Raw genomic sequence first — 144,179 nt, 5'->3', positions numbered from 1 at the left:
CATGTTTCCTCCATCCTGGCACGCATGTTTCCTCCATCCTGGCACGCATGTTTCCTCCATCCTGGCACGCATGTTTCCTCCATCCTGGCACGCATGTTTCCTCCATCCTGGCACGCATGTTTCCTCCATCCTGGCACGCATGTTTCCTCCATCCTGGCACGCATGTTTCCTCCATCCTGGCACGCATGTTTCCTCCATCCTGGCACGCATGTTTCCTCCATCCTGGCACGCATGGTTCCTCCATCCTGGCACGCATGGTTCCTCCATCCTCGCATGCATTGTTCCCCATCCTGGCATGCATGTCCCTACCCCCCCATCCTGGCATGCATGTCCCCACCCCATGCTGGCATGTGCGTTCCCCCTCCCCCACCCCATGCTGGCATGTGCGTTCCCCCCCCCTCCCCCACCCCATGCTGGCATGTGCGTTCCCCCTCCCCCACCCCAAGCTGGCATGTGCGTTCCCCCACCACCCCACGCTGCCATGTGTGTTCCCCCACCCCATGCTGGCGCTGCCCCCCCATCCCCACCTTGGCACAGCCGCACACGAGTTATAAAAAAATTTAAAAAAAAGCGCAACACACAACTTACCTGCACACGCTCCCCCGCTGCGCGCTGCTGGGTCCTCAGTTCCCACGCGGCCAGCAGACGGCGCCGGCGCAGCTCCTCCGTCTCCTAGGCAACACACCTGCAGCCTGGGAGAGGAGGAGTGTCAGAGTGGAGGAGAAATGTCTCCTCCTCTCCAACACAGATTTGATCTGCCGGCGCCACTGCACTAGCAGATCAAAACTGCAGAATCGGGCGACAGCACGCGTGCCACCAGAATGGGCTCAGCGTGCCATAGGTTCGCCATCACTGGAATAGTGGTTTTTAATAATTCATTTTTGGGAATAGGTGTCTTTTTATCTATTAAATGTGAGATAATTAAGGCTTGTAGAGATTTGTTTTTATTCAAGAACTCTTTGATTTTCAACCATGAAGCTCTGTCATTTTCCTGCAGCCATCTTTGCCTATTACCATGCTAGTATACTCAAAATGAGCCAAAGAGATTTGGGAGGCCCAAACCTCCTTTCTTTTTATGTTTCACCAATATATTTTTTGCCACTCTTGGTTTGTTGTTGTTCCAAACAAAGGCTGTTAGAATTTTTTGAAACTTTTGAAACATTTTCTTTGTGATGATTAAAGGGATGACCTAATTATATATAAGAATTTGGGTAAAATAAACATTTTGAAAGCTAATATTTTCCCCATCCAAGACAGCTGTTTTTTTAATTTTCAAAAAATCTTGCTGAATTGTTTTGTATAGGTTTGTCATATTTGTTTGAATAATATCCTTGACAGGTTTCGTTAGATACCTAGATACGAAACTTGTATTTTCCCCCATTTAAATGAGCATTCCTTTTGCATGATCTCCTGCAATTCTTCATCAAGACAAAGTCCTACGATTTGTGACTTTGCTTCATTCACTTTGTACAAGGAGATCATAGAAATTTTTTCAAGGTTTTTATTAAATTTATGGTAGAATTCAGTGGATCCGAAATAGTGATAAGAATATCATCCGCAAATAATGTAGATTTGTATTGCCTCTTATTAAGACTTATCCCTTTAATCTTTTCATTGAGTCTAATACTCTCTGCCAGTGGCTCTATGAATAAAGCAAATAGACTCTGAGACAAGGGACACCCTTGTCTGGTGCCATTTGAGAGGAAAAAACTGTCAGTTGATTTTGTATAAATTCTCGCTGGTGACATGTATAATGCTGTGATGCAGTTTAGTATTTGGTCTCTAAACCCAAATTTCTTTAGAGTGGCAAACAAAAACCCCCAGTGTACCCTATGAAAAGCCTTTTCGGCATCCAGAGCAAGAACTACTGAGGGAATTTTTATTATTTTCTAGGTTTCATAATATTGATTACTTTCCGGGTTGCATCTGAGGTGTCTTCCTTTGATAACACCAACCTGATCAAAGTTAACTAGATCAGGGATATAAGTCTGAATTCTTGAAGCTATTAATTTTGCCAGAATTTTTGTATCCATGTTTAATAGGGATATTGGCCTATAGTTTGCTAAATCATCATAGTCGCCTTTCCCTTTTGGTAGGACTATAACCGTAGCCTCTAGCATTTCCTTGGGAACCAAGCCTTCCAGAGCTGTTTTGTTTGAAAGCTTTGTTAGGTGAGGCAAAAGTAGTTGGGCAAAAAATTTTTATAATCATTTTGAAATCCATCAGGGCCTGGTGATTTCCCTAGCTTTAATGACTTAATTGTGTTTGCAACCTCCATTTCTGTATATGGAAAGTTTAAGTACTCCAGGTCAGTTTTGGAGAGTGAAGGTTGCAGGGAGTCTAGGAACTTTTGATTAGCTCCTCCGTTGGATCTAACAAATTAGGTTGTATAATTTTGAGTAGTATTGAGCAAAGGCTTCTGCTATGTCTTTTGGATGTTTGCATGTTTGGTTTAGATTATTTTTAACTTGTAAAATTCTAATTTTGTTTCTTTGTTGTTTGATTTTAGTTGCAAACACTTTAGAAGGCTTGTTATTTGAATGGTAGTGGTTTTTTTGACCCTTTGAATAATTTTATCAAATTCTCTGATAACCTAGTTTTCAATTCTTTTCTTTGTTTTAAAATGTCTGAGTAGATTTCTGGAGTAGTTTTTTCCTGTTTTATTTCTAATTCTCTAATTTTGTTGGTGATGGCTATTATTTTTTCTTTTTTTCTTTTAAGCCTAATATTAAGTTCTATGAGTTTTCCTCTCAGCACTGCCTTATGGGCATTCCAAACAGTGAACACTGAGATCTCTTCTGTGGTATTATCTTGAAAATAATTAGTAATGGTTTTTTCAATTTCATCCCTGTATAAAGGATGCTGGAATAAATATGTATTAGCTCTCCAAAGTCTGTCTTGTCTAATGGGTGGTCCGAGTTTAAAACTAAAAATGATTGCTGAATGATCTGACCATGACCTTGGTTCTATTGCAATTTTTTTAAACTTGGTTAAAGATGTTAAATTTGTAATAACTAGGTCAATTTGTGCAAAAGATTTATGCCTATCCGAATAATGGGTGTCTTCTATCGAAGTAGAGTTAAGGCACCTTAACACATGTAAATTTTGTGAAAACATTCTTGTATGTGTTGGAGTCCAATTTTTTCCGTTAGGCACAACATTGAAGTCTCCAAAAGACTACCAACTCACCTTTCTGAAAATTATCCAGCATCCAGATCAATAAATTGGTTTAAGACACGTTTCGGACAAAAAACTAGTCCTTAATCTGAGACAACACATAATGCATCTGAACACATACTTATAAAAGGAACCACAGGAAGTCATGGAACAATCAAAGCTGACCTGATATGCTGGGTAATGAATTGCAGTAACCCTTACAAGACACTCAAAATTTCATTTCTAACATTCATGCCTGCTGGAGTTCTACTTTGTAACATTAATATCCATTTTGCCTCTCGGCGCAATACTAAATCATTTAAATCTCCACCTCCCCTCACTGTCTGCACTTTCTCTATTGCATTAACTCTAAAGTGACTCAAATCACCTCTATGTATATGCAAAAAATGACGGAAGGCGGCTGATAAGCTGCATGTGGTAGTGTGACCCACGTCCTAAACGTGCTCCGATATACGGCGTCTTAGAGTCCGTGAAGTATTCCCCACATACTGGATATTGCAATCCCTACACATTATGACATAGATCACACCAACAGAACCGCAGTTCAGCAGATTGAATTTTAAATTCCTTTTTTGTAACAGAGGAAACAGTTTTGTCTGTATTCCACATGAATCTGCACAACCCGCAGGTTTTTTTGGCCACATTTGAAAGACCCACAGGTGGGTAGCCAATTCCTTGCAGTTATTTCGTTACCCAGAGTGTTTTTATTTTTAATCTTTTTGGAGTGATCACTAGGGGACACTCTATTAGCGATTAGTTTTATTCCTCCTAGACACGAATTTGACTCCGTTTTTTAATGTTTTTTAACGTGTCATCTACATATAAAATCGGTAAAACATTTTTAATGATGTTAACTATCCGATAAAAATCGGTACTGTAGCTTTTTGAAAAAACAATAGGCGTATGACTCTCAGCAAGAGTTTTTTTTAGTATTATTTTTCCTTATTTTTAAATAATCCTCTCTAGTTTTCTCATCCGTTTTTTGTTTAGCTCTTCTATATTTTTATTAGAATAGCCCCTCTTCTTAAAGCGCTCTCCAATAATCTCACATTGTTTCTCATATATATATAAGGTGCAGTACATGTTCCCTTAGCCCTTATAACCCACACGCAGCTTATCAGCCGCCTCCTGTCATTTTTTGCATATGCATAGAGGTGATTTGAGTCACTTTAGAGTTAATGCAATAGAGAAAGTGCAGACAGTGAGGGGAGGTGGAGATTTAAATGATTTAGTATTGCGCCGAGAGGCAAAATGGATGTTAATGTTACAAAGTAGAACTCCAACAGGCATGAATGTTAGAAACTAAATTTTGAGTGTCTTGTAAGGGTTACTGCAATTCATTACCCAGCATATCAGGTGGCCTTGTTTAGCTTTGATTGTTCCAGGACTTCCTGTGGTTCCTTTTATAAGTATGTGTTCAGATGCATTATGTGTTGTCTCAGATTAAGGACTAGTTTTTTGTCCGAAACGCGTCTTAAACCAATTTATTGATCTGGATGCTGGATAATTTTCTGCACTACGTCCTGCTGCAGAGGGATCCTGTTTTCTCTTCCGTGCACCGATCAAGCATTTAGCCGTCTCCACTGGGTGAGCTGGACTTTTTCTATATACTGTATAACTCAGCTTTCTGGTATTCTCTAATTCTCTTCAGTAGTTTATTCAAAAAAGTAAATTGACCTGTATTTGGTGCATATAAGTTAACAATCGTAAAGATATTATCATTAATTTTACACACTAATATAATAAATCTACCATGTTCATCTGACAGGACTGATAATTTTTCAAATGTCACCGTGTTTTTTATTATAATGCTCACACTTGCAGTTTTTTTTTTGTTTGTTTTTTTTTTATATTTGAGGCTAAAAATATGTGTGGGAAATCTCTATTAGTAAATTTGGGAGTATTGACAGATGAGAATTTTGTTTCCTGTATGCCTACAATATGTACCCTAGATTCTTTTATTAGCTTCCAAGTCATGAATCTCTTATTGGGGCTATTAAGACCATTAACATTTAAAGACATAAAATTAACACTCATTTTATCATTTTTACTGCTGTTACTTCAATTCTCAGGTGGGAAAGATATTGAATATTTAAAATATTGATGAATAGACAAGCAAATTTTGTGATCCTAATACTTGACCTAGAGAGGAAAAGAAGGTTAGAACAAACAAACAAACAAACAGATAAACTTATAATAACTTGTAAACGGTTTCATAAATAGTCTGTGGAAGGTGATTACGGTGTAAAAGAGCACGATCTCTATTGGAGCGAAAGTTTATGCCATCCCATTTACATCCATTGTAGATTATGAAATTTGATACATGCTGTACCTTATTGAAAAGGTTATTCGGTAACTCCTGGGTTAAGTTATGTGGAAATTTTGTTCTTTTAGCTTCTTAAGGCCATTTTCAACGCTTTGTATCACATTAGTTTTCCCTTGATGTTGATAAAGAATTTTTGTTGGAAAGCCCCATCTATAGCTGATCTTCTTTAGATGAAGAATTTCTGTAATTTTCCCCAATTCTTTTCTTTGATTCAGAGTTTTGCATGACAAGTCTGCAAAGGTCTTTAATCGCTCGTATGGTAATGGTAATGTTTTGTTTTTCTTTAGGCAAGTCATAAGTTGTTGTTTTGTATGGTAGAAATGTATTACATCTCTGGGGATGTCTGGGCTCAAGAAATTCGGTTTAGGTAGTCGATGTGCCCGGTCTATTAGTAGGTCTAGTTCTGAGAGACTTGGAATTGCCAATTTCATAATGTCTTTGATGTATTTTTTGAGCTCCTCATTTTTGATTGATTCTGGGATGCCTCGAATTTTAATATTATTGCGTCTATCCTTGTCTTCCAAGTCCGTCAACTTTGTCTTGAGAAATTTAATTTCTGCTTTCATTTTGTCCTGGTCTTTGGTGATGTTTTTTGTAGACTTTATTAAATTCACCACCTCTGCCTCCGTACATTCAGCCCTAAATGCCATGGATTCAATAGTTGATGTAACCTCGTTAAGTTTTTTTTGTCTATATCAGTCTTCAGAGAAATTATATCAGCCTTCACCGAATCTTTGAATGCGGTAAAAAGGTTGTAGAAAACATCCTTATCCATGTGCTGGGACCTGGGCTGGTCTCTATCCACAAGTGCCTTTTTTGCAACATAGAAGCGGTTATATACAGGTTACAGGTATGTGTGCTCTATTATGGTTCTGCTTTTAACTTTATCTAGGAGGCCGCATGGCACATGAAATACAGAATGTAGAGTAGGACCCCCCTATTGAGATTTGCCGTGACGTTGGCAGGGGTGGCTCAAAAAATTGATCAATTATTTGCTAAAAATCTCATTTTTTTATTGTAGTACAGTTGGAATAAATTTGTGAATTTTCACTTTTTATATGATGCATGCCAATTTCAGATCGTGCTGGCTCCCCTCTCTCTCTGTTTGGTCGTAGTTATGCTACAAATTCTGGTGGCCGGTCACCACCATGCCATGCACGCCTGATTTTGGTTTGCTTTGTATTCCCCCTGTTGGTAGCTGTTCAGATTCAGTTACCTCACCCCTTTCCACAGGCAATGCTAATTAAGCACCATCTTGGATCTGGTCCGCCTTTATCAATGGTTGCTGTTTGGCACTGGGAGGATCAGTTCTGATATAGTCCTGGTATGGTGCAGAGCTTGCTCCACATGCTGGGACCTGGGCTGGTCTCTATCCACAAGTGCCTTTTTTGCAACATAGAAGCGGTTATATGAAATACAGAATGTAGAGTAGGACCCCCCTATTGAGATTTGCCGTGACGTTGGCAGGGGTGGCTTTTTTGCAACGCTTTGTATCACATTAGTTTTCCCTTGATGTTGATAAAGAATTTTTGTTGGAAAGCCCCATCTATAGCTTATCTTCTTTAGATGAAGAATTTCTGTAATTTTCCCCAATTCTTTTCTTTGATTCAGAGTTTCGCATGACAAGTCTGCAAAGGTCTTTAATCGCTCGTATGGTAATGGTAATGTTTTGTTTTTCTTTAGGCAAGTCATAAGTTGTTCTTTTGTATGGTAGAAATGTATTACATCTCTGGGGATGTCTGGGCTCAAGAAATTCGGTTTAGGTAGTCGATGTGCCCGGTCTATTAGTAGGTCTAGTTCTGAGAGACTTGGAATTGCCAATTTCATAATGTCTTTGATGTATTTTTTGAGCTCCTCATTTTTGATTGATTCTGGGATGCCTCGAATTTTAATATTATTGCGTCTATCCTTGTCTTCCAAGTCCGTCAACTTTGTCTTGAGAAATTTAATTTCTGCTTTCATTTTGTCCTGGTCTTTGGTGATGTTTTTTGTAGACTTTATTAAATTCACCACCTCTGCCTCCGTACATTCAGCCCTAAATGCCATGGATTCAATAGTTGATGTAACCTCGTTAAGTTTTTTTTGTCTATATCAGTCTTCAGAGAAATTATATCAGCCTTCACCGAATCTTTGAATGCGGTAAAAAGGTTGTAGAAAACATCCTTATCCATGGGTTGGTCAGTCAATTGAAAATTTTTAAGCTAATCTGGCTGAGAAGAAATTCCGCTGTCGTCCCTCTTTTGTTTGTTGTTTTTGACGACTTGGACTCAAATCTGGAGATGAATCTTCTTCTATATCTTTTTTTGATGCCATTTCTTTTCTCTTATTTCGGGAAGATGCTGGGTCCCATAGCATGGTAATTTTCCCTGTTGGGTCTTGTTCTTGGGACAATGAGTCATCCTTTACTGAATGAAGAACAAGTGTTGTTCCCATGTCTTGTTTGTGTTGTCCTTGTCTACTTCCAGGTTTTGGTATTCCAGATGCAGCCACTCCTGGTTTTGGAATGTTTGATTTCTGTTTGTGAGTTGCCATTTGTAAAATTGTAGAATTTGGAAGTATCTGTCAAGACTCAGCCTTATAAGGACAGGTACAATGAGAGTTACGTTTTTTTCAAGTTGTGAGGGCCACGTAGCCACTCAAGTCCAGTGATCGCACGTAGGTCAGAATAACCGCTCGGATCCTCCTGACTTCCAAGGTTTGTTGCTAACTAAGCTCCTTGAGACAGAGCTTTCAAGTACCAGGGATTCTTTGTTTGGACTCGGGTACCTTTTAATTAGTCGTAACCCGGGCACAAACAACCGTGACTCTGTAGTTTCTGTGCTGTCAGCACAGAGTTTGTCAGATTGTTATAAATTTCTTGTGTTTTGCCACACTTGTGAAGCCCCTCTTATTTCGTGGATGTAAAAATGTTCTTGTTCATTTTACTAGGGCTTGATATGGTGCTGGTTAAGAATAAGTAACCATGAAAAGACCAGGTATACTGATATGTGGGTATCTTAATTATGTATTCATCTATGCTAGGGCACAACTAGTATAAGGCAGCTTATTATAACAACTTTTAACAGTTGATATTATTTTGTGCACCCTTTCACATTAATCCTGGAAGATGTGGGTATGTTCTAGCAAAAGTTTGCTAATTTTTGTTGAGGTTAAAATAGGGCCCAAGTCGAATCTTTGCAACAGTATGTAATTGCTTGTTGTATTGCAGGGAGCCTCCTTTCCGTCTCTAGAATTGAGGACTATAGGCAGAATGGTGCTGACGTCAGAGCGACGATCAGACAGAGGGACATCAGTAGGTCTGGTCACAGAATTGGGGGGTACTGATGCTTAAATATAGATATGGACACTGGTGGACTGTAGGTGTTTAGAATGCTTTTAGCCTAGGAGCAGAAGTCTTTTAATAATACAGGGCAGGAGCAGCTGCACCTTCCATGCAGGTATATCCCTCTGGTCCCACACTATTTACTCACACTGACAGAAACTGCACCCCACAGAAATGGTGTGTTAGATAATATTTCAGTCACAGATGTTTTAATGTGAGGAATTGGGGTGAAATTTCCAGTAAATTGGGGACATTTTATTTGGTTTAAAGTGAGACAAAAGTCCTTTCTGTCAGAATAGTTGTGTATTATCAGCGGTGCTGTGGGACCTGAGGTAAGAGGTTAATGTCTATATTTAATTATCTTCTTGTGATGTAATTAATTCATTGATGACTAAGAAGTAAAAGTGTGAGGTAAATGATGAAGTTATAGATGAGGGTGAGTTAGTATCACAGTAAAATGTCTCTCACCATTTAGATCTCCACACCCTGTCAGCAGCACAGCTGTGAGGGAAGGCCTTGTTCTTCACCTCGGGTACAGCGTCTGTGGTCATTTCAGTCCAATAAATTTTGTTTTAATGGATTAAAATTGATCTGTTGATGATCTTAAATAGATCCACTGCTTAGGTGAATGGTTTGAAGCCCACGGGCATCAATAATCCGTTGCTTTTAGGATATTTATCTGGGAGCCCAAGCACTTCATGTCTTACATGCTTGAGCCATGGCCATGCCCCCTCAGGAAATATATTCTGTACAAGGACAGATCGCACTTCTCTATCTGCGTTAACTGGTTGCATAAAGCTTGACACCAACCCCATCCAAAAATGGAGATTGTGAGCCCGACTTCACCCCCTTTATCAGGGTCTAAGCTCACAAATGCTCTTCTGGTTGAAGGGGCAAAACTTCCCACAAATGCCTAGAAAATCTTGTAGAAATCCTTCCTAGAAGAGCGGGAGCGGTTATTAATATGGAGTTGGCCCTTCAGCATATGTCTATGGATGTAAATGGAGGACAGAGAATCCCCCAGAGGTGCACGCGGAACGAAAAGAGGGAGGGGCGTATACCTTTCTCTATGTTTTAATGTCTATGGATGTGAAGGGGCACATAGTTTTTCTCCATATAGTGTATATATTTAGGGTTGAGGTTTGTTATATAGGTAGTGGTACAGAACTTGTTTCCGTCTTCTGCGATATGCCTAGACTGGTGGGATCGGCAGGGGTTACTTCGGCGCTGTATGTCAGTGGTATTGCTTTGAAGATGTATGACTGTGTGTGTCTGTTTCTCCTTAGGCTGAAGACTGGAAGGCGCAGGTTTATAGTGATGTTCGTCTTTTCCTCTCCATTCATCAGGATGAATGCTTCTCTGGAAGATCTGTTGCCCGTGTATTCCATGGAATAAGTAAGTGATATCACTACTAATTTTAATGAGCTGCCTGTGGAGACGCGGGGGTCAGTGGGCGCTCTCCTGTGGAGACACGGGGCTCAGTGGGTGCTCTCCTGTGGAGACATTGGGGTCAGCGGGTGCTCTCCTGTGGAGACATTGGGGTCAGCGGGTGCTCTCCTGTGGAGACATTGGGGTCAGCGGGTGCTCTCCTGTGGAGACATTGGGGTCAGCGGGTGCTCTCCTGTGGAGACATTGGGGTCAGCGGGTGCTCTCCTGTGGAGACATTGGGGTCAGCGGGTGCTCTCCTGTGGAGACATTGGGGTCAGCGGGTGCTCTCCTCTGGAGACATTGGGGTCAGCGGGTGCTCTCCTCTGGAGACATTGGGGTCAGCGGGTGCTCTCCTCTGGAGACATTGGGGTCAGCGGGTGCTCTCCTCTGGAGACATTGGGGTCAGCGGGTGCTCTCCTCTGGAGACATTGGGGTCAGCGGGTGCTCTCCTCTGGAGACATTGGGGTCAGCGGGTGCTCTCCTCTGGAGACATTGGGGTCAGCGGGTGCTCTCCTCTGGAGACATTGGGGTCAGCGGGTGCTCTCCTCTGGAGACATTGGGGTCAGCGGGTGCTCTCCTCTGGAGACATTGGGGTCAGCGGGTGCTCTCCTCTGGAGACATTGGGGTCAGCGGGTGCTCTCCTCTGGAGACATTGGGGTCAGCGGGTGCTCTCCTCTGGAGACATTGGGGTCAGCGGGTGCTCTCCTCTGGAGACATTGGGGTCAGCGGGTGCTCTCCTCTGGAGACATTGGGGTCAGCGGGTGCTCTCCTCTGGAGACATTGGGGTCAGCGGGTGCTCTCCTCTGGAGACATTGGGGTCAGCGGGTGCTCTCCTCTGGAGACATTGGGGTCAGCGGGTGCTCTCCTCTGGAGACATTGGGGTCAGCGGGTGCTCTCCTCTGGAGACATTGGGGTCAGCGGGTGCTCTCCTCTGGAGACATTGGGGTCAGCGGGTGCTCTCCTCTGGAGACATTGGGGTCAGCGGGTGCTCTCCTCTGGAGACATTGGGGTCAGCGGGTGCTCTCCTCTGGAGACATTGGGGTCAGCGGGTGCTCTCCTCTGGAGACATTGGGGTCAGCGGGTGCTCTCCTCTGGAGACATTGGGGTCAGCGGGTGCTCTCCTCTGGAGACATTGGGGTCAGCGGGTGCTCTCCTCTGGAGACATTGGGGTCAGCGGGTGCTCTCCTCTGGAGACATCGGGGTCAGCGGGTGCTCTCCTCTGGAGGCATCGGCGTCAGCGGGTGCTCTTGTCTGCTGACCTGGCTGTCTTCAGAAAGACCAGGGCTAATCCCACTGAACGCGCGCACTCCTCCATGGGGAGAACACTATTGAGACAGCACAGGGTGAGGGAACCACACATTAGAAGATTATATTGGTCACCAACAGGCAAAAACATATATTACCTTCACAGCAAGAACACAAGATGTTGCAAGCGACAGAGTCTCACCCTTCCACTGGCCCACCAGAGATTAGAGTCTATGTGACTTCAGGGCTTCCAGGGCCAACTATCCCAGTCCAGCAGCACCCCACTTTTGGCCGGCACCCACTGACAAGAGATAGTGGCACAAGCTGCTGAGATCATGTAGAATCCTTCTCTTAGTGCAGTTCTGTGATTTCCCCAGCTGGGGCAGAAGTTCCTCCACCGGGGGCAGGTAGAATAATACACTGGTGACAGGAGCAAGGCCCTTATTTACCCCTCAATCCTTTTGATTGGTAGAGATGGCTGCTTTCTCATTGGTCACAAGTTAGTCCGACTGTATAATTATGAACTCTGCAGTCAGGGGGGTTGAGGCAATACACATTAATAGACAATAAGGCTCAGATCAGTCTGGGAAGGAACAATGGTTTTATTCTCTTTATTTAACAAACAGGACACAAGTCTGGCCTAACTAAGAACAGTTCACTCCTACACAAGAGGCCAGATGCTGAGTCATCACATTGCCCCTCCAAATAAACTAAGAACGCAGCACAAATTTCTCCTGATGTCTGATACAATGTATATGTAGGTAACATTTATCAGTCTTTATAAGGGTATGTGCGGACGCTACGTTCTGTCAAGTGCAGAAAAAAAACACCCTCTGACAGACTGGACAACTGTAAACACTGCGTTTGTCAAAACAATGCATCCAAAACGTATGCATTTTGGATGTGTTTTGCATGCTTTTTGCATGCATTTTTGACAGTGGTCCCATGGCAATTCAGCTCTACTACATGCCCGCTGACAGCAGACACAGACAGAGTCGCACGATCAGAATGAACTTGGATGAACTTCACCCGACTGCATTGTCATCCCGCGGCTCTGTGTTTGTCGCGGCCTGAACTGCGATCATAGGTGAAGGACTCACTGGTGACCACAAATCCCCTGAGTGACAGCACCGCTGATCGCACGGCTCACTTCAGTCACTCGGGTTACCCGTGGCCACAGCTGTAGTCCTCTACCTGAGAGCTGTGGCCATAGGTAACCTGAGTGACATCATCACTGATAGCGCGACTCACTTCAGTTGCTGCGTGGAGCTGACAGAACGGTCGTGGTCTGTGGCCGCTCTTGTCAGCTTAATGTAGCAGAGCTGAAAGCGTCGTGGGACCTCGTGTGGATTACGCCGGACCTGGAGGGCTGTTTGGGGATTAATAAATTAATAAAGTGGTGAAAGAGGGGGATTTTTATTCCAAATAAAGGATTTTTTTGGGTGTATGTGTTTGTTTTCTTTAACTTACAGATTAATCAAGGGGGGTGTCTCAGACTCCTGCCATGATTAACCTAGGACTTAGTGGCTGCTATGGACTGCCATTAACTTCTTATTACTCCGATTGCCACCGCATCAGGGCAATTCGGGATGAGCTGGGTAGAGTCCTGGCACTGTCACATCTAATGGATGTGGCCATTCTGGGCGGCGGTTGGCTGATATTTTTAGGCTGGGGGGCTCCCCATAACATGTAGCTCCCCATCCTGAGACTACCAGCCTTCAGCCGTGTGGCTTTACCTTGGCTGGTATCAAAATTGGGAGAACCGCATGTCGTTTTTCTAAATTATTTATTTATTGTACTGCACAATATAGACCCACCCACCAGCGGATGTGATTGGATGCAGTGAGACAGCTGTCACTCAGCGTGGTGGCATGTCTGACTGCAACAAATCTTAGGCGCCGGTGGGCGGGGGAAGCAGGGAATATGAGATGGAATAATGAGCGGCCGGCATTTTCAAAAGAGGAAAAGCCGCCAGAGCTTTGTCACAGCCGTGCAGCGCCGCGCCCGTGATCGGTGAGTATGAAGGAGGGAGAGACCGACCAACAGACAGAGACCGAAAGATTTGCGTTTTGTTTGTCAAAAAAGCATGCAGAACGCAACAAAAATGCAGTGCAAGCACATTTTGGTTGCTTTTTGACACACCTCAGTCATTTCAATGGGTACAAAATGCAACCAAAATGCACAAAAGAAGTGACATGCTGCTTTTTTTTTTAACGCATCGATTTTGTCAAATATTTGGCATCCAAAACGCTGCATTTAAAAAAGCAGCGTGTGCATGCAATTTGCTGACTTCTCATAGACTTTGCTGGCGGAAGCAGAACGTATGCATTTACGCTGCTGTTGTAAACGCGGGAAAAAACGCAACGTGCGCAGATAGCCTAAATGTTAAGGACTTTTTTTTTTTTTTTTTTTCTTACCCTGGACCCAAAAACAACAGGCAGGTAGCTGCTAACTACCTGCTTGTTCTACCAGGCACCAACCACTCCTTCCCGTGATTCAGCTGCTCCATGTCACCAAAGCAGCTCTTCCTCTTCTTGGTTGCTCTGTCAACAGGGTGTGACTGCCACCATAGACGGTGGGGAGACGGCGGTCAACAGAGTGGAAGAAAAGCTGCTGCCTGGTTAAACCTTTTTAGCTTGAAGAATTGTCGATTCTGATACTGTAGATGGTAATGAACATAGCTCAGAATTACAACAACAAGAAGGAAAAGGGGTGGAATTATGGAAATCTAATCAGTATTATTATTTATGGAAAAGTAGCTGTTTTTCTACACGAGAGACTTCTTGTTGCTCGCACTACTATGAGCCGCCTTGATGGCCTAAAAGTGCTCCCGTGCCTGCAGCGTCTCCCTGTGTCTGCAGCGTCTCCGGACTTGTTTCCTCGTCTCTGCAGCATCTCCGGACTTGTCTCCCTGTGTCTGCAGCGTCTCCGGACTTGTCTCCCCGTGCCTGCAGCGGTTTTGGACTGGTCTCCTGTGTCTGCATCAGGCGCATCGGTGAGGTCATTGGTCGGTGATTACGCAGGAGCTACCAGCCGTGGATCCTGATGATTTACGACCTTCTTCAGACGACCATTAATAACCTCACGCACGAGGCTGGAAGTGCCGGGATTTCTGCACGTGGCTCAGACTCTGGACTGTTAAGAAGTCTTTTTGAGACCTAAAGCACATTGTGTTGTGAACATGGTGTACCAGAATTCAGGGACACACAAATCAGAAGACACCAGAGATATAATGTGGGGGTGCACATACTTTTCTCGGTATTAATGCCCCTGGATGTAGATAGATGTGAAGGGGAAGGGGGGCACATACTTTTCTCCATGTGTTGTTTATAATTCGGGTTGAGGCTGGGTATATGGCAGTGGATTCCTCATTATATGATGGAGTCACCGTAGCATTGTAGTCTGCAATGTGTAAGAGAAGGGTGACCACCATCTGCAGCACAGCACACGGCAGCACAGCAGACTGCCGCTCCACACTGCACAGAAAGGAAAGGTTGCAGATCAGTTTAGATTTCTTTCCATTTTCTTGGAGCTCCTGCGAAACTAAAGCTAAAACTATAGAAAAAGAGATGTGATGTGTGTGATTAAGGGCACAAAGCTGAAGATGTGGGGAGTGGGGGTCCAGTATAAACTGGAGATGGGGGGAGGGGGGGAGGGTCCAATATAAGCCTGAGCGGTTCTAGCTTACAGTGAGGGCTCTGCTCCTGCCGATGTTCAGAACATTTAATCTCTTTCCATTTTGTTAATTTTATTTTCTGAGCTGTTTTTGCTTTTCACTAGTCACTTCTACATAAGTTAGTTACTTGTATTGTGGGAAGGTTTTGTAGCCTCTGTAGAGCTCACTATACAGGGAGAAGATAAAATAAACTGTGGGAAAAAGGCGCAAAATAGGGTCTTATCCGGTATAACAGATGGAAAAGTGAATGTGCAATAGAAGCACTCACCTGATGGGGTTGTGTCAGTCACAACTCCTTTAGTAGCATGAAACAAACGTGGAAGGCAGCAGTCCCGCAACAGCAGAGTAGTTTCGGATGGTGGGAGAAAAGCAAGTTAAATACCGCGCCAAACCACAGGAATCAGGATGAAGAAGTAATTCTCTTTACTTTATTTTCACACTGCAGTGTTCTCTGCATTTGTCCTGAGGAAGAGGACGGATATGTCCTTGAAACGCGTAGACCTGTGAAAATAAAGTAAAGAGAATTACTTCTTCATCCTGATTCCTGTGGTTTGGCGCGGTATTTAACCTGCTTTTCTCCCACCATCCGAAACTATACAGGGAGAAGGTAAGCTTGCAGGGTGTTTGTGCAGTGAGGAAGTGAGCTTTCCCCCTGATCTATATTATATAGAAAGTAGTGAATATGCTCTTTGCAAAGTTACCTATGCAGGAAGGAAGAAGAGGTGTGATGTGCCCATCACTTTCCTCCTAGGCAGAGAAAGACCTGTGCAGGGAGGAAGAGGAGGTGTGCTGTCCCCATCACCTACCTCCTAGGCGGAGAAAGACCTGTGCAGGATGGAAGAGGTGTGCAGTTCCCATCACCTACCTCCTAGACAGAGAGTGACCTGTGCACTGAAAATGAGGAAGATGTGTGCTGTCTTTATTCTAACTTGCCTACATTGAGGAGCATGGAGTCACCATTTTGTGTCATTTGTACAGAGATCATTCTGCAGAAAATGCTGAGCTCACATAATAATTGTCACCACAGCTTATTTGTGATGCGGAGTGTGGCACATAGAACTATTAATATTGTGTTTTGTCTCCTAGGCAGCCCATGTTATCCTGCACAGATTTATGGAAGAGATCGACGGTTTTGGAGGAAGTATCTCCACCTGGATTTTAACAATGTCATGCAGTTGTGCAAGGAGGAGATTCTCAGACTGAAGTAACTGGGGCGGCGGTGGGGACCTGCGCCCGTCTGGGGCGGCGGTGGGGACCTGCGCCCGTCTGGGGCGGCGGTGGGGACCTGCGCCCGTCTGGGGCGGCGGAGCTCTGTGATTGTGCACCGTTTTATAAGCTGGTAATAATGCCACTACTTTCTATTTATTTCTGCTATTTCTAATAAATTGGAAAACACTGACTGCTGTCCACTTTGTCAGTAACACTCTTGTCTCCACAAAGCTTGTTTTTGGGACTGACTAGGAGCTGTCCCCCCACACCTCTTCCCACATTCGGTCTGCCTTGTGCGCTGGGAGTGTGTTCTGCCATCGGCTCTTTAGGCTCGTGTTTGACTATAACCAACATCAAATGATCAAGGACTTCTCCGCTGATCTCTGAACGCTCATTCCATTACACAAAACTGCAATATGTGGAAGGCTTTGTTCACTCGTTGTGTTTTCGCCTGTTAAAATTAATGAGCTTTCAGAAATCTCCTGCATACAAACACAACTTGCTTCTTTTTTTTTTTTTTTCAAAACACATGGAAACCTGCTGCGTTTTTGAAAGAAGCAGCCTGTTAATTCTGTCAGTGTTTTTGCAGCTTTCTTCACCATGAAAGCAATAAGAAAGTGCAAAAAAAGCTGCTGCGTTTTTTTGCTGGGTTTCTGCTGTTGTGAATTACACGATCTTTAAACATGTATACTAGACAAATGACACCTAAAAAGTGCAGCAAAAAAATGCAGCAAAAAAAAAAAAGCCACAAATCCTTTTTGGAAGCAGCTTTTCTTTACTGCCAATGAGCAGGTTTTGCTGCAGGCAAAAAAGCAGCATGTGAACATACTGTAACTTCTGTAAGAGAGGATTCAATCTAACATTCAACAGAACCTTTCACGGGGGAAATGCTAAAACCTGGAATTCTATGAAAGCCGATTTCAACAAATTAAGGGCAAAGCTTAATCATGTAGATTGTCCCTATACTGGGGATACCGAACATAAATGGGGTAAGTTTAAGGATATACTACTAGAGTCCTGTAAAAAAACTTATACCCTCTGGTAATAAAATGTCCAGGATTAAAAAGAAACCACTATGGATAATTAAGACTTTGCAAAGTGTAATAAAACAAAACCTTGAAGGCTGAGAATACATAAATAGCATTTCAGGAGTATAAAGCTATCAATAGGAAATGTAAAAAAGAAATCAAGCTACAAAATTAGCTACTGAAACAAAAATTGCCAACGAAATTAAAATAAACCTCAATTATTTTTATAAATACATCAGTGCCAAAAGAGGAAAAAAATTATGGTATCTACCCCATAAAAAATTATAACTGGATAATGAAGGAGGACAAAGAAAAGGCTGAGATATTAAATGGGCACTTTTCATCTCGACTCGCCAAGGAACTGACTGTTCCAGGGATCATTCAACAAGGCAAAATTAAAAGTACTCCCGGATATAACTAATTTAACACAAGAAGTACGCCTGCTTCTGAGTAAATTAAACATTGACAAATTCCCCGGTCCAGATGACATTTTATCCACGAATATTGAGGAAATTGAGCTCAGTAATCGACAGACCGCTCTATCTCATCTCATCTCATCTTCTTAGACTCTCTTGTAACAGGGTTGGTGCCTCAGGATTGGAGGATTGCTGACGTGGTAGTGATATTTAAGAAAGGTAAGAGGGTGGATCCAGGTAACTACCATCCAGTAAGTCTGACTTCAGGGGTGTGCAAGGTTTGAGAGCACTTTAAGAGATGAGATGCAAAAATATATTAGAGAGAATAATATAGTAACTGATATCTTTCATGAATCCATGCTGGTTAAGTCATGTCTAACCAACATGTAAACGCCTCATTAAGTATTACCTTCCTAACCCAGGAAGAAGTGCAGAAACGACTTAGTAACATTAAAATTAACAAATCACCAGGCCCTGATGGCATTCACCCAAGGGTATTAAGGGAGTTAAGTAATGTGATAGACAGGCCTCTATTCCTTATATTTAACCCCTTCACGACCCATGACGGATATATCCGTCATGGATCGTGTGAGGTTAATCCCCGCCCCCTGCCGTGGGCAGGTCGAGGTGATCCGCACACATATCAGCTGTTTTTAATAGCTAACGTGCGCCTGCAAGTTACAAGTGGAATCGCTTCCACCTGCAACTTTTAAACCCTTACATCTCACTGCCAAAGTCTGGCAGGGAGATGTATATGCGCGTGGCCATTACTTTCACTTACCGCCGCCCCCACCGGAAGTCACGTGCGTTTAGCTCATGATGTTCCTGCCGCTGGGCACATGGGAGCCAAAAAGACCCAGGCCCGCCTGTTTCGCAGTTTTTTTCTGGTAAAGGTCACTCAAGAAGTGCAAAAGTACAGCGCCTCTTGCCCAGTGTGTCAACGTATGGGGGGAGCCCCATGTCGTGCCCCACTCCAACCCATGCCCTTGATAGGAGAACCGTTCCAGAGAGTTGCCATTGATGTAGTAGGCCCCTTAGCCATTCCCAGCCGCCGGGGGAAAAGATTCATCCTCACCCTGGTAGACTTTGCCACCCGCTACCCAGAAGCCGTTGCCTTATTCTCCATAGATGCAGAGCACGTGGCTCAAGCTCTACTGGATATCCTTCGTCGGGTAGGGTTCCCACAGGAAGTATTGACTGACCAGGGGGCATAGTTCCAGAGGGAACTGATTCAGACCCTGTGGGAGAAACATGGAGTCCGCCCCATGCGCACAACCCCCTACCATCCTGAAAAAAATGGATTGTGTGAGCACTTCAATGGAACGCATAAGCAGCTCATTAACCTTTATGTAGAGTCCGAGGGGGCGGGACTGGGAGAAAAACCTGCAGCAGCTGCTTTTTGCTTACCGGGAGGTGCTGCAGGACTCCACTGGGTTCTCCCCCTTCGAATTGCTGTACAGCCGAAAAGTACGAGGGCTCCTAGTGCCGGTACGAGAGAGTTGGGAGGGCACCTTCCCCACAGAAGAGCTTACTGGACCACGTTCAAAAGTTTAGGGAAGGGATGATGCTCCTCATGGCGTTATACCATGGGAATTTAGAAGTGGCTCAGGAAAGGCAAAAACGATGTTATGACCGCACTGCCCAACTCCGAGAATTTGCCTGTGGACAGAAGGTACTAGTATGGAAAAACAAGCTGCAAGCCATGTGTGTGGGTTCATTCACCATTACCAAGAAATGTGGCAATACTGACTATACCGTGGCCGTGTATCGAGCAGGTGTTCGTGAGCATACCTACAACATCAACAGGCTAAAAGCTTATCAGGAATGAGAGGTCACCAGTTTAGCAGTTTGTTGTCCAGAGTTAGATGACCCAGAGTTGGACCAGATTCCAGACCTATTAGTGGACTCCAAAAGGGAAATGGGGGGTAAAAGATGTATCACTGGGGGAACAGCTTTGTCCATCACAGAAGCGACAGATATCAGACATACTCGGAACATATGAATCCCTGTTCACGAGGCAGCCAAGTAGAACCCCCTCTGGTCAGCATCATGTCAACACAAGGACAGCAACCCCACTAAGACAACCCACCTACCGGGTGACCACTCCTGTGTTGGCAATGATATAGGCCGAGGTGGATGACATATTAAATATGGGAGTCATCGTTCCCTCCCATAGCCCATGGGCTGCCAGTGTTGAGTTGGCGCCAAAAAGGAAAAGAGTACTTGTACTTGTTTCTGTGTCACGAGGTCACGATTACAGATGCCTACCCCATGCCCGGGTGGATGAACTACTCGATAGGTTAGGGGGATCTCTGTTTATATCTACCCTCGATTTGAGCAAGGGATACTGGCAGATCCCACTCACAAAAGAGGCTCAAGAGAAATCTGCCTTCATAACACCTTTTGGCCTATTTGAGTTTACCAGCATTCCTTTTGGGATGAAAAATGCCCCGGTTACCTTCCAGAGCATGGTATACCATTTACTAAAGGGATATCAGGGGTATGCCCAGGCCTATTTGGATGACATCGCTATTTTCAGCGACACTTGGGAAGAGCATCTTCAGCACGTGTCCCAGGTACAGAAGAGGGTAGCCAAAGCCCAGCTCACCATCCGACCTGACAAATGCCAAATGGGGATGGCCGAAGTGCTATACCGGAGACATCGGGTGGAGGTGGGTGCATTCGACCCGGACCTGCAAAAGTAGAAGCCATTACACAGTGGCCACGCCCGGTCAACCAAAAAACAGGTCCACGCATTCCTAGGAACCACAAGCTATTATCCCCAATTACAGTACCGTTGCAAAACCGCTCAGTGACCTCACAACCCACAACTCACAAAAAAAAAAGACGGCTCAGAGGAGATCTCATTTATATGTATAAATACATGTGTGGTCAATATAAAGGACTGGCACATGACTTATTTCTTCCGAAGACAATACTAAGGACCAGGGGGCATTCACTACGAGTAGAAGAAAAGCGATTCCGACAGCTAAATAGGAAAGGGTTCTTTACAGTTAGAGCAGTCAGACTGTGGAATGCCCTACCACAAGAGGTAGTAATGGCAGATACTATAACAGCTTTCAAAAAAGGGCTGGATAATTTCCTCAGTACACGCAACATTGTTGGTTATAAATGACTTTGTGACCAAATGTAGAACTGGTGGAGGAAGGTTGAACTAGATGGACCTAGGTCTTTTTTCAACCTTAGTAACTATGTAACCCAAAGATATGCCCGTAAACTTATCTAGACCCCAGAATGTGAAACTGTGTTCCTCCAATTGAAAGACGGGCTGGCCCAGAGCCCAGTCCTGACTGCCCCTGACTTCCGTCGCAGATTCATCGTCCAAATAGACGCATCGGACACAGGGCTAGGAGCTGTACTTAGACAAGGGGGGGATAACGGTGAGGCACATCCGATAGCTTACCTCTCCTTATGCCACCATAGAAAAAGAATGCGTGGCCATAGTCTGGGCCCTGAATAAATTACAGCCCTACCTCTATGGCAATGAGTTCACAGTCCTCACTGACCACAATCCATTGAGTTGGCTAAATTGCACTGCCTGGGACAATGGCCGTTTGCTCAGGTGGAGTCTGGTGTTACAATCTTACAATTTTTCCATCTCCTATAAACAGGGCAAGAACCATGGAAACGCGGATGGGCTTTCTCAACAGGTGAAGGATGATCGGAAGCCTATCATGTCTGGCTAATATTAAGAAGGGGAGGTGTTATGATTCAGTGACCGAGGAGGGTCAGAAAAAAAGACAAAAAACTGGGAAAGCCAGAGTGTTACCAGAGTGGTTGGAATCTCGGCAGACTGCAGACCTCACACTGACACATAACTAGAAGTAGCTGTGGGATGTGCCTACGATGACCTGGTCGCCTCGACACAACTGGAGAACTAATTATTCCTACAGAGAGAAATACAAGAAAAGCTAATCTGCATCAGAGCAGTCCCACAAAGATATAGATAGCCCCCCCACATATAAAAATTACGGTGATGTAGGAAAACACAATACACAGGAAGAAAACAGATTCAGCAAAGATGAGGCCCAAACTATCTATATAGGAAAGGATATAAAAAGAGCACTGTCTGCAGCCGTGCAATACCCTAGAAAATACAAACACGCCTGATATGGAAAAATACTGAGTCCACACGGATTCTGTCCCCACTATATCAGTATTCTGGTGTTACTGGGATCCAAGCAAGACACTAATATAGAGGAGGGACTGAATTCAGTACCAAGCATGACAAAACAAAATATACTGCAGAAAAGGAAGCAAGGTACACAGACATTGCCAGCAGGCAATGATCCAACTCCACCCAGACTCCACACAAGCAAAATAAGAAAATAAGCCTTAGTACCTAAACAGAAAACAAGTGAAAGCAACCAGCAGGGTACAAAGACCAAAATTATCTATAATGAGTCCAGGTAGAGACTGAAGGTTAGGCTGGCTTCAGGATGTCGTAGAACATAGGAAGAAACATTGAGCACCGGCCAGGAACAAGAGAACACTACACAGTTATATAGGCCAGTCAGAACCTGATTTCCAATCCTCATCAGCTGTCTGGCTTCTATTAAGCAAGCCAACTCCACTACCAGCATTGGCCACAAGAGGGAGCCCAAAACTGGAACCCAGTCCAAATATGTTCACAACAACTCTGTGAACAGCCAACTGTGACGACATGGACTCTGTCAGTGCCTAGCATGGGTTACGTTTCTTAAAATTCAGCCAGACATGATATCTTGTTTATAAACAGGTGATAAGCCTCTCATTGTTTCTACAAGACTCTAAAGGTCCAGTCACACTAAGCAACTTACCAGCGATCCCAACAACGATAGGGATCGCTGGTAAGTTGCTAGGAGGTTGCTGGTGAGATGTCACACTGCGACGCTCCAGCGATCCCACCAGCAACCTGACCTGGCAGGGATCGCTGGAGCGTCGCTACACGAGTTGCTGGTGAGCTCACCAGCAACCAGTGACAAGCCCCCAGCGCCGCGTGGAAGATGCTGCGCTTGGTAACTAAGGTAAATATCGGGTAACCAAGCGCTGGCTCCCTGCTCTCCTAGTTACAGCACACATCGGGTTAATTAACCCGATGTGTCCTGCAGCTACATGTGCACAGAGCAGGGAGCAGCGCACACTGCTTAGCGCTGGCTCCCTGCTCTCCTAGCTACAGCACACATCGGGTTAATTAACCCGATGTGTCCTGCAGCTACATGTGCACAGAGCAGGAGCCGGCACTGACAGTGAGAGCGGCGGAGGCTGGTAACAAAGGTAAATATCGGGTAACCAAGGACAGGGCTTCTTGGTTACCCGATGTTTACTGTGGTTACCAGCCTCCGCAGAAGCCGGCTCCTGCTGCCTGCACATTTAGTTGTTGCTGTCTCGCTGTCAGACACAGCGATCTGTGCTTCACAGCGGGACAGCAACAACTAAAAAATTGTCCAGGACATTCAGCAACAACCAACGACCTCACAGCAGGGGCCAGGTTGTTGCTGGATGTCACACACAGCAACATCGCTAGCAACGTCACAAAAGTTGTTCGTTAGCAGCGATGTTGCTAGCGATGTTGCTTAGTGTGACGGGGCCTTTAGGAGTCTAGTGTTCTTGTTGACTCATGTAATTGCCTTGGCCATTGAAGGTCAGATACACAGACAAATCAATTATGCGAACCTCCCATTGTATTACTATGTGTATTGCTAGATGTGATGCTTGAAAACTAGCCAATAAGAGCCCAGTCTTATCCACCAATTGTGAAGACCCCAATGGTCTGAATGGAGAGCTCAGGGGTATAAGAAGGAGGACTGTCCATTGCCTGGGTAGACTCTTGCTACATGCTACCAATCTAGGACCTGCGGATCCGTTTGGCAAGCCATAACCGAACCTGGATTATAATACGACATGGACTTCAGCATCGAATGCAAGGATTCGGCTGCCATATCAAAGACTACCTAAGGAGGCAATCCAGCTTGGGACAATCCAGTCACCTGACTACAGGCTTTGCGGTCCTCAGCCAGCTTCCTAAATCTGGCATTATTCCAATCTCGGTAGGTGCCCGCCAAAAGCGGTGTGCTGCTGGTTTGGAGTAAAGAGGCCTGGAAGCTCTGAGGCACAGACCTACTAATCCCTGGTGAGCCAGCGGAAGGGTGAGAAACTGTTACCGGTTACATTTTGTGGTTTTGCTGGATATGTGGTATGTGCCGTTAATTGTTTGGGGAACCAATAAAGTCTTAATATTGTGATTCCCTCACCCTGTGTTGTCTGAGTAGTGTTCCGCCCACAGTTAAGGAAGTTCAGTTGAGATGAGCCCTGGGCCATGCTGTTTTTCTAGAGGTGGCCGGGCCAGCGGAAGAGAGCACCCACTGACCCCCGTGTCTCCACACCAGCTTCTTTAGCAATGACCTTTTGTGGCTTACCCTCCTTGTGGAGTGTGTCACTGTCTGCCTTCTGGACATCTGTCAGTTCAGCAGTCTTCCCCATGATTGTGTAGCCTACCAAGCTAGACTAAGGGACTATTTTAAATGCTAGGGAAGGCCTTGCAGGTGTTTTGTGGCAATTATTATAGCTTTCTGAGATAACTTCTTTTGAGCCATAATTATTATTAACGTTAACAGAAATAAATACTTCAAATAGTACCCTCTGTGTGTAATGACTCTATATAATATATAATAAACACGTGAAATAGATCCCTTCGTGTGTAATGACTCTATATAATAAACACGTGAAATAGATCCCTCTGTGTGTAATTACTCTATATTTCCCTTTTTTCATTGAGTTACTGAAATAAATTAACTTGTTGATGATAGTCTAATTTATTGAGATGCATTTTATGAACTGGTAACCGTGGACGATCACAAAAAATCCCATTAATCAGGAAAAAACAAAACCACAAGAGTAGTTGGAAACTAAGCTGACTGCAATCCCCTATCTATCAGACACTAGAAGTAGCAGTGGGATGTTCCTAACACACCTAGACACCTCGTCACTACCAGAGAAACTTGCTACGCCTAAAAGATAGAAATGAGAAAGCCTAACTTGCCTCGGAGCAGTCCCCAAAGAAATAGCAAGCCCCCAACATGCAACGACAGTGATGTAAGAAAACACAATACACAGATACAAAACATAGATTAGCAAAGGTGAGACCCGACTTACTAGCTACAACAGGACAGGACAGATAACTGATTGTGGGCAGTAAAAAACTCTGCAAAAATATCAAACTCCTGATATGAAAAAAATACTAAGACCACTCTGTCTTCCCCCACTATATCAGGTACTCTTGTGCCAGACACTTTAAACAGAACAGCAGATATAATGGGAAGAAACAAAATCACAGAACAAAAAATATTCTAAAGTGCAAATAATCCAAACATGAACAGGGATCAAGCTCCCTTTCTTGCTGGAGGAACTGCCCTGCTCACAAAAGCAGAGAGAATATACATATAGTTGTGCATTCACTCTAATTTTGTGCATTTTTTAGAGGTGCTAGTGTGGGGATATGAGAATTCCTGGGATATAAATATAAGTATAACACAGCACACTCCCTATTTAGCAAAAAGAGACAGTATTTTTTCATGCAAGATTAACACATAGTTTATTTACAAAAGCGATAACTGAGATTCTTATTTCACATTTTGGTCCTCCTGGACCTTGGTCACAATCGCTAGAAAGAATAGAATAATAAAAGAAGTGATGGTGCTATATACAATCAATTATGCAATATTTATATTTACAATTATGTACATAAAGCAAGGATAGTCCTAATTAATGGAACATATACATAGTATCAAGGATCACATTTGATCCTGTTATGCATGATTACATGCAAACTAGGTGAGAATCCACTATATCATACTTTTTTCTTATCATTCTTCTTATCTGCTTTCTAAAATAATCCACCTCATTATTTGTGATGTACCTTGATACTACGTATATGTTCCATTAATTAGGACTATCTTTGCTTTATATACATAATTGTAAATATAAATATTACATAATTGATTGTATATAGCACCATCACTTATTTTATTATTATTCTTTCTAGCGATTAATTGTGACCAAGGTCCAGGAGGACCGAAATGTCAAAAAGAATCTCAGTTATCGCTGTTGTAAATAAACTATGTGTAATCTTGCATGAAAAAAGACTGTCTCTTGCAACTTTTTGCTAGATAGGGAGTCTGCAGTGTTATACTTATATTTTTATTCACAAAAGCAGAGAGACAGATTCTCACATACAAAAAAACAAACACAGAACCAAATGGAATTAGCAGAAAGACCCTTAAGTGCAATTTCAGCAATTAAGCACATAAAATAGCAAACTTATCTGGAGTTGATTCAGGCACAGAATAAATGGGAGAAACTGAAGGGAAAACTCCCAGCCATCTTCAGAAGCAGCAGGAAAACATTTATCATCGGAGAAACTGCAATCCTAAATACACTAGGCTGCTCTGCAATAGGACTTCCTGGATTTCCAATTAACTCCAACACCTGTTGTAGTCACAGATTCAGACTCCGCTTCATTACCATTCCTGGCCACCAGAGGGAGCTCCACGCCAGCACCCACTCGGATGACATTCACAACAGATGCACCTGTGTGTGTGTATATATATATATATATATATATATATATATATATATATTATATATATATATATATATATATATATATATATATATATATATATGTATATATATATATACAGTTAGGTCCAGAAATAGTATTAATACAAACAATTCCATAGTTCCTACAAAAGGATGTCAAAAGACATTATAGACTACTCCAAAAGGACTACATGAACAGCAAAGAAAAAATGGAGTTTCCAAGTCCATTAAAAAATTGTAAATTTTATTTTATTTTATCACATAAATTAATTACAAAAGATCATATACAAAAATACATTACAGAAAAAAGTGAGGCAAAAGAAGGGGAGGAAAATACCCCCAGGCAAACCCCCCATCTGTGAAGGACCTTTTAAACACTGGTCATGTGACCGCATTGGTCATCGCTCCAGGGCTTGTCTGCACTGATCAACCAATAGTGGCTGCCATATCAGCACATGCACACTGCACAGCCACCGCCCCATGCACCACCCCCAGCCATCAAAGGGCAGTGAGTCATCCACCCCCGTGGGTAACCACGGGAACCAGACTCTCAGCAAACCCCATTTAGATGCTGAATGAGATGCACAGGGAGGGGGCCGGGCAGAGCACATGCGCACAGCAGGACACCAGGCTGATCAGAGAGCCTGCATATCACAGTGATATTCAGTTCATAGGATGCATCCATAAATAAAGAACAAGTCAGAATAAAGGGATGTTTTACACATCATATAGGGGAGAGGCTAGTGTGCTCAGTATAACACATTAATGTCAAATAATATAGAATAACCACATAACACGTTTATTTCCTTATATGTATGTTCAAAGAGATAAATATATACCAACAGCACCCCCAGGGTTTATGCCTTCCCTGATGAAGCAGTAAAGTACACTGACGCGAAAACGCGCGTTTGGAGGGTTCTATAAGGCTATGTGCCCACGCTAGAATGTCCCTGCGGATTTTTTTGCCTGAAAATCTGCGACTTTCGCGGCAAATCCGCACCCGCGGATTTGCCGCGGATTTACCGCGGATTTGCCGCGGATTTTGATGCGGATTTTTTTTTTTTTTTTTTTCCCCATTCAAAGCCAAAAATCCACACCAAATCTGCACCAAACAATTGACATGCTGCAGATTTTTCCGGATCAAAATCCGCGGCAAATCCGCCGCGGAAAAATCCGCAGCATGGGCACAGCATTTCCAAAATGCCATTGAAATGGCTTGGAAGTGCTGCTGCTGCAGATTTTCGGCAAATCCGCGGTAAATCCGCGGCAAAATCCGCGGTAAATCCTGTAGCGTGGGCACATAGCCTTGATTCCAAGGGGACTAAGGGTCCAGGTGTTTCCATCATATCAGGTTAATGATGAAACATTTAAAAACAGATGGGTGGACCTGGCAAATACTTGTTCTAGAGGCTTTTTAGATCTCCTGATTGGTTTAAATAAAAGTTCCCTTACTGATTTAGAGAAAGAGATCCAGGATCTAAAAGCCAATCTGGAAAAAAATCTATCGATTCCCACACTTCAAAAACTAAATGAGGATATTGATGTTGAATTAGAGTCTGTGGCCAAGGATACCCAGGATAGGAAACTCAAAAAATTACAGAGAGATATGAGGGATAAACAAGATAACAAAGTATACAGATGGAGAACTACCCCTGTGCGGACACACCCTTATTCACGTGCACCCCCCGACTCAAGATCTAGATCTGGATCAACGACATCCAATACATCAGGGGAGGAAAGCACATCTGGTGGCTATAGACAGAATCGCAAACAAGGGAATTTCCCCTATTCCCAATGGAGTAACAGACTTCGTCCATCCAAAAAGCGGGATATACCATCCAACAAGGAGGGCCATAACCAAAATGACCTTAAGGTGATTAATCTGTCTGAGCACGCCTTGACGGGGGCGCAGGTGGAGGTCCTTAGTAAAGGTTTGACTTTTTCTCCAACTAATAATTTTAATTATTTTTCAGCCTTAAAGGACGTCCACCTGTTCTCTCGCAAGTTGATTCTCAAGAAATTACATCACCCAAAATCAATAGGCATCTCTGGGGATGGAGCTGAGCAGAGGGTGATCCAGGCTTTAGAAGGACTCCTAGAAGAGCAAAACTCTCAACCTCAAGGTGAGTTTCCCAAAAATACTATGCCTAAATCCACAACATTCCCCTCTTTGTCTTTGTGCCCGGCAGTGGAGATTTTCACTAAGCTCGTTACAGAGGACTTGAAGAGAATCTCCACTCGCAGGAAATATGATAATCTCTCTCCAATGCAAAGGGCAGCATTACAAGAACTAAAAGATATTAAGGACGTTGTCTTTAAGGCTGCTGACAAGGGGGGTAATGTTGTGGTATGGCCAGTCGATAAGTATGAAAGGGAGGCCTACCGTCAACTGAGGGAGAGAGATACTTATGAAAAATTATCATGTAGCCCCTTGGTATCTTTCTCTGCTCGGCTCTATCTCATACTAAATGATGCCCTGGATCAGGGTGTGATCACCAAAAAAGTCTTTGATGGACTCCATGTAAAATATCCAAAAATACCGACCCTATATTTTTTACCCAAAGTTCATAAGGATCCCATCAACCCCCCAGGCCGACCTATAGTATCAGGACTTGATGGCCTCTGCAATCCCATCTGCAGTTTTATTGATCATTATCTCAAACCCTTGGTGGAAACACTACCGTCTTATGTAAAAGACACCACCGAGGTTTTGAACAGGATTGATGGGATCCATATGGATACAGGTACACTCTTGGTGGTAGCGGACATTGAGTCCCTCTATACTTGCATTCGTCATGAAGATGGCCTAAGAGCGGTTCGATTTTTCCTGAGGGGGAGCAACTGGGATGGACGCACTTGTGAGCTGGTCCTTGAGCTACTTGAGTATGTCCTGACCCACAACTTTTTCGTATTTAAGGACATCTTTTATTTGCAGAATCGGGGCACCGCGATGGGCGCGGCCTGTGCGCCTTCGTATGCAAACCTCTTCCTAGGTTACTGGGAGAGGGGTTTGTTCAGTGACGGAGGCGTACAGGCTGTAGCCCAGGTGCAGATGTGGGTCAGGTACATAGACGACCTGTTGTTTATTTGGCACGGGTCGTCTGTACAATTGAGGAGTTTCATGGACCGGCTCAATCAAAATTGCTATAACATCAAGCTAACCTTTGAATCAAGTGACAGTGGAGTGGACTTTTTAGACATTAAAATCAATCTTGATCAGGGACGTATGTTGCAGACGGATATATTTCGGAAAAAGACCTCTGTAAACTCATTCTTACATGCTACCTCTGCACATACCCACTCCACTGTCCGTGCCATCCCAGTTGGCCAGTACCTCAGGGCAAAGCGGATCTGCTCTTCTGAGGCCAACTTCAAACAGCAGGCAGATGACCTGAGGAGTAGGTTCAGGGAGAGGGGATATGGCCAAAGATGTCTTAAAAAGGCATATAAGAGGGCCCTATCTACACCACGTGATCATTTATTACATGGTACAACATCAACATCGGAAAAAGAACAGGGTATTCGATTTATTGGTACCTACAATGAAAAATGGTACTCGATGAGAGAAATATTTAATAAACATTGGCCTGTCCTCTGCTCTGATCCTGTTCTCAAGGGTTACTGTCTGATGTACCTTTGATGACAGCTAGACGGTGCAAGAATTTAAAGGATATTTTGGTTACCAGTCATTATGTACCACCAAGGGTTACCAATTTTCTGGGCTCTGGGGCTCGGCTTAAGGGTTGTTTTCCTTGCGGTCACTGTCTTTCCTGCACCAATGTCTCCCGCTGCTCGGACTTCTCTAACTTTGATGGGTCACGTACCTATCAAATTAATGAGTATATATCTTGTAGTAGCTCGAATGTTATTTATTGGGCAACATGTAGTTGCCCAAAAATATATATAGGACTTACATCGAGAGAACTTAGAGTTCGAGTGAGAGAGCATGTGAGGGACATTGGTGCGGCAAAGACAGTGACCGACACTACTGAATTAAAAACTATCCCACGCCACTACAAATTACACCATGGATGTGACCCCAAATGCTTCATGGTTCGGGGCATTGATTTGATACACTGTGGTATACGTGGTGGGGATATAAAAAAGTTGTTGGCCCAACGCGAGGTCAAATGGATAAGCACTCTTGATACCATGGCTCCAAAGGGACTTAATGAATCCCTAAGTTTTGTTCCGTTTCTTTAAAAATCCTGCATTTTTTTCATTGACATCTTATGGTATTTTTCCTGATTTTATTTTAGTTTGTCTTTCCTCCTCCTCTTTTCCTCCTTATGTGGAGGATCCTTGGTGGTTTTAATTTTTTGGTTTCTTTTTTATTAATTTTATTATTCTTCATTATTTAATACCCCTAGACTCTGCATTACGATTGTCAGTTATTACGGAGATCCCAGCTCAAATCACCCAATGGACACTTATATCGCTGTTCAAGAACATGGACCCCAGGATTGAATATAATTGTATCAAGTTAATATATCTATGGGATGCAATAATCTTTTCCATCACCTGGGGGTGCTGTTGGTATATATTTATCTCTTTGAACATACACAGGGCCGGCTCCAGGTTTTTGTGGGCCCCGGGCGGAAGAGTCCCAGTGGGCCCCATCCACACACAGACACCGATACGAACATATACATATTTAAAGACAAACTCACAAAAATACATATAAACAGACAAATATATACAGTCATATACACTTACAGACACACACACACACACACACACAAGTCTGCTGCATACAGACAGACACACACACACACACACACACACACACACACACAAGTCTGCTGCATACAGACAGACACACACACACACAACTCTGCTACATACAGACAAACACACACACAAACTCTGCTACATACAGACAAACACACACACAAACTCTGCTACATACAGACAAACACACACAACTCTGCTACATACAGACAAACACATACAACTCTGCTACATACAGACAAACACATACAACTCTGCTACATACAAACACATACAACTCTGCTACATACAGACAAACACATACAACTCTGCTACATACAAACACACACAACTCTGCTACATACAGACAAACACATACAACTCTGCTACATACAGACAAACACACACAACTCTGCTACATACAGACAAACACATACAACTCTGCTACATACAGACAAACACACAACTCTGCTACATACAAACACATACAACTCTGCTACATACAGACAAACACACACAACTCTGCTACATACAGACAAACACATACAACTCTGCTACATACAAACACATACAACTCTGCTACATTCAGACAAACACACACAACTCTGCTACATACAGACAAACACATACAACTCTGCTACATACAGACAAACACACACAACTCTGCTACATACAGACAAACACATACAACTCTGCTACATACAGACAAACACATACAACTCTGCTACATACAAACACATACAACTCTGCTACATTCAGACAAACACACACAACTCTGCTACATACAGACAAACACATACAACTCTGCTACATACAGACAAACACATACAACTCTGCTACATACAGACAAACACATACAACTCTGCTACATACAGACAAACACATACAACTCTGCTACATACAGACAAACACACACAACTCTGCTACATACAGACAAACACACACAACTCTGCTACATACAGACAAACACATACAACTCTGCTACATACAGACAAACACATACAACTCTGCTACATACAGACAAACACATACAACTCTGCTACATACAGACAAACACATACAACTCTGCTACATACAGACAAACACATACAACTCTGCTACATACAGACAAACACATACAACTCTGCTACATACAGACAAACACATACAACTCTGCTACATACAGACAAACACATACAACTCTGCTACATACAGACAAACACATACAACTCTGCTACATTCAGACAAATGCACACAACTCTGCTGCTCTGTGGGGCCCACACCCGCGGCTTGGCGGGGACAGCACCCGCGGCACTGGCAGCACCCGCGGCTCGGCAGGGCCCACACCCGCGGCTCGGCAGGGCCCACACCCGCGGCTCGGCGGGTACAGCACCCGCGGCACTGGCAGCACCCGCGGCTCGGCAGGGCCCACACCCGCGGCTCGGCAGGGCCCACACCCGCGGCTCGGCAGGGCCCACACCCGCGGCTCGGCGGGTACAGCACCCGCGGCACTGGCAGCACCCGCGGCTCGGCAGGGCCCACACCCGCGGCTCGGCAGGGCCCACACCCGCGGCTCGGCAGGGCCCACACCCGCGGCTCGGCGGGTACAGCACCCGCGGCACTGGCAGCACCCGCGGCTCGGCAGGGCCCACACCCGCGGCTCGGCAGGGCCCACACCCGCGGCTCGGCGGGTACAGCACCCGCGGCACTGGCAGCACCCGCGGCTCGGCAGGGCCCACACCCGCGGCTCGGCGGGTACAGCACCCGCGGAATCGGCGGGTGGGGGCATTGGCAGGGGCCAGGGCATACATCCAGGGGGTAGAAGCAGCTCACCGGGGCCTATAATGGGGAGGAGGGGAGGGCACTTACCCGATTAGGTCACGGTGGAGAGGGGGCCCACACAGCGCCGGACAGAAGCTCGCCTCCTTCATCTGTGGGACTGAGAAGGCGGTAGCTCCGCCCACAGATGAAATTCAAACGAGGATGTCTGCGCGCCTTAAAGTGACGGCGCCGCAGATTGCTGCCGAGGACTGCGGTCCCCGGAACTCGGCCGAGGACCGCAGAACTGTAAAGGCGAGTGGGCCCCGGCCAAGGGACAGGAGAACTGACGAGGCCGAGTGGGCCCCCCCGGCTCTCCAGGGCCCCGGCATTTGCCCGGGTTTGCCGGGTGCTGACGCCGGCCCTGAACATACATATAAGGAAATAAACGTGTTATGTGGTTATTCTATATTATTTGACATTAATGTGTTATACTGAGCACACTAGCCTCTCCCCTATATGATGTGTAAAACATCCCTTTATTCTGACTTGTTCTTTATTTATGGATGCATCCTATGAACTGAATATCACTGTGATATGCAGGCTCTCTGATCAGCCTGGTGTCCTGCTGTGCGCATGTGCTCTGCCCGGCCCCCTCCCTGTGCATCTCATTCAGCATCTAAATGGGGTTTGCTGAGAGTCTGGTTCCCGTGGTTACCCACGGGGGTGGATGACTCACTGCCCTTTGATGGCTGGGGGTGGTGCATGGGGCGGTGGCTGTGCAGTGTGCATGTGCTGATATGGCAGCCACTATTGGTTGATCAGTGCAGACAAGCCCTGGAGCGATGACCAATGCGGTCACATGACCAGTGTTTAAAAGGTCCTTCACAGATGGGGGGTTTATGCCTTCCCTGATGAAGCAGTAAAGTACACTGACGCGAAAACGCGCGTTTGGAGGGTTCTATTATACTCTGGTGGGCACATCAACCTCCTGTGGGGATAACTGTGAAGTTAAATGGGTAAGCAAATAACTGCAGTTTACCAACGTCCATTGTGACTTATCCACTGCTGATAGGAATGCAGTTGTAATTGGATTGTACCTTCCTGAAAAAGGTTAAAATTTAACCCCCACATGTTATTGTAGCCATATCACCTTGCCTGGGGGTATTTTCCTCCCCTTCTTTTGCCTCACTTTTTTCTGTAATGTATTTTTGTATATGATCTTTTGTAATTAATTTATTATGTGATAAAATAAAATAAAATTTACAATTTTTTAATGGACATGGAAACTCCATTTTTTCTTTGCTGTTCATGTAGGTCCAGAAATATTTGGACATTGACACAATTTTGGCGAGTTGGGCTCTGCATGCCACCACATTGGATTTGAAATGAAACCTCTACAACAGAATTCAAGTGCAGATTGTAACGTTTAATTTGAAGGTTTGAACAAAAATATCTGATAGAAATTGTAGGAATTGTCACATTTCTTTACAAACACTCCACATTTTAGGAGGTCAAATGTAATTGGACAAATAAATCAAACCCAAAAAAAATATTTTTATTTTCAATATTTTGTTGCGAATCCTTTGGAGGCAATCACTGCCTTAAGTCTGGAACCCATGGACATCACCAAACGCTGGGTTTCCTCCTTTTTAATGCTTTGCCAGGCCTTTACAGCCGCAGCCTTTAGGTCTTGCTTGTTTGTGGGTCTTTCCGTCTTAAGTCTGGATTTGAGCAAGTGAAATGCATGCTCAATTGGGTTAAGATCTGGTGATTGACTTGGCCATTGCAGAATGTTCCACTTTTTTGCACTCATGAACTCCTGGGTAGCTTTGGCTGTATGCTTGGGGTCATTGTCCATCTGTACTATGAAGCGCCGTCCGATCAACTTTGCGGCATTTGGCTGAATCTGGGCTGAAAGTATATCCCGGTACACTTCAGAATTCATCTGGCTACTCTTGTCTGCTGTTATGTCATCAATAAACACAAGTGACCCAGTGCCATTGAAAGCCATGCATGCCCATGCCATCACGTTGCCTCCACCATGTTTTACAGAGGATGTGGTGTGCCTTGGATCATGTGCCGTTCCCTTTCTTCTCCAAACTTTTTTCTTCCCATCATTCTGGTACAGGTTGATCTTTGTCTCATCTGTCCATAGAATACTTTTCCAGAACTGAGCTGGCTTCATGAGGTTTTTTTCAGAAAATGTAACTCTGGCCTGTCTATTTTTGGAATTGATGAATGGTTTGCATCTAGATGTGAACCCTTTGTATTTACTTTCATGGAGTCTTCTCTTTACTGTTGACTTAGAGACAGATACACCTACTTCACTGAGAGTGTTCTGGACTTCAGTTGATGTTGTGAACGGGTTCTTCTTCACCAAAGAAAGTATGCGGTGATCATCCACCACTGTTGTCATCCGTGGACGCCCAGGCCTTTTTGAGTTCCCAAGCTCACCAGTCAATTCCTTTTTTCTCAGAATGTACCCGACTGTGGATTTTGCTACTCCAAGCATGTCTGCTATCTCTCTGATGGATTTTTTCTTTTTTTTCAGCCTCAGGATGTTCTGCTTCACCTCAATTGAGAGTTCCTTAGACCGCATGTTGTCTGGTCACAGCAACAGCTTCCAAATGCAAAACCACACACCTGTAATCAACCCCAGACCTTTTAACTACTTCATTGATTACAGGTTAACGAGGGAGACGCCTTCAGAGTTAATTGCAGCCCTTAGAGTCCCTTGTTCAATTACTTTTGGTCCCTTGAAAAAGAGGAGGCTATGCATTACAGAGCTATGATTCCTAAACCCTTTCTCCGATTTGGATGTGAAAACTCTCATATTGCAGCTGGGAGTGTGCACTTTCAGCCCATATTATATATACAATTGTATTTCTGAACATGTTTTTGTAAACAGCTAAAATAACAAAACTTTTGTCACTGTCCAAATATTTCTGGACCTAACTGTGTGTATGTATATATATATATATGATAATGTTCTGTTTGGGTATCCCACTCCTACTAAATTCATAAGTGTGCATATAGACACTTAAGGTGTAAGTGCCAACACATGTACAAGCTCAGGTCAGAGGCCACTGCGAGTGTGTTCATTTGATCGTTCATTTATGACCTGGAGGTAATCCATTTACACATGGATCAATGATCTGTATGTGATTTATGGATCAGGAGATATTTGCTATTTTAGCTTAAGGGTGGCATCACACGCGCCGATATATTGTGCGATCGCACCCGCCCCCGTCGTTTCTGTCTCACGGGCAATTTGTTGCCCGTGGCGTACAAAGTCGTTTAACCCCGTCACACGTACTTACCTCCCGAACGACCTCGCTGTGGGCGGTGAACATCCTCTTCCTGAAGGGGGAGGGACGTTCGGCGTCACAGCGACGTCACAAAGCGGCCGCCCAATAGAAGCGGAGGGGCAGAGATGAGCGGGATGTAACATCCCGCCCACCTCCTTCCTTCCGCATTGCCGGCGGGACGCAGGTAAGCTGTGTTCGTCGTTCCCGGGGTGTCACACGGAGCAATGTGTGCTGCCTCAGGAACGACGAACAACCGACACGCAGAAGGAGGAACAACTTTATGAAAATGAACAACGTGTCAACGAGCAACGATAAGGTATTTTTGCTCGTTCACAGTCGTTCATAGCTGTCACACACTACGATATGTCTAACGATGCCGGATGTGCGTCACGGAATCCGTGACCCTGACGACATATCGCCCGATATATCGTAGCGTGTGACGCCGCCCTAAAGGCCGCTTTACACGCTGCGATATCAGTACCGATATGGCTAGCGTGCGTACCCGTCCCCATCGTTTGTGCGACACGGGCATATCGCTGCTTGTGGCGCACAAAATCGCGCGGACACGTCACACTACTTTCCTGCATAGCGACGTCGCTGTGACCGGCATACCGCCTCCTTTCTAAGGGGGCGGTGCGTTTGGCGTCATAGCGACGTCACTAAGCGGCCGCCCAATCAAAGCGGAGGGGCGGAGATGAGCGGAACAAACATCCCGCCCACCTCCTTCCTTCCTCATTGCTGGCTGGACGCAGGTAAGGAGAGGTTCCTCGTTCCTGCGGTGTCACACACAGCGATGTGTGCTGCCGCAGGAACGACGAACAATATTGCTGCTGCAGCAGCAACGATAATTGAGAATAGGGGGGCATGTAAACGATTAGCGATTTTTAACATTTTTGCAACGATTCAGAATCGCTAGTAGCTGTCCCATGCAACAACATCGCTAACGCGGCCGGATGTGCATCACAAAATCCGTGACCCCAACGAGATCACTTTAGCGATGTCGTAGTGTGTAAAGCGGCCTTAAGTCTCTATATGCACTTGTACCAAAGATATATATTTTCTATAATAAAGTTGTTTATGTGTCGTGTGAATGGGGAAATAGAGTAAGGATCATTAGGGACAGCTCCCCTCATTTCATAGGTATGTTCCACTTCAACCCTAGCAATTGGTAATGTTCATAAAGTATGGACTGAAAGTCAATTAGGCGGTGTTTCTATCCCACAGTCAACTTTGGAATAGTGACATCACGCCGTGCCCTTAAAATTCGGACCTGCCATGCATAAACCTATGTATTCATGGATGAACCTCATCAAAGGTAAGACTGGCAAGGTAAGGGGTGTGTACATACGATAATAACGTGGGCCAACCTATGGTCAATGAGGGTGGAGCCCTTTTAGGGTCTGACCTGCAATAACAGACTTTGGGTTAGGCGGTTACTGTAGGATTGGCAATGATGTCGTTCATACCCAATCATGCTAGGACAGAACCACTGGCAGAATGAGAGACTGTATACAGACCATGATTAATGGTACCTCACAATGAAGGAGGGGTTCCACATGGCCAGGCCCAACTACCAGTTGTCACACTCGGCAGTCCCATGATGCCAGGATGAAGACAATATATTCTGTGAATGGACACGGTTGAGGTACAGCAGGGAGGAGTTACCAGAATGCGTGATGTTTAGATACCTAAATATATTTCATTCCATCCTAAACTATTATCAGTTATAGGGTGGAGCAGACACATTAATCCAGCACAAATCTTCCCTCATAACTGTATTGTTCTGATCTTGACACCAGGGGGATTGTAGAGGGGAAGTTTTTGTATATCTATTTTATGTTTCTCTCTTGTGTTGGATGGGGGAGGGTAACAGACAAAGAACCATGTGTGACTTCTTCACGTTTTTAGATGGGAGAAGTCTTTAACACCTGGCTGTACACACATACGCCCCCATGACATCACAGTTTACAGCCAATGTGAGGGGAGAGCATTCTAGGTCACAGACCCCTATATTACCAGGCCTTGTATCCTGTGAGGCCCTCTTGGCTTTTTCTCTCTTCCTCTCTGGATGTCCACACGCAAGGACAGCAGGACTGTGTGAACAACATGGCTGAGTATAGATAGTGTTAAGTGTTGGGTGGCCTATAATCTGGTGTGAATGTATAGTCAAAGTGGGTGGTAATTATTTGTGTATTAGTAAAGACATTATTTACTGGAGTCTCCTGTATTGAATGTGTGTAGAATTTTGTATAGGCTTTTCTAGCGCCTTGGAAAACCAGGTAGATACACCAATAAGCCCCCGCAGAACATCAATCCCACAAATGGTTACAGCAGCCGACCTGAAACCCCAGTCACCTCCCTCAGGAAAGGACAGACACACCAGTGGGAGGGACCAGGTGGTCGGAACACGCCCACCTAGGGGTCTGGAGAGCCCGGGGCGGGAAAACAGAAAGAAAAGAAAAGTTTGGAGTTTGAAGTAGGAGGTCAGGCGACACTGACAGGTGCCAGGGTCGGAGCCCTGACACCTTGGCTAGGTGGCAGACGATAGCCAGAGTCTGCAGGAGATGGGAAGATGGCTAGGTGGATCCGAGTTGGACCAGGACAGGGTTGGAGCCTGCTGATACCGACACCGGAGAACTTACCCGAAAACCGTGTGCACAGAGAGGGTACTTGGACCCTGAAGCCAGGACCGGCACCGACGGCCTAGATAATTAACCAATTGAGGGCAGGATTTTAGGTCCTGTCCCAACCTAAGCCCCAAAAAGTAGACAACCACCCACCGAGAGGGATAAGGCCACCGCCAGGGCCTATAGATCCCAAAGGTCAACGTCAGATGGGCACGGCTCCCAACCAGAGGACCGGACTCCTGCGTTTCAGACCGGGAAGTCGTACCTATACAACATTAGGTGCAGAGGAGAGAGACTTTGACTACCAGCCCGAGTGTGGGATCATCTACACCCGTCTGCGGCAGCCGGCCACCATCACCTTGGTTCACCAAAAGACTTGTGTGCTTTACTTGACCGTAACATCCCCGGCCTGGCCGGGTGCGCCGGCCCCTGCAATTACCCTCCTCAGCATAGAGACACTGGGCCCCAGGGCATCCATACCCACCCACGGAGGGGTTAATATCCAGCTGCCAGACCATCACCCCTGGGAGTTCCACAACTGCAGTGGTGGTGCTACATCATATCACCACACACCGTGGGTGGCGTCACAGACATTTTACAAACAACCCCGTATAAATACGTCCCCCTTTATTCGGAGTATCCGCGCGACCCCCGGGTCCGGAGAACCCCTCGAGCCGCACCGTAAATCCGGATCCGAGCAGCACCAGCTGCTGGCACAGGGACGGCACACCCCGAAACTTGGCGTCACAAACAGGATTCCTACCCATTCACCTATTTGGTGAAAGTGCGCCTTGTTTCGGACAGTCAGCGGTGCTCCGCTGCAAAGTTTTTGAAAATCGCCATTTTAGCCGCCATTTTTAGGCACGAAAAAGGGAACCCAGAGTCTTCTTCCCCGAGAAAAGAGCGCGAAGCTGAAGCCCCGCCCCCTGGGAACAAGGCCGGAAGGTAAACCCTGAGGCCGAAGTCGAGACTAGCAAGCCGCATGAAAGGACTGCTCCCGAAAAACCAGGGGGGGGGGGGCGAGAATAGCGGCATGTGATCCAAGGAAATAATAGGGATGCCAGGACTCGAGCATCTTCCGTTCCTGGACACCACACTGAGAGGATGTCTGACCGGTCCGGCAACCCGAAGATGGAGGAGTTTGCCCCCGGGACTGGTGACTGGGTGGAAGCCAAGACAGAACGAATGTGCCGAAAGATCCAGGCCCAGGCTAACTTCTTGCTAAAAAGATGGACGGCCGAGATGCAGGAACTGGCTGCAGCTCTCCGGGCCCGCGAAGTGGAGAAAGCCTCGGAGGAGCGGGTAAGCGACCCACGCCCCTATGTCCCACCGGGACCGGCCCAAAAGGCTGAGGAGCTCGGTCTGCCCCCGTCCGCCACGCCGCCTCCCTCGCTGCCCATACCTGTAGCTGGTGCCTCGCTTGGTCCGCTGCCACAAGCCACGGCAGCGGTACCCGTTCCATCTGCCTGCGAGGGCCCAGCAATGGTGCTCTCGGGCCTTGAGCACAATACCGCTCTGGCACCCGTAACAGCCCCACGAAAGACCAAAGCCCGGAAGACCTCTCCTCCGGCCCCGAGCCCGGCCGCATCAGAGATGACATCATCCCCGATCTTGGAGAAGGCAGCGCACTCAATGACGCCGGCCCCGGCAATCCGCCCGGCCGCAACAGATGCGACGCCCGACCGGAAGTCAGCAAAGACGCCAGCCGCTCCCCAGAACCCGGTCCCGGCTGAGGTGCAGCCGGGATGCTCCTGCAGGGCGGCAGAGCAGGCCGCGGATCAACAGAGCCCTCTTCCACTTCACGTGAGCCCGGTGGTAGCCGTCAGTGAGGGTGTCCGGATAGTCCAAGCCCTTGAGCAGGGGGAGGCAGAGTGCGGAGCCCGTACTCCGTATTGAAAGTGGCAGCGGCAGCAGCTGAAGACGGAGATCGCGGCCAGGGAGAAGCGGAAGGCCGAAGTACTAAACAGGACAATTCGGGAGGATAACCTCCGGCAGGCAACTTTCCGGGTGCGGGGCCCGACGTTCCAAGGACAGGTCCGGCACTTTAACCCCCAAAAGGGATGGGGCTTTATATCTGAACCGGGCCTGGAGGCCGAGATCTTTGTGTCCCAGAGGGATGTCGCCCCTCATTTGCCCACAGGTCACCCGGATCGTGACCTGGAGCCAGGAGAGCTGGTCTCTTATACCCCACACTGCGGAGAGAGGGGGTGGTTTGCCCTAGATGTGAAAAAGTGGGGAAAAATTGGACGAGAAAGTGTGCCTTGACCCCCTCCGCCATCTTCAAGCCAAGAAAATTGTTGAGGTAGCGGGTCCTGGCTACCCCAGTTACAGTTAACCCCGTTACAACTGTTGAGATGATGATGAGACTCAAGCGGTCTCTCGGGATCTGACTGCTCTTCCCAATTATGTCATGTATGCACAACGAAAAGAACAATAACAGACACTATATCAGTTATGGACCTTCTCCATGACGGGCGCTGACCAACTGGCTCTCTTTATTGTTTGAAACTTTTTATAGCTTTAGAGAAGTAAGGGGTGTAGGCAAAGTATAGTCCAATCAAGTATCGCAGGTCGGGGCTTCAAGACGTATAGGAATTTGCATAATCTCTATTGGATAGGTCAGTCAAATCTTTAGGAATTCATCATCTTGGGTGTAGACAGGATGTGGCAGTCATCTTCAAGTTATATATGCTGGTATATACTGTGTTTAGGAAAATCACTAAATATGCAATATACATATATACGTGTTAGTAAGAAACAAAAGCATTCGTAAATATGTGTTAGTTTACATCTACTAAACTATATACCTGAGTCTATGAAATGGCTGAATTAAGTATAATCAATGACGATGACTTCTTCCCCCTTTTTTTGTTTTGTTTTTTTTGTGTACCAATCTGGCAAAAATTCATAGTGTTTATGCTGCTATTCTTTAAAAGAAAAAATAAGACAGCAGATAATAAATTAGCTACATACTAAAAACTAAAATTAGACAACACGGTTCGTATATACTGTATCTATAAAAGAAAAGAAAACCTTTGATAGTAGAAATAACTGAGACATAGTTAGATGACAGCTGTGACTGGGCCGCTAACCTGCAAAGATATGAATTGTTTAGAAAGAATCGTAAAAACAGAAAAGGGGGTACAGTCTGTATACAGAATCACAAAATAAAAATATATTGTTCGAATAAATCGCCATAAAAAAAACGAAACAAACAAAACAACACAGAAACTAATTTGCATTTCTCATGAAATCTAATTTTCCCTACAAAATTAATTTAATCATGCAGGTATGAGCAGGAAACTAAAAATGTGAAATCCTGAACTTAAAGGGTTAAATAGAACTCCTCTAGCTGGGAGAGGCGACATTCCATTCTCTCTTTTAGGCTAGCGCCACACATCTGTGCTGCCGGCACGTGTTTGTCATTTTTTACACGTACCGGCGGCACGGAGACACTTTAACCAATGCTACCCTATTTCAGCAGGCACACACACGTAAAACCACACGGAACGTGTGTCCGTGTGCGTTTGTACGTGTGTGCGTTTTTCAAAGCGCTGACATGTCAGTGATTTCTCCCGCAGCACGGGTGTCACACGGCCCGCACCCGTACCACACGGGTGTAGTGTGGATGCGGTCCCGTGTGACACGCGCCGGAGAAAACACACATGTCAGTGAAAAAAACAAAAAACATTAACTCACCTTCTCCTGCCCTCCTGTCTCTGCCGCTGCTGCCTCTTGCTGCCGACCGCCGCTCATTATTCTCATTGAATATTCACTTCACTGCCTGGCAGCAGCAGCAGCGGGGAGACGGGAGGGCTGGAGACCGAGGATCAGCACCACGGACAGCAGCGCGGACATCAGGAAGGACCAGGTGAGTATGATAATTACCGGTTCTACGTGTGCTATCGCGGATAGCACACGTAGAACACACGTGTCACGCACGTACCAGAGACACGTACTTACCTGCACGCAACACTCATGGAAAATACGTGTCTCTCGGCACGTGCGTGAATTTCACGTGAGTGTGGCAGAAGCCTTAGTAAAAGCCAGAGAGAAAGGGGGAGGAAAAAAAAACTCATCTTCCTCTGATTTTAAAGAATACAGCTTTGAAACCTCTTACTCTCCACAATACACATCTCCGCTGGATGCATTATATATTTTTCTTTTTTCTTTCTACAAATGGATATGATACCTTCTGACATCATTAGAGTAAGTCTTCTAAGATTTTTAGATTAGCTAATACAGTACAAAAATATGTATTTACCTACCTCTATTCTATTATATGATATAATGTTACTGGACTTTTAGTATACCAATTGATTTATGTGGGCAGTTACCTCTTTCTATTTACCAATTCTTTAAAAGTTTCACTTATTCATCTCTGACTTGCATTTTTTGGATAGCTGAGTAAACAAATATACTATTTTATACTTATTCAAATGTGTTAGTCATATATACCAGAGAACACCCCTCCCCCCCAAAAAAGAAAAAAAAAAAGTTTAAAGGGGATGGGTTGAGAGCTTTGGACAAAACAACCACCGAGAGAGGCGTGGCTTATGAGGTGCCATCAGTGGGTGTAGCAAGATGGCCGCCACAGGAAGTTCCAGGCACCTGACTTCCGGGAATACTTCCATGTTGGCACACTATGGGTGTAATTGGAGGGGCCTGAGCTACGGACTGAACAAGGGGTGTTACCTTTAGTGGCTGTAAACCAGTTTGCATTCCAGCATACGAAGGAGGGGTTTGATTAGTACCAGATGTAATGACTCCTAAAGAAGAACAATGAGGCACAGCTAGAGAAAGACATTTATTGATTTCAGAAACCGCAACAGGCAGAGGGGGGCAGGGAGTGGGACTGAAGGATGTAACAGGCAGTGAATGGAGTCTTTGTCCTCCAGTATACCCTTATTGGAGATCAATATGGACTTCTATACACTGCGTTGCAGCATGCCAACTGGTGGTAGTCCAACTAATTTACACAATATCTTACAATCCTTTGTATACTTTTTCCCGCTCTTTTAATAACTAGCGTTTTCAGCATTTTCCGGAAAAACAGATTTCTTCTCAAACAGAGTATGCATAGTGCTCTAACTGGATTGGCCAAATCCAACTTGAATTCTTTCCCACCTCGTTGTGAAGACTTACCCAATCACAACAGTGGCGTGTGTCTAATACACAGGGGAATACGCTAATTCCAACACTTTAGGTTACCTGAACCCTTCCCCCACCTCATTTGCGTATGGGAGGATGTTCTCATGACATCCAACGTATGAATACGTCCCTATTTCCGGCTTCCTACACAAGCAGTGGCGCGTGTTTATTACTAAAACACAGGGGGGATACGCTGATTCTAACACTATTATTCCACTTAAACCCTTTCCCTCCTCACTTATGTTTAATAAGCAGTGGATGTGTCTAAATACACAGGGGAATCACTGGTTCCCATACTTCTGTTCAAAAACAATCTCAATTGCAAAATACCGAAAACGTATAAGCCAACTACTTTCTGTTCCAAATTCCAAACAAAATACCACTCTGGTAAGCTAGCCGGGCTCTTTCTCCCCCCTCAGCTGCTATAAATTCCTCTCTCACCTTCACCCACACTAGCCCCTCCTTGCTTTCAATGTAAAGACTACAGAATGGGTAACTAACCCCCCCTTCCTCCTCGCTCTCAGTAAAAGGCTGCAGCTGTGTCGCTGGGCTGTCCTGACCCCCGCTCTGTCCCTGTCTAAACAGCCGGTGGGTGAATGACTTCCCTTCTTGCTGTGCCTAATTAGTCCCAGATGCTGAGCAGCGCTAGTCTCTGGCCTGTGCTACAAAAAAAAATTACTCACTTGCAGCTCTTGCTCACTGACCCCTCCATGCTTTCTTCTGTCCTTAATGAATCACAGATGTCAGTCCGCTGCATACGAGTCTGCGGAAGCTGCTGCTCAAAAAGCCCCTTGAGTCTCCCTATGAAAAGGTTGGAGCTCCCAGCCCCCCTCCCTCTGCTGCTAAAAAAATTCCTCTCTCGCTGGAGCAGCCCCTACCTACATATATTATATATATATATATATATATATATATATACACACACACAGCTCCTATATACATATACACAGCCCCTATATACACGAGCAGTCAGATCCCAATGACCTACACCCAGCATCCAGGGGATGTGAGTTCTTCTTTTGTTCTAGACTACCGGCAAAAAATAGGCACACGCTGAGGTCTGCAGAGTCAATCTCCCTCCCAGATCATAGACCAAACTTTTCTCCGAAAAACCCCCCGACTCACAGGCAAATCGTCACATACAATGTATATGAAGCTTACCTGTGATTTTTGAGAGTGATCAGCTCTCATTGTCGGGGGACCCTCTGGTACTGGGAAACAGCCTTCTGGATCCGAGAGAGAAATTCAGCCAATATTTCTTACGGTAGCCCCACGATTTTGGAGCGCCAACTGTTGAGATGATGATGAGACTCAAGCGGTCTCTCGGGATCTGACTGCTCTTCCAAATTATAATGTCATGTGTGCACAACGAGAAAGAACAATAACAGACACTTTATCAGTTATGGACCTTCTCCATGATGGGCACTGACCAACGGGCTCTCTTTATTGTTTGAAACTTTTTATAGCTTTAGAAAAGTAAGGGGTGTAGACAAAGTATAGTCCAAGCAAGTATCGCAGGTCGGGGCTTCAAGATGTATAGGAATTTGCATAATCTCTATTGGATTGGTCAGTCAAAACTTTAGGAATTCTCCTTTGTTCATCATCTTGGGTGTAGACAGGATGTGGCAGCCATCTTCAAGTTACATATGCTGGTATATACTGTGTTAAGGAAAATCACTAAATATGCAATATACATATATACGTGTTAGTAAGAAACAAAAGCATTCAGAAATATGTTTGTTAGTTTACATCTACTAAACTATATACCTGAGTCTATGAAATGGCTGAATTAAGTATTTTTGGTTACTCAATTCTTATCCTCAACACAACTTCTTACAGTTCAAGGACCATGGCTTTGGACTGAAAAGCCAACCCAAAAACTATTGGGCCTTATAAATAATCCTAGGCTAACCTTTCTTGTCCCGTGGCAGCCACTGGAGAGGCTGATTGGAGGAAGGGCCTGCAGTAGAGTCAGTCGAGGCCCAGTCACTACCAAAACCAGTGACAAGCCTCCAGGCCAGGGGTCCCCGGACTTGGGAACCCGTGACAAGGACTGCCGGGTAAGGAACTTTTTACCCGGCCCGTGTGGGCACCACCTGGACCCGTTCCTGGACTTGGGGAAAAGGGGTGTCACCCAGTTCTTAGGGGGGGCACCAGGGTCAGGTTTGTTTGGGTGGGAGCAACAAGAAGGTGGCCTGGTCCGTCCCGTTCCGTTTAAATGTGCAACGTTTCAGAAATGTGCCTCCCGTAAGGGAAGAAATTGTTCATTGTTATTTTACTTGTAAATTTGTGTTTTTTCTATTTTTACAGTTCCCATTAAAAATAAATGGTGGTGGTCGGACAGTCCGTGGACGGCCTGTATTCAACCAAGGGGGAATGTAGCGCCCTGGAAAACCTGGTAGATACACCAATAGGCCCCCGCAGAACACCAATCCCACAAAGGGTTACAGCAGCCGACCTGAAACTCTAGTCACGCCCCTCAGGGAAGGACAGACACACCAGTGAGCGGTACCAGGTGGTTGGGACACGCCCACCTAGGGGTCTGGAGAGCACGGGACGGGAAAACAGAGAGAGAAGTTTGGAGTTTGAAGTAGGAGGTCAGGCGACACTGAAAGGTGCCAGGGTCGGAGCCCTGACACCTTGGCTAGGTGGCAGACGGTAACCAGAGTCTGCAGGAGACGGGAAGATGGCTAGGTGGATCCGAGGTGGACTGGGACAGGGTTGGAGCCTGCCGGTACCAACACCGGAGAACTTACCCAGAAACCGTGTGCACAGAAGGGGTACTTGGACCCTGAAGCCAGGACTGGCACCGATGGCCTAGCTAATTAACTAATTGAGGGCAGGATTTTAGGTCCTGTCCCAACCTAAGTCCCAAAAGTAGACAACCACCCACCGGGACGCCCGCGTTTCAGACCGGGAAATCCTACCTACACAACACTAAGTGCAGAGGAGAGAGACTTTGACGACCAGCCTGGGTGTGGGATCAGATACATCCGTCTGCGGCAGCCGGCCACCATCACCTTGGTTTACCACAAGACTTGTGTGCTTTACTTGACCATGAGTAACATCCCCGGCCTGGCCGGGTGCGCCGGCTCCTGCAATCACCCACCTCAGCATAGATACACTGGGCCCCGGGGCATCCATCCCTATCCACGGAGGGGTTAACATCCAGCTGCCAGACCATCACCCCTGGGAGTTCCACAACTGCAGCGGTGGTGCTACATATCACCACACACCGTGGGTGGCGTCACAGACATTTTACAAACAACCCCGCATAAATACGTCCCCCTTTATTCGGAGTGTCCACGCGACCCCCGAGTCCGGAGAACCCCTCGAGCCGCATCGTAGATCCGGATCCGAGCAGCACAGGCTCCTGGCACGGGGGCGGCACACTTTTACATGTGCTAGTTATATTGTTTATTAAGCGCAGTCTTGTTAGTAAATAATAAACTTGTTATATTTTATTATTACAACAAAGTGTCTTGAGTCTGTGCGTGTTTGGGATACACCAGGTAGATAAGACAAAGTAGCACAAAGCAATAATAGTAACAGAGGAATTCTACTCTTGGGAATATATCCAGGATATCTGTGATATTGGGACTAGATCCTTTGTGCAGGAAGAGAGGAATAAGTACAAGTTTCCCGCCCTTTTTCCCCCTTCCACATACACAATTTAGCCTTTTGCACAGAGCAGTTTTATTGCCACTCTTAGTAAAGACAGAGTCCTTTCTTTTCTTTTTACAGCCTGTATGCGCTCCTACCTCCATGGCCTGGATGCACTCCCCCTCTGGCCTGTATGCACGCTGACCACGCAAGACTTCATTGCGGAACAAAACGTAGGTTCATGCACGTTTAAAGTTTCCTCAACAACATTTAGACGAGCCTGTGAAATAGTTGGAGAATACAGTTTGGACAGATAAGATCAAAATGTAACTCTTTGGATGCCATAATACACAGCATATTTAGAGGCCTTTAACACCATACCAACAGTGAAGGCTGGAGGTGGGAATATCATGCTGTATTTCATCATATGGCACTGGCAAACTTCATGTAACTGGAGGAAGAATGGGGAGAGGGGAGGCAGTGGCCACTAGACACCTTCAGTGACAGTTCTCTCCTGTGAGAGACTAGAGGCATTTGAAATCCCTTTGACCTTTCTTTCATCTTACATCTGTCTTCAGTGGAGACGTATGGCACTTCTATGCTCAGACTGTCATTTGGTCCTGCGAAAATCTGAAGGCAAGATGTGTGGCAACCTTAAAGGGGTTTTCCCAAGAACAGTGTTCATTTTAAAGTTGATTTTAATACATTTTAAAATAATAATTTATACAATTGGATGTATTTAAAAAAAAAAAGTTCCTGTGCTGAGATGATCTTATATATGTGCACCTGCTATGTGCTGTGTAATGGCTGTGTCTGACCGTACAGGGAGACGGTCTGATCATACCCCATCTCTTGGGCCGGTTGAGGAAGTAATGAAGTGTATAGACATCACTGTTTGGGATTGAAAATTATTCTATGAGGTAAAGTATTTCAGGCAGGAAAATACTTTACTGTAAACAAAAAAAAAAAGAAAAAAAAAGGAATCAGATCCAATCCCATGCTGTTTACTCTCTCTTTCTTCCTCCTCGGCAGATGTGGTATGATCAGACCATGTCCTGTATGGTCAGACACGACCATTATACAGTACGTTACATAGCAGGGGCGCACTTATAGAATTATCTGACCACAGGAACATTTTTTCTTAAACAAAACCAATTGTATGAATTATTATCGCTCGAAGATCTATTGATTAAAATCAACTTCAAAATAACTTTGTTTGTGGGAAAACCCCTCTAAGTTTCCAGTGACTACAGGGTTACTAAGGTACATTATCATGTCACATATTCATTGCTGGATGTCCGTAGCTTTATCACTTCTCGTGCAGTTATAATAATATGCAGAATCCGGAGATGGACAAATACCTGAATGACAGTTCTTATAGTTTACGTCATCATGGTCCAAAATGCATTTAATAGAAATATATATCTAGAAGGCAAAATTCCATTCAGCACAAAATGATGTGAATACAGCATTTGTTACAGGTTATTAGTCTTCTACAGATATTAAAAAAGCAAGCCAGGCAGCCATTCTCTAACACTTGCTTTCACTCATATGTCATCTAGGAATCACAAGTCGCTACAACACTTTCAATCTCTTCTTTTGCACTGTAATGAGTCTTTTGATGAGCAACAAGTCTAGAAATGTCAGGAAACTCTTTCTGACACTGAGGGCACAAATAGTTCTGCTCCTGTGGCTGAAGTCTATGATGCCGATGGCCTCTCTGATGTCTAAATAGATTTGAGCTCTGAGTGAAGGCCTTCCCACACTCACACACGTAGGGCCTCTCGCGAGTATGCACTCTATGGTGCATAATGAGGTGGGATCTGCAGTTAAAGCTCTTCTCACATCTCAGACACTGAAACGGCTTCTTGGCTGAAGAACTAGTTTCATACGTGCCCCAATATGATTTGGTGATGGTCACAGAGTGTGGTGTTTTTACATTCTGCGCACTGGTTGCAGTGTCTTGGGTAGATATATAGTCCTTTGTCACATCACATTGCTTTCTGATTTTGTATGTTCTGTTGCTATTTGACGACTTTGGTGCCTTTACATGCTTTCTGCACAAGACCTGCAGTGCTTCTTCTCCACAAGTAGGCTTGGATATTACAGCCATATTCTCAGTACTGGTTTGCGGTGGGACGATAATGGTAGATGGTTCCTGCTTGATCTGAATAATGGACATGTTTTCTACTGAAATACAGAAAATCATAAAAAAAAAATAAATGTACTTACTACTTTAAATTAGAACAATATGTAGATTATATATTATTATGTGAAGGTTACGCTAAGACTTCTCAGGTTCCATTACATCTCCTTAAGCCTGGAAAATTCAGACGAAACAAGCCCAAATGACGACAATAACTACTATCATCTCCAACATGTTAGTACAGAAATTAGTTGCCCGTTCTAAATGAGATATTACTCCCATTGCTCAGGTTAAACAGTTGGGACTCGGGCACCACACGGGGTAAATCAATATGTTTCCAAACTAACATGAGATTAATTAACAGCTACTATAAAAAAATCTTTTACATGCAAGTGTGAGGGGGCTGAATGTGGCCTCTCTCTTTAAGGGCACAGTCAGATGGCTGTATTATGGCCGGCAGCTCTTATGACCCGAGCATGATAACATTTCTATACAGCTGTCATGCTCGGTCAGGAAAGCTGCTGGCCCGTCTTATTGTGGTGCCATCATAGTCGAGTTATATGGCCGTCTGACTGCGCCCGAAGAAACAGTGCATCTTCTGTCCATAGCTTGTGCCTCATATTGCAGCTTTGTCACAACACTGTACAGGTTTCACAGGCTTTATGAGGGAAAAAACACATTCTTCATTTTAATTCACAGAGTTGGAAACATGAAGATTAGTGAAATTAGAAAAACACAATGGACAAACTGCAGAATATAGAGCAGTTTACAGAAAAAAAATGTCGGTGATAAACTCTCTGGAAATGATAAGTTTTCTTTATAGCAAAATAATTGAATACTAGGCTGCTCCTAGATGACCTGAGGAGTTTATTTCATCTTTGAACAAGAGTTGCAATAATTTTGCTTGCATGGCTTAAAAAACAATGAAAAAATACTTTAGTGTTTCTAAAAATCATTTATGATATGCTAATGAGCGCAGGGACTAGTCACAATGGCGTTATTTCCTCCGACTAGTCCACCCTCTTAGCATGACACTGTGGGCGTGCTAATATGCTATTCAATGCCCAATGCCCTGTTTCACCACCTCAGACACCGGGTTTAGGGTCAGTGCGCATGATCAGATGCCCCTGCAGTCCGGTCATGCACACCATGAAGTCAGGTGTACGCGTCCCAACTTCAGAGAGGTGTCGTGCGCATGACTGGAAGTGCCGGGACTTCTGATCATGTGCACTGACCCTAAACCCAGCGTCTGAGGTTCTGACAACTGACACAGGTATGCGCGCCACCGCCGCTGGGCACTGAATGGCATGTTAGCACGCTCACAGAGGCGTGCTACGGACTAGGGGGGAAATAACACCCCTGCGACTAGTCCCTATGCTCATTAGCATATCATATAAGATCTTTAGAAATACTTTTTCTAAAGATATTTTTATACATGCTACTAGCTACAGGGACAATTAGGCAGGGGTAAGGAATATGCACCCAGAACTGTTGTGGTCTTGGTTGCATATAGCACCTGACAGGTTCCCTTTAAAGTTCCAACAGACTGACTGGGATTTACAGAAATCTCCTGCCCATTGCGCTTTATGTTTACTGAGCACAAACTGACCAGCGCTGCATGATTTATAGCTGCAATATGTCAATTTACCTTGTGAATGTGCTGAGTTTTATGTGCAGATTTTAACCATTGAACTGCATTAGCAAATTCTGCATGTAATCAGCACAACTGCACTAATAAAATTGTCAAAGCCAAATACTAGGAATTAACAAAAAAACAGAAGCAGCTTTATTTAAAACATGACATATACAAAAAAGAGATAAAACCACAGCATTAAAAAATGTCAAAAGAATGTATTAAAAAACACAAGTAACCCAATTTAATGAATAGGTGCAGAAATTCTGCAGTCACAAAAACTCACTAAATCCTCGTCATTGAAACATGGCCTAAAAGCAGTTATTTGGCGTAAATCTGCTGTGCATGGTACATATATGAACTTTGCCTGAAACGATCACATTTGCTTCTTATATTGGATGTTGGGCTCTTTATGTTAACCGTGTGATAACTGACAAGCGTATTCACACAGATACACTTGCCACATTAGCCACGAGCATAGCATCTCTGTCCTACATGGGCTCTGATAAATGACTATATATATATAACTATAGAACTATGGGTGAATGCTTTCCCACATTAATGCCTCTCCCCTCGATGAGCCCTCGAGTATGCAAACCGGCTGTAGGGCCTGAGGGAAGGTCTTTCCACATCCCCTATTCCTCTTAGAGTTCTTTTCACATCTCAGACATGGCTTTCTCTGTAGCATTAGGTCATTTTCAGTCATTTGTATGAGGTTTACTGATCATCATCCACCAGAAATTTGGGGACTCTGGATTATCTGCATTGACATCAGCTGCCACAGAACATTTATGTAGTTGCAGAACTCATTCCTGCATGATTGGAAAAGGGGATTGTTTTCACTGAAATATAGAAAAGACAACAGGCAAAAGAGATAAAAACATGCGGTGTCTTGTACAAATTCCAGCCGCAATATCCTAGATTGGAGTTATTCACGCTGGTCTCTGTTTTCTAGTACAGGTTGTAAGTAAGGATTGAGGACCAGGTCAGCAATCAGACATGGTGGAGTCAGAAAGTGTAAGAAGTGAAAAAAAGGCATGGTATGTTACTATTAATAGGGCAAACTAAATTCTAAGCAAAGGATGAAGGTTTAGAGAAGGTTTCTTCTCCACAGTCGCAGTTCAGGGCATTCTCTTTACTTTGAACTTCCAGATACTTCTCTGGATCTTGAGATGATGTTCTGTTTTGTTGGCTGATACATGTGGGCTATAGGTTACTTGAATATATAAAATATGATACTAAGCAAACACTAAAAACCTTTCACGGGCACCCAGGTTAAATGTGTACAGGCTAAATAGTTTGGCCTGTGCAAGACTATCAACCAGCACCAAGACTCCGATAACGCTTAATGCTCAATTAGACTAAAGTCCATGTAGTCATCGCTAGCATAGGACTTTTCCAGCCTCCAGAATAAAAACAACAGCAGGAACTTGTGACCAAATAACCCGTATCCTTCACCCACCACTACAGGGAACCTTGTAAGTACAGATTTCAGTAAACTACATTTAACATACAAAAACTGACGACACAATATGGAGAAGTCGCCATTTTTTCAAAATTTTAATACAAAACACATAAAATATTTCTTGCCTTAAATGTTTTCTATTTTTTTACAAATGACATTTACATTTTATAAATGATTTAATGTTTTCATCAGCATCAGAAATACATTATTTACTGTGTTAATATTAAGTAGTAGTGATTAGTACCAGAGGGCGGCACACTTGTCAGCTGTGTGGGAACTCACTGCCTTCTTCTACATGAAGTCTACGATGTCGGAGTAAAGAGGAATTGACTTTGAAACTTTTCCCACACCGATTACAGGTATAGGGCCTTTCTTCAGTGTGCGTCTTCTGATGGATGTACAGATATGAGCTCTGGCTAAAACTCTTACCACATTTATTACATACATATGGCTTTTCACCCATGTGAACCCTCTGATGTCTGACAAGTGTGGAGTTCACACGAAAACATTTGCCACAATATCCACAGGCGTAGGGTCTTTCTCCTGTATGGGTTCTTTGGTGAATGAGAAGGTAAGAACTTTGGGTGAATGTTTTCCCACAGTCAGTACAAACATAAGGCCTCTCCCCTCGATGGGCTCTCTGATGTCTAAACAGGCTTGAACTCTGAGTGAAGGTTTTCCCACACTCACACACATAGGGTCTCTCTCGAGTATGCACTCGCTGATGCATAATGAGGTGGGATCTGCAGTGGAAGCTTTTCTCACACCTCAGACATTGGAAACGCTTATTTGTTGAGCGTTTCTTCACAGATTTGCTGAGCAGAATCTTGACGTGTTCACTGAAGTTTTCAGTCCTTATAGTATGTTTAGTATTGACGCTCCCATGGGCCATCTGGAAAGTCCGGTTATCTAACTCGCGTGCTTCTTCTTCTTTGACTGTCTGCTGTCCACACAGATTCTCAGCAGAGTCCACAGCCCTAGTTTGTGCTTGAAGGTCAGAGAAGCAACCTTCCTGCTTGATATGAATAATTGGCATGTTTTCTACTGAAACACAGAGAAAATAAAAAATAAAGAACTGAAGTTCCTTTAATTCATAAAAAATATAGGTGTAAAGTATAGGAGCAGCAAGGGTCAATTGCAGGAGGGATGGAGAACAGCAACTATCACCCTCTGTATTACAATCCTGAGTGTGGCGGCTGATGGAACATTGTGGGTATGATCTAAACAAAAACTTATTAATGTGTTTGTACTTGCTAAGCAAGGGCCGCATAAGGAGAGGATAATGACTGTACTAGGACTTCAATTATTGCTGCAGCAAATAACAACATTAGGACAAGCATCTTTGGTATCACATTAGGACAAGCATCTTTGATATCCGAGGATGCGAGCAGCAAGTCCTGGGATCTGGACACTTTACCCTATTCATAGAAAACAAATACCAGCTATACTTAACATTAAAATTTCTTCCTGATCTGAAAAATGGAGAATATAAAAAAAATAAATCTCCTGGAGTCCCGAATGCCGGTGGTTTGTCCCCTCCCGCCAGACTGATGCGGTTTCAGTGAATGCAGGTCATTTCAGCTGAAGGAAGTCATTGGGTAGAGCCAGATTGATGGTATAAAGGGTACTTTACACAATGCGACATCGCTAGCGATCTCGTTAGCGATGTGAAATTCTAGATCGCAAGTGCGATCTTTCGAGATCGCACATAGGTCATTTTACGCATGTGCGATCTTGAAAGATCGCACTTGCGATCTAGAATTTCACATCGCTAACGAGATCGCTAGCGATGTCGCAGTGTGTAAATTACCCTTAAGGCTGGGCTAATAGATCAGCCCATTACATAGGGGTGAAAAACCTAGTTATTCTTTTCTCGGGTGCTAGACAATGTTCTCAATATCACAGAAGAAATCTTTGTTATTCCTTATTATGGGGCTTTTTTCCCCAATCACAATGGTGTGTACAGCTAATATTATACATGTCATCCAACAGAAGTGCACAGGAAGAGGGAGGAAATAGACTGTCCGTAGGCCGACTCACCGACTGCGGTCTACTGCAGGGTCCCAGTTATGGATACTGGGCCAGTGTTACAACCATTGCATGCTACAGGCCCCCCTTACACCCATGCTATATAGCGGGCAGAAGACTGTATGACCAGCAGTCCCATAATCACAGCCCGTTATTGTGTAATGAGCGCACCCACAGTACATAGGAATCTTACAGCTGATCCATAGGACCCTATTGCTAGAAGACGAGCTCCTGTGTGGGAATGACATTTCTCATGTAATATAAATGTATGTAATTCAGGAGCTTTATGCTCTTGAAAATGACGTAAGTAGCAAAGCATTAGATGCCCCTTCAATTTACAGACCATAAGACCAGTCTCACCCTTGTGACAATTATGGTCCCAGTATGGACTGTGATGTCTGGTCAGCCTACGGATCTCTATTAAACTTCACAGCCTCATATAGAACTATTCACAGAAAAAAAAAAGGAGCAGCTAGTCAGCTCACCCGGCCACGAAAAAGGCTGCAACCGAATTTGTTGGAGCTAACAATGGTTAATGTGAGAATAAATAAGTTTTTGGATGCTGTAAAACCTAATAAAATTTCTTTTATTTAAAAATCATTGAATCACAAAAAATAAATCCATAAAAAAGGTGTGAAAAACAATTTCATGTAATGCTGCCATCTGGATTACAGGTAATTGCTTTCATTCACACCTTTGGAGGATTTATTTTTTCTGAGTTTTAAAGGAATTTTATGAAGTTTTTGGATGTTGGAAAAGGATCACATAATGCAGGGGGGACGCACCTTCAATGGGGTGTGACGGCCAACTGGCAGGCAAATGATCATGTCGGAACATGCTGATGAGAGTGGACGTAAGGCTATACTCAATGTAAAGATATTAACAATGAGGGATATGAAGCAAGAAGATCGATGGACCCTCAATGTCAGCCAGTGGTACTAAATGATGGCCATAAGGGCCAGTGCATATGTGCAACGTCTTCTAGTGTGAGGGACAATGCGTGGATTGACTGGACTAAAGCCAGAGAGGATAATTCGAGCACACTTATAGGTGCCACATGACACGAATTAGTGGGTGACAAATCTGCAGAATAGCATTTAAAGAAGGCATCATAAAAACCAATAAAGCGCTAGAATAATGTGTGATCCTGCTTTCCATACAGGTAAGACGCGGGAGGAACACCGACTGATCTATAAATCACTCCAGCAGAAGCATCTTATTTCAGTACATTGGAGTGATTGGGAGATACCCTTATACTCACATTTTGCATTATTATAGCTAAGGAGCTTCAAGGCTGGAGCCAGCACATACGTTCACCATAGATGGTTTAGGGATAGTTTATCATAGACTAATACTGTAAGGGATGTATGAAAGCCTTATATATTAGAATAGGGCATTACAGATGAATGTCTCTCGAGGAGTCGTCCACTGCTGGGACGATGAAACACACAGATGGGGACCTTGTAATGAGAGTTGGACCTTTCATGCACAGAAACTACGAGGAATAATATATGGAGAGTAAACGTTTATGTAGATATGTCATCTCCTGAGCGAAATATTACCTAATCAGGGTTGATGTACTTTAGTGCACTAATTGTAGGTGTTTTCGGGTTATGTTAATATATTGCCTAATATAAGTTAAATCGTATCTCCTTTTCAGTGAGCTTTCTAATAACAGGGATCTAGCTTTTCCAGTGATTCTGATGCAGGGGGCCTTCACCACAGATCACAGTAGATGTCCTGTCCACACGGACCTACTGCTTTGTACATAAGATGTATTTAGATGTCTCCATCACTGATGCTTTGGCTGTAGATGACCAGGTATGGCCACCATGGAGCCTTCTCTCCCTTTTTCAGATGTTCACATTAGTCAAATTTACTAATTGATATATGTTACATTTTATTTTAATAAAAAAACTCGGTCAATTTTGAATGCAAAATTTTTTCTAAGGAAAAAAAATACTCATATTTACGCTAGCAATTTGTACCATGTCCCCTCAACCCAAAAAGTAGAAATAAAGCCTCCGACATATTAAGTAGTGAAAGAGCATCATACATTTCACAAGTAAATAACGACAACGCTCCTGGAAGGAGAATAAAAAACGAGAGATTTTGTGTTCATTGCTCTACAGTCACCATTTCATTCTCGTATAATGAGAAGTTCTGTAACTTTATATTACAGATTTTCTATTTTCTGATTTATTAGACATCAAAGAACCAGTATCTATTAAAATATTGCAGAAATGTCTTTATGACGAAAGACATTTCTATGAAGTGCTGTATTTATGGTTACACAGACCCTCAGAAAATGAATGAGCGATATTTAACCTCAAACAGTGAGGACAAATGGGAGTTGAGAATAGTCCTAACTAGTGGTGGGCAAACTCAAACTGTAAAGTTCAGGGTCTGTACCAGACACCTAGTGTCAGTGCGTGAACCCCGAACATGGACTTCTCAGGGAAGTTGGTGATATTGTTCGGGTTTGGCCACCTGGGTAAAAATTAAAAGGCAGCAAAATAGAGATTAAAGCAGGACAGTTATACTGAAAGTATCCTGCATGGCTGTCACACTGCATCCCGGTCTGATAATTACCTGTCATGCATATTCACTGCCTCCCCTGTCCACCCTCAGACACTTTCTGTGATTGGTTTTGGAGTGGAAAAATAAATAAATTAAAGGAAAAAATAAAATAGACGTAGAGTTCCCCATTATATATATATATATATATATATATATATATATATATATATGCGCTGAACCATTGGTATTGGCCCCAATCACACTAAAAATAGCAGGCTGCAGCCGCCCCAGAATTGTCACATGCATTAGATGCAAAAAATTCTGCCATTTTCCCAGTCTCAACTACTTTGCCTTGAAGCAGTGGCAATTGGGGTAACATAAGGGGTTAATGACCATGGTGATTTGTCAAATAATCACAGCTGTCATCAAGCCCGAGGTTAGTAATGTCGATTGCTCTATGAGACCCCCCATTACTAACCCTGTAAGTAAAAAGAAATGAACACAAACACATTTAAAACAAACCACCCTCTTTCTGCAATTTATTAACCCCCAAAACACCCCTGCAGGTCTGACGAAATCCACTCAAGGTCAAACAATGATCCCGACTCTGCTACATCTGAGGTTGCAGTGCGCAATCACATCAGAAAATGTGACCCTCACTGTGAGCTGCCGAACACCATGAATGAGCAGCTGTTAGCGATGTCATCACTGAGTTCACCTGAGGTCACCACTGGAGATTCCCACGGTACTCCAGCTATGACCTCAGGTGAACTGACCTGAGATGAACTCCTTGAACTCCGTGACCTCACCTCAGGTGAAGTTATTGAATTCAATGCAGGGTTAGGCAATGTGTGTGCGGGTTCATACGATATATAGGAAGCTATGTGCGGGATTATAATGTACTAGCTGTACTACCTGGCTTCGCCCGGGTTAATAACTGTTAACAAACTAGAATGTATTAACAAAAATGTATTCTGCACACAATATCTGCTGCCCGGGATAGTAACTGTCTCTCTGTTTCTCTCCCATTCTCTGTCTGTCTCCCCCTCTGTGTATATCTCTGTCTCCCTCTCTCTTTTCTGTCTGTCTCTTTCCCTGTCTGTCCCTGACTGTCTCTGTCTCTTTCTCTGTCTGTCTCAATCTCTTTCCCTGTCTGTCTATCTCTGTCACTTTCGCTGTCTGTTTCTTTCCCTGTCTGTCTTTGTCCCTCTCTTTCCCTGTCTGTCTCTTTCCCTCTGTTTCTTTCCCTGTGTCTGTCTCTTTGTCTGTCTCTTACCCTGTCTGTCTATTTCCCTCTCTTTCCCTGTCTGTCTGTTTCCCTGTGTCTGTGTCTCTCTTTACCTGTCTGTGTCTGTCTCTTAACCTGTCTCTCTCTTTCCCTGTCTGTCTCTTTCCCTGTCAGTCTGTCTCTTTGTGTCTGCCTCTTTCCCTGTCTGTCTCTTTCCCTGGCTGCATTGTGACACGCCAACATTCCATATAAGGGCGTGGCTGCGCATTCTTCTGAAGTTCTGGCTGCGCTGTGGCTCCCAGCTCCATTCGCTTTAATAGAGGCAGGTTTTTTCGCGAATAACTGTAAAGCGCGGGGTTAAAATTTCCCCTCAAACTCAGACGTGTGAGTATGCAAAATTTTGTGGCTGTAGCTGCGACGGTGCAGATGCCAATCCCGGACATACACACATTCAGCTTTATATATTAGATATAGGAGGTTATGTGCGGGCTCATACGATATATAGGAGGCTATGTGTGGGCACATACGATATATAAGGCTAGGTGGGGTCTCATACGATATATAGAAGGTTATGTGGGGTTTCATACGATATATAGAAGGTTATGTGCGGACTCGTACGATATATACAAGGCACCACAGGGTCTCATACGATATACACAAGGCTATGTGGGGTCTAACATGATATATGCAAGGCTATTTGGGAGCTCTCATTATATATAGTAGGCTATATGGTGCTTATCCTGTATATAGATGGGCTATGTGGGGGCGCATACGATATCTAGAAGACTATATGGGGGCTCACACTGTATATAGAAAGGCTATGTGGGGGCTCAAATTGTGTATAGGAGGCTATGTGGGAGACTTATACTGTATATAAGGAGCTTTTTGTGGGCTCATACTATTTGTAGGGAGTGATTTGAGGGCTCATACTGTACATAAGGGGGCTGTGTGAGGACTCATGATGTATATGGGGGGCTATGTGTGAGGGCACATCCTATAAGTAGTAAGCTATGTGAGGACTCGGTGTATATGGGGGGCTGTGTGTGTAGGGGGCTATGTGTGAGGGCACATCCTATAAGTAGTAAGCTATGTGAGGACTCATGGTGTATATGGGGGGCTGTGTGTGTAGGGGGCTATGTATGAGGGCACATCCTATAAGTAGTAAGCTATGTGAGGGCTTATGGTGTATATAGGCGGCTGTGTGTATGGGCTCATACTGTATGTTAGCATACTTAATTCTACTCAATATTAAGTGATACAATCTTAACATACAGTAATAAGACACTGTAATTAATAACCCGGTAAGAGTCCAGTTAAAAAAAAAAAACACATTAAAATGTGTTATAAAACAACAGTCTCAAAATCTCTGAGACTGGAAGTGGCTTTGAAAAAAATGGGTCTCTGTCAGGATGGTGAAAATAAGCTCTTAATATTAGACCTCTGTATTGTGCCGGTTCAGCACTATTCCTATAGGAAATGTATGGATAAATTGCCTTCAGTATCCTGTTACTTGTCCTGCGTCTCTGGCAATGGACTCTACTTTTTGCTAACCCTTCTGCTCTATGCTACTCTGCATCAGGATACTATGGTACTACGATCGAGTGATACAATCATAAAGGGCCTCCTAAGGCTGGTTCCGGCAGCTACATGCCCTCCGAGTATTCAGTGCACATCACTACAATGCAGGATCCTGGAGTCTATCCTCATGTCCCATTCTGTCTGCCCTGCATAGCCGCTCCTGTGTGCTATCTGCACTCCTGCATCCAGGTAATGTCCGAGTATTCAGTGCACAACACTACAATGCACGATCCTGGAGTCTATCCACATGTCCCATTCTGTCTGCCCTGCATAGCCGCTCCTGTGTGCTAGCCGCACTCCTGCATCCAGGTAATGTCTGAGTATTCAGGGCACATCACTACAATGCAGGATCCTGGAGTCTATCCTCATGTCCCATTCTGTCTGCCCTGCATAGCCGCTCCTGTGTGCTAGCCGCACTCCTGCATCCAGGTAATGTCCGAGTATGCAGTGCACATCGCTACAATGCAGGATCCTGGAGTCTATCCACATGTCCCATTCTGTCTGCCCTGCATAGCTGCTCCTGTGTGCTATCCGCACTCCTGCATCCAGGTAATGTCCGAGTATTCAGTGCACATCGCTACAATGCAGGATCCTGGAGTCTATCCACATGACCCATTCTGTCTGCCCTGCATAGCCGCTCCTGTGTGCTATCCACACTCCTGCATCCAGGTAATGTCCAGACACTCAGCCGCGGTATGTAGTACTTCCAGGTCTGCTGATCCATTATATCCTGCTGTACAGGTCCATTGTTCGGTTGTCTAGCTACACTACCTCCATTCTGTGCGGCTCACGACGACCAACTGTCTAATGAATCCAGCCCATGGTGAGCCCGTAATTAGGGATGGGCAAACCCAAACTGTAAGGTTCAGGGTCCGGATCGAACACATGGTGTTCGTGCACACGACCCTAAACACAAGCTTTCTGGGACGTTCGTGTTACAGTTCAGGTCCAGGGGCTGTAAAAAAAACAAAAAAAACACCCCACGTTATTAAAAAACATTCTGATAATACTTACAGGCCCCGTGACGCGTCCTGCAGACTCTGCCTCCCAGCGCTTCTGCTTCCACGTCCGTCCGATCATTGCTGTTCCCCCCGGTAAGTACCTCTGGCTAAAAGGACCTGTCGTGACGTCATACCCATGTGACCAGTCACGTGTGAATGTTGTATTACCTCATTGACTACAGACTGGTCATGTGAGTATGACATCATCAAAGGTCCTGGTGCGCCGTGATGCGAGTGCCATCACATCATGGCGCACAATCTCCCGACGGCAGCGGGTCAGCTGCATGTATTTCCACAGCTGAGGCGCTCTTGTCCTTTGAGTGGGGTGATACAATGCGAGACTGCACGAGTCATCCCCTCACTGTCAGCCTGTTTCACGCTCTGTCCAGAGCGATGTAGCAGACCTGACATGGCTCTCTGTGCTTCTCACTATGTATAGACTGTCTGTGCACAGTGATGAAGCAGAGTTGACTTTGCTGTCCCAGTGGATTACGTCAGACTAAGGATTTTTTTTTATAATAAAGATGGAATTGCTAAATGTTTTTTTGTTTTATTTCTAATAAAAAAATGTTCTCTGTTGTGTTTTTTTTTACCGATTCCTAGAAATTCATGGTGGCCATGTCTAATTTGGCGTGACACAATGAATTTCGGGCTTAGTACCATCTGAGAATACAAAGCAGGTATTAACCCCTTTATTACCCAGCGAGCCTTTGCCATCAGGGCTGCTGGATGAGCCGGGTATAGCGCCTGGAAATGGCGCTAAGAAACAATGCGCCATTTCCATGGGTGGCTGCGGGCTGCAGAGAATACCCAGCTGCCTGGCTTTACCTGACTGGCGATCACAATACGGCCGGAGCCCACGCATTTTTTTTTAATTATTTTTTTAAATAAAAAAAAATAATTAATGGGCTTCCCTGTATTTTGATTGCCAGCCAAGGTAACGCCAGGCAGATGGAGGTGGCAGCCCATAGTCGTCCGCTTTATCTGCGCTGAGAATCAAAAATACCGCGGAGCGCCACCTCATTTTTTTTTTTTAATGACTTATTTATTTTTACAGTACTGTGATGTCAGGCAATGAATATACAGGGAAGCCCATTTTTTTTTAGTTATTTAAATAATTTAAAAAAATATGCGTGGGCTCCTGCTGCATTTTTTATTGCTAAGAATAATCAAGCAGCTACTGGCTAATAACCCCCACTGCTTGGTGTTATCTTCACTGGCAATGGAAAATCCATTTTTTGCTAAAAGAAAAAAAGACATGGGCTTTGCCATAATTTGTATTTTGGGTACAGCAGGCAGGTACGGGCTGCCCCCAACCCCCAGCTGCCTATTTGTACCCAGCTGAGAATCAAAAATATGGGGACAAAAATATATGCTTATGGGCTGACTCTGTAAAGAGCGCCGACATGCAGGGACGGGGAGCCGACCATGTGCCCGAGTATCTCGCCGGTACACGGCACTCGCCGAGTATACAGAGTACTGAGATGCTTGGGCGAGCACCGCGTACCGGCGAGATCGCCGAGTATACAGAGTACTGAGATGCTTGGGCGAGCACCGCATACCGGCGAGATGCACTGACAGGACCTAGCATGACGTCATAGCCATGTGACCAGTCTGTAGCCAATGAGATAATACAACATTCACACGTGACTGGTCACATGCTATGATGTCACGGAAGGTCCTTTGGTTACCGGATGGCACAGCGATGATCGTACTGGGAAGGAGAAACGGTGGGAGACAGAGTCTGCAGGACGCATCGCGGGACCTGTAAGTATAATGACAATGTTTATTATTAACTGTATTCTTTATTTTACAACCCCCACGCCCCATCATATAACTGTAAAGTCCACGTTCGGTGTTCGAACGCAAGTTCGCATTGTATCAGAACCCGAATGCGAACTTTACAAAACGTTCGAGCGAGTCTCCCGAACACCGAACATCGGGGGGTTCGCCCATCACTACCCGTAATACCTGCACATTCTGATACTGCATGGGCTGGTAGGACAGGGACGTCAGCAATTGCCAGGTGGAATTAAATGCACATTTTTTATTTTGTTTCATACATTTCCAGGAGGATTATCAAGAGCAACAAAATAATCAAAAGAGAAGATTCCCCAGCATTGCAATTTATGGAAATATATGAATTAGCAGACATGTCACCCTAGAAGTTTCACACAGCCCCCTCACCACGTCCAGCACAACAACGTTAACAGGCTGACGCTTACAGATGTCTACAAAATTGGTGCTCCCCTATAATAGAGTAGGAGTTCGGTTCCACTTGCGTTTTGCACGAACGAGTACAATCCGATAAAACATTGGAATGCTCTCACTCTAGTGCAAAACTATGGGGCAGTGTCCATCTGCGACTGATTTCTCATGCCATATCGGCCTGAAAAATGAATCGCAGCATGCTGTGTTTGGCAGCAAGTCTCGGCTCATGCACCCTCATAAAAGTCTATAGGTGTGTGTAAAGCATCGCACTGCACTCGCATGTTATGCGACTGCAGTGCAATATAAGCAGAGACAGACAGCAGAGATGTCAGAAAGTGCTCCCCCTCTTCTCCGCAGCTGTGACACGATCGCATCAGTCGCATGACCCTCGGTTGACGCTCACAGCAGAGAGTCATTAGCGTCCGATGCTCTCGCACCAAAAGCCATGCGCAAGCGGAACCCAGCCCTAAGGAACATTTTCACTAAAATAACTTGAAACTGACACAGTTAAATTTCAATCTACTGAACACCAACTGGTGAGAATCAGACTTTTCTTGTAATTTGTAGTTAAACAGAAAAAAAACAACAAAACACTAATGAAAATGGCCTGGACAAAAAGGAAGGTACCCACAAAAAAGATGGAAAGTGATCTGACCTTTGGCACACGAGAAACTAAGGGGGTCCTGTAATTCCAGTCAGGCTGCCTGAGTGAAGGGGGAACAGTAGTCCCTGGGTGTTTAGCATGGTGGTTTCAGTGACCATCGGGAATTTTTATTTAAGAAGTCAAGAAAAAAAAAGTAAACAAAACAAAAAAAGAAAACCTCACCAAAAGCAGCCATTAGCCAACAGGTCAAACAGCAAAAGCACTAGCGGGATGCAGCCGGCCCCTATGATGAAGGGGAGGAAACACAGGTGCAGAATACTGAAAGGACACCATGGAGGGGGTGGGTTAGGGTGATTAAATATTTATTTTTTTTTATTGCACAATTTTTGCAGGATGCAGCCGGGCTCCTTGGGATGTCTGTCCTGAAGTTGAGGCACTTTTATAGTGCTGGGCAAGCCCACCTGATCTAAAAGTATGGGCGTCATCAATAGTGTGTAAGCCACACACTGTGCATTGCACGTACCTGTGTGACTGGCGCAATATGCAAACTCCATCTGTGTGCATGTTTAATACCAGCAACCACCCAATCCATGGTATGGTAGGCCGAGAGTGGATGGTGTCTCATCAGTAGAGATGGACAGACTCAAAGATAACTGGGACCGGCGGGTCCCTGATCTTTTTATTTTAAAATTCGGTTCCGGTCCGGAATCTGGTCCCCATATAAGTCTATGGGGACCACAATCCGAAGATTAAAAATGTTGGTAGAAGGGGTAGGGAGGTAGGAGCATGCGTGCTGTACTTACCAAGCCTCCGTCATGGCGACACACTGCTTCCAGGTCACGCATTCCCTTACGGAGACGACAATTAAGCTTCATTGAATATTCACTGCTTTCTCCGCCCACCGGCGCGTGTAATTGGTTGCAGTCAGATGTGTCAGCTGACTGCAACCAATCACGCATGCCAGGATGGCCAATTGGCAGGGAAAGCAGTGTAGCTGTCTGCGGGTCAGTATTGTGGTATAAAAATAAACCGGTGTAGGGTCCCCCAGTATTATGATATCAGCACAGATAAAGCCCACGGATACAGGCTGCAGCCTCCAGCTGTCGGCCTTTATCTTGGCTGTATATTAAAATAAGGCTGGAGTAACACTTGTGAGGGACTCGCGCGAGGCTCGCATCTCATCACCCGCCACAGCCTGACGCTCCACGGCTTGACGCTCTACGGACACGAGCGTGCAGATGCATAGAAATACAGGAGAGTGTGCAGCTGTGTAGAGTGAAGCAATGCCAGACTCGTGAGAGCTACTTGCAAGTGTGACTCCGGCCTCAAAGGAACCGCATGCGGCTTTTTTTTTTTAATTATTTGAATAATTAAAAAAAACAGATGTGCAGTCCCCCCAATTTTGATATCCAGCCAAGATTAAGCCCAACAGCTGAGAGCTTCTATTCTCAGGCTGGGGAGGTCCAGCCTAAAAACATCAGCCCCCAACCGCCTGAAAGTGTCACATCCATTAGATGCAACAATCCCCGGGGTTTATCCAGCTCTTCCAGATTGTCCTAGTGCAGTGGCAATCAGGGTAATGAGAAGTTAATGGCAGCCCACAACTGTCACTAGGTCCTGGATTAGTAATGGCAGGCGTCTAAGAGAAGAGACCTCCTATCACTAATCTGTAAGTGAAAGTAAATAAACACAAACACCGAAAAAATCCTTGTCATGGGGGTCTGTTATAATTCAGGTACCGAGGAGGATCAAAAAATGCGGAAACCTAAAAGGTAACAGAGTGGCTGGAACCTTAACAGACTGCAGACCTAATCCTGACACACAACTAGAAGTAGCTGTGGGGCGAGCCTACGAGGACCTAGTGGTCTCGACACAGCCGGAGGACTAAATATTCTTACAGATAGAGATATAAGAAAGCTAATCTGCCTCAGAGCAATCCCCAAAGATATAGATAGCACATGTAAAGACTATGGTGATATAGGAAAACACAATACAAAGCTAGAGAAGACAGATTCAGCAAAGGTGAGGCCAAAACTATCTTTATAGGAAAGGATAGGAAGGAGCACTATCTGCAGCCGTAAAAACCCTAAAAAATACCAGCACGCCTGATATGGAAAACCCTTGAGGCCACACGGCCTCTCCCACACTAAATCATAACTCAAATGTTACTAAGATACAAAAACACTAATATAGATGGGGGACTGAATTAATACCAAGCACGACAAAACACATTGCAGAATCATTGATCTAAATATACAGACACTCCCAGCAGGGAATGATCCAATTACACCAATAACTCCACACAGACAAAATAGGAATCAAACATTAGTATCAACAGAAAAAACAACAAGAAAGTGGGAAAACAAACAGCAGAGGTACAAAGACCACTTATCTGAGAGGAGTTCTAGAAGTGAGCAGAGCTGGTTACAGAATGTCCTTAACACAGAGGATATCCAATGAGCACCGGCAAGTAACAGGAGAAAACTGCTCAGTTATATACCGTATTTTTCGCTTTATAAGATGCACTTTTGTTGCCCCAAATTTTGGGGAAAAGTAGGGGTGCGTCTTATAAGCCGAATATATGGGGGGGGGGGGTGTAATTTTTATTATATATATATATATATATATATATATATATATATATATATATATATATATATATATATACACACATACATACATACATACATACATACACACACACACACACATATACACACATACATATACATACATACATACATATATACAGTCTTTTTCTCCATTGTTATAATACATATATACATACATACACTGCAGGGTCCAGGGGAGGTAGGGCTGCTGGGGTTTAGGTGAACGCTGCGGGCGGCAGCATTAGATCTCCTGCTCCCGCTCATATAATATGCACAGCAGCTGTCCATCACCGTGGTGCTGAAACCGCACCGCAGTGACGGGCTGGAGGAGCGGTGCATATTATATGAGCCTGCGCCCCACTGTGATGGCACATGCCCCCCCCCCTGTGTTAGATATGGCCCCCATGCTGCTGATCATCCTAAAATAAAAAAGCTTTACTTACCTCCTCTAGAGTTTCTCCCCGGTGTCCCTGCTTCCACTGTGATCAGGCATGCAGAGATGATATCACTCTGCTGTGCCGATCACATGACCGGCACCAAGAACCAGGAAGTGGAGGAACAGAAGCACGGAGGGAGACAGGAGGGAGATCAGCCCTGAAGGAGGTAAGGAAAGAGTGTTTCATTTTACTATGGGCAGCAGCATGGGGGCGATAGCCAACACAGGGGAATGTGTGCAATCCATAGGGGGCCATAGGCAGCACAGGGGAACGTGTGCAATCCATAGGGAGCCATAGGCAGCACAGGGGAACGTGTGCAATCCATAGGGGGCCATAGGCAGCACAGGGGAACGTGTGCAATCCATAGGGGGCCATAGGCAGCACAGGGGAACGTGTGCAATCCATAGGGGGCCATAGGCAGCACAGGGGAACGTGTGCAATCCATAGGGGGCCATAGGCAGCACAGGGGAACGTGTGCAATCCATAGGGGGCCATAGGCAGCACAGGGGAACGTGTGCAATCCATAGGGGGCCATAGGCAGCACAGGGGAACGTGTGCAATCCATAGGGGGCCATAGGCAGCACAGGGGAACGTGTGCAATCCATAGGGGGCCATAGGCAGCACAGGGGAACGTGTGCAATCCATAGGGGGCCATAGGCAGCACAGGGGAACGTGTGCAATCCATAGGGGGCCATAGGCAGCACAGGGGAACGTGTGCAATCCATAGGGGGCCATAGGCAGCACAGGGGAACGTGTGCAATCCATAGGGGGCCATAGGCAGCACAGGGGAACGTGTGCAATCCATAGGGGGCCATAGGCAGCACAGGGGAACGTGTGCAATCCATAGGGGGCCATAGGCAGCACAGGGGAACGTGTGCAATCCATAGGGTGCCATAGGCAGCACAGGGAACGTGTGCAATCCATAGGGGGCCATAAGCAGCACAGGGGAATGTGTGCCAGCACAAGGGGGCTATATTCAATATAAGGGGGCCATATCCAGATTAAGGGGGCTAATTTTAGGATGGGGGGCTATGAGGGACATATACCCTGTATGATTTGTTAGACACTGGCATTATAAGATGGACCCCATTTAACATTAAAAAAAAAATTCTCTTTTCCTTCACCAAATTTGGGGGTGCGTCTTATAAATCAGGTGCGTCTTATAAAGCGAAAAATACGGTAGCCCCAATCTGAAAGGCCTGATTGCCAGTCCTGTACAGGTGTGTGGCTTTCATTCCACATGTCAACTGCACTGTCAGCACTGACCACAAGAGGGAGCCCCAAACTGGAAAATGTATTCACAACAGGGGTCCTTCTCCAATATCACACAATCAACAGAGCGAGAGATGAGTGAGCAATCCAAAGAACATTTATTCCATGCAATTCAGAAAGTCCATAAAATAATCCACCACACAGAGGGTAAAATAGTCCAGTAATGGCATAAATGTCCCAGGGGGTTAGGCACAATCCTCCAGCAGTCCTTTTCCAGGAAATTTGGGGTTTCTCAATGGCTCTCTGGGGCACAGCCTGTAGCCACAGCTTCTCCCCCAGAGGATGAATCTTACTCCTTCTCTCATTTTGCTCAGCCAGAATGAATAATTTCCCAGGGAAGCAGAGAAGTTAGGTGGATCCCGGGTTCCGTCCCCCAAACTAGGGACAAAAGCCCGGAAGGGGTGATTACCCTGCAAACACCAAAATGTACACAGAATGGACAGAACACGACGCCTAAAATACGAACCTACACAAAATTATACACAACCCCCATATTCCACCATCACAACCTCTCCCTTCTTAATAAGTGAATGCACCATGAGGTCTACACAGGCCTCTGGCCACCTCATTTAAGTCCATGCTGCTCAGCTGTGGATAGTCCCTTGTATAGCGGTAGTGTTGGAAGGACAAGCTTCCCTTTGTGTCCTCCTTCACTCAAACTGTGTTTCCTGCACCCACAAATCGGCATTGTAGATCTCCCACATCATTTCCTAGGAGAATATCTGCAGGCAAAGTGCTCATCACCCCAACCACACATTGCTTGACCCCAAAGCCAAAGTCCAGATGTACAGTTGCCTTTGGGATATTCCTCCTTTGTCCTTCAGCCAATTCAATAACAATCCCTGGTCCATGATGTATCGCCTCTGACCGAACCACTCAGGGATCAACTATTGTGAGAAATGCCCCAGAGTCATAAAATCCAATGTCTCTCTGTCCATCCAGCCCGACCTCCTGTAAGTGCTTACTTTGATGGTAAGAGGAACTCGGGGCTGTGGCTCGCACCCCATAAACCACTAATGGTCGAACATGAGTGTCTGAGCCATTAGGCAAGTCAACTTGAAGGTGTGAGAACGCTTCCCCCATTGTATTTGGATGTAGAGAATGAACAGGTCGATTTGGTGCATAGTCAATCCTCAGCCGGCCAACAGGGCAAGTGTCTTGCTAATGCCCAGGCTGCCCCCATGGACAACATATGCGCTGCGCTATACTCCTTCCAATGTGCATTCTGGAGAAGGCAGGAGGAGACCCTGGTGACAAAGGTCAGAGGTCATACACTCCAACAGGGGCATCTATGGTGCAGGGGTAAGCGGTACACTCCAGTTGAGGTGGTTGTACCTTTTCCTCAGGCGGGATGGAATGCACAAAATGCACCGGATGAGGTGCGTGGGGCTCCCTCTGAGTCCTTGCGGGACAACTGGATTGCAAGTGTCTAGATTGCCCGCACCCATAACATCTTCTCTCTGTGATTCCCACATGGCGTGGTTGGAACTGTTGGGCCTGCAGCTGCATGGAGGGACAGATATAACTGGAGAGGGCCGGGGTGCAGGAGCAGGCTGTGTCTTATTGTCCAAAAGCCCCCTCCATTGCGGTCGGATAGTAAGGGCCTCATTAGCCAGGGTAGAGCTCTATCCAAAGTGCATGGTGTGCGCTCTCTGACCCATTCCCGTATTTCTGAGGGACACTTGGAAAGAAATTGTTCTGTAAGAAATACCTGTATAACGTCTTCCATAGTGAAGGCGTTTTCCACTTCCAGCCATCTCCGACATACCTGGGACATCTTATGGGCATACATCCTAAACGATCCCCCCCTGGTACATGGGAGGTGTTGGAACTGTGCCCTATGTGAGTCTGGGGTGATAGCATGGTAATCCAGGATAGTCCACTTTACAATGTTGTAATCCCGGTTCTGCTGTGAGTCAAAGGTGCGATAAGCTTCTGCCAGGCTTCCGTTCAGGAGTCCCACTAACAAATGCACCCAGCCAGAGTGGGGCACCTCCATCACAGCAGACTGCTGCTCAAAGTCCTTGAAGAACCCCTCCACATCTCCGGAAGCCTCATCAAATGGCTTCAAGTCTGCCCGGATAATCAGTACAGGCTCCCGGATTGTTGAGTTTACACTCCAACTCATATTACTCCCTCTGTCGGACTCCATTGCTTCTCGTCCCCTCTGTGCTCGGCGAGCAGCCTCCTCCTTATATTCCTGAGATACACCTGGGCCCAGAACCGCCATCTCGTCTTTGAACCACACTAACCACTGGCTTTTTTGGGGCAGGGATCTCCGTCCCCAGTGCTTTTCTGTCAGACGTCTGGCTCGCACCCACCAGTAGATCAATTAAGCCTGTTTACTCAGTCCCTGGTAGCTCAGGCTTAGGCTCAGGCTTTACTCAGGCCTGGTAGCTCTCTCCTGTAGACTGGATGCGGTCCAGTTTCTGTACTCACTCTGTGGGTGGATCTCCATTGGGCTGTGCTCTGTTGATCCCACCAGTTATCACAGGGTCCTTCTCCGATATCACACAATCAACAGAGGAAGATATGAGTGAACAATTCAAAGAACATTTATTCCAAGCATGTCAGAAGGTTCATCAAATAATCCACCACACAGAGGCTAAAATAGTCCAGTAAAGGGATAAATGTCCCAGGAGGTTAATCATGATCCTCCAGCAGTCCTTTTATAGGGAAATCAGGGTTTCTCACAGTCTCTCTGGGGTGTCAGCTTGTCCCTCAGAGGATGAATAATCTCCAGGTAAACAGAGTTTGGTTGGATTCCAGGCCCCCCTCCCCTAGACCTAGGGACAGAAATACTTTAGGGGGTGAGTCCCAGTATTTGGAGAGCTGAGGAGTAAACAATGGACAGTCAAGAAATGGAGGTTTAACAAAAAGAAAGCAAATGGTAACTGAGCTAAGTTAATTAACTTGCAGACAAGATAAGAAATACACAGAATGAATGGAGCAAGGCTCCTAAAATAGGAACCTACACAAAATTATACACAACTCCCCAATATTCCACCATCACAATCCTTTATTTGGAATAAAATACAACCCCCCCCACACTTTTTTATCCACTTTATTAATCCCCAAATACCCCTGCAGGTCCACACGAGATCACGACGATTCAGCTCTGCTGCATCTAAACCTCACAACAAGCGATCATGGAACATGACTGTCCGCTGTGAGCTTCAGAGAATGCACAAGCCGCAGCAATCAGCAGTAACATCAGATTAATTGCAGTCACAGCTAGAGTCCTCCACCTGACCTCAGAAGGACCACTGATTACCTCATTAAACTTTGTGAGCTCAAATGCATTTCCTAGCACAAAAACAGTGTTTTTTTGCCAAGAGAAGCAGATTTGGTGCTGAAATTTTTACACCATATTCTTGCACCCATTCTACACTTCATGGAAAAAATAAATAACTAAATCGCATCACTACTGCATCATACCTCACGTAGATTTGATGCATTTTTCTTGCAAGGATGTGTAAATTGGATGCAGGAATATGGTGTAAACATGTCATCACTTGATTTGCATTTCTTGGTCCAAAAATGCAAAAAAAATGCGATAAAAACATTTGTCAAAAAAACGTGTTTTTTTGCCCGGAGTTGTAGATTGGGTACAGGAATATGGTGTCAAATTTTCAGCACCAAATATATATCTCTTGGCAAAAAAACTCTGCAGTTTTCTGCCAGGAGGTGTAGGTCTCACGTCAGGTGAGGTCACTGACTTTACTGAGGTCACCTGAGGTCAGGTTACCTGCTGTCACAGGTGAAAGACCGTGTGAAAGTCCAGCTGTCACCCCAAATAACTGGAGTGACGTCACCTCTGATCGCAGCTCAGTCATGCTCTGTCTGCACTCACAGCGGGCAGTCATGCTCTATGGCCGCTCGCTGTGAATATATATAGCAGTGCTGAATCGTTGTGGGACCTCATGTGTATTACGTCGGACTTGCAGTGGTGTTTTGGGGGGTTAATAAAGTGGTTAGAGAAGGTGCTTTTTTGCCTTTTATTCCAAACAAAGGATATTTTCAGTGTGCGTGTTTATTTACTTTTGCTTACAGATTAGTAATGGGGGGGGTTCTCAGAAGTTGGCATTACTAATCTAGGACTTAGTGGCTGCTGTGGGCTGCCATTAAGTCGTTACCCCGATTGCCACCGCACCAGGGCAATCAGGATGAGCCAGGTAAAGCGCCGGGCTTCTCGCATCTAATGGATGCAACTATTTCAGGGCGGCTGCATGCTACTATTTTTAGGTTGGGGAGCAGTCCAATAAGCATGGACCTCCCCAGTCTGAGAATACCAGCCCCCAGCTGTCGGGCTTTATTTTGGATGGGTATCAAAATTGAGGGGGCGGCACGTCGTCTTTTTTAATTATTTATTTAAATAATGAAAAGAAAAAAAAAGCCGCACGCAGTTCCTCTTATTTTGATACACAGCCAAGCTGAGTGCAGGACCGGAGGCTGCAGCCGTGGGCTATAACTGTGCTGGGTATCAGAATATGGGGGTCCCTACGCCAAATATTTTTATTTATTTTTAGGCCGGAGTCACACTTGCAAGTCTCTCATCGCATCGCATCAACCGGCACTGCCGCACACTCTTCTGACAGGAGCGGGTCGGCTGCATGTATTTCTATGCAGCTGAGATGCTCCTGTCGGTACAGTGACAGGCTGTGCTGGGAGATACGATGTGAGGCTCACATGTGTGGCTACGGCCTAACACCGAGATACTGACCCGCAGACAGCGCCTCTGATGGTTGCAGTCAAATGCTGTCAGACAGACTGGGGGGCACGTCTGACTGCAATCAATCACAGACACCAGGACAGCCGGTAGGTGGGTAAACCCGTGCATATGCGATGACCTTAATGTGCGCCACCGGAAGTGAATGCGAATCCTGGAAGCAGTGTGCCACAATGAAGGAGCCTGTGTAAGTATGAAGTGCTCGATTCCTTCTTATTTGCTTTATTTTTTTATTTTTTTTTTTTTTTTTAATAATTGAATCCCGGGCCCGGCACCCGGGTATATTAGAAAACTCGCGGTTCAGGACTTTTACAGTCCGGGTCCGCCCATCTCTACTCATCGGTATTCTGCACCTGTGTTTCCCCCACCTTTATCATAGGGGGCCGGGTGCATTATGCTACTGCTTTTGCGGTTTGTCCTGTTGGTTGCTTTTAGTGAGGTTTTGTTTTTCTTTACTTCTTTTGAATCTGTTTTTCTGTGGAATTTCATTTTTACTTTAAACAAAACGGTACCAACAATTTAGTCTGTGTGTGTATACTACCTATATATACATATCTATCCCTAATCAGCCACATCCAGCCCCACACACCAGAGAGGGGATAACCTCTATACACCTATCACTAATCAGCCACATCCAGCCCCACACATCAGAGAGGTGATAACCTCTATACACCTATCACTAATCAGCCACATCCAGCCCCACACATCAGAGAGGTGATAACCTCTATACACCTATCACTAATCAGCCACATCCAGCCCCACACATCAGAGAGGTGATAACCTCTATACACCTATCACTGATCAGCCACATCCAGCCCCACACACCAGAGAGGTGATGACCTCTATACACCTATCACTGATCAGCCACGTCCAGTCTCACACACCAGAGAGGTGATAACCTCTATACACCTATCACTGATCAGCCACGTCCAGTCTCACACACCAGAGAGGTGATAACCTCTATACACCTATCACTGATCAGCCACATCCAGCCCCACACACCAGAGAGGTGATAACCTCTATACACCTATCACTGATCAGCCACATCCAGCCCCACACATCAGAGAGGTGATAACCTCTATACACCTATCACTGATCAGCCACATCCAGCCCCACACACCAGAGAGGTGATAACCTCTATACACCTATCACTGATCAGCCACATCCAGCCCCACACATCAGAGAGGTGATAACCTCTATACACCTATCACTGATCAGCCACATCCAGCCCCACACATCAGAGAGGTGATAACCTCTATACACCTATCACTGATCAGCCACATCCAGCCCCACACATCAGAGAGGTGATAACCTCTATACACCTATCACTGATCAGCCACGTCCAGTCTCACACACCAGAGAGGTGATAACCTCTATACACCTATCACTAATCAGCCCCATCCAGTCCCACACATCAGAGAGGTGATAACCTCTATACACCTATCACTAATCAGCCACCTCCAGCCCCACACACCAGAGAGATGATAACCTCTATACACCTATCACTAATCAGCCACATCCAGCCCCACACATCAGAGAGGTGATAAGCTCTATACACCTATCACTAATCAGCCACATCCAGCCCCACACACCATAGAGGTGATTGTGACGACATGGACTCTCAATGCCTAGCATGGGTTAACGTTCTTAAAATTCAGCCAGACATGAAGATAGTTTGTTTATAGATGGGGGATAAGCCCTCATTGTTCTACAGACTCTTGGGGGTTTAGTATTGAAGTTTTTGATGACTCATGTAATTGTTTGGCCACTGAAGGTCAGGCACTCATTGTATTAGGATGTGTTTGCTGGATGCGATGTAACTTAGCTGTCTCTTCCTCGTCTCTGCCATTGACCATTATTACTGGAATATTCTGTATACGGCTTGAAATCTAGCCAATAAGAGCCCAGTCTTATCCACCAATCGTGAAGACCCCAAATGGTCTGAATGAAGAGCTCAGGGGTATAAGAAGGTGGACTGTCCATTGCCCAGGAAGACTCTTGCTACATGCTTACCAATCTAGGACCTGCGGATCCGATTGGCAAGCCATAACCTGGATTATAACACTATATGGAGTTCAGCATTGAATGCAAGGATTCGTCTGTGATACCAAGCACTACCTAAGGAAGGAATCCAGCTTGGGAAAATCCAGTCATCTGACTACAGACTTTGCAGTCCTCGGCCAGCTTCCTAAATCTGGCGTTATTCCTTTCTCTGTGGCTGCCCGCCGAAAGTGGTGTGCTGCTGGATTGGAGTAAATAGCCCTGGAAGCTCTGAGACCCAGACATTCTAATCCCTGGTAAGCAGCGGAAGGGTGAGACTCTGTTGCCTGTTACATTTATGTGTTTTGCTGGTTATGTGTTATGTGCCGTTAATTGTTTGGGGTTCCAATAAAGTCTTAATATTGTGATTCCCTCACCCTGTGTTGTCTGAGTAGTGTTCAGCCCACGGTTAAGGAGGTCAGGAATTCAGTTAGGATGAGCCCTGAGCCATGCTGTCTTTCTAAAGGCGGCCGGGCCAGAGGATGAGAGCACTCACTGACCCCCGTGTCTCCACAGTGATAACCTCTATACACCCATCACTAATTAGCCACATCCAGCCCCACACACCATAGAGGGGATAACCTCTATACCAGGGCTGTGGAGTCGGTAAACCAAACCTTCGACTCTGACTCCGACTCCTCAATTTCTCTTGCACCGACTCCGACCCCTACATATATTGCTTATAGTTAGGTGAAAAATTTATTGTAATACATGAACATGTGTATGTGAACATCAGACATTTAGTCATTTTTATGATACAATAATCAAGATATTTGGATAGAACATAAAATATATTTATTGGAATACAACTTTAGAACACAAACTATAATAAATTGTAAATATGTAATACAATATGTAATATACAGTAGATTACATATATATCTTGTGTTTATGTATAATATATATTACATAGTGTATTACATATTTACAATTTATTAGTTTTTTGTGTTCTAAAGTTGTATTCAAATAAATATATTTTATGTTCTATCTAAATATCTTGATTATTGTATCATAAAAATAATTAAATGTCTAATGTTCACACTGTACTACAATACATTTTTCACTTAAATATAAGCATTATACTAAATGTTATTGTTTAGTAAAATATTCAGCACATTCTGCATTGCACTACTGTCCCCAATTTATTATATATTTTAGGAGTTGGAGTCGGTGCATTTTATACCGACTCCGACTCCACCAAAATAAGCTCCGACTCAGACTCCACAGCCCTACTCTATACACCTATCACTAATCAGCCACATCCAGTTCCACACACCAGAGAGGTGATAACCTCTATACACCTATCACTAATCAGCCACATCCAGTTCCACACACCAGAGAGGTGGTAACCTCTATACACCTATCACTGATCAGCCACATCCAGCCCCACACATCAGAGAGGTGATAACCTCTATACACCTATCACTAATCAGCCACATCCAGCCCCACACATCAGAGAGGTGATAACCTTTATACACCTATCACTGATCAGCCACCTCCAGCCCCACACATCAGACAGCTGCCTATTCTCAACAGTGCTTCGTCACAATGAAGAAGGGAATTTTGTTTACTTACCGTAAATTCCTTTTCTTCTAGCTCCAATTGGGAGACCCAGACAATTGGGTGTATAGCTTATGCCTCCGGAGGTCACACAAAGCATTACACTTAAAAGTGTAAACCCCTCCCCTCTGCCTATACACCCTCCCGTGCATCACGGGCTCCTCAGTTTTGGTGCAAAAGCAGGAAGGAGGAAACTTATAAATTGGTCTAAGGTAAATTCAATCCGAAGGATGTTCGGAGAACTTAAACCATGAACCAAGAACAATTCAACATGAACAACATGTGTACACAAAAGAACAACAGCCCGAAGGGAACAGGGGCGGGTGCTGGGTCTCCCAATTGGAGCTAGAAGAAAAGGAATTTACGGTAAGTAAAGAAAATTCCCTTCTTCTTTGTCGCTCCATTGGGAGACCCAGACAATTGGGACGTCCAAAAGCAGTCCCTGGGTGGGTAAAGAATACCCCGGTAATAGAGCCGAAAGACGGCCCCTTCCTACAGGTGGGCAACCGCCGCCTGGAGGACTCGCCTACCTAAGCTGGTGTGAGGCAAATCCCGGGATATGAAGATGAATTATGACTCCAGTCATAATCTCTCATCACTCCCTGGCAGTGCCCCCTCCCTTCTTGTTCTCAATGTCCAGCATCTGTGAAGGTGTTACACCTCCATGGCCATGTCCTGTGATATGGAAATGAGGTGGTGTGGGAACAATGGACACAGGATGACTCCCTGCCGTCACCCTGTAACAAGAGTTGTATCTCATTAGCAAGGCTATGGAATAGCCAGACAGAACGACTCCAGTAAAAAATGGTTCATATCTCGCAAGCCATATTTCCGATAAATATGGCAACCATAAAAATGGTGTCTCCGCATGCAGACGATGCCGGCACACCCTTTTTATGGGAGCAGGACATTGGGAAATGCCCCAGGCGTGATATCAGCCAATGGGGAACTGGCAGACAGGTCATGAGTCCCCTCGTTCTGTAGCTAAATTCATAACTGTCACAATGAGAGCATTGGCGTCTGCCTACGACGCTCCCAGGCAAAGTTATGGCCAATATCCCCTTTGCTGGATAATTCTGATCCATGCAGGGGGAGTGGCAGTGCTTCCCTGTGAGGTCACTAAGGTAGGAGGGGACCTGGATCTGCCCAGGTTGATAACCCTACTTCGGCCATTTTCCAGCGTTCTTTCGCTGGGGGCACGTGTAGGAAACATCTGTGGGAAGGATCCTAGAAACCTGGGTACAGCGCCCCCCTGTGGCCAGACGCAACAAGGTAACTGCTGGAACTGTGTATGCCTGTTTGTAACCCATGCTTTGATTGTAACTGTACTCTGACATATGTATATTCTGTAGATTCCCTATTGTATATATTGTAGTTTCTAGTGTGCTTTAGGCTGATTAAATTATATAATTAATCTTGGGCTGTTCTGTTATCTCGATCTTGAATCCCACGTCTGTGTGTTCGGCTAATAGTTACCGTGAAGCGGTTGGTGGCAGCGAGTTGTGCCAAGGATTATTGTGGGGAGGCCAGTGAGATTCGGGGAGATTTTATATATTCCGCCCGCGGAGGTCGGGGGAATATATACCCTACTCTCACCGGGGACCCTTCAATAATCGGCATAAGTAGTATAGCGGCCTCCTTGCTTATTGTCGGGCAATTCCATAATTGGCCTGACTATAAGAGGGGCGCTAGAGAGCGCGTCACGTGCTCTGTCTGTCGGTCGGGAGGTATAAAGGAGGGGTGACCCCCACTTGTTACCCCCCGATTGTGACGTACTGGTAGCCAGCGCGGGGGATTTCTGAGTGACCCCCCCGGTGGTTTGTGACATATTGGTGGCATAGCGGTGGGATCGAGATAATAGTGTGTGTGAGTGTGAGACCCATACTCCCAGACACTAAAGACTGCCTGCAGCAGCTGTGGCTGCTGGGGTCTTCAGACTAGCTCAACACTAGAGTGTCAGAGTGCAGATACTGTAAGGTGTGTGGAGGCATCAGGTGTCAGTTCTGTGTCAGTGACCAAAGTCTGCAAGAATGGCTGATGGCACCAGGAGCAGAGCTAGGCAACTGGCCAATGCTAAAGCAGGAGCCGAAGAGAGGGAGGACGGTGCTGTGGGCAGTAATGAGGAGGTTGCCCACGAGTCCTCCAGGAGCTCGACGCCAGAAAACCGTTCTGCAGAGGACAGCGCACAAGCTGGCAATTATGGACAAGATGAGGAGCAGCTCACCCAAGGGTCCTCAACGAGCCAGATGCCAGCCCTCCGCTCTGAAATGGACAGTGAATCACCAGGCTCCGCAGCGGGCCGCAGATCACCACGTGCCATTCCACCGAGCCTGGGAGGCTCGGATAGCCTTCTTCAAATGGCTATGGCCCTTCTCCAGGCTGGAGACCAGGAGGGCTACAAGGGACTCCTGGCAGAGCGCAGGGCAGAGCGGCAAGCAGCGCGTGAGGCTGAGGCTGCGGAGCGGCAGGCAGCGCGTGAAGAGCGCCAGGCAGAGCGTGACTACCAGCTGCAGCTAGCTCAGCTCCGGCCCTCATCAGCCACACGTGACCTTCAAGACACCAAACTTCCAAAGGTCCGTGTTGAGGACTTCCCAGTGCTGGAGAAGGATGGAGACTTGGACTCTTTCTTGACTGCTTTTGAACGGACTTGCTTGCAGCACCATCTGAACAAGGACCAGTGGGCCAAATACCTGACCCCCCGTTTAAGGGGTAAGGCCCTGGATATCCTTGGGGACTTGCCTGCTGAGGCAGATCAGGGCTACGACACCATCAAGCGGGCCCTGATCCAACAGTACAACCTCACCCCGGAGTCCTACCGCAAGAAGTTCCGGAGCCTACAGAAGGGACCAAAGGACTCCTGGGCTGACCACAGGCGGGCACTTGCCCGAGCTGCCGACCACTGGACCCAAGGCCTGCAGCTTTCCACCGGACCGGAGATCCTGGACTTGTTCATCACGGAGCAACTCTTGTGGAACTGCCCTAAGGATCTCCGCCAGTTCATCCGAGACCAGAAGCCAAAGGGGTCCACGGCTACAGCTGCCCTTGCCGATGACTACACCAACAACCGGGCCCCTGAGGCCAGGAGAGCGGCCACCAGCAGCACCTGGAGAGGGGGTAAGATGAATTCTGCGACTGCCCCACCTGCCCCTAGACTGCAGGGGGTGTCCCCCTCAACTCCCCTCTCCAGGCCCGTGGCGGAACCAAGACGGTGCCACCAGTGCAACCTACCTGGACACTTCAAGGCCATGTGCCCTCAGCGTCCCAAGGCCCCGGCTCCGTCCCCGTCCCAAGGGCCGCCCAAGGTGTATTGTGTGGGTGGGGGTGGTGGTAGGTCCCTGGACAGCTTCCAACCTGTCACCGTCGGCCGGTCTGTGACCATAGGACTGCGAGACAGCGCCTCGGAGGTGACTCTGGTGCGGCCTGAGATGGTGTCCCCCCAAGACTTGATCCCTGGAAAAACCCTCGCTGTCTCCGGGATTGGAGGCACTGACCCGGCGCTGCCTGTTGCTGACATTTATGTGGACTGGGGCGCAGGGCGAGGGGTGAGGGAGGTGGGGGTAACTGATCGGATCCCTGCAAACGTGCTACTTGGGACAGATTTGGGGCAGATAACCTCCCAGTTTGGGCCCCAACCAAGGGCTGAACCTTCAGCCAGTATTGACATGACTCCTGACAATGTTAATGTGTTATCTATGAATGATGTAAGGGAGGAGGGAGTGAACTCTGATATTTCGGCTTGCACAGACACCATAGACACACACGCAGCTGCAGCTGTGACAGGAGGGGAGGGGGTCAGAGAAAGGTGTGACAATGCCTCTACAAGTAACCAGCCTGTGAGCTGGGATCTGTTGCCCTCTGCAGGGATAAGCAGAGAGCAGGGTGCTGCAGGGGGAGGACCAGTGTGTGGGGTGGGGGCTACCACAGCAAATGTGGGGTCCCCAGAGATTTCACAGCGGGGTTCTGTTGCTGCAGGAGGGGAACAGGCAGGTGAGATTGGGGCCGGTCCAGGAGCGGAAGTGCTCCCAGGTAAGATCTCGGTGCATGGTTCCCCCACAACCGGGGTGTCCGGAAGCCAGGTAGGTCTGCCTGAACCGGCGACTTGGTCAGGAACGGAGGAGGAGCAGGCACGACCCACGGTCGCAGCGGCTGTGGCCGCTGTCACCCGCAGTGGGAGTGCTGGAAGCCAAGGGGCCTCCCGGAGGTCCGATAGCTCTTCCCCTTCTGACCAAGTGGCAGCCGAGTCAGGTGGAGGCCAGGACACAGGTCCCGGGGTACTGACTGAAGATGTGACAGTCTCGTCGATTCTGGCCACATCTAGTCAGGGGTTTCAGGCAGCGTTAGAAGCTGACGACAGCCTGAAAGCTCTTAAGGAGCAGGCGGCACAGCCTCCCTCGGACTCGGACCCGGAGCGAGTGGTCTGGGACCAAGGACGGCTGTACCGGGCCACGGTCCAGCAGGGTTCACCGGAGGCGTGGCCCAGGGACCGACAGTTGGTGGTACCCTATCCGTTCCGGACGGAGTTGTTGCGGATCGCACATGAGATTCCGATGGCCGGACACCTAGGGATCGCTAAGACCAAGGCCAGGTTAAACCAGCATTTCTACTGGCCAAAAATGGGGGCCGATGTGGCTGCCTACTGCCGTTCGTGTGAAACCTGTCAGAGAGTGGGGAAGGCGGGGCCACACCCCAAAGCCCCACTGGTATCTCTGCCAATCATCGATGAGCCTTTCAGGAGGGTGGCTGTGGATCTGGTCGGCCCGCTGGCCATCCCCAGCAGCTCCGGGAAACGCTTCATACTGACGGTAGTGGACTATGCCACCCGGTACCCAGAAGCAGTGGCCTTGTCGTCCATTCGGGCTGACAAGGTGGCCACCGCATTGCTGGAGATTTTCTCCCGAGTGGGTTTTCCCCAGGAAATGCTCACTGACCGGGGGACCCAATTCATGTCCCAGCTGATGGAGGCCCTCTGTAAGCAAGTCCAGGTGCGACATCTGGTGGCCAGCCCGTACCATCCACAGACTAATGGCCTGTGCGAGCGGTTCAATGGCACCTTAAAGCAGATGCTTAAGATGTTGGTCGACTCCCATGGGCGTGACTGGGAGCGGTATCTCCCACACCTGTTATTTGCTTACCGGGAGGTTCCACAGGCCTCAACAGGATTCTCACCGTTTGAGCTCCTGTACGGGCGACGTGTGCGGGGCCCCCTGGCTCTGGTGAAAGAGGCTTGGGAAGGGGATTTGGCCACCCCTGGAGTGTCGGTTATCGAGTATGTCATGCGCTTCCGGGACAAAATGCAGGCCTTGACGCAACTGGTACACGACAATATGGCTCAAGCCCAGGCCGATCAGAAGCGTTGGTACGACCAGAACGCTTGTGAGAGGACCTACCAAGTGGGTCAAAAGGTGTGGGTACTGGTCCCCGTACCACAGGACAAGCTTCAGGCAGCCTGGGAAGGCCCATACCTCGTGTACCAGCAGCTCAACCCTGTAACGTACCTGGTCACCCTGGACCCTGCCCGTGGAAGGCGGAAGCCCTTCCATGTGAACATGATGAAGGCACATCATGAGCGGGAGGCATGTGCGCTCCCCGTGTGCAACCTGCCCGAGGAGGGAGAAGCGGAAACCCTCTTGGATATGCTAGCCCAGGTTAGGGCAGGCGGATCCATTGAGGATGTGGAGGTTGGCCACCAGCTCTTGGAGGACCAACGGTCCCAGCTGTGGGCCACCCTACACCCCTTCCGGGGGTTGTTTACCAACCAGCCCGGAAGGACTGACTTGGCTGTCCATCACGTGGACACTGGGGATCATCCCCCGATCCGGCGTTCAGCATATCGGGTCTCCCTGGAGGTGCAGCAACACATGCGCCAGGAGATTGACGAGATGCTGAAGCTGGGGGTGATCCAGGCATCCAACAGCGCTTGGGCCTCGCCTGTAGTCCTCGTCCCTAAGAAGGACCGAACCACTCGGTTCTGCGTGGACTACAGGGGGCTCAATGCGGTCACGGTCGCCGATGCGTACCCAATGCCACGCATCGATGACCTGCTCGATCAGTTGGCCGGGGCTCAGTACCTGACCATCATGGATCTGAGCCGGGGATATTGGCAGATCCCCCTGACTCGCAAGGCCAGGGAACGCTCTGCCTTTATTACCCCATTTGGACTATACGAGTCCACGGTGATGCCATTCGGGATGAGGAATGCCCCTGCCACTTTCCAGCGGATGGTCAACACCCTGCTCAAGGGACTTGAAGGGTACGCGGCCGCGTACCTGGATGACATTGCCGTCTTCAGTCCCACCTGGGAGGACCACCTAGAGCATCTAGCACAGGTGCTCAGGCGGATCCACCGGGCAGGTTTGACCATCAAGCCGGGAAAGTGTCAGCTGGCCATGAGCGAGGTCCAGTACCTCGGTCACCGGGTAGGTGGGAGAACACTGAAGCCCGAGCCTGAGAAAGTGGAGGCCATCGCATCCTGGCCCACCCCCAGGACCAAGAAGCAGGTGATGTCCTTCTTGGGGACCGCTGGGTACTATAGGAGGTTTGTTCCATGCTATAGTAGCCTGGCAAAGCCCTTGACGGACCTCACCAAGAAGAAGCTGCCCTCTGCAGTCGATTGGACAATGGACTGCGAGACAGCCTTCCGGGCCCTAAAGGACGCCCTGTCCAGCCCGCCCGTGCTACAGGCAGCCGACTTCACGCGGCCGTTTGTAGTACAGACCGACGCCAGTGACTTCGGCCTCGGTGCGGTGCTCAGCCAGGTGGACTCTGCGAGCCAAGAGCACCCAGTCTTGTACCTGAGCAGGAAGCTGTTACCAAGGGAAGTTGCCTATTCCACGATGGAGAAGGAGTGCCTGGCCATAGTGTGGGCCCTGCAGCGTCTGCAACCCTATCTATACGGGCGCCACTTCATCGTGGAGACGGACCACAATCCCCTCAGCTGGTTGCACACCGTCTCTGGGACGAATGGGCGATTGTTGCGATGGAGCCTTGCGCTCCAGCAATACAACTTCACCATTCGCCACAAAAGGGGCCGTGACCACGGTAACGCAGACGGGCTGTCCCGACAAGGAGAGGTCGCGGACGGGCGCACGGGGGAACACCGGAGTGTGCTGCCCCCTAGCGCCCTCAAAAGGGGGGAGGTGTGAGGCAAATCCCGGGATATGAAGATGAATTATGACTCCAGTCATAATCTCTCATCACTCCCTGGCAGTGCCCCCTCCCTTCTTGTTCTCAATGTCCAGCATCTGTGAAGGTGTTACACCTCCATGGCCATGTCCTGTGATATGGAAATGAGGTGGTGTGGGAACAATGGACACAGGATGACTCCCTGCCGTCACCCTGTAACAAGAGTTGTATCTCATTAGCAAGGCTATGGAATAGCCAGACAGAACGACTCCAGTAAAAAATGGTTCATATCTCGCAAGCCATATTTCCGATAAATATGGCAACCATAAAAATGGTGTCTCCGCATGCAGACGATGCCGGCACACCCTTTTTATGGGAGCAGGACATTGGGAAATGCCCCAGGCGTGATATCAGCCAATGGGGAACTGGCAGACAGGTCATGAGTCCCCTCGTTCTGTAGCTAAATTCATAACTGTCACAATGAGAGCATTGGCGTCTGCCTACGACGCTCCCAGGCAAAGTTATGGCCAATATCCCCTTTGCTGGATAATTCTGATCCATGCAGGGGGAGTGGCAGTGCTTCCCTGTGAGGTCACTAAGGTAGGAGGGGACCTGGATCTGCCCAGGTTGATAACCCTACTTCGGCCATTTTCCAGCGTTCTTTCGCTGGGGGCACGTGTAGGAAACATCTGTGGGAAGGATCCTAGAAACCTGGGTACAGCGCCCCCCTGTGGCCAGACGCAACAAGGTAACTGCTGGAACTGTGTATGCCTGTTTGTAACCCATGCTTTGATTGTAACTGTACTCTGACATATGTATATTCTGTAGATTCCCTATTGTATATATTGTAGTTTCTAGTGTGCTTTAGGCTGATTAAATTATATAATTAATCTTGGGCTGTTCTGTTATCTCGATCTTGAATCCCACGTCTGTGTGTTCGGCTAATAGTTACCGTGAAGCGGTTGGTGGCAGCGAGTTGTGCCAAGGATTATTGTGGGGAGGCCAGTGAGATTCGGGGAGATTTTATATATTCCGCCCGCGGAGGTCGGGGGAATATATACCCTACTCTCACCGGGGACCCTTCAATAATCGGCATAAGTAGTATAGCGGCCTCCTTGCTTATTGTCGGGCAATTCCATAATTGGCCTGACTATAAGAGGGGCGCTAGAGAGCGCGTCACGTGCTCTGTCTGTCGGTCGGGAGGTATAAAGGAGGGGTGACCCCCACTTGTTACCCCCCGATTGTGACGTACTGGTAGCCAGCGCGGGGGATTTCTGAGTGACCCCCCCGGTGGTTTGTGACAGCTGGCATCTGCCGAAGCGTAGGTATGCACCTGATAGTGCTTCGTGAAAGTGTGCAGACTCGACCAGGTAGCCGCCTGACACACCTGCTGAGCCGTAGCCTGGTGCCGCAATGCCCAGGACGCACCCACGGCTCTGGTAGAATGGGCTTTCAGTCCTGAAGGAACCGGAAGGCCAGAAGAACGGTAGGCTTCAAGAATTGGTTCCTTGATCCACCGAGCCAAGGTTGACTTGGAAGCCTGCGACCCTTTACGCTGGCCAGCGACAAGGACAAAGAGCACATCCGAGCGGCGCAGGGGCGCCGTACGAGAAATGTAGAGCCGGAGTGCTCTCACAAGATCTAACAAGTGCAAATCCTTTTCACATTGGTGAACTGGATGAGGACAAAAAGAAGGTAAGGAGATATCCTGATTGAGATGAAAAGGGGATACCACCTTCGGGAGAAATTCCGGAACCGGACGCAGAACCACCTTGTCCTGGTGAAACACCAGGAAGGGGAGCTTTACATGACAGTGCAGCTAGCTCAGACACTCTGCGAAGTGATGTGACTGCCACTAGGAAGACCACCTTCTGCGAGAGGCGAGAAAGAGAAATATCTCTCATTGGCTCGAAAGGTGGTTTCTGAAGGGCCATTAGCACCCTGTTCAGATCCCAAAGTTCTAGCGGGCGCTTGTAAGGGGGGACTATGTGGCAAACCCCCTGCAGGAACGTGCGTACTTGCGGAAGCCTTGCTAGACGCTTTTGAAAAAACACAGAGAGCGCCGAGACTTGTCCCTTAAGAGAGCCAAGAGACAGCCCCTTTTCCATTCCGGATTGAAGGAAAGACAGAAAAGTGGGCAATGCAAATGGCCATGGAATAAAACCAGGATCAGAGCACCAGGATAAGAAGATCCTCCACGTCCTGTGGTAGATCTTGGCTGACGTTGGTTTCCTGGCCTGTCTCATAGTGGCAATGACCTCTTGAGATAACCCTGAAGACGCTAGGATCCAGGACTCAATGGCCACACAGTCAGGCTGAGGGCCGCAAAATTCAGATGGAAAAATGGCCCTTGAGACAGCAAGTCTGGTCGGTCTGGTAGTGCCCACGGTTGACCCACCGTGAGATGCCACAGATCCGGGTACCACGACCTCCTTGGCCAGTCTGGGGCGACGAGGAGGGCGCGGCGGCAGTCGGACCTGATCTTGCGTAACACTCTGGGCAGCAGTGCCAGAGGAGGAAAGACATAAGGCAGTTGAAACTGCGACCAATCCTGAACTAAGGCGTCTGCCGCCAGAGCTCTGTGATCTTGAGACCGTGCCATGAATGCCGGGACCTTGTTGTTGTGCCGGGACGCCATTAGGTCGACGTCCGGCTTCCCCCAGCGGCAACAGATCTCTTGAAACACGTCCGGGTGAAGAGACCATTCCCCTGCGTCCATGCCCTGGCGACTGAGAAAGTCCGCTTCCCAAGTTTTCCACGCCCGGGATGTGTACTGCGGAGATGGTGGAGGCTGTGGCTTCCACCCACAGCAGAATCCGCCGAACTTCATGGAAGGCTTGCCGACTGCGCGTGCCGCCTTGGTGGTTGATGTATGCCACCGCCGTGGCGTTGTCCGACTGAATTCGGATCTGCCTGCCTTCCAGCCACGGCTGGAACGCCTTCAGGGCTAGATACACTGCCCTTATCTCCAGAACATTGATCTGAAGGGAGGACTCTGGCTGAGTCCAGGTACCCTGAGCCCTGTGGTGGAGGAAGACCGCTCCCCACCCTGACAGACTCGCGTCCGTCGTGACCACAGCCCAGGATGGGGGCAGGAAGGATTTCCCCTTCGACAAAGAAGTGGGAAGAAGCCACCACTGAAGGGATGCCTTGGCTGCCCGAGAAAGGGAGACGTTCCTGTCGAGGGACGTCGATTTCCTGTCCCATTTGCGGAGAATGTCCCATTGAAGAGGACGCAGATGAAACTGTGCAAATGGAACTGCCTCCATTGCTGCCACCATCTTCCCTAGGAAGTGCATGAGGCGTCTCAAGGGGTGCGACTGGGCTCGGAGGAGAGATCGCACCCCTGTCTGTAGTGATCGTTGTTTGTCCAGCGGAAGTTTCACTATCGCTGGGATAGTGTGAAACTCCATCCCGAGATATGTCAGCGATTGTGTCGGTGTCAGTTTTGACTTTGGGAAATTGATGATCCACCCGAACCTCTGGAGTGTCTCCAGAGCAATGTTCAGGCTGTGTTGGCATGCCACCCGAGAGGGGGCCTTGACAAGAAGATCGTCCAAGTAAGGGATCACTGAGTGTCCCTGAGAGTGTAGGACTGCAACCACTGTTGCCATGACCTTGGTGAAGACCCGTGGGGCTGTTGCCAGGCCGAAAGGCAATGCCACGAACTGAAGGTGTTCGTCCCCGATGGCGAAACGCAGGAAGCGCTGATGCTCTGGTGCAATCGGCACGTGGAGATAAGCATCCCTGATGTCTATTGATGCCAGGAAGTCTCCTTGGGACATCGAGGCGATGACGGAGCGGAGAGATTCCATCCGGAATAGTCTGGTTTTCACGTGTTTGTTGAGCAGTTTGAGGTCCAGGACGGGACGGAAAGATCCGTCCTTTTTTGGTACGACAAACAAGTTGGAGTAAAAACCGTGACCCCATTGCTGAAGGGGAACGGGGATAACTACTCCTTCTGCCTTCAGAGAGTTCACCGCCTGCAGAAGAGCATCGGCTCGCTCGGGGGGCGGAGATGTTCTGAAGAAATGAATCGGAGGACGAGAATTGAACTCTATCCTGTAACCGTGAGACAGAATGTCTCTCACCCATCGGTCTTGGACATGTGGGAACCAGGCGTCGCAAAAGCGGGAGAGCCTGCCACCGACCGAGGATGCGGTTTGGGGAGTCCGCAAGTCATGAGGAGGCCGCTTTGGGAGCGGTTCCTCCGGCGGTCTTTTTAGGACGTGCCTTAGACCGCCATGAATCAGAGTTCCTCTGATCCTTTTGAGGCCTGTTGGACGAGGAGAATTGAGACCTGCCTGAGGGCCGAAAGGACCGAAACCTCGATTGTACCTTCCGTTGTTGAGGTCTGTTAGGTTTGGACTGGGGTAAGGACGAGTCCTTACCCTTGGATTGTTTAATGATTTCATCCAATTGCTCGCCAAACAGGCGGTCGCCAGAAAACGGCAAACCGGTTAAAAATTTCTTGGAAGCAGAGTCTGCCTTCCATTCACGTAGCCACATGGCCCTGCGGACTACCACTGAATTGGCGGATGCTACCGCTGTACGGCTCGCAGAGTCTAGTACCGCATTCATGGCGTAGGACGCAAACGCCGACGCCTGAGAGGTTAATGACACAACCTGCGGAGTCGCGGCTCGTGTGAGTGCATTAATCTCAGACTGACAAGCTGAGATAGCTTGTAGTGCCCATACGGCAGCAAATGCCGGAGCAAAGGACGCGCCGATAGCCTCATAGATGGATTTCATCAGGAGCTCTATCTGCCTGTCAGTGGCATCCTTTAGTGATGCACCATCTGCCACTGCAACTATGGATCTGGCCGCCAGTCTAGAGACTGGAGGATCCACCTTGGGACACTGTGCCCAACCCTTGACTACGTCAGGGGGGAAGGGATAACGTGTGTCATGAAGTCGCTTAGTAAAGCGCTTATCCGGAAAAGCTCGGTGCTTCTGGACTGCGTCTTTGAAGTCGGAGTGATCAAGAAACGCACTCCGTGTACGTTTGGGAAACCTAAAATGAAATTTCTCCTGCTGAGAAGCCGACTCCTCAATCGGAAGGGGTGGAGGAGAAAGATCTAACACCTGATTGATTGACGCTATAAGGTCGTTTACTATGGTGTCCCCTTCAGGCGTATCAAGGTTGAGCGCGGCGTCAGGATCAGAGTCCTGATCTGCCGCATCTGCTTCATCCTCCAGAGAGTCCTCATGCTGAGACCCTGAACAGTGTGATGAAGTCGAGGGACGCTCCCAGCGAGCCCGCTTCGTCGGTCTGGGACTGCGGTCCGTGTCGGAGTCCTCCCCTTGGGACCTATGAGTTGACCCAGGAGCTCTTTGCTGCTCCGACCGAGGGGGGCATGGGGGCAATGAATCAACAGTGCCCGGGGCCTGTGTTACAGGTCTGGACTGCAAAGCTTCCAGTATCTTAGCAGACCATCTATCCATAGACTCAGAAAGTTTGTCAGCAAATACTGCAAACTCTGTCCCTGTCACCTGGACAGTGGGGGCCGGAGGTTCCACCTGGGCCGGGGGTCCCACCAGTGGCTGAGACTCCGGCTGAGTGAGTGTCACAGGGGCCGAGCATTGCACACAATGAGGGTAGGTGGAACCTGCAGGAAGCATTGCCGCACATGAGGTACAGGTTGCAAAGTAAGCCTGTGCTTTGGTACCCTTGCTTTTTGCAGACGACATGCTGTTTCTCCTCTTAGAATAATCAGTGAGGGTATATAGCCAAACGCTAACAGTGAGGCCGTACAGAGTAAATGTATACACTATAAGCATATAAATATACAATTCGGCACCCAGGGGGACCAGCACCTAGTAACAGGTGCGGCTTACCGACCGCTCCCAGCGGTTGTGTGACCACCAGATCCCTGCCTGGGCCTCCCAGAGCTGTGGAGCTCAGTTGTCTCCCCTCTGAAGTTCTCCAGCGTCTTGTAGCAATGGCTGCCGGCGTTCAGAGAGGAGGAGGGGGCCGTGGGCGTGCCCGTAAAAGTGCGGGAATCTGGTGCCCCACGGTGCTCAGTGAGGGGGGAGGAGGATACAAAGTATGCTCCTGCCCTCAGCGCTGACGTCCAGTGCAGCATCCCGCCCTTACCCCTGACTGGCAGGCCCGGGGGCGGGAATATGCGGCACTAGGCCGCAAAAGCCGGGGACTAAAGTTATAAGCGCGGCCGGCAAACAAGCGCGGCCAGCGCGGTAGTCCCGGCGCACTAACACACCCAGCAGCTGCTGCAGTGTCCATTACCCAGGCGCACTATGCGCCGTCCCCAAGGGGACACAGAGTACCTCAGAGTCGCAGGGCCTTGTCCCTGATGATACTCGGCTCCTGTCCAGCAGATTCCCCCAGGGGCTGCGGAGGGAGCGCGGTCCCAGCGCCTGGTGACCGGTCAGGATCCCACTTCACCCAGAGCCCCTAAGGGATGGGGAAGGAAAACAGCATGTGGCTCCTGCCTATGTACCCACAATGGGTACCTCAACCTTAACAGCACCGCCGACCCGAGTGGGGTGAGAAGGGAGCATGCTGGGGGCCCTGTATGGGCCCACTTTTCTTCCATCCGATATAGTCAGCAGCTGCTGCTGACTAAAATGTGGAGCTTGCGTGGATGTGTGCCTCCTTCCACAAAGCAATAAAACTGAGGAGCCCGTGATGCACGGGAGGGTGTATAGGCAGAGGGGAGGGGTTTACACTTTTAAGTGTAATGCTTTGTGTGACCTCCGGAGGCATAAGCTATACACCCAATTGTCTGGGTCTCCCAATGGAGCGACAAAGAAAAGGTCTTTTAAAAGTTCACAGGAAAAAAAAAAAAAAAAAAAAAAAAAAAAAAAAAAAAAAAAAAAAGGTCATAGCCTCAGTAACAGCAGACAAAAATAATCAACAAAACAAATCCCATCCCCAATTAATTAAGACCCATCGAGTGTTGTATAAACGCTCACATGAAAAAAAAAAGGTCCCAGAAAAAAGGTGTAATAACTACCGATTGCCCGTTCCCAGGGAGGTTCCCATCTTAAGAACCAAGTGATTGCTATGCAAACAAGGCAGCCATCCACGTGTGGTGTGTGGACCAGGCGTCTCCCACATCCGGACCCTCCGACTGTCATGGAGAGGCCATAGAATTACATTGGAAACACTACTTCCAGTTCACACAGAAGAGGGTCTCCGCCAAATACAAGGTTCAGAAGAGAATTGGAAGGGCGCTGGGAACAAGAGAAGGCGGCAGGCGGTATTACACCACAGGTGCACTTTTTGTTTGACTGCTTCTTTAATGGTCAGGAACATTGCATGGAAAATTACAAAGACATGAGCGGCCACTGTTGCACGACCCACCTGTAAAGTCATCAGTAGAGCTGCCGGCATAGGCCTGGTCATAGCTGCTGACACTCGGCGCATCTGGGAATACAGGGACATAAGGATCCTTGCAGGGGTTGGGACACGTCCTTTGGAAGGCATCGAGGGCGGCTGATGAATGGGTTCCATACACACTCGAATGATCTGGTGACTCAGCGAAGGAATGGCTGCCATCCTTCAGAGGGTTGAGGAAAGTATGGGAGTTGTAGGTGTCAGACAGTGGACTCCTGGAGGGATCTGCTGGGGGATCGGTGTAGGGATCAGACTCTCCATTCTTGCCTCTGGCCAGTACACCATGTGGGGGAGTTTCCTTCTTCGCCACATCTTCTCTCTCTGCTCCCAGCACAGACTCTGCTTTTACATTGAAGGACCCTGTTAAAATAAAAAGCAAGTGATAAACTCTATAAGACGTGCGCAGCAAGAATCATCATTCAAGAAGGAAGCTGCAAACCCAGAGTCAGGGCCAGGCACACCATGAAAGAGAGCGGTAGACGGAACATGATCATACGATCAGCCCCAGCTATCTAAGCCGCCCACAGGGGTAATACGTTGTGTACAAGGCTCCCCCACCCCCTCCAATATCCCAGCCACCATGGATGGCAGCAGTGGCGAGGGGATTAGTCCCTGGTGGTGTCCCCCACCCCCTCCAACATCCCTGCCACCTAGCCACCATGGATGGCAGCAGAGGTAAGTGGGATGATTAGTCCCTGGTGGAGTCCCCGAAAACCTCCAACATCTCAGCCACCATGGATGGCAGCAGAGGTGAGTGGGATGATTAGTCCCTGGTGGTGTCCCACACCCCCTCCAACTTCCCTGCCACCTAGTCATCATGGATGGCAGCAGAGGTGAGTGGATGATTAGTCCCTGGTGAGGTCATTAGTACATGTCATTACCAAGGCTCTGCAGGGTCTGCTCGTTCTCGCTTAGGAGGTCACTGTACAGATCGTGCTGCTCTTTCTCAAGATGTGTCCAGTCCTCATCTGACAAGTTCACAGCTTGTTCATGACATACGGGTCCCTGAAACCAACAGCAGGGTGTGAGCAGCAGACAATCACCGACACACAAATCACAAAGCGTCAATACTGGTCCTGTCTGGAAACCATTAACAAGCAGGATACACAATGCTGCAGAGCTATGAATGGGCTCAGATAAAAATCCGGTCAATTTACACTTTATAATCCCACTTACCAATATATCATGAGTATTTGATTTTACCACTGGTAGCCCCGACAGTCCCAGTCACCCAAGAATCAGTGGGCGCCCCAATAGTCCCAGTCACCCAGGCATTTCCAGGGGCCCAGACAGTCCCAGTTACCCAAGAATCACCGGGGGCCCCGGCCATCCCAGTTACCCAAGCATCACTGGAGGCCCAGGCCGTCCCAGACACCCAAGCATCACTGGGGGCCCCGGCCGTCCCAGTCAATGGGCCCATTTTAAGAATCATACCCAAGAAAAAAAAGCTGCAAGCATAAGGAAGAAAATCTTGGGATGTAATAACCTGCAACAGCAATCACCTTCACAAAACATCTCCTGCAGCTGAAGAGAAGAATCTTACAAAGCTGAGGACTGCTCGCAGAGCGCCCGTCCTGCACATGTGAATCGTTCCTGAATATTTCTGGGATACCTGCATCCCCAGGTCAGAACACGGCAGGTACAGTGTGGTTTTAGCCATTATGATAACCATTCTTCTAATAATGGACACATGAATAAATGGTTTTGCAGTATTCAGGATTGGGTTTTACTCGACTCCTTCAGGTAGGCCTGTTGTGGTCTTGGAACAGTCTTACCAGGATGACGACTGCTAGAGAAAAGTCAGTCAAAACCAGGGTGGATGAAAATCAATGTTTTTTTTAAAAAAAAAAATAAAATAAAAAAAAAAAAAATCGGATTTTTTTTTATTTAAAATCGGATTTTTTTCAATAAACTGCTTTTTGAGGAAAATATTTTACACATCCAAAAGGTTCTTCCATCATGAGATAAAGCGGAGTTGTTTAACTCAGTAGAATAAAGGCTGTATATGTGTAACATTCACAATGCCATGCTCTTCCAGAGGTTTCTGTAGGATTAGTGGGCAGTTTCTCTCCTATATTATCACAGACGCTCGCTTTACTTACGCAGTTCTCAAAACTGAATTAGACTCCGCAGAGGTCCCAGCCTCTTCTTCACGGCAAAAATATTACAACATGAACAGAGTTGAGAAAAAGACCTTAATCCTATTGTTCTACAAACCTATGAATACAGAATCAACCCCTTCAGTGCCAAGTCCAAGAAGTTAGACAATATGTTTCTGATTGTTTGGAGTGGAATAGATCTGCACAACACAAGAAGAATGTGAATCTAAGTGTGAGGAGGAGGAAGGGCAAGCAGACAAGAAAATGAAAGTGAAACTTTGAGCACAATACTGCAGCATAGCCACAAACAGACAAGTCTGGATCTGTTTGTGTGTACGATCTGAGGTTCATTACATTCTTTCCTTATAATGGCAGCAGGCCGTAAAAAGAGACCCAGTTTGGGAATATTTTAATGAAGCTCCTTTGCCTATCGGTAAGGCAGGCATGCGTGCAAAATGCAAACGATGCAACAAAGAGATGCAAGGCCTGGTGGCGCGAATGAGGCAACATCATGAGAAGTGCGGTGATGAAGATGACCAAAGAAACGCTTCTGAACAGGCAGGATCTTCAGGTTGGTAAACATTTTTATTGAATCCTATTTCTAAAGACTGAACTGTCATGTGTGAGAAAAATTATATTTCTTCTTATTACTGCATGTTACTGTCATTTGGTACAGTTATGAAGAAAAACAAATCTTCCTTTTGGGGCAGGGGCAGTGATGTGCTGTGTACAATAAGCAGAAATTGTATAATAAACAATAAAATAACAGCATTGACTTTTTTTGTTTAGGGGAATTCATGGATTCTGGAAACTATCCACCTCCAAGATCACCATCATCCTGTTCTACAGTTTCAGAGTTATCCATCCAGGATAGTGCTTCATTAGCAGCAGCATCATCATCAGACACCCACAGCCACATATCACCATCACCCAAAAGGAAGAAAAAACCTTTACCTCCTGGAACCACCATAGATAGGTTTGTGATAAGAACTAGCAGATTAGAAAAAGAGTTGATTGATGAAAAAATTGCCCAGTTTATTTATGCAACGAACTCTTCTTTCTGTCTGACTGAGAACCCACATTTCATTAATATGGTTCAGTCACTGAGACCAGGATACAGTCCACCCAGCAGAGCTGATGTTGCAGGGAAACTGCTGGATCAAGTGTATGACAGAGAAATGGAGCAATGTGCAACAGCTCTGGAGGGTAAAATTGTTAACCTAAGTATTGATGGGTGGAGTAATGTCCACAATGATCCTATTGTATGTGCTTGTATAACAACAGAAGAAGGTAAAGTCTTCCTTGCACAAACAACTGATATGTCAGGAAATGCACACACAGCAGAATACTTACAAGAAGTGGCAGTAAAAGCTATAACGACATGTGAACAAAAATTCAAATGTCTAGTACGCAGTTTGGTCACTGACAATGCTGCAAACGTATCCAAGATGAGAAGAGATTTAGAAGAGCAGGGAGGGAATACAAAGCTGCTAATAACATATGGTTGCAGTGCTCATTTGCTGCACCTCTTAGCCAAAGACTTAAGTGTTCCAGAAATAAAGGCTAATGTTGTTGAAATTGCTAAATACTTCCGTAATAATCATTTTGCTGCAGCAGCTCTGAAAAGGATGGGTGGACCCAAGCTAACGCTCCCACAAGATGTTAGATGGAACTCTGTGGTGGACTGTTTTGAGCAGTATATCAAAAACTGGCCTATTCTGATGACACTTTGTGAAGAAAATCGAGATAAAATAGATGGCACTGTCACGGCCAAAATCCTCAACATTGGGCTTAAGAGAAATGTTGAACATATGCTGAGCTTCCTGAAACCCATCTCTCAAGCTTTAAACAAAATACAGAAAAATAGCTGTTTTATTGCGGATGCTGTTGAAATTTGGAAGGAACTGAGTGAACACTTAAAAACAGAACTACACATGGACAGAATTATATTACAAGCAGTAAACAAACGAATGGGACAAGCACTGACTCCAGCTCATTTTTTGGCAAATATTGTCAATATCCAATATCAGGGTCAAAACCTAAGTGCTGAGGAAGAGGAGTTAGCTATGACATGGGTATCCAGCAATCAGCCATCTTTAATGCCAACTATAATAAACTTCAGAGCTAAGGGGGAACCATTCAAGAAATATATGTTTGCTGAAGATATTTTACGGAAGGTCACACCAGTAAACTGGTGGAAGTCACTTAAGCGCTTGGATTTAGAGACTGTTCAAGTAATGATTTCACTTTTAACAGCAGTAGCTTCTTCTGCAGGCGTTGGAAGAATATTCTCTTCCTTTGAACTCATTCATTCTAAATTGACAAATCGGTTGGGACCCAATAAAGCAGGAAAGCTTGTTTTTCTTTTCCAGATTATGAATAGGAACAAAGAAGAAGATGATGATGAAGATGACGACAAGTGAGCTACAGAGGACAGCAGGGACAGTAGTATTTAAGTTTTTCATGTGTCGGCTGGGCTGACAGTCTAAGTTTCTTAAAATATATATATATATTGTTTAGCCAAATTAGTTAACAAACATGGATGTTTGTTTAAGCAAATAACTTATGCTGTAATGTTGTTATTGTTTCAGTTGAATAAATCTATTTAAATTGTTATTAAGGTCAGGATTATTTTTCTCCTTCCTAAGTACAACAGAACAGTGGTGTCCAAATATGAATGATTAACCCATTAAACTGGGGAGAAAAAAGTAATATAAAAAGTGATTCTAAAAATCTTCATCTACTTGCATGTTAAACTAGCAAGAACTAGTTTAGGTAGAAACTTTGATTTAAATCAAGCTTTACTGACTAGTGATTTAAATCGTGATTTAAATCGTGATTTAAATCAGTTAGATTTAAATCAAATCCACCCTGGTCAAAACCCTTCTAAATCGGTGGAAAGCCTGTGTGACTGGGTTGCAGTGCACATTTTCTGATTTTTTTTTAACCTCAGGGCATGGCTCGCGATAACGAGTCTGGCCGGAGAGCACAATCTCAGCGTCACCGATATACCTTCTGGCAGTAACCACGCTTTGTGTGCCTTTATATGATGGTAAAGCACCGGCACTGCCGATCTCAGCGTCACCGATATACCTTCTGCCAGTGAGCTCTCCACCAGTGACCCTATTTCCTCACATCTTCCTCAGTCTTTTCCCCAAATGTCTCCACTCACCTAACATATGTAACCCCTGTCCCTCATCTGGGGTCTTTCCTTCCTCCTTCAAACATGCCAGAAAACATCTGTGACGACATGGACTCTGTCAGTACCTAGCATGGGTTAAGTTCTTAAAATTCAGCCAGACATGAAGATAGTTTGTTTATAGATGGGGGATAAGCCCCTCATTGTTTCTACAAGACTCTTAGGAGTCTAGTGTTACAATTCTTGTTGACTCATGTAATTGCCTTGGCCAGTGAAGGTCAGACACCCAGACAAATCAATTATGCGAACCTCCCATTGTATTACTATGTGTATTGCTAGATGCGATGTAACTTGGCTGTCTCTCCCTCGTCACCGTCTCACATCTGGCCTGTGGTGCGGCGGTGTCCATCTTGTTATGCCTCTTTTTAGCACAAAAGTGCAGTCGGCAACAGTTTTATTCACCTTTGGAAAGATGGACACCGCGGATCCGAGGCCAAACAGAGTCCGGAGTGACTCTGCTGCCTCATTAGTGAATAGATCCGTTGCAGGTTTCGCCTGAATCACGTATTTCGCAGATGTAGATGGAAACTCTGATGTAAGCACTCGGCATAGAGCACAGGATAAATGTGAACTGATCCAAAATGTTCTGAACCAAAACCACCACCAAATAGCATTCAGCTCAACCCACAAAAACACAAGTCCCCACGCAGGTCCGTCATCGGTTAACGGAAATATAGGGGGATTGCACATTACTGGTATCACAAAGGCACTGGAAAAACGCTATGGCTCCGCAACTCAAAAAAGGAAATCCAGAAAAAATCTGTGCTTCCAAATCCAAATTCGCCCCTCTCTTCTGAGCTCCATAATGTAGCTAAACCACAGTTAGCATCTACATGTTTGGCATTGTTGTAGTGAGGAGAGCCCGCTTAAAAATGTACGAGTTTAGGTTTAGAGAAGCATGAGCTGGGCACTAAAATGTACACAACAAGGACTTATTTGCAATTTTTAATTCTGCAACATTCACTGTGCTTGACACCATGGGTGTTTTTCAGATACTAAATTGTCACTACACCAATAGATGAATTTCCAGAGGGATTTCTTCTGTTCTGGCACTTAGGGGCTCTGGAAATGGCATCTGCAAACTATTCGAGGAAAGTCTGTGCATCAAAAATCTAATGGCGCTCCTTCCCATTTAACTTGGAATTGGAGTGACTGATCTGTGCCTCTAATGACAGCTCTCTGTGTGGTGATCTGCGCCTCTGATGACGGCTCTGTGTGGTGATCTGTTCCTCTGATGACGGCTCTCTGTGTGTGATGATCTGCGCCTCCGATGACGGCTCTGTGTGTGATGATCTGCGCCTCCGATGACGGCTCTGTGTGTGATGATCTGCGCCTCCGATGACGGCTCTCTGTGTGGTGATCTGCGCCTCTGATGACGGCTCTCTGTGTGTGATGATCTGCGCCTCCGATGACGGCTCTCTGTGTGGTGATCTGCGCCTCCGATGACGGCTCTCTGTGTGTGATGATCTGCGCCTCCGATGACGGCTCTCTGTGTGGTGATCTGCGCCTCTGATGACGGCTCTGTGTGGTGATCTGTTCCTCTGATGACGGCTCTGTGTGTGATGATCTGTGTCTCCGATGACGGCTCTCTGTGTGTGATGATCTGCGCCTCCGATGACTGCTCTGTGTGTGATGATCTAAGCCTCCGATGACGGCTCTCTGTGTGTGATGATCTGTGCCTCTGATGACGGCTCTGTGTGTGTGATGATCTGCGCCTCTGATGATGGCTCTCTGTGTGTGATGATCTAAGCCTCCGATGACGGCTGTGTGTGTGATGATCTGCGCCTCTGATGACGGCTCTGTGTGATCTGTGCCTCTGATGACGGCTCTCTGTGTGTGATGATCTGCGCCTCTGAGGACAGCTCTATATGTGTGATGATTTGCGCCTCTGATGACGGCTCTGTGTGTGATGATCTGTGCCTCTGATGACGGCTCTGTGTGTGAGGATCTGCGCCTCTCAGTAAGATGGGGCTTTTATTTCTCACCCACTGCTTATCTTACTCAAATATTGCAGAATGCCTGAGGGCACAGCACTTTAACTTGTGTATTCTCCTCTGCTGCATGTGTATAATAGTATAAATCATGCTGATCGTGCTTGTATTTCAGTATTCATCTGTCACTCCAACTCCAAGTTAAATGGGAAGGAGCGCCATTAGATTTTTGAAGCACAGATTTTCCTCGAATAGTTTGCGGATGCCATTTCCAGAGCCCCTAAGTGCCAGAACAGAAGAAATCCCTCTGGGAATTCATCTATGGGTGTAGTGACAATTTTGTATCTGAAAAACACCCATGGTGTCAAACCCAGTGAATGTTGCAGAATTAAAAATTTCAAATAAGTACTTGTTGTGCCCAGTACATTTTAGTGCCCAGCTCATGCTTGTCTAAACCTGAACTCGTACATTTTTAAGTGGGCTCTCCTCATTACAACAATGCCAAACATGTAGATGCTAACTGTGGTTTAGCTACATTTTGGGGCTCAGAAGAGAGGGGGGCATTTGGATTTGGAAGCACAGATTTTGCTGGATTTCCTTTTTTGAGTTGCGGAGCCATAGCGTTTTTCCAGTGCCTTTGTGATACCAGTAATGTGCAATCCCCCTATATTTCCGTTAACCGATGACGGACCTGCGTGGGGACTTGTGTTTTTGTGGGTTGAGCTGAATGCTATTTGGTGGTGGTTTTGGTTCAGAACATTTTGGATCAGTTCACATTTATCCTGTGCTCTATGCTGAGCGCTTACATCGGAGTTTCCATCTACATCTGCGAAATACGTGATTCAGGCGAAACCTGCAACGGATCTATTCACTAATGAGGCAGCAGAGTTACTCCGGACTCTGTTTGGCCTCTGATCCGCGGTGTCCATATTTTCAAAGGTGAATAAAACTGTTGCCGACTGCACTTTTGTGCTAAAAAGAGGCCCTCATCATCTCCCGCCTCGACTACTGCAACCTCCTGCTCTCTGGCCTCCCTTCCAACACTCTTGCACCCCTCCAATCTATCCTAAACTCTGCGGCCCGCTTAATCCACCTCTCCCCTCGCTACTCCCCAGCCTCGCCACTCTGCCAATCCCTTCACTGGCTTCCCATCACCCAACAACTCCAGTTCAAAACACTAACCATGACAAACAAAGCCATGCACAACCTGTCTCCCCCCTACATCTGTGACCTAGTCTCCCGGTACCTACCTGCATGCAACCTCAGATCCTCACAAGATCTCCTCTGCTCCTCTCTTATCTCCTCTTCCCACAATCGCGTACAAGATTTCTCCCGTGCATCTCCCATACTCTGGAACGCTCTACCTCAGCACATCAGACTCTCCCCTACCGTGGAAAGCTTCAAGAGGAACCTCAAGACCCACCTCTTCCAACAAGCCTACAACCTACAATAGCCCTCAGTCCAGTAGACCACTGCGCAACCAGCTCTGTCCTCACCTATCGTACCATCACCCATTCCCTGTAGACTGTGAGCCCTCGCGGGCAGGGTCCTCTCTCCTCCTATACCAGTCTGTTTTGTACTGTTAATGATTGTTGTATGTATACCCTCTTTCACTTGTAAAGCGCCATGGAATAAATGGCGCTATAATAATAAATAATAATAATAACAAGATGGACACCGCCACACCACAGGCCAGATGTGAGGTCAAAGTGACTCCCTGTGCCTCATTAGTGAATTTTCCATTGGGAATTTTGTCTGAATCACCAGAAATTTAAGGTACGTGCCCACGATCTACACATGCTGACGCAGAGTGTCTTCTCATGTGGAGGTGCAAGTGTTCTCTGCACTAGACCGCAGCTGCCCGTGTCCACAACTGGGGTTTAGGGTGCTGTGGACTTTCGCTGTTTTCACAGCTGAGGACACTCGCGTCTCCGCAGCATAAATTGACAGGATGTGAAGCCGCACTGCTTGTCAGTTTACACTTGAGAGAAAAGAAGCACAGTGGGCAGGAGATTTCTATAAATCCCATCCATTGTGCTTGTACCGCACAACGCAGCAGTTTGGACGCAGCAAAAAACGCACTGCATCCAAAATTCTGCTATTCCTGATCGAAGGCAAACACCATCACATGTAATCACGGTACAAGCGCTCAGCATACAGCGCAGGATAAACGTGAGCCGCGTCGTACTGCAAACTTGTAGAGGCAGAATGAACAAATCTATAGCGATTGAAGAATTGTCTTTATATATTTTTTATGCCGTTCACCTTGCGGTATAAGAGATTAGGCGGCTTTATTCCTCTGGTCAGTACAATTACAGCAATACCAGATTTATATTGCTTTTTTTTAGTTTTGGTGATTATCACACTAAAAATGCTTTTTACCAAATAAAAGGTTTTCTTTGCATCAACGGATTTTGAAGGCTATAGTTTATTTTTCTGCCCAGAGTCATGTGCAGGCTTGTTTTGCAGGGATGAGTTGGAGGTTTTATTGGTACCATGTTTGGACACAGTTTTTGATCGCTTTCTATTCCACTTTGTTAAGCAGAAATAAACAGAATTTCAGGAATATTTTTTTTTTCCTTTTTATCTACGCAGTTCACTGTGCCGTAAAAGTGATAACACAGCTTTATTCTTCAGATCAGTATGATTACAGCGATACCACATTTATTTTTTTATGTTTTGCCGCTTTTACACCATAAAAACTATTTTAAAAAAGGAAAAAAAAACAAAAAAAACCACAGGTTTTTGCATTGCTGCATTCTGAGAGCTATAACTTTTTTTATTTTTTGGCTGATTGAGCTGTATGGTGGATTGTTTTTAGTGGTACAATTTTTATTTATATATGCCTTTTTTATTGTGTTTTATTCCACTTTCTTGTCAGCTTTATGATGAAAAGACAGTTTGCTTGTTTTCTTACAGAGTTCACTGAAGGGGTTAACTAGCAAGACAGGTTTATAGACTGGGTTGTTACAGACGTTACAATACTAATTTTTTTTCTTTTTACACAAATAGTTATTGGAACAGAAGGATTTTTGTGTACTCACCGTAAAATCTCTTTCTCTGAGTCTTCATTGGGGGACACAGGACCATGGGTTATGCTGCTGTCACTAGGAGGCTGACACTAAGTAAACAGAAAAAGTTAGCTCCTCCCCAGCAGTATAACCCCTGAGCCGGAGGCGGGCTCAATCAGTTTAGTGCACAAGCAGTAGGAGGAGAACCAAACAATCCTGAATAAAACAAGGTAAGAAACTATGACGATCATTTGTGTGACCAGTGACCTGGGAAAACAGGCACTGGGGCAACAGGCATGTCCTATATAACAAAAAACACAAGCAGGGTGGGTGCTGTGTCCCCCAATGAAGACTCAGAGAAAGAGATTTTACGGTGAGTACACAAAAATCCTTCTTTCTCTATCGTTTCATTGGGGGACACAGGACCATGGGACGTCCAAAAGCAGTCCCTGGGTGGGAAGAAAAACCATCACCGGAGTGGGCTTGACCCAGACCTACAAGCGCCTAATGTTGCAACAGGTGTGCCAATGCCACCCGCAAACCCTACGCCAAGACTGGCCTCTGCCAAGCTCGGGTGTGAACCTGGTAGAAAATAGTCAAGGTATGCCAGCTAGAGCGGGTGGCGGACCAGGGGACCTGGTCGATCTACGACTGGAGTCCAATCGTTCGAGGGTGCCCCCTTGCCCGGTAGACCGCGGCGGAAGTCCGTCCTTCATGCGATAGTCTACACATATGGAGGAAAGGATCCATGTGAAATTCTGGCCCTTGGCGCCGGCACACGCTTCTTGGGCACGGGTGAAAGAATGTATTGACGATCGGCGTAACCGAAAGATGGTGTCCTGCAGACACGAAAAACTGAGGGATCGCACTAGCCCTGGAACGAACTATGCCCCTTTGTGGCTGAGAGAGGAGCCTAGAGCCGAAAGACCGAAACCCAAAGTCCTCTGCTGGAAGGAACAGCGAGGTGTCTTGGACAGAAACGAAAGGTTCTGGCTGGAGCCCCCCCTTGTCCTGTTGGCGGAGCCGGAAAATGGGGAAAAAACGACGAGAGGGCTGACCGCCCTGATGCCGTCTGTAACAACCCGATGGCCATGAGGAGCCCACCTATCAAAACAGGTGGTAGCAGGGAAAAAAGGGGAACCTTGAGCGAACCCATCACTGGATTCAGGTCCCACATTTCTAGTGAACGATGAAATAAAATCTTCAAGGAAACTTGATTCCCGGCCCTCTTCAATATCTACCATCATCTTGCCCACCGTCCTGACGAGCCAGCATCCGGGATCCCCTGATGAGGCTATGTAACTTGGGACTTCTGAGCCCTGGTAGAATAGAGGGGCCCCGACACGGAAGAATTTTGCGGTCTGGAAGGGGCCACGGGGCATTTGCGAGGAGATGAGTAAAATATGTGAAACTATGCTCGCCTGGGTCACTCCCGATCTATCGCTTGCCTTGGTCCATCTTGAGAACCCTTGAGATCATAGGAAGCCGCGGGCAGATGCACGAGAGCCTGAACAGGCTACACGACCGGACTAGGGCGTCGACATCTAGTCCGGAGCAGGTGCATACTCTAAGCACCCTTGACAGAGACTTGGATCGGAAGGCAAAAAATGGTCCACGACCAGAGGTCTTCCTTCGCCAGCGATCTGGCTGGTGATTTCCGCGTTGGAGCCCTTTACCTACGGGAGGTCCATCCTACCGCGGACATCGGCCGTCCAAACGTCCCCGCTAGGGATGTGCTGCCGAGATTAGCGAGTGAAGGGACCCGTCCCAGAGCAAGATCTTCTTGGCCTCTTCCCTTGCCATGACACTCACTGCATCTTCCTGGTGGATGATGTAATCACCGCTGTGGCATGGTCCGACTGGAACCTGGCTGGGTCACCGCGACCTAGAGAAGAAATTGTAACTGGGCTAACCAGCTGCCTCTGAAGTCCGGAATGTTGAAGGAGAGACGACGCTCTAGGAGTGTCCCTCGGGACCCTGCCGAGGAATGGTGGGATAGCATACCCTAGCACGGGAGGCTGGTGACGGTTGATAATAAGCTCCAGGGGAGGAAAGGAAGCTTTCCAGGGATGGTTGCGAAGACTGGTCCGCTAGGAGGGGATTGACGGGTCACCCGCGAAGACGGAACCTTCCTGTCTCCGTTCCTCAGCGTGCTCCATTGGAGAGTCCGGGATGAAATCTGGTATGTGCACCGGCGCTACCACCGCCACAGGCTGTGAAGGAGCCAAAAAACCGAAGGGAAGAAACGGGCACGGGAGGCAAAAAGCACGTGGGGCTCTGTGTCAGGAGTGAAAAAAAAAAAAAAACAAACTACTCCTGCGTGAGAAGTAGCCACCCTTGAACGGCTCGAATACTGTGCCTGAGGGATGATGGACCGGACCGGGCCCGGTCTGGGAGGACTCCATCCGGTAGCTCAGCTACCATAGTAGCAAGGAAGGGGTAGCTTCCTAGAGGGTGAAGGTGGTCTGAGCCTCAAGGCGATGGTTCTTGAATGGAGACTCTGGGCCTCCCGGCCGTTTCTGGGCGGAGAAAGCCTAGCAGCTCTGCAGAGTAGAATACGTAGGGACAGTGATCCCTGTAAGCGTTTTTAGAAAGGCTGGAAAGGACCGCAGCCATGCCAGGCGGAGATGGCTGTTGTAGGGATAAAGGCTTTCAGACGGGTTTGCGTGAGGGAACGAAACCTGGTGCATCAGGGCCGATGCCGGGAAGGGGATATACCCTTCTCTTACGTAGCCTAGGGGGGAGAGTAGCCTACCCTGACGTAGCCTAGGGATAAACTAGACTCGACCTATCTCCGAAAGGGCGTTCCCGAAAGTCGGAAAAAAAGTCAGGGACTTCCTAGATGTCGAATCTGCGGTCCTGATCCCGAGTCAGAGGTCTCGATGGTGGGAACACTGATGCTAGAGGTTCAGGCCGGGTAGTGGGCAGACATCAGCTTTGTGAAAAGAGGGTACTCACTCAAGAGGAGACCCAGCCCTGGGTCGGCATAGGTGAGACGTGGCCCGCTGCGTATGGTGTCCGGGAAATCCCTGCGGAGCGGCACGATAGTGACGAAAAGCCCGGAGGAACCCAGGCGGGTCGCATAAAGGGTAGCGTGCCGCTTCCTTTCTGAGCCCCCTTCGAGAAGGGGCAAGACAAATAAACGGACTTACCACTGGGAAAAATCACGTCCGGGGATTATCCATGATCACGTAGTCACCGTGCCAACTGGCTGTCCACTGAAAACAACCGTAGTGGCCCCCACCTTGCTTCCTGCAAAGAGGCATGCCCCCTTTCTCCAGAGCCCTTTGGGGGGATGAAATGACAATAACACGACTTACCACTGGTAAACGCCGTGTCTGGTTGCCGTCTGTGATCATTAGCGACTCCAGTATAGTGTGCCCCTTCTCTTCCGAAATCGCCTTGGAGAAGGGAAAAAAGACAATGACAAGACTTACTGCTGGTCAACTCCGTGTCCGGTAGCTGTCTGTGAGCCCGTGGTAACTCAGCGAGCTCTGGATGCCGTCTGATCACATCAGGGACTGCTTCAAATGTCTTAAGGGAGACCTGCGTGCACGGAGAGAAGAGGGCTGTCCGCAGCCTTACGGCTTGACTCACCATTTTTAGCAGGCTATTCGTCATGCGCCAAGACATCTAGGTCCTGCTCGGAATCCAGCAGAGGTGGAAGCCTGGGCCATCACCCGAGATGTCGGAAGACTGCCAGAGGAAGGTCAGTCTGGACCTGGGGGATACGTGGAAACTGGGGAGCCACAAGGACGAGACCTGGTCCACTTCCAGCATAGAAGGAAAAAGACCCTGGTACGGGACTCCCCTCCACGAGGGGATTGCGCCAGTCCTATGGATGGTATGACCGAGCATCGGCCGTAGACGCGGCGCATGCGCACGAACCCGAGGGACGTAGCGAGGGGAGTTGTGGCCTGAGACAGGGCGTTACAAGCCGGCAGGGGTCAAAGCAATCTGACATCTTCTTGAAACTAACTCACAAAAGGGGGGACCGAGTCTTGGGCTTACCAGCCCAAAATCACTAAAAAGTCGAGCTGGAAAAACGCCATGTACTAAAAACGTGAAAGAAAAAACAAGTGCCCGCATAAGCAATGTAGGAGTCAATGTATGCAAGATCATGCACGTATCTATAATAAAAATCGATCCAATATAAAAAATATACACTACCAAAAAAGTGTGTTCTGTTTTTCCCATAATCTTTTTTTTTTTTTTTTTTTAAATAAAATGAACACTGAGGGAGCGGGAAAAAAATATCCCACACCCCCCTGATGATGCCTGGGGCAGCGCAGGAGGCGGGCCTGGGACGCCGAGGACCAGGCCGAAGCCGGGGGCTAAATTTTTACGCTGCCTCGCGGCCGAGGCAGCGCCGGCGTCCCCGGCCGCGAGGCGGCGGCGTCGCGGCCTAGGACGCCGAGAACCCGGCCGAAGCCGGGGGCTAAATTATGACGCCGCCTCGCGGCCGAGGCAGCGCCGGCGGCCCCGGCCGCGAGGCGGCGGCGTCGCGGCCTAGGACGCCGAGGACCAGGCCGAAGCCGGGGACTAAATTTTGACGCTGCCTCGCGGCCGAGGCAGCGCCGGCGGCCCCGGCCGCGAGGCGGCGGCGTCGCGGCCTAGGACGCCGAGGACCAGGCCGAAGCCGGGGACTAAATTTTTGACGCCGCCTCGCGGCCGAGGCAGCGCCGGCGGCCCTGGCCGCGAGGCGGCGGCGTCGCGGCCTAGGACGCCGAGGACCAGGCCGAAGCCGGGGGCTAAATTGTGACGCCGCCTCGCGGCCGAGGCAGCGCCGGCGGCCCCGGCCGCGAGGCGGCGGCGTCGCGGCCTAGGACGCCGAGGACCAGGCCGAAGCCGGGGGCTAAATTTTGACGCTGCCTCACGGCCGAGGCAGCGCCGGCGGCCCCGGCCGCGAGGCGGCGGCGTCGCGGCCTAGGACGCCGAGGACCCGGCCGCAGCCGGGGGCTAAATTATGACGCTGCCGCGTGCGGTGCCGGCGGATCCGGCCGCGAGGCGGCGGCGTCGCGGCCTAGAACGCCGGGGGCCCGGCCGACGCCGGGGGCTAAAGTATGACGCTGCCGCGCGGGCAGAGGCAGCGCCGGCGGATCCGGCAGCAAAGCGGCGGCGGCGCAGCCTGGGACGCCCAGTACCAAGCAGAAGCCGGGGAGCCCGGCGACTAGGCCCAGACCGGGGCCTAACATTTGTACAGCCGCCCGAGGGGGAGAAGGTAGGAGATGGTGTCCTACCTGATCCTCGGCGCGCTCCAGAGTGCAGGTTGAGACTCTGCACATGCTCCTGTGTGCTCCGCTCGCAGAAGGGATGGCTACGGGCACCAGGGAAACGGCTGAAGAAGGCAGGGAGGTGGACCTGGTGGGGGATAGAAACCCCTAAAAACGTAGCAGCGCTGCGGGCCCCATCCAGATTGAGACGCGCTGTGGTCCAGTCCCTATTTGCCTAGCCCCTTGCGCCCTTTGGGGTGATACCGCAGAGCGGATAGGGGTGCCCAGGAAGATTCTGCCCCGCACGAACACACCAGGGATTGGTACCGCGGGAATGGACGGGGGCGAGGGCCCGAAGACTCAAACCTCTGCGACCCTAGGGAGTGGTACCCACCGGGCTGCGAGAGCTGAGGAAGATAAGTACGATACCTGCAGAAACAGAAAAGTACCACAGATGAGAGCGACGAGCGTCGCCGAGAAAAAATGAAAAAAATACGCAAAAAATCAAGTGGCTGAAGGGGGCCCAGTCGGCCCACATCAGCCTCCTACGACACTAAGCAAAAAACTGATTGAGCCCGCCTCCGGCTCAGGGGTTATACTGCTGGGGAGGAGCTAACTTTTTCTGTTTACTTAGTGTCAGCCTCCTAGTGACAGCAGCATAACCCATGGTCCTGTGTCCCCCAATGAAACGATAGAGAAATTTGTTTTTCCTTTTTTGTGCTTTATTTTATGATGATTTTTCTTATATTTTTCTTTCATTTTTTTTGATTTTTTCACTTAATACCTTTATGGGACATCACCCCACAGTGCTTTGATCGCAGCTGCAATGTTCTGCAGTGCTCGGTCACTGCAGAACATTGCAGCTGTCAGAGCTGCACAGAGAAAGCCTGTGTGATCATGGTGCAGGCATGATCACACAGGCTCTAACATGGCAACGATCGGGCCCTCACGATTACATCACGGGGGTCCTGATCAGAGGGGAGAGGGAGCGTGATGCCTTTCCTAATCTTCTAAGTGTCACTATCAGTATTGATCACGGCAATCAGTGGGTAAAACAGAAAGGGACAGTGGTGCCATCATGGTGACATTCATGTGACATGCCCCGGAAAAAAAAAAAAAAAGTATGACCCAAATGAATAGTTTGGATGTATAAAATATATGAAAAGATTGATTCTACAACTATGTAGCCAAAATAAATAAAATCAAAACATTGCGGGGTGAACTTCATTTTTGATATTCGGCAAAAATAAAGCATAAAAGCTGTGAGCTGACATTATCAGGATCGGAAGGTCTATGGTTATTTGGCCCTATCAAGCCTAAAAATAGCAGCCCGCAGCCGCCCCTGAAGTGGCACACCACATGAGGTTCTCCAATTCTGGCACTTCAGAGCCCCTCTTCCTGATTGCCCTGGTGCGGTGACAATTAGGGTAATAGTAGTTGGGGTTGATGTCAGCTGTGTAGTGTCAGGCATGCATCCAGCACTGGGGTCAGTAATGGAGTTGCGTCTATCAGAAAACCCCATTACTAGCCCGGCAGGTAAAGAAAAAAAAACCAATACACATTATTTTAAAAACACACTCCCTGACTCTTTCCCTAATGTGCCAATTGAAAAAACAAAAACAAACATGCAGATCTAACAGTCCAGGGAATCCGCCGTTGTCCACCATTGGAAACCTGAAAAACATAAAAAGAAAAACAACAAGACACTGTCCCTCGGTCACCAATTTATTAGACAGCAAAGTTCCCATGCAGCTCTGACATAGTCCAGCGTTTCCCACAATGTTCCCCGACTGCGACAATCAAAGAGAGAATCCGGCTCCACAGGCATTGAGCAGCAGCCACTCCTGGCTCACGCTGCACGAGACCCGGCGACTCCGGTAAGCGGTGACGTTATTGACATCCGGGAGTGGCTGCTGCTCAAAGCCTCTGGAGCCTCACTCTCCATAACCTTGGATCATTGGAATCGGGGGAATGTCGTGGGGACCCATGGATCACATCGATGCTGAGTGGGAACTTTGCTTTTTAATAAACTGGTGAATGGAATGGGGGGAGACGCTTCTTTTATTTCTCTCTTTTTAATGTTTTTCAGGTTTCTATTTGTGGAGTACGTAGGATCCCCTAGACGAGTCATGGCGAACCTTTCACAGGCCGAATGCCCAAACTGAAGCCCTAAACCCATTTTTTTTCCCCGAAGTGCCAACCAATCCTATGTAAATAATTCAGTTTAATCTTACCTTTGCCGTCTTCTCTTCTCTTCAGCAGGGGGCATCACGCTCGTGCATGCTTACCACACATTGAAGCTGAGCCCCTGCTCTTTCCAGACACAGCAGTTGGATTGATCTTTCTGGAAAAAATTGCAGCATATTAGACATAGATTTTAGCATGGAATGCAATCAGATGTCACCCTGTAATCCACATCTACATTTCAAAGTCGGAACATCCTGAAATCCCGTAAAGATGTATGAGTTGCTCCCCTCCTCCTTCATTGTGTAGTTATGCCCCCCCTTCATGGGCCACTTCCTGGTAAACATGTCCCCCATCCTGATATATATTTCCTACATTCTGGTATGTGTGTCCACATCATGGCCCCATCCTGGTAAATGTACCCCATTCCTGGTAAATGTACCTCATCCAGGCATGTTCCCTTATCCTGGTAAATGTACCCCATCCTGATAAATGTCACCCTATCCTGCTAAATGTTCCCCATCCTGGCATTTTTCCTCATCCTGGCATGTTTCCCCCCCATCCTGGTAAATGTACCCCTTCCTGCTAAATGTACCCCATCCTGGCATGTTTCCCCCAATCCTTGCAGCCATGTTTCTCTCCCTCTTTGCACCTTTCTCTCACTCTTTGCACATGTCCCCCATCCTTGCAGCCATGTTTGCCCCCGTGCTCTCCATGGCTGCCCCCGAGCTCTCCATGGCTGCCCCCGTGCTCTGTTTGCCCCGGGCTCTCCATGGCTGCCCCCGGGCTCTCCATGGCTGCCCCCGGGCTCTCCATGGCTGCCCCCGGGCTCTCCATGGCTGCCCCCGGGCTCTCCATGGCTGCCCCCGGGCTCTCCATGGCTGCCCCCGGGCTCTCCATGGCTGCCCCCGGGCTCTCCATGGCTGCCCCCGGGCTCTCCATGGCTGCCCCCGGGCTCTCCATGGCTGCCCCCGGGCTCTCCATGGCTGCCCCCGGGCTCTCCATGGCTGCCCCCGGGCTCTCCATGGCTGCCCCCGGGCTCTGTTTGTTTTCCCCGTGCTGACTCTGTCCCCCCACACCTTGGCACAGCCGCACACAGCTTAAAAATATTTAAAAAAAAAAACACAACAACTCACCTTCCAGCACAGGCTCCCGCGCGGCCACAAGACGCCGACGCCGCCTACTGACGCTCCTCCGTCTCCTAGGCAACAGGCCTGCAGCCCAGGAGAGGAGGAGTGATAGGGAGGGTTAGGGTTAGCCCTCTGCTAAACACCACTTTGAACTGTCGGCGCGATCACATCGGCAATTCAAAGTAGCTCAGTGTGGTGACAGCGCGCGTGCCAGCACAAAGGGCTCTGCGTGCCCAGTCTGGCACGTGTGCCATAGGTTCGCCATCACTGCCCTAGACTATGTCGGACCTGCATGATTGTTTGTTTTTAATAAATTGGGTAACCAGGAAAAAAGTCGGTGAGCGTTCTACCATTACTCCCCAGCAGCACACCCGCTGTCTGGAGGTTATATTTTACTCCAATCTCTCCTTTCCTCCCTAAATTGGAGCACACGCTCAGGTCACCTCCACCTCGAGGAAAAAAAAAAAATCTGTTGAATTCGACCTTTTCTTACCGTTGACTTTGAAAAAACTCTGTTGCTCTTATTCATTTTCTCCTGGACTATTGCAACTCTTATTACATACCCATCCTCTCCACAGTTCTGCATTGCCCTACATCTCCTCCTCATCTCTGTCTATAACATACCCATCCTCTCGCCAGGGCCGTGGAGTCAGAGTCAGTGTCCATTTTGGTGGAGTCTGAGTCGGTATAAAGTGGACTGACTCCTACAATATATAATACATTGGGTCCAGCGCTCAGTGCAGAATGATGAATATTTTTTCATTAGAATTTGGGAAAGTTCTGAAAAGTCCTATAAAGGTCTGTTCTATTCCTGATGTGAGGATCTCAGGTTTTAGTGGAGATGAATCTGTGCTGCACTTCAGCTACATGATATAAGCAGTGACATTCCTCCTCTACAGATAAGGGTAAAACAAAGGCACAAGGAAGCCTGCAATCATCTCAGAACGGCTGGAGACTCCAGAGTGAGCAGGAAAGTAGGATTAAGGTAAGGACTTCTTACGGCAAATCTAAACTTTCCATAAACAGCAGAATGATCCTTTACAAAGATGATTTACAAAGCAGCTTCATATCTCTCCTATTTATCACATGCGGTATGTTGTGCACATGCTGCAGCCAGCAATAAGAGATCATCTGCAGGAAAGACCTGCTGGAACTCTGATTGGCAAAGTGAGGAAATTAGGGGTTCTGGCAGCAATAACCAAAATTGATTCCATCTTGAAAAGACGTGCTTGAAAAGGGGCAATTGTCGATCAGGCCACTTGGTGGGGCAGCACGTTTTTAATGATGGAGCGATTGCTTGAGTGAAACCCTTTCTTGTAGACATGGCCAACCCTCAGGTAACACTAAATGAAGATCAATGGACACAGGTGGTTGAATTGATTAAATTGCTTCATCACACATTTACAGTGACTAAAAAATTACAAGTTGAGGATTTAACTCCCGGCATTTTCATAAAGGTGTGGAAGAACTTGCTGTTTTGCCTGTCCCAAAGAGGAGGTTTAATTGCAGATGGCATTTCTGCTTCAATGAAACTGAGAGACACAGCTATTGGAAAATAAAATTCTTCTGGCAGCTGTTTATGTGGACCCAAGTCATCGTATATTCCTGGATGATCAACAGCTTATTAAAGGAAAAGAAGCTCTGACTGAAGTAGCAGTTAGGATGAGTGTCTACAGGACGGCCAAGAGCAAGAGAACTGGGATCCTGCCAGTGCTACTTCTACCGTATCTTCATCATCATCAGATGAGGAATGGTCATCCAGTGCTACTGCTGACATATCTTCAGACTCATCAAATGAGTTTAACTTTAAAAGAAGGGAATTTTGTTTACTTACCGTAAATTCCTTTTCTTCTAGCTCCAATTGGGAGACCCAGACAGTGGGTGTATAGCTACTGCCCTCTGGAGGCCGCACAAAGAACTACACTTAAAAGTGTAAGGCCCCTCCCCTTCTGGCTATACACCCTCCCGTAGGAGTACAGATTCCTCAGTTTTAGTACCAAAGCAAGAAGGAGGAAAGCCAATAACAGTTTCAAAAACAAATTCAATCCGATAACATGATCGGAGAACTTAAGAAACAACATGAACAACATGTGCACCCGAAAAACGAAACCCTAAGAACAAATAGGGCGGGTGCTGGGTCTCCCAATTGGAGCTAGAAGAAAAGGAATTTACGGTAAGTAAACAAAATTCCCTTCTTTTTCGCTCCTAATTGGGAGACCCAGACAGTGGGACGTCCAAAAGCAGTCCCTGGGTGGGTAAAAAGATACCACATGAACGGGCTGTCAGACAGCCTCTTCCTACAGGTGGGCCACCGCCGCCTGAAGGACCTGTCTACCTAGGCTGGCATCTGCCGAAGCGTAGGTATGCACTTGATAGTGTTTGGTAAACGTGTGCAGACTCGACCAGGTAGCCGCCTGGCACACTTGCTGAGCCGTAGCCTGATGCCGCAATGCCCAGGACGCACCCACGGCTCTGGTAGAATGGGCCTTCAGTCCAGATGGAATCGGAAGCCCAGCAGAACGGTATGTGTGAAGAATTGGTTCCTTGATCCACCGCGCCAGGGTGGATTTGGAAGCTTGCGATCCCTTATGCTGACCAGCGACTAGGACAAAGAGCGCATCAGAACGGCGTAGAGCCGCCGTGCGAGAAATGTAAATCCTGAGTGCTCTCACCAGGTCCAACAGATGTAAACCCTTTTCAAATTGGTGAACTGGATGCGGACACAAAGATGGTAAAGTGATATCCTGATTGAGATGAAAGGAAGAAACCACCTTGGGAGAAAACTCTGGAATTGGACGCAGTACTACCTTGTCTTGGTGAAACACCAGGAAGGGAGATTTGCAAGATAATGCCGCTAGCTCGGACACTCTTCGAAGAGACGTGACCGCCACAAGAAAAACTACCTTTTGTGAAAGCCGAGAAAGGGGAACCTCTTTCAAAGGCTCGAAAGGCGGCTTCTGGAGAGCAATGAGAACCTTGTTCAGATCCCAGGGTTCCAATGGCCGTCTGTAAGGAGGAACGATATGACAAACTCCTTGGAGAAAAGTGCGTACTTTAGAAAGCTGTGCCAAGCGCTTCTGAAAGAATACGGATAGCGTGGAGACTTGACCCTTAAGAGAGCTAAGCGACAAGCCTTTTTCCAACCCAGACTGCAGGAAGGAAAGAAAAGTTGGCAATGCAAATGGCCAGGGAGAAAACCCTTGAGCCACGCACCATGCTAAGAATATCTTCCACGTTCTGTGATAGATCTTAGCCGAGGATGGTTTTCTAGCCTGTCTCATTGTGGCAACAACTTCATGAGATAAACCTGAGGCCGCTAGGATCCAGGACTCAATGGCCACACAGTCAGGTTCAGGGCCGCAGAATTCAGATGGAAAAACGGCCCTTGAGACAGCAAATCTGGACGGTCTGGTAGTGTCCACGGTTGGCCTACCGTGAGATGCCACAGATCCGGGTACCACGACCTTCTTGGCCAATCTGGAGCGACGAGTATGGCTCGATGGCAGTCGGACCTGATTTTCCGGAGAACTCTGGGTAACAATGCTAGAGGTGGGAACACATAGGGGAGTCGGAATTGCGACCAATCCTGAACCAAGGCGTCTGCCGCCAGTGCTCGGTGATCGTGAGACCGTGCCATGAAAACTGGGACCTTGTTGTTGTGTCGTGACGCCATCAGATCGACGTCCGGCGTCCCCCAGCGGCAACAGATCTGTTGAAACACGTCCGGGTGAAGGGACCATTCTCCTGCGTCCATGCCCTGGCGACTGAGAAAGTCTGCTTCCCAGTTTTCCACGCCTGGGATGTGAACTGCGGATATGGTGGACGCTCTGCTTTCCACCCACGTCAAAATCCGTTGGACTTCTTGAAAGGCTTGGCGACTGCGTGTTCCCCCTTGGTGGTTGATGTACGCCACCGCCGTGGAATTGTCCGACTGAATCCGAATCTGTTTGCCTTCCAGCCATTGTTGGAAGGCTCGCAGGGCAAGATAGATTGCTCTGATTTCCAGAACATTGATCTGCAGGGTGGACTCTTCCAGAGTCCACATCCCCTGAGCCCTGTGGTGGAGATACACCGCTCCCCACCCTGATAGGCTCGCATCCGTCGTGACCACTGCCCAGGACGGGGGAAGGAACGACTTTCCCTGTGACAATGAGGTGGGGAGAAGCCACCAACGCAGAGAGTCCTTGGCAGTCTGAGAGAGGGAGACAGTCCTGTCGAGGGACGTCGATTTCCCGTCCCATTGGCGTAGAATGTCCCATTGTAGAGGGCGCAGATGAAACTGCGCGAACGGGACTGCCTCCATTGCTGCTACCATCTTTCCTAGGAAATGCATGAGGCGCCTCAGTGAGTGCGACTGGCTCTGAAGGAGAGATTGCACTCCAGTCCGCAGCGAGCACTGCTTGTCCAGTGGAAGCTTCACTATCGCTGAGAGAGTATGAAACTCCATGCCAAGATAAGTCAGAGATTGGGTCGGGGTTAGATGAGACTTTGGAAAGTTGATAATCCACCCGAAACTCTGGAGAGTGTCTAGTGCCACTTTCAGACTGTGTTGGCATGCCTCTTGAGAGGGTGCCTTTATAAGCAGGTCGTCTAGATACGGGATGACCGAGTGACCCTGCGAGTGCAGAACAGCTACTACTGCTGCCATGACCTTGGTGAAGACCCGGGGGGCTGTTGCCAGACCGAAAGGTAACGCTACGAACTGCAGGTGTTCGTCGTGTATGACGAAGCGTAGGAAACGCTGATGCTCTGGTGCGATCGGCACGTGGAGATACGCATCTTTGATATCTATTGATGCTAGAAAATCTCCTTGAGACATTGAGGCTATGACGGAGCGTAGGGATTCCATCCGGAACCTCCTGACTTTTACGTGTCTGTTGAGCAACTTTAGATCCAGGACGGGCCGATACGATCCGTCCTTTTTTGGGACCACAAACAGATTGGAGTAAAAACCGTGACCTTGTTCCTGAAGAGGGACGGAGGTCACCACTCCTTCCGCTTTTAGAGCGGCCACCGCCTGCAACAGAGCATCGGCTCGGTCTGGTGGGGGAGAAGTTCTGAAGAAACGAGTTGGCGGACGAGAACTGAACTCTATCCTGTACCCGTGAGACAGAATATCCCTCACCCAACGGTCTTTGACGTGTGACAGCCAGATGTCGCCAAAGTGGGAAAGCCTCCCACCGACCGCGGGTGTGGGAATCGGAGACCTCAAGTCAGGAGGACGCCGTTTTGGCAACGGTTCCTCCGGCTGCCCTTTTTGGGCGTGACTGAGACCTCCAAGAATCTGAGCGTCTCTGGTCTTTTTGAGTCTTTTTTGACGATGCGAATTGGGACCTGCCCGGTCCTCGAAAGGACCGATAACCAGACTGACCCTTCCTCTGTTGGGGTCTGTTTTGTCTGTGTTGCGGTAAGGATGAGTCCTTACCCTTGGAGTGTTTGATGATTTCATCCAAACGCTCTCCAAACAATCGGTCACGAGAAAAAGGCAAATTGGTTAAGCACTTCTTGGAATGAGAATCTGCTTTCCAATGTCTCAACCACAGGGCCCTACGCAAAACAACGGAGTTGGCTGACGCCACTGCTGTGCGGCTTGTAGCGTCAAGAACAGCATTAATCGCGTACGACGCGAATGCCGCCATTTGCGAGGTCAATGGTGCTACCTGCGGGGCAAATGCACGTGTGACGGAGTCAACTCGCGCAAGCCCGGCTGAGATAGCTTGGAGTGCCCATACGGCTGCAAAAGAAGGCGCTAATGACGCTCCAATCGCTTCATAGATGGATTTCAGCCAGAGCTCCATCTGCCTGTCAGTGGCATCTTTAAGTGCCGCTCCATCTTCAACTGCAACCAAGGATCTAGCTGCAAGCCTGGAAATTGGAGGATCCACTTTTGGACACTGGGTCCAACCTTTGACCACCTCAGGGGGAAAAGGATAGCGTGTATCTTTAAGCCGTTTAGGAAAACGCCTTTCAGGATAAGCGTGGGGTTTCTGGATTGCGTCTCTAAAGTCAGCGTGGTCCAGAAAAGTGCTTAAAGTACGCTTAGGGTATCTGAAATGGATTCTCTCGTGCTGCGAAGCTGACTCCTCCACAAGAGGAGCTGGTGGGGAAATATTTAACATCTTATTGATGTTAAATATAAGATCATTAACTATGGCGTCACCATCTGGTGTATCTAGATTGAGAGCGGTTCCAGGATCAGAATCCTGATCAGTTACGTCCGCCTCATCACCCATAGATTCATCTCGCTGGGATCCTGACCATTGAGATGAATGTGAAGGCCCGTCATAGCGAGCCCGCTTAGGCTGCCCGGGGCCATCGTCCGAGTCAGAGTCTTCACCCTGAGGTGTATATGCCCGCCCCGGAGCTTGGAGCTGAGGGGGACCAGGGGGCAATGATTGCACAGTGTCCGTGGCCTGAAGCACAGGCCTAGCTCGCAATGTGTCAAGAATTTGTGACATAGTGAGAGACATTCTGTCAGCAAAAGCTGCAAACTCAGTGCCTGTCACCTGGACAGCATTCACAGGTGGTACACCCTGGGTCACGTCCAGCAGAGGCCCCGGCTGTGCAAGCGCCGCAGGGGCCGAGCACTGCACACAATGGGGGTCCGTGGAGCCTGCCGGTAGAAAAGTCCCACATGCGGTGCAGGAAGCATATAATGTCTGTGCTTTGGCACCCTTGCGTTTTGCGGACGACATGCTGCTGGCTCTCTGAATGTGAGAGAGTCTATAGCCAAAGGGCGACCAGCGCTATGTAATACCAAGTATTTGTAGCAACAAAATACTAAGAATACTACTGGCACAAGAGGGGTGAGCCCTGAGGGCTGCTTACCGCCCGCTGAATAGCGGGTAAGAGGCTGCAGAAATCCTTGTCTGGGTCTCCCCGGCTCCCCTCTGCAGCTCAGCGTGTCAGCAGGAATGGCTGCCGGCGTCTGTGGAGAGGGGCGGTCCGTGGGAGTTCCCAAACAAAAGTGCGGGAAACAGTGTCCCCTCTGTGCCGATTGTGAGGGCTGGAGTATGTAAAAACGACTCCAGCCCTCAGCGCTGATGCACTGGCCAGCGTCCCGCCCCTCTCCTGACTGGCAGGTCTGGGGGCGGGAACGAACGGGAGCAGGCCGCAAAAGCCGGGGACTCGAGTTATCAGCGCGGCCGCCGTAAAAGCGCGGGCCGCGCTGAAGTCCCCGGCGCACCACAAGTGCCAGCCGCGCCGCAGTCCCAGCGGCCGGCATGACCGATTTCTAGATGTGTCTAGCGTCCCGCCCCTCTCCTGACTGGCAGGTCCGGGGGCGGGAACGAACGGAAGCAGGCCGCAAAAGCCGGGGACTCGAGTTATCAGCGCGGCCGCCGTAAAAGCGCGGGCCGCGCTGAAGTCCCCGGCGCACCACAAGTGCCAGCCGCGCCGCAGTCCCAGCGGCCGGCGCGACCGATTCCTGGAAGTGTGCCTGCTTCAGCTAAGCTGAATGAGGCCATGGCACAAGCGCCGTAGCGCTGATGTCCCCCGGCGCACTACAACACCCAGCATGCTGCGGTGTGAGCGCCTGCACGGGGACACAGAGTACCTTGAGGATGCAGGGCCATGTCCCTGATGTACTCCGCTCCATCCAGCATCTTGTCCAGGGGCTGTAGATGGAGCCCGGTCTCAGTGCCTGGAGACCAGTAAATCCCACTTCACCCAGAGCCCTGTAAAAAGGGATGGGGAAGGAATCAGCATGTGGGCTCCTGCCGCCGTACCCGCAATGGGTACCTCAACCTTACAAACACCTCCGACATACAGTGGGGTGAGAAGGGAGCATGCTGGGGACACTATATGTGTCCTCTTTTCTTCCATCCGACATAGTCAGCAGCTACTGCTGACTAAAAACAATGGAGCTATGCGTGCGTGTCTGACCTCCTTGCGCACAAAGCTAAAACTGAGGAATCTGTACTCCTACGGGAGGGTGTATAGCCAGAAGGGGAGGGGCCTTACACTTTTAAGTGTAGTTCTTTGTGCGGCCTCCAGAGGGCAGTAGCTATACACCCACTGTCTGGGTCTCCCAATTAGGAGCGAAAAAGAAAGCATTTGGATGACATGGAGAAGTAAAGCATTGCCGCAGGGAAAAAGATTCCACTCCCAAAGTAAACAGATCGACCTTATTTCTACAAAATTTTCCACTTACTCTCAAAGTAGAAGAGTTCAACCGTTACATCAAAACTTACTGCAGGAGGAAATTCCTTTATACCAGGAAATTGTTAGAGATGTTGCCCATGTGCTCACCGCTTTGCCACAAACCCAAGAGAGGCTGTTCTCAGGCATTAAAATAATGAGGGCAGATTGGAGGTCATCTATGAAGGAGGATCTGATGGAGGCCATACGATTCCTCAGAACAAATTCATAGACTGCAGAATAGTTACCGTATTTTGCGGCCTATAAGACTACTTTTAAACCCCTGAAAATCTTTTCAAAAGTTGGGGGTCATCTTATAGGGCGTATAATTAGGTAATTTATAAGCCCTCCCTGTCTCCAAGACTCTGTCTCTCAGATCTCGCAGTGAGGTTCCCACAAAGGAAAAAAAATAAAATATTCTCACCTGTCCTCAGCTGCTTCTTGCAGACCACAGGCACTTGGACCTCTCGGTGATCTAGTCCGGTGCACGGAGCCGCCGCTGCAGGCTGCCATCAAGGTTTAACTGCAGTTGAATGCTTTACGACAGAGGCACAAAGCATTCAACTGCAGTAAAGCGCTGACAGCAGCAGCGGCCCTGTGTATTGGACGCAATCATGGAGGGGTCTATGTGCCTGTGGTCCGCAAGAAGTTCACCTTGATGATCACGTCTGGTACACGGAGCCGCTGCTGCTGTCAGTGCTTTACAGCAGTTGAATGCTTTGCGCCACCGTCAAGCATTCAACTGCAGTAAAGCCATGATGGCAGAATGCAGCGGCGGCTCAGTGTAGCTGACAAGATCACAGAGAGGTCTAAGTGCCTGTCGTCTGCAAGAAGCAGCAGAGGACACCGCGGGAACGGAGGACAGGAGAGAATAATTGTGTGTAAACAACGGCATAATAGGGGACAAGAAGGGGACCAGTAGGACAATACTAAAGAATGGGCACAATTCTGCAGGGCACATTACTAGAGGCCCCAAGGAAGAGGCACAAGCATGGGCACATTACTAGAAAGGGGAACAAGGATGGTCACATTACATTTTATTAGAATCTATTTTTATTTTTGAAAATTTCCAGTAGCTGCTGTATTTCCCACCCTAGGCTTATACTCGAGTCAATAAGGTTTCCAAGTTTTTTGTGGTAAAATAGGGGCCTCGGCTTATATTGGGGTCAGCTTATACTCGAGTATATATGGTATATCCCAAACTCTATATTTTAACTGGAAAAATTGGGGGTCGTCTTATACGCCGAAAAATACGGTATTCCATACATTTTTGGTGAAAACTCGTTTTCCCTCACTTTCTGCAGTGTATTGTAGATTTACAATTTATTAAAGTTCTTTGTGTTCTAAACTTGTATCCAATAAATATATTATGTTCTATCTAAATAGCGCGATTATTGCATCATAATGATTATTAGCCGGATGTCACCATTTTACCACAGCAAATTTTTCACAAACATGAGTCATGTACGAGGGAGTCGTCAGGGAAATTGAGAAGTCGGAGTCTTTGCTTACTGACTCCACAGCCCTGCTCTGCCCTACATCTCCTCATCTCTGTCTGTCATCTACCCATCCTCTCCACAGTTCTGCACCACCCAACATCGCCTCGTTATTTCTGTCTATTACATACCCATCCTCTCCACAGTTCTGCACCACCCTACATCTTCTCCCTCTGTGTCACCTACCAGTGCCCTCCGTTCCACTAACAAACTAAGACTGTCATTATCTATAATCCAAACCTCCCATTCCCATCTCCAAGACTCTCACAAGCTGCGCCAACTCTCTGGAACACACTATCCACAACAGTTTGATTACTTCCCAATACCCAAAGTTTTAAGCGGGCCCCCAAATTGCATTTGTTTAGACTGGCCTATCCTCTCATATCATTTATTCCTTAAAATATTTTTTTTCCAAATCTGGTCTCTTGTCACCCTCCGTGAAGTCTGTACCTGTACACGTACTGGCCGGTGACCGGTTCATACCTATGTATTATAGTGATGGCACTTTCTACCATTTACCTTTTCTGCCCCCTATTTCCTCATAGCTTGTAGCTTGCGAGCCCTCACTCCTCTGTTGAATTGTGTGACTGTTTAATGTCTCATTGTCTGTACACGTCCCCTCTGAATTGTTGAGTCCTGTGGAATATGTTGGTGCTAGATACACAAAAATTGTTACATTATTATTCTTGTAGAAGTTAGTAACACAAAGGTTCACTTACTTTCCCTCTCTTCGGTGTGGATGGTTACAATTGACTTTCTGTAATCACTTTAGCTACCTTGTACTTTCTATAATTGTGACTGATACAATAACACCACATTATATTTACATTCTAGGCAAAAAATGTAGGTAATGCTACAGGGTTCACTAACTTTTGCTTGTAACTGTGTCAGACATCTGCCAGAGCAGACCCAGCCAAGGTGGCAGCTGAAAATGATGCATTATGGGACATGAACCAGTTTGCAGTCTATCTGCAGGGGGGGTACTTCATTTATAGAGATAATAGGGCGACCTATCACAACAACCGAACGTGACCCCGAAGGGTTGTAAATATCTGTGCATTGTGGTGTACACATATCAGAGGAAGGAAGTACATGAAGCAAGGAAGGAAGCTAAAAGGAAGGAGAGACTCAAACTAGACCTTAGGAAACCCTTTCTGACAGTGAGGGCAGTCAGGGAGTGGAACAGGCGGCCCCGCGAGGTAATGAGGGCAGTCAGAGTGGAACAGGCGACCACGCGAGGTAATGAGGGCAGTCAGGGAGTGGAACAGGCGACCCCGCGAGGTAATGAGGGCAGTCAGGGAGTGGAACAGGCGACCCCGCAAGATAATAAGGGCAGTCAGGGAGTGGAACAGGCGACCCCGCGAGGTAATGAGGGCAGTCAGGGAGTGGAACAGGCGACCCCGCGAGGTAATAAGGGCAGTCAGGGAGTGGAACAGGCGACCCCGCGAGGTAATGAGGGCAGTCAGGGAGTGGAACAGGCGACCCCGCGAGGTAATGAGGGCAGTCAGGGAGTGGAACAGGCGACCCCGCGAGGTAATGAGGGCAGTCAGGGAGTGGAACAGGCGACCCCGCGAGGTAATGAGGGCAGTCAGGGAGTGGAACAGGCGACCCCGCGAGGTAATGAGGGCAGTCAGGGAGTGGAACAGGCGACCCCGCGAGGTAATGAGGGCAGTCAGGGAGTGGAACAGGCGACCCCGCGAGGTAATGAGGGCAGTCAGGGAGTGGAACAGGCGACCCCGCGAGGTAATGAGGGCAGTCAGGGAGTGGAACAGGCGACCCCGCGAGGTAATGAGGGCAGTCAGGGAGTGGAACAGGCGACCCCGCGAGGTAATGAGGGCAGTCAGGGAGTGGAACAGGCGACCCCGCGAGGTAATGAGGGCAGTCAGGGAGTGGAACAGGCGACCCCGCGAGGTAATGAGGGCAGTCAGGGAGTGGAACAGGCGACCCCGCGAGGTAATGAGGGCAGTCAGGGAGTGGAACAGGCGACCCCGCGAGGTAATGAGGGCAGTCAGGGAGTGGAACAGGCGACCCCGCGAGGTAATGAGGGCAGTCAGGGAGTGGAACAGGCGACCCCGCGAGGTAATGAGGGCAGTCAGGGAGTGGAACAGGCGACCCCGCGAGGTAATGAGGGCAGTCAGGGAGTGGAACAGGCGACCCCGCGAGGTAATGAGGGCAGTCAGGGAGTGGAACAGGCGACCCCGCGAGGTAATGAGGGCAGTCAGGGAGTGGAACAGGCGACCCCGCGAGGTAATGAGGGCAGTCAGGGAGTGGAACAGGCGACCCCGCGAGGTAATGAGGGCAGTCAGGGAGTGGAACAGGCGGCCCCGCAAGGTAATGAGGGCAGTCAGGGAGTGGAACAGGCGACCCCACGAGGTAATGAGGGCAGTCAGGGAGTGGAACAGGCGGCCCCGCGAGGTAATGAGGGCAGTCAGGGAGTGGAACAGGCGGCCCCGCGAGGTAATGAGGGCAGTCAGGGAGTGGAACAGGCGACCCCGCGAGGTAATGCGGGCAGTCAGGGATTGGAGCAGGCCACCATGGGAGGTAATGAGGGCAGTCAGAGTGGAACAGTCTACTGAAGGAGGTAATGAGCTCTCCATCAATGGAAATCTTCAAGTGGAAACTGGATAAACATATAGTTGGGATGATTAAAGAAAACCTGCACTCCCAGAGGATTGGACCCGATGGCCCTTGAGGTCCCTTCCAACGCTACCATACTATGATTCTATGATCCCTCCCTTGTTGTGACCGTTAACCCTTGAACACTGGTTACCCCAAAATGAAGACCTCATTGAATGTGCTGACCTCGTTCAGCAGGTGCAGGATTCCTAGGACCAGCTTCATGATTTGGTCGATGGCAATCCGCTTGTCCTGATTTTCATGTTCTAGAGACGAACGTAGAATTGTGCCCCCCACAGCCTCCAAATCCCCCTGAAAAAGACAGGTTCACAGTTATTGTTATGGAACACAACAACACCTAACCCACAAGGAAAAAAAAAATAAGAGTCCCCAAAACCAGGAGCCAACTCCATATGAGGTCGTCATGGTCCCTGAGCGAACCCGTAAGACAGTGGCATGGTACGTCACTATACGAAAATCTGTCAGGGGTCGGCAGCAGGCGATACAGACCCCCAAGCCCAGCAGGGGTCGGCAGCAGGCGATACAGACCCCCAAGCCCGGCAGGGGTCGGCAGCAGGCGATACAGACCCCCAAGCCCGGCAGGGGTCGGCAGCAGGCGAAACAGACCCCCAAGACCGGCAGGGGTCGGCAGCAGGCGATACAGACCCCCAAGACCGGCAATAGGCGTTACAGACCCAAAGACCGGCAGGGGCCAGAAGCAGGCGCTAAGCTCCCCAAACCTGGCAGGGATCAGTACTAGGCGCTACGACCCTCAAATTTGACAACAGTATTATCACATATGCAATAAATATGGGCACAAGCTGCAGAGATCAATACTCCAGACCAGAGAAGAGCCGTGTGGTACCATTCCAAGAGACCCATCACATCAACCCATGGGGTTAGTCCAAAAACCACCTGTGGCCTGTCAGTAATCCGCAAAACATCACCTGCAAAATGGATACTGTGGCTCCTCTCAGAGGGCAAGTACAGGCATGTACCAGAATTTAGGGGCAAAAACAACCCCAGAGCCTCAGACGGGGACACTCACCTCTGTGAGGAGAAGATGCATGATTGCCAGAGCATGACGGACCACCCTCTGGGACAACGGCTTCACAGACGACACTTCAACCTCCGAAAATGGGTCAGAATGGAGAGAAACAGCGGCCATGGGGTAATCCGAAACTGAAAGAAAACAAATGACAGCAACGTGAGAGGAGAGGCGACACATCCCCCCGGACACATATCACTGCTGTCACCAGGGAGTAACTGTCTCCAGCGCCACAGCCGCCTCCAGGGCGTAAGTGTCGCCAGCCCCACAGCCGCCTCCAGGGCGAAAGTGTCGCCAGCCCCACAGCCGCCTCCAGGGCGAAAGTGTCGCCAGCCCCACAGCCGCCTCCAGGGCGAAAGTGTCGCCAGCCCCACAGCCGCCTCCAGGGCGAAAGTGTCGCCAGCCCCACAGCCGCCTCCAGGGCGAAAGTGTCGCCAGCCCCACAGCCGCCTCCAGGGCGAAAGTGTCGCCAGCCCCACAGCCGCCTCCAGGGCGAAAGTGTCGCCAGCCCCACAGCCGCCTCCAGGGCGAAAGTGTCGCCAGCCCCACAGCCGCCTCCAGGGCGAAAGTGTCGCCAGCCCCACAGCCGCCTCCAGGGCGAAAGTGTCGCCAGCCCCACAGCCGCCTCCAGGGCGAAAGTGTCGCCAGCCCCACAGCCGCCGCCAGGGCGAAAGTGTCGCCAGCCCCACAGCCGCCGCCAGGGCGAAAGTGTCGCCAGCCCCACAGCCGCCGCCAGGGCGAAAGTGTCGCCAGCCCCACAGCCGCCGCCAGGGCGAAAGTGTCGCCAGCCCCACAGCCGCCGCCAGGGCGAAAGTGTCGCCAGCCCCACAGCCGCCGCCAGGGCGAAAGTGTCGCCAGCCCCACAGTCGCCAGGGCGTAAGTGTCGCCAGCCCCACAGTCGCCAGGGCGTAAGTGTCGCCAGCCCCACAGTCGCCAGGGCGTAAGTGTCGCCAGCCCCACAGTCGCCAGGGCGTAAGTGTCGCCAGCCCCACAGTCGCCAGGGCGTAAGTGTCGCCAGCCCCACAGTCGCCAGGGCGTAAGTGTCGCCAGCCCCACAGTCGCCAGGGCGTAAGTGTCGCCAGCCCCACAGTCGCCAGGGCGTAAGTGTCGCCAGCCCCACAGTCGCCAGGGCGTAAGTGTCGCCAGCCCCACAGTCGCCAGGGCGTAAGTGTCGCCAGCCCCACAGTCGCCAGGGCGTAAGTGTCGCCAGCCCCACAGTCGCCAGGGCGTAAGTGTCGCCAGCCCCACAGTCGCCAGGGCGTAAGTGTCGCCAGCCCCACAGTCGCCAGGGCGTAAGTGTCGCCAGCCCCACAGTCGCCAGGGCGTAAGTGTCGCCAGCCCCACAGTCGCCAGGGCGTAAGTGTCGCCAGCCCCACAGTCGCCAGGGCGTAAGTGTCGCCAGCCCCACAGTCGCCAGGGCGTAAGTGTCGCCAGCCCCACAGTCGCCAGGGCGTAAGTGTCGCCAGCCCCACAGTCGCCAGGGCGTAAGTGTCGCCAGCCCCACAGTCGCCAGGGCGTAAGTGTCGCCAGCCCCACAGTCGCCAGGGCGTAAGTGTCGCCAGCCCCACAGTCGCCAGGGCGAAAGTGTCGCCAGCCCCACAGTCGCCAGGGCGAAAGTGTCGCCAGCCCCACAGTCGCCAGGGCGTAAGTGTCGCCAGCCCCACAGTCGCCAGGGCGTAAGTGTCGCCAGCCCCACAGTCGCCAGGGCGTAAGTGTCGCCAGCCCCACAGTCGCCAGGGCGTAAGTGTCGCCAGCCCCACAGTCGCCAGGGCGTAAGTGTCGCCAGCCCCACAGTCGCCAGGGCGTAAGTGTCGCCAGCCCCACAGTCGCCAGGGCGTAAGTGTCGCCAGCCCCACAGTCGCCAGGGCGTAAGTGTCGCCAGCCCCACAGTCGCCAGGGCGTAAGTGTCGCCAGCCCCACAGTCGCCAGGGCGTAAGTGTCGCCAGCCCCACAGTCGCCAGGGCGTAAGTGTCGCCAGCCCCACAGTCGCCAGGGCGTAAGTGTCGCCAGCCCCACAGTCGCCAGGGCGTAAGTGTCGCCAGCCCCACAGTCGCCAGGGCGTAAGTGTCGCCAGCCCCACAGTCGCCAGGGCGTAAGTGTCGCCAGCCCCACAGTCGCCAGGGCGTAAGTGTCGCCAGCCCCACAGTCGCCAGGGCGTAAGTGTCGCCAGCCCCACAGTCGCCAGGGCGTAAGTGTCGCCAGCCCCACAGTCGCCAGGGCGTAAGTGTCGCCAGCCCCACAGTCGCCAGGGCGTAAGTGTCGCCAGCCCCACAGTCGCCAGGGCGTAAGTGTCGCCAGCCCCACAGTCGCCAGGGCGTAAGTGTCGCCAGCCCCACAGTCGCCAGGGCGTAAGTGTCGCCAGCCCCACAGTCGCCAGGGCGTAAGTGTCGCCAGCCCCACAGTCGCCAGGGCGTAAGTGTCGCCAGCCCCACAGTCGCCAGGGCGTAAGTGTCGCCAGCCCCACAGTCGCCAGGGCGTAAGTGTCGCCAGCCCCACAGTCGCCAGGGCGTAAGTGTCGCCAGCCCCACAGTCGCCAGGGCGTAAGTGTCGCCAGCCCCACAGTCGCCAGGGCGTAAGTGTCGCCAGCCCCACAGTCGCCAGGGCGTAAGTGTCGCCAGCCCCACAGTCGCCAGGGCGTAAGTGTCGCCAGCCCCACAGTCGCCAGGGCGTAAGTGTCGCCAGCCCCACAGTCGCCAGGGCGTAAGTGTCGCCAGCCCCACAGTCGCCAGGGCGTAAGTGTCGCCAGCCCCACAGTCGCCAGGGCGTAAGTGTCGCCAGCCCCACAGTCGCCAGGGCGTAAGTGTCGCCAGCCCCACAGTCGCCAGGGCGTAAGTGTCGCCAGCCCCACAGTCGCCAGGGCGTAAGTGTCGCCAGCCCCACAGTCGCCAGGGCGTAAGTGTCGCCAGCCCCACAGTCGCCAGGGCGAAAGTGTCGCCAGCCCCACAGTCGCCAGGGCGTAAGTGTCGCCAGCCCCACAGTCGCCAGGGCGAAAGTGTCGCCAGCCCCACAGTCGCCAGGGCGTAAGTGTCGCCAGCCCCACAGTCGCCAGGGCGTAAGTGTCGCCAGCCCCACAGTCGCCAGGGCGTAAGTGTCGCCAGCCCCACAGTCGCCAGGGCGTAAGTGTCGCCAGCCCCACAGTCGCCAGGGCGTAAGTGTCGCCAGCCCCACAGTCGCCAGGGCGTAAGTGTCGCCAGCCCCACAGTCGCCAGGGCGTAAGTGTCGCCAGCCCCACAGTCGCCAGGGCGTAAGTGTCGCCAGCCCCACAGTCGCCAGGGCGTAAGTGTCGCCAGCCCCACAGTCGCCAGGGCGTAAGTGTCGCCAGCCCCACAGTCGCCAGGGCGTAAGTGTCGCCAGCCCCACAGTCGCCAGGGCGTAAGTGTCGCCAGCCCCACAGTCGCCAGGGCGTAAGTGTCGCCAGCCCCACAGTCGCCAGGGCGTAAGTGTCGCCAGCCCCACAGTCGCCAGGGCGTAAGTGTCGCCAGCCCCACAGTCGCCAGGGCGTAAGTGTCGCCAGCCCCACAGTCGCCAGGGCGTAAGTGTCGCCAGCCCCACAGTCGCCAGGGTGTGTCACCAGCCCCACAGTCGCCAGGGCGTAAGTGTCGCCAGCCCCACAGTCGCCAGGGTGTAAGTGTCACCAGCCCCACAGTCGCCAGGGCGTAAGTGTCGCCAGCCCCACAGTCGCCAGGGCGTAAGTGTCACCAGCCCCACAGTCGCCAGGGTGTAAGTGTCACCAGCCCCACAGTCGCCAGGGCGTAAGTGTCACCAGCCCCACAGTCGCCAGGGCGTAAGTGTCACCAGCCCCACAGTCGCCAGGGCGTAAGTGTCGCCAGCCCCACAGTCGCCAGGGCGTAAGTGTCACCAGCCCCACAGTCGCCAGGGCGTAAGTGTCATCAGCCCCACAGTCGCCAGGGCGTAAGTGTCACCAGCCCCACAGTCGCCAGGGCGTAAGTGTCACCAGCCCCACAGTCGCCAGGGTGTGTCACCAGCCCCACAGTCGCCAGGGCGTAAGTGTCGCCAGCCCCACAGTCGCCAGGGTGTAAGTGTCACCAGCCCCACAGTCGCCAGGGCGTAAGTGTCGCCAGCCCCACAGTCGCCAGGGCGTAAGTGTCACCAGCCCCACAGTCGCCAGGGTGTAAGTGTCACCAGCCCCACAGTCGCCAGGGTGTAAGTGTCACCAGCCCCACAGTCGCCAGGGCGTAAGTGTCGCCAGCCCCACAGTCGCCAGGGCGTAAGTGTCGCCAGCCCCACAGTCGCCAGGGCGTAAGTGTCGCCAGCCCCACAGTCGCCAGGGTGTAAGTGTCACCAGCCCCACAGTCGCCAGGGCGTAAGTGTCGCCAGCCCCACAGTCGCCAGGGCGTAAGTGTCGCCAGCCCCACAGTCGCCAGGGCGTAAGTGTCACCAGCCCCACAGTCGCCAGGGTGTGTCACCAGCCCCACAGTCGCCAGGGCGTAAGTGTCGCCAGCCCCACAGTCGCCAGGGTGTAAGTGTCACCAGCCCCACAGTCGCCAGGGCGTAAGTGTCGCCAGCCCCACAGTCGCCAGGGCGTAAGTGTCACCAGCCCCACAGTCGCCAGGGTGTAAGTGTCACCAGCCCCACAGTCGCCAGGGCGTAAGTGTCACCAGCCCCACAGTCGCCAGGGCGTAAGTGTCACCAGCCCCACAGTCGCCAGGGCGTAAGTGTCACCAGCCCCACAGTCGCCAGGGCGTAAGTGTCACCAGCCCCACAGTCGCCAGGGCGTAAGTGTCACCAGCCCCACAGTCGCCAGGGCGTAAGTGTCGCCAGCCCCACAGTCGCCAGGGCGTAAGTGTCGCCAGCCCCACAGTCGCCAGGGCGTAAGTGTCGCCAGCCCCACAGTCGCCAGGGTGTAAGTGTCACCAGCCCCACAGTCGCCAGGGCGTAAGTGCCACCAGCACTGGAGGCCGGTGTTCGTGGTATGCGGCTATCACGGCCCCGCTCCCCGTTACTCCTCACAGCTGACGCCGGCTCCGGTCTCCTGTAGTTCAGGAGCTGCTCTCGGATCAAGCACCTGATAGTAAATGTCTGCGGCGGCAGCCGGAAACCGGGTATCAGATAACCCCGCCCACCGTGATGCAAGTCTAGTATTGTCCAATAGGGGTTTAGAACATTTACATTGCACGGAGCTACAGTGAGACGAGCTGTGATTGGCTGCGGCTCCACAGAGCAGACGTTGTCATTGGAAGGTGGGCAGGAGGGTAGGCGCTTGCTCAGTTATCTGAAAGTGTGACGTCAGGTTCATGTAGCGTCAGGACTCACGTGACTGATAGAGAGAGAGAGAGAGAGAGAGAGAGATATGTATATATATATATCACTGTATTGGAGTCCCTGCCACGCCTCCCCTCCTGCCACGCCTCCCCTTCTGCCACGCCTCCTCTCCTGTGGATCCGCCCTCCTGCTCCTGGCCGCGTTCCCGAGCTTGTTCGTGCACCCGCCAGGAAACCTAATATTCAAGGCTGCAGTGTAGTCCCACGAGTATTAACCTTTACACCCCCTGCCGTATACAGTTAGCTGTATACAGATCGGAGGGCTGTATACTTTTGGGAGGGGAGCTGTATACCCTTGGATGTAGAGCTGTACACCAGGGTGGTGAGCTGCATACCCTTGGGGGGGTGCAGTCAACTGTATACCCTTGTAGGGGAGGGGAGCTGTATACCTTTGTTGGGGAGGGAAGCTGTATATCCTTGGGGGGAGCGGTATACCCTTGGGAGGAGCTATATACCAGGGAGGGGAGCTGTATACCCTTGGGGGGAGCTATATACCAGGAAGGGGAGCTGTAACCGGTAGAAGAATTGGATCCAGCAGCACGTCCAAGATAAATGATAAAATGTAACTTTATTTCAAAAGACTAAAGACCTGGAGCCCACCTCCTTGCACCGTCCTGAATAGAGTAATCCAGGATCATTAATCGGGTGAGCTGGAAAAAAAATTTCTTTTCAGGGAGGGGAGCTGTATACCCTTGTGGGGGCTGCTTTTCTGCTTCTACAGAATTTTAAAAATAAAACTTATGAAATTGGCCTGGACAGAAATGATGGTTTCCTTAATATTTTGTTGCACACCCTTTTGAGGCAATCACTGCAATCACACGATTCCTGTAACTGTCAATGAGACTTCTGCTCCTCTCGACAGGTATTTTGGCGACTCCTCAAGAGCGCAGTGCTCCTTGTGTCTGGTGTTTGAAGGTCGCCTTTTCCAGACGTTTTGGCTGTTTACAAAGATGCTCAATGGGATTTAGGTCAGGGCTCATAGAAACCACTTCAGAATAGTCCAATATTTTCCTCTTAGCCTTTCTTGGGTGTTTTTAGCTGTGTGTTTTGGGTCATTATCCTGTTGCAAGACCCATGACCTGCGACTGAGACCAAGCTTTCTGACACTGGGCAGCACATTTCTCTCTAGAATCCCTTGATAGTCTTGAGATATCATTGTACCCTGCACAGATTCAAGACCCCCTGTGTCAGATGCAGCAAAGCAGCCCCAGAACATAACAGAGTCTCCTCCATGTTTCACAGTAGGGACAGTGTTCTTTTCAAGATATGCTTCATTTTTCCATCTGTGAACATACAGCTGAGGTGCCGTGCCAAAAAGTTCCATTTTATCTCATCTTTCCATAGTACATTTTCCCAGAAGCTTTGTGGCTTGTCACCATGTAGTTTGGCAAATTCCTGTCTTGCTTTTTTATGATCTTTTTTCAACAATGGTGTCCTCCTTTGTTATCTCCTATGAAGTCCATTTTGGCTCAAACAACGACGGATGTGATCTGACACTGATGTTCCTTCAGCTTGAAGTTCACCTTTAAGCTCTTTAGAAGTTTTTCTGGGCTCTTTTGTTACCATTCGTATTATCCAGCTCTTTGATTTTTCATCAATTTTCCTCCTGTGGCCACATCCAGGGAGGTTGGCTGCAGTCCTATGGATCTTACATTTCTGAATATATGCAACTGTAGTCACAGGAACATCAAGCTGCTTGGAGATGGTTGTATAACCTTTACCTTAAACATGCTTGTCTATAATATTCTTTCTAATCTCCTGAGACAACTCTTTCCTTTGCTTCCTCTGGTCCATGTTGAGTGTAGTACACATGACTCGCCCACCCCAGGGCTATGGGACACCCGGTGCCGGGCCGGACTAGTCCGGTGGTAGTCAGTGGTGGCTGGGCCCGGCTCCGTGGCCCTGGTGGGTGTCAGATAATATGTGGCTGATGACTTTAAGTTTGTGTTCGTGACGCCACCTGTGGTATGCGGCTATTAAGCCGCCGCTGCTGTGTAAGGCCTCCGGGGTGATGAAGTGGCAGCAATGGTGGTACTGCTCCCCACAGGTGGAGCGGTGCCCCGGGACACAGTTGGTGCTTGTGGAAGTCTATGGTGTTGTGTGACTAGCACGGTGCAGGGCCGACAAGCAATGAAAGAAACAGGCACAAACAGTAGTCTCTTTACCTTCTCCTCTTTTACTCGGCAGAAGTTTAGTCCAGGGAGACCGTCACAGATGGTAAAAATGGTCCGGCCGGCCTGGAAGTGCCTGGGGTGATCTTTGGCCAGTTGAGTATGAGGCCTACTCCTTAATCTTTCTTTGCTGTTTTAGGACACTGCACTTTGGGTTAGCAATTGCCCTCTTGCTGCTGGGACTGGTGGTTCGTCCCTTTTTCTGTGGGGTAGACTGCGCAGGCCCTCTCTGGTGCTTCTCTGCTGGAGTCCACACCAGGCCCTTGGGATGCAGCTGTACCTTCAGATTGCTTCTGGGCCAGGGGGCTTGCAGCTCTCCTGCCCTCCGGATTCAGCTACCAGGGATGGATTTTATGCCCTGGCAACTACAGACTCCGATGTCCGAGTCTCTGCTGTGCCTCTCTGCTCCCCTTGCTTCACTGGGCCAAGCTATCCCAGCTCTAGGCCCCAGTTTCACAAGGCAGCACTACTCTGCGTCTGCACTCTTTCACTCCTGTCTCCAGACTCACCACTACTTCCTCCCTTCAGCCAGACTTAAGGAATGCTCCCTCAAGTTCCAGGTTCAGAGCTCCCTCTGCTGGCCGGAGGGAGAACTGTGTTGGGTGTTAACTTACTGGCCAATAGATCTCCCAATTACCTCCAGGCTCAGCATTAACCCTTTGGGAGGGCAATGCTGTTGTGGCGACCAGGTCCTGGGGCGCCACACTCCCCCTTAGTTAAATTCAGTACTCCCGGACTGTAGAAACAAACAGGACATGTTAGAACATTTCATCCCATTATGGGAGGCGCATTACTTGAACGTTACAAACTTAAACATTACTATTAGAGTCCAGTGTGGCTCCCTGCCGGGTGTCCATTACACTGCTCCATGGGGGACCCGCCGCGATCAAACCCCCAACGTAGGCTCTGGGCGTGCGTCAGAGCATTGTTGACCCCACTCTATGCACGCCGGACGGGTTTTTCTTCAGGGGTGTTGAGCACACTGGTGCTAACTATGAACAATTTAGGTGTTGGCCACCCATAGTCCAGTGGCCCAACTGTCCATCTTCGCAATCAAAGAAAAAGAAAAACATTTTGTACACAACATTACAGACATTTCGCATAACTATTTACATTCTAATAAATACTCCTTTTTCCCTTATACAGTTGACTCTCTATACCTTGGAGGGGGTTGTCCCCTAGTGCTGCGTTGGGACCTGCGTAGCTCTGGTGTTTACCCCTGACTACGTGGTGTGTCTTCTACCTCAGCACTACAGGTGGGCCTAACCCCGATAGGTAAGCGTGATGGTTGCCTATGTGGTCTAAGAGTCGCCAAGGGTATGACAGGTTCACCACTGACAGGGGGTTGATCCTCCTGTTCCACTGCTGGCGTGTCATCTCGTGTTGGAGCGGACGGTTCTTTATGTGGATCCGGAACCTTTTCTGTTTCTGGCTCGACCAACTGCGGAAACGTCAAAACTGGTACCACTATGGCATTGTTTATTCGGGTCCAAGTTTTGGGGAATTTTCCAAGGATGGTTTGAATCATCTCCCCTTCTTTCTCTTGACTTTGGGGACTTCCTTGTACTTCTTCCATTTCTCTTTGGATTCTGCACCGTTCAGGGCACGCTTTCAGGCGGTCTCGAGAAATTGCTTGATAGGTCTTGCCTTCATCCTTGCTTATGAGGCATACCTTACTATTGTCAAAGTTGGAGGGGATAATGGTGTAGGGCTCGTTTTTCCACTGATCATCCAATTTATGCGTCCTCTGCTTCTTCTTGAGGACTTGTTCTCCAGGTGCTAAGGGAGTTGCTGGGGCTGTTTGATTGTAATGCTGCTCTTGTCTCGTTCTTGCTTGAGACATGCTCCTCTCTACGCACTCCTGGACCTTACGGTACCGCTGCTGCCGTTCTGTATCCCAATCCTCTATTTCTTGAACCGCCTCAGGCGACACAGTCCCCATCTCAAAGTCTACAGGCAACTTGCCAGGTCTGGCTCGCATCAGGTAAGCGGGGCTGCAGTTGGTCGAATTTACTGGGATATGGTTGTACAGGTCTACCAGATCTGGCAACTTCTCTGGCCATTGGTTCCTTTCTTCCAGCGGTAGGGTCTTCAGCATATCAATAACCACATGGTTCATTTTCTCGCACAGTCCATTGGTTTGGGGGTGGTACGGTGTGGTTCGGATTTTCTTACAGCCGTACATGTTACAGAACTCTTGGAACACTTCGGCCTCGAATGCAGGACCTTGATCAGTCAGTACCCTTTCCGGATAACCGTGAGGTCGACAAAAGGATGCCTGGAACGCTCTAGCTGCTGTTCTGGCTGTCTGGTCCTTCACAGGCACTACTACCAGGAAACGAGAGTAATGGTCCACAATGGTGAGGACGTACACATAGCCTGACCGGCTTGGTGTTAACTTCACGTGGTCCAGGGCCACCAACTCCAGGGGCTGCTTCGTGACAATTGGCTGTAGGGGAGACCTTTGGCTGGCATCATCCTTCCGCCTCAGGTTACACGGGCCACAGTCTCGGCACCACTTCTCGATCATCTTTCTCATGTGCACCCAATAGAACCGATCACGGAGTAGGGCCTCCAACTTCTTCCACCCGAAGTGTCCTGCGTTATCATGATAAGCTGCTAGGACCATTGGAGCATCCCTCTGCGGAACCACTATCTGCCAGACGAGTTCATTTGTTCGCCAGTTGACATATCTCTTGCAGAGCTTGCCTTGGTAGGTGAACAGTCGTCCCCTCTCTTTCCACAACTGCTGGGCTTCTTCTGGAGCATCTGGGCCAAGATGAGTCTCAGCTTGTGCTAGCTTTTCTTTGACCAATCGCACAGCCGGGTCACCGTTCTGTGTCTCTTCCCAATTATGGTGGAGTAATGGGTTAACCGAGACCTCGTGTTGGCTCGAGCGCTTCACTCCCACAGCATGCTCACACTGGGAAACACCCTGATGATGGAAAGCCGGTAACTCTATCTCTTCGAGTTCATCCAGGTCTTCTCCAGATTCGGGTAAGTGAGGCATTCTGGACATCACATCAGCATTGTTATTCTTCTTGCCAGCCCGATACTTGATGGTAAAGTCAAAGTTAGACAGCCGGGCCATCCATCGCTGTTCCAACGCACCTAACTTGGCTGTTGCCAGGTGTGTCAACGGATTGTTGTCCGTGAAGATGGTGAACTTGGCCGACGCCAGATAGTGCTTGAAGCGTTCAGTCACTGCCCAAACAATAGCGAGGAACTCCAGCTTGAAGGAACTGTAGTTTTCTGGATTCCTTTCTGTGGGCCGAAGCTTCCTACTGGCGTACGCTATCACCCTCTCTCTGCCTCCCTGCACCTGGGACAGAACTGCTCCCAGTCCGACGTTGCTGGCATCTGTGTACAGTACAAACGGCTGGCTGTAGTCAGGGTAGGCCAGAATCTCTTCTCCCGTGAGAGCCCCTTTCAGCCGGACAAAGGATGTTTCTAGTTGGCTGCTCCATTCAAATGGAGGGCTCTGCTTCTTAGCCTGCTTTGGCTGGCCCACCAGGAGATCTTGAAGGGGCGCTGCTACCTTGGTGAAACCATCAATGAACCTTCGGTAGTAGCCCACCAGCCCAAGGAACTGCCGCACCTCCTTTACCGTGGTGGGTCTTGGCCAGTCCTTGATTATGGTGACTTTCTCCGGATCAGGTGCCACACCTTCTGCGCTGACCACATGACCCAGGTACTGTACCTTTGGCTTCAAGAGGTGACACTTGGACGGCTTTATCTTCAGGCCATATTTCGACAAGGACTCAAACACTTCTGCTAAGTGCCTCAGGTGGTCTTCATAAGTCTTGGAGTAGACTATGACGTCATCCAGGTACAATAGCACAGTTTCAAAGTTGTGGTGGCCCAAGCAGCACTCCATCAACCTTTGGAATGTCCCTGGGGCGTTGCAGAGCCCGAATGGCATACAGTTGAACTCACAGAGGCCCATTGGTGTCGTGAATGCAGTCTTCTCCTTGTCCGCCTCTGCCACGGGAACCTGCCAATACCCGCTGGTGAGATCCAAGGTGGAGAAATAGTTAGCTGACTTTAAGGCTGTTAGTGACTCCTCTATTCTGGGCAGTGGATAAGCATCTTTATGTGTAATGCGGTTAATTTGCCTGTAATCTACGCACATTCTCATTGTACCATCTTTTTTCTTTACGAGCACTAGGGGAGCTGCCCAGGGGCTACAACTATCTCTGATAACCCCAGCCTCCTTCATTTCCCGCAACATTTCTTTGGCACGCTGATACTGTGCGGGGGGCACAGGGCGGTATCTCTCTTTAATGGGATGATGATCACCCGTGGGGATTTGATGTTTAACCCCTTTCACTTGCCCAAAATCTAGGGGGTGTTTGCTGAAGACCCGCTCGTACTCCTGTACCACCCGGTAAACCCCATGCTTTTGGTGTGAGGGGGTGGAGTCGGTGCCCACATGTAATTTTTGGCACCAGTCTTCCAGCTGTCCCTTGGAGCCATTGTCTTCCGCCTGGTCGGACGGGATCAAGGGTTCCACTGCTTTGATGGTATTGTTGCTGACAGTGTACAGTTTTGCTACAGTGGCGTACCGGGGCAATTTGGCCTCCTCCTCCCCACAATTCAGGACACGGACGGGCACTCTCCCCTTGCAGACGTCTGCTACCCCTCTGGCTACCAGGACTCCCGGCCTACTGTCTGAATACACCGGTTCTACCAAGGCATGGTAATCCTGACCCTTGAGGCCTATTGCTGCCCGACACCATATCAACATTTCACTTCTTGGGGGTATTGCAATGGGGAGGGGGTCACTTACCCTCACACTGCCAATTTCTCCTCCGGCCAGCTCTACCTGCTGCCTCCTCATCAGGGCTCTGATCTCCCTCTGTAAGGCACGCTGCTGCCCGGAGCTGGCGGTTTCAGACGCCTGTTGCAACAAAATTATCACTTCGGCAATACAATTTTCTATCACATTTGTACCAATGGTTAGCAGTGGTTCAGATTCTTTGCGATCAATATCTACAATTATCATCCCCTGACATGGCAATTCTACCCGCCCCACTTTAATGGTTACTTCTTTGTACCCAATTTGGGGTAAGGGCTGACCATTACTGGCCACAATTGTTAAATCATCATCTGGGCCATGGTCAATGTCTGAATCAGCCCAATATCTTTTGTACAGTTTGTAGGGGATGGTTGTTACCTGGGACCCCGTATCCAGGAGGGCATTCAAAGGGATCCCATCCAGCACAATAGGAAGGACCGGGCGTCCTCCCACATACTTGCTGCGGCTGGGGGTTGAGCCGGGCTTCCTTACACCTGGGGGTTGGCTCCTGGCCCCAGGCTCGGCCCATTTAAAGGACAGCGTCGTGCAATGTGGCCCGCCTGGCTGCAGCGGCGACAGATCGGTTGTCCCGTTGAATCATACCGGTCTGTGTCTCTGCCTCGGGTCGGCGGAATCCTCCTCTGTCGCATCCAGGGGACGTCATCTGGGCTGGAGGCCAACTCGAGTCTTGCAGGCGATGGGGTCACTTGTAGAGACTGCACGGTCTTGGCCAGGGCAGCTACAGTCTTGGTCAGCTCCTGGACCTGCTGTCTGAGCTCTGCAGTGGGGTCCTTATCCAGGGACTGCGCGTCAGCCCCTGCAGCGGCTCGTGTTGCAGGCACCACCCCGGGGTACGTGATAGCAAGAGGCCGGAGGGATACTGGGTCATTCGGTGTAGATTCTCTCAGTACCCGGATGGCCTGGTCCTTAAACTTTGCAAAATCCAGAGCAGGGTTCTGCAGGACCATGATACGCAGCTGGGTCCTGTGGGCATCTGACAGGAGCCCCTCTATGAACTGCTCAGTTAGGAGTTTGTGTTCCTCACGTACACTCTCTGGGTCCACCTGTTTAACTGCTTTCAGGGCCTCCTGCAAGTTTAAGGCATAGTCCCTTATGCTGTCTGTGGCCCATTGCTTGCACCCAAAGAATCTCATCTTTATCTCTGCTGCGGTGCGGGTGTCAAAAGTACTCTTTAGCTTGGCCAATATCTGGGTTACTGTCCCTTTATCTGTATCAGGCCAGGACTTCACTTCACGCTGGGCTGCGCCGGCTAGCTGTCCCATTAATATGCCCACCTTCTGGCTCTCAGTCAGAGGATACACCCGGAACAAGCTGTGCAGGCTTTCCCTGAAGTCACTCAAGGTATGGGACTCCCCGGAGTACTGCGGTAGCCATTCTGCTCCCGGGATGTACGGCATTGTGATCGGCATTACCGGCGCTACAGCGGGGGCTGGGGCGACGGCGACTGGGATTGCTTCGGCTGGCGCCGCGGCGTCTCGGGCTATGGCAGCCACCTGCTCTCCCTCTGAGTCGGACATCTTGTTCCCCCTTAGTGAACCTTACCAGGCTCCGTTCACTTTTCAAATTTCCTTCTGGGTCGCGCGGGGTTAACAGCGCTCTGCTCTGATGGCGCGCTCCCTTCGCGCTCTTTGTCAGGCACGCCCCCCTTCTTCCTGCGCTCGGCGAGGCTAATGGCGGCGGCAGTTTGCAGACAGTACACAGTCTTTTAAGCACAATTCCTGCAGGCGCACAGTACCCGGTGGGACCGGGCACGAAATCCTGTTTGTGACGCCAAAGTTGACTCGCCCACCCCAGGGCTATGGGACACCCGGTGCCGGGCCGGACTAGTCCGGTGGTAGTCAGTGGTGGCTGGGCCCGGCTCCGTGGCCCTGGTGGGTGTCAGATAATATGTGGCTGATGACTTTAAGTTTGTGTTCGTGACGCCACCTGTGGTATGCGGCTATTAAGCCGCCGCTGCTGTGTAAGGCCTCCGGGGTGATGAAGTGGCAGCAATGGTGGTACTGCTCCCCACAGGTGGAGCGGTGCCCCGGGACACAGTTGGTGCTTGTGGAAGTCTATGGTGTTGTGTGACTAGCACGGTGCAGGGCCGACAAGCAATGAAAGAAACAGGCACAAACAGTAGTCTCTTTACCTTCTCCTCTTTTACTCGGCAGAAGTTTAGTCCAGGGAGACCGTCACAGATGGTAAAAATGGTCCGGCCGGCCTGGAAGTGCCTGGGGTGATCTTTGGCCAGTTGAGTATGAGGCCTACTCCTTAATCTTTATTTGCTGTTTTAGGACACTGCACTTTGGGTTAGCAATTGCCCTCTTGCTGCTGGGACTGGTGGTTCGTCCCTTTTTCTGTGGGGTAGACTGCGCAGGCCCTCTCTGGTGCTTCTCTGCTGGAGTCCACACCAGGCCCTTGGGATGCAGCTGTACCTTCAGATTGCTTCTGGGCCAGGGGGCTTGCAGCTCTCCTGCCCTCCGGATTCAGCTACCAGGGATGGATTTTATGCCCTGGCAACTACAGACTCCGATGTCCGAGTCTCTGCTGTGCCTCTCTGCTCCCCTTGCTTCACTGGGCCAAGCTATCCCAGCTCTAGGCCCCAGTTTCACAAGGCAGCACTACTCTGCGTCTGCACTCTTTCACTCCTGTCTCCAGACTCACCACTACTTCCTCCCTTCAGCCAGACTTAAGGAATGCTCCCTCAAGTTCCAGGTTCAGAGCTCCCTCTGCTGGCCGGAGGGAGAACTGTGTTGGGTGTTAACTTACTGGCCAATAGATCTCCCAATTACCTCCAGGCTCAGCATTAACCCTTTGGGAGGGCAATGCTGTTGTGGCGACCAGGTCCTGGGGCGCCACACACACCATGTCACCAAACAGCACAATGAGTATCTGTAGCTATATATACAGGCCCACTGACTGATTACAAGAGTGTAGATACCTGTGATGCTAATTAGTGGACACACCTTACATAGTTACATAGTTACATAGTTACTTAGGTTGAAAAAAGACCTAGGTCCATCTAGTTCAACCTTCCTCCACCAGTTCTACATTCAGTCACTAAGTCATTTATAACCAACAATGTTGTGTGTACTGAGGAAATCATCCAGCCCTTTTTTGAAAGCTGTTATAGTATCTGCCATTACTACCTCTTGTGGTAGGGCATTCCACAGTCTGACCGCTCTAACTGTAAAGAACCCTTTCCTATTTAGCTGTCGGAATCGCTTTTCTTCCACTCGCAGTGAGTGCCCCCTGGTCCTTAGTACTGTCTTCGGAAGAAATAAGTCATGTGCCAGTCCTTTATATTGACCACACATATTTATACATATAAATGAGATCTCCTCTGAGACGTCTTTTTTCTAAGCTAAACATATCTAACTTTTTCAACCTGTCATCATATGGGAGGCCTTTCATTCCTTGTAGTAGTCTAGTTGCCTGCCTTTGAACTGACTCTAACTTCTGAATGTCCTTTTTAAAATGTGGAGTTCAAAACTGGTTCCCATATTCCAGATGTGGCCTTACAAGTGATTTATAGAGGGGTAATAATACGTTGGGATCGCGGGATCTAATCTCTCTTTTTATACACCCTAGAATCTTGTTTGCTTTTGCAGCTGCTGCCTGACATTGAGTGCTGCTGCTCAGCTTATTTGTAATGAGAATACCCAAGTCCTTCTCCTGTTCTGTAGTCCCGAGTTTACTTCCATTTAATGTATACGCAGTTATAGGATTACTCCGTCCTAGGTGCATTACTTTACATTTATCAACATTAAATCTCATTTGCCAAGTATCTGCCCATTCTGACATCTTATCCAGATCTTTTTGTAATATTGTATTATCCAGGTCAGTTTTTAATATCCTACATAGTTTGGTGTCATCAGCAAAGACTGATACTGTACTATCAATCCCATCCAAAAGGTCATTAATAAAGAGATTAAAAAGAATTGGTCCTAGCACAGATCCCTGCGGCACCCCACTGCTGACTATAGCCCATTTAGAGAATGTACCATTTATGACTACTCTTTGTTTCCTATCTTTTAGCCAATTCCTTACCCAGTTGCATATAGTTTCCCCCAGTCCTTGCTTCTGGAGCTTCTGGAGCTTTAGTATAAGCCTATGATGTGGTACAGTATCAAATGCCTTTGCAAACTCCAAATTAATCACATCAGCTGCATTACCAATATCCAGGTTTGCACTTACCCCCTCATAGAACCCCAACAGGTTGGTTAGACACGACTTATCTTTCATGAATCCATGCTGTCTGTCAGTTATTATATTATTTTCTGCAACATATTTTTGCATGTCATCCCTTAAAATGCCCTCAAAAACTTTGCATACTACTGATGTCAGGCTTACTGGACGTTAGTTGCCTGGATCTACCCTCTTACCTTTCTTAAATATCGGTACCACATCAGCAATCCTCCAATCCTGAGGCACCAACCCTGTTACAAGCGAGTCTAAAAAGATGAGATACAGCGGTCTGTCAATTACGGAGCTCAATTCCCTCAATATACCTTGATGTAACATGTCTCTTTTGTCACATTATTTTCAGGGGTACCATCATTTCATGAGTGGAAGCAGAAAAGCAGCAATGTCTGACTGTAATTTGTATAGATTTTTAAGTTATTGTAACTTTTGTCAGATTCAAATTTCTATGATCATTGTGGGATTTTCTATTATTAAACGAGGGGCGAGTGGGACCAACAATTGTGATCACGTATATACTCATTACCAACAGAGGGATCTATTTCAAGCAGATTTGGTTTCCAGTACCATTTCTATGCTGATGACACCCAACTGTACACATCTTCTCCTGACATCACCCCTGCACTGTTACAAAATACTAGCGATTGTCTGTCCGCTGTCTCCAACATCATGTCCTCCCTCTATCTAAAACTGAACCTATCAAAAACTGAACTTCTCCTGTTTCCTCCCTCTCCTAACCTCCCCAAACCCAATATTACCATTTCTGTGTGTGGCTCCACCATTACGCCCCAGCAGCACGACGCTGTCTTGGGGTTATATTTGACTCTGATCTCTCTTTCACACCCCACATTCGTTCACTCACTCGTTCATGTCAATTCCATCTCAAAAACATCTCTAGAATTCGACCTTTTCTTACCGTTGACGCTGCAAAAACTCTTATTCATTCTCGCCTGGATTATTGTAATTCTTCACTAATTAATCTCCCTGTTACTAAATTCTCCCCTCTCCAATCCATTCTGAATGCCACAGCCAGGATCATTTTCCTCTCCAACCGCGTCACTGATGCCTCTGCACTTTCCCAGTCATTGCACTGGTTGCGCATCTGCTACAGAATCCAACATAAATTTATCACTCTCACTCACAAAACGCTCCACAGTTCTGCACCGCCCTACATCTCCTCCTCATCTGTCTATCACCTACCCGTCCTCTCCACAGTTCTGCACCACCCTACATCTCCTCCTCATCTCTGTCTATCACCCCACCCATGCCCTCCGTTCTTCTAATGACCTAAGACTGACATCCTCAACAATTCGAACCTCCCACTCCCGTTTTCAAGATTTCTCATGAGCTGCGCCTATGCTCTGGAACACACTACCAAGAGCAATCTGATTAATTCCCAATATCCACACCTTTAAGCGGCCCCTAAAAATGCATTTCTTTAGACCGGCCTATCACCTCACTGCTCTGATCTAATCTAGTCCCTTTCTGCCCTTCATAAAATTTACTTCTAATTCTTGTCCCCTGGATCTTCTGGTTCCTTCCTCTCCATGTATTTTTTACACTCTGTACCTGTATATATTCTGGCTGGCGATCGGTCCACGCAGCTGGGTCTGAATCCCCTATTAAATCGATGGCTGGACCATATATGACAAGCTTTTCTCCCCCATTCACCTTTTGTGCTCCCCTATTTCCTTATAGACTGTAGCTTACGAGCAAGGCCCTCACTCCTCCTGGTATCTGAATTTTGTTATTGTGTATTGTCTCATGTTGTCTGTACATATCCCCTCTGAATTTTAAAGCGCTATGGAATATGTTGGTGCTATATAAATAACAATTATTATTATTATTGTTTATTTCTGTTAGTGTTGATGCTGATGGCTTATAGCCAAGAAAAACCCAACAGTCATTATCTCAGAAAATTAGAAAACTTAACCCCAAACACCTGTAAAGGCTTCCTAAGCATTTAAAATGGTCCCTAAGGGGCTTCACACCAGCTCTTTTCCAGTGCTAAATTGTGCAATTTTAAAGCACTTGGAAAACTGCTCAGAACAGCGCTGGGAAAATAGCCGTTTTGTTATAATGAATGACTATGGACTTAAAAGCTGTAGCACTTTTAAGGCCACATTCACACGAGCGCTTTTTTCAGGCACTGTAAAGCGCCTGTGAAAAGCGTTTTGAAAAGCGCTGTTGTGAAAGCAGCCTAAGGCCAGTTACACACTAGCGCTTTTTTCAGCGCTAATCATCGCTCTTTTCCAGCAGCGATAAGTGTTGCAAAATAAAATATGGGATTTAAATAAAAAATCTGAAGGAAAGGCGGGTGCTTTTCGAGGCAGCATTGACTAAAGCAAGCACGGTCCAGCGGGAAAACAATGCACTTGTCCCGAACGCTAATTGCTTGTGAAAAAGCGCTACTGTGAAAGCCCTCTTAGAGGGTTTTACATTAGTGCTTTTTCACGAGCGTTTAGCACTCGGGAAAAGCGCCGCACTTCTCCAGATGGAGCGTGCCCCCCGCTGTATTCAATGCTGTTGGTAAAAGTCCCCGCTTTTGAAATCTCTTCCTGGGTTCTATTTTCAAGCACTAATCTCTGCTGCGAAAGCACAGAAATTAGCGATGGAAAAAGCGCTCATGTGAAATTAGCCTCTTTCACACCAGCACTTTTGAGAGCGCTAATCACCGTGCTTTTGCGAGCGGCGATTAGCGCTTGGAAAAGCGCACAGTGAATGGGCTTTTTTCAATATTGCTGCCTATAGCCTTTTAAGCCCTAGCACTTAAAAATCTTTGTGCCATGAGGTGCTGGAAAATTTCCCTTGTTCTTCAATGGGGCTGTGCTCACCTGCGCTTTTTGAACCCTTATTACAAGCGCTTTGCTGGGTGCAACATGGGCGCTTTTCATAGCGCTTTTCCAGACATGGGCTATAAGTGTCGCTTTTCCTGTGTTAAGCCACTCATGAACAACAGACGCCAGCAGAAGCCCCCATGTATGCAGCCACCCCATGTATGCGACCCCCCATGCATGCGGTCCCCCATGTATACAGCCCCCCATGCCTCCGTATAGTGCCTTCATGTGTCGGTATATGGGTCCTCCCATTTCTCCATATGAAGCCCCCCCAAAGGTATACAGCTCCCCTCCCTGGTATATAACTTCCCTCCTTTCCTCTCCAAGTGTATACAGCTCCCCTCTGTGGTATATTGCTCCCCCCGAGGGTATACAGCTCTCCTCCCCCAAGGGTATACAGCTCTCCTCCTCCAAGGGTATACAACTCTCCTCCCCAAGGGTATACAGCTCTCCTCCCCCAAGGGTATCCAGCTCTCCCCCAAGGGTTTACAGCTCTCCCCCCAAGGTTTTCCAGCTCTCCCCCCAAGAGTATACAGCTCCCTCCCCTCTAGGGTATACAGCTGCCCCCCCTCTCGGGTATACAGCTCCCCTCTCAGGTATACAGCTCCCCTCTCGGGTATACAGCTCTCCCTCAAGGGTATACAGCTCCCTTCCCCAAGGGTATATTGGTCTCCCCCAAGGGTATACAGCTCCCCTCCATGGTATATGGCTCCCCCCAAGGGTATACAGCTCTTCCCCCCCAAGGGTATACAGCTCTTCTCCCCAAGGGTATACAGCTCTTCCGCCAAGGGTATACAGCTCTCCTCACCCCCAAGGGTATACAGCTCCCCTCCCAGGTATACAGCTCCTCTCCTGGGTATACAGCTCTACTCCCCAAGGGTATGCAGCTCATCTCCCTGGTATATAGCTCTCCCCAAGGGTATACAGCTCTCCCCCCAAAGGTATACAGCTCCCCTCCCCCAAGGGTATACTGCTCCCCTTCCTGGTATACAGCTCCCCCAAAGGTAAACAGCCCCCAATCTGTATACAGCTAGCTGTATATGGTTGTAGGTGTAAGGGTTAGGGTTAGGGTTAGAACCCAATTAGCACCGCTGTTGGTGATTTTAACCCATACGGATGGCAGTCCAGTAGATGACAGCCCATTGGATGACAGCCCATTGGATGGCAGCCCTTTAGTTGACTCAACAAAGAAAGCACGCCCAGCTGATCACCCGAACAGGTGCGGACTCCGAGCACCAATAAAACCCAATTAGCATCGCTGTTAGTGATTTTCACCCATACGGATGGCAGCCCAGTGGATAACAACACATTGGATGGCAGCCCTATAGTTGACTCAAAAAGAAGACATGCCCAGGTGATCACCCGAACAGGTGCGGACTCCGAGCACCAAGAAGACGAGTGCAGCCACAGCTAGTCAGTCAAACAGGACGCCGAACAGCTCCATGTGATCCCGCTAACGATGGCACCGTAAGTAAACTGCGATGTTTGACCAACAAAAATAATCTGAATGCCTTAAAATAACACGTAGCGCCTCTCGTTTCAGCCACCGGTGAACAGCCCTCACGTGCCCCATTTGTCATACGGCAAGCAAATATCTAGCTACCCACCTGCGAAGGATTTGTATGTGGACACAGACTGACTCCGAGATACGAGAGGAGCTGACCACGGCGAAGTGCTGTCTAGACTGGGTTGCAGGAAAAGGTACT

General features: G+C 48.4%; 2 protein-coding genes across 6 annotated transcripts in view; one reads left to right on the top strand and one right to left on the bottom strand.

Annotated features, from left to right (window-relative positions):
- The window catches only part of RECQL4 (RecQ like helicase 4), a 128,717-nt gene extending 112,225 nt beyond the window's left edge, over window positions 1–16,492 (top strand). The window contains 2 exon segments of the mRNA XM_075334804.1: window positions 10,112–10,220; window positions 16,261–16,492. Coding sequence (XP_075190919.1) covers window positions 10,112–10,220; window positions 16,261–16,382 — 231 coding nt within the window. The 3' untranslated portion in view covers window positions 16,383–16,492.
- A 30,941-nt stretch (window positions 16,493–47,433) lies between these two features.
- On the bottom strand, window positions 47,434–128,269 carry LOC142290796 (uncharacterized). Of its 5 annotated transcripts, none has more exons than XM_075334799.1 (6): window positions 128,151–128,250; window positions 123,180–123,313; window positions 122,318–122,443; window positions 91,995–92,118; window positions 91,081–91,473; window positions 47,434–49,757 (listed from the first exon to the last, which is right to left on the bottom strand). In XM_075334799.1, the coding sequence occupies exons 2-6, from the start codon at window positions 123,297–123,299 to the stop codon at window positions 49,126–49,128; spliced, it is 1,395 nt and encodes a 464-aa protein (XP_075190914.1). In that variant the 5' UTR covers window positions 123,300–123,313; window positions 128,151–128,250; the 3' UTR covers window positions 47,434–49,125. The 5 variants fall into 5 exon arrangements, with proteins under 5 accessions (XP_075190914.1, XP_075190915.1, XP_075190912.1 ...); XM_075334800.1 differs by having other exon boundaries at window positions 47,434–49,754; XM_075334797.1 differs by lacking the exon at window positions 47,434–49,757 and adding an exon at window positions 52,891–53,855 and having other exon boundaries at window positions 128,206–128,269.
- Between the last annotated feature and the right edge of the window lie 15,910 nt (window positions 128,270–144,179).

Source organism: Anomaloglossus baeobatrachus, chromosome 2 (genome assembly GCF_048569485.1).
Source record: "Anomaloglossus baeobatrachus isolate aAnoBae1 chromosome 2, aAnoBae1.hap1, whole genome shotgun sequence".
NCBI lineage: Eukaryota > Metazoa > Chordata > Amphibia > Anura > Aromobatidae > Anomaloglossus > Anomaloglossus baeobatrachus.
The sequence above is the reverse complement of the archived record's forward strand: the minus strand, read 5'-3'. Positions and strand labels throughout refer to the sequence as shown.

Coding starts and splice junctions, on each gene's coding strand:
- LOC142290796 (XM_075334797.1), bottom strand. CDS start 123,299: ATGGCCGCTGTTTCTCTCCATTCTGACCCATTTTCGGAGGTTGAAGTG. Junction 91,474..91,994: donor GCAGACCCTGCAGAGCCTTG/GTAATGACATGT, acceptor TTATTTTAACAG/GGTCCTTCAATGTAAAAGCA. Junction 53,856..91,080: donor CTCTACTGATGACTTTACAG/GTGGGTCGTGCA, acceptor TCTGTGTTTCAG/TAGAAAACATGCCAATTATT.